Below are 144,179 nucleotides of genomic sequence, written 5' to 3'. Positions count from 1 at the left end.
AATAAGATGATGTAGGTAAAGCTACCAGCCTAGTTTGTCTCATATATTCCTTTCCTTTCAACCTGATTCTAATAGCACATTAAGCTATCAGTAGTATCAGTAAGGCTATCAATAACCAAGGTTGATTAAACAGAAAACTCTGCCCTTTTTGGCAAATTTCATTGGACTACCTATCAACCTGTGAATCTGAGAGAATCTCCATCAACTAACTACTTTTTACATTTCTTTGTTTTTCTTCCTAAAAAAAAAATATATATATATATATATATATAATCATATTTATCTATTGTTCATCCATCTTCTGTACCAGAATGTGAGTCCCATGTATGTAAGGTCCTTATCCATCTTGTTTATGGCTTTACTTGCATAACCCAGAACATCTAGCACATTAAACTCCTCAGTAAATATTTGTTGAAGAAATAAATGCATTTAAATAGATACTAATCACCTACTATAGGCACTATGCTTACTACTAGGCATTCTGATATAAATAAGACATATTTCCTTACTCCAAGAAGCTCACACAGTTTAATAATGAAATGATTTATAATCATTTGATTTGTTTATAAATGATTTATAAACAAATCATTAAATATATTGTGAGATGCACAGTAAAAATAATACACAAAAATATAAATTATTAAATCCATATGGAGTCCTAAATGTTTCAATCAAAAGACACAGGGTGGTGGAATGGATTAAAAAAAAAAAAAAAGACCCATCTATATGCTGCCTGTGAGACTTACCTCAGAACTAAAGATGCAATCAGATTGAAAAGGAAGGGACATTTATCATGAAAATGGAAGCAAAAAATAAAAAAAAAAAAGCCAGGGTAGCAGTACTTTTATCAGACAAAATAAACTTTAAAACAAAGACAAATAAGAGACCAAAAAAGGCATTGCAGAATGATAAAGGAGTCAATCCAACAAGCGGATACAACAGTTATAAATATCTACACACCCAACACTGGAGCACCTAAATACATAAAGCAAATTAATAATGGACATAAAGAAAGAAACTGATGGTAATAAAATAATAGCAGGGGACTTTAACCCATCACCTACATTAAAGGGTAGACCATCCAAGCAGAAAATCAACAAGGAAATAATGTCTTTGAATGACATATTGGACCAGATGGACATAACAGATATATACGGAACATTCCACCATAAACAACTAAGAACAACATTCTTTTCAAGTGCACATGGAACATTGTCCAGAATAGATCACAAATTAGGTCACAAATCTTTGGGACACAGCAAAAGCAGTTCTGAGAGGGAAATACAAAGCAATTCAGTTCTACCTTAAGAAACAAGAAAAAGCTCAAATAAACAATGTGATTCTATACCTAAAGGAACTAGAAACAGAATAACAAACAAAGGCCAAGATGCGTGTAAGAAAGGAAATAATAAAGATCGGTGCAGAAATAAATGATATAGAAACTTAAAAATATAGAAAATATCAATGAAATGATGAACTAGTTCTTTGAAAAAATAAACAAAATTGATTAACCCTTAGCCAGATTCATCAAGAAAAAAAGAGAAAGGACACAAATACAATCAAAAACAAGGGAAGAGAATTAACAAGTGACACCACAGAAATACAAGAATTATAAGACACTATGAGGAAAACTTATATGTCAACAAATTGGACAACATTGAAGAAATGGATAAATTCCTAGAAACATACAATCTTCCAAAAGTGAACCAGAAAGAAACAAAAAATCTACACAAACCAATTACAAGTAACAAAACCAAATTAATAATCAAAAAACTCCCAACAAACAGAAGTCCAGGACTAGATGGATTCACAGATGAATTCTACCAAACATTTAAAGAGGAGCTAATACTTACTCTTCTCAAACTATTCCAAAAAATAGAGGAAGGAAAGTTCCCAAATACATTCTAAGAAGTTAACATTATCCTGAGACTAAAACCAGATAAAGACACCACAAAGAAATAAAACTACAGACCAGTATACCTGATGAACACAGATGCAAAAATCCTTAAAAAAATGTTAGCAAACTGCATACAATACATTAAAAAGATCATTCACCATGACCAAGCGGGGTTTATTTTGATGATGCAAGGATGGTTCAGTATTTGCAAATCAATCAATGTGAAACACTAACTACATCAACAAAATCAAGAAGTCAATTATGTAATCATCTCAGTAGATGCAGAAAAAACATTTGACAAAGTTGACACATATGATAAAAATTCTCAACAAGTGAAGTTAGAGATAACATACTTCAACATAATAAAGACCATTTTTGACAAACCCACAGCTAACATCATATTCAATGGGGAAAAACTGGAAGTTTTTCCTCTAAGATCAGGAACAAGACAAAGATGTTCATTCTTGCTACTTTTATTCAACATTGTCTGGGAAGTCCTAGCCATAAGAATCAGACAAGAAAAAGAAACAAGAGGCATCCATATTGGTAAAGTTAAACTGTCACTATTTGCAAATAGCAAGATACTCTACATAGAAAAGCCTAAAATCTCAGCCAAGAAACTACTAGAGGTAATAAGTGAATTCAGTAAAGTTTCAGGATCCAAAATTAATACCCATAAACTGGAAGTATTTCCATATGTCAATATTAAAGTAGCAGAAAAATTTAAAAAAAAAACACCATTTACAAATGTACCAAAAGGAATAAAACATCTAGGAACAAAGTTAACCAAGGAGGTGAAAGACCTGTATTCCAAAAACTAGAAAATGTTGATAAAGGAAATTGAAAATGACATAAAAAATGGAAAGATATTCCATGTTCATGGATTAGAAAAATTACTATTGCTAAAATTCCCATACTACACAAAGAAGTCTACAGATTCGGTGAAATCCCTATCAAAATACCAACTGCATTTTTCACAGAACTAGAACAGATAATACTAAGCAAATAATAATAAACAAATAATACTAATACTAAACAAATAATACTAAAATCTGTATGGAAGCACAAAAGACCCCAAATAGCCAAAGCAAGCTTGAGAAAGAACAAAACTTGAGAAAGAACAAACCAAATCACAATCCTAGATTTCAAGATATACTACAAAGCTTTGGTAATCAAAACAGCATGGTACTGGCACAAAAACGGACACATAGATCAACAGAACAGAACAGTGAGCCCAAAAATAAACCCTCTATTATACATTCAATTAATCTTTGACAAAGGAGAGGAGAGTATAACAATGGGGAATAAGCGGTGCTGGGAAAACTGGACAGCTTCATGTAAAAGAATAAAAGTGGATCACCTTTAAATACCATACATGAAAATAAACTCAAAATGGATCAAAGACCTAAATGTGAGAACTGAAACCATAAAAATCCTAGAAAAGAACATAGGCAATAATTTCTCTAACATCAGTCATAACAACATTTTTCTAGATGTGTATCCTCAGGCAAGGGAAACAAAGCAAAAATAATATAAAACTAAATAAATAAATAAAATTAATTAATTAATTAGAATAAAAGCTTTCACACAGCAAAGAAAGCCATCAACAAAACAAAAAGACAACTTATTAAATGGGAGAATATATTTATAAGTTGTATGTACAATAAGGGGTTAATATTCAAGCTATATAAAGAACTTACACAACTCACACCAAAAAGCAAACCATCTGTTCAAAAAGTGGGCAGAAGACCTGAATAGACATTTTTCCAAAGGAAACACATGACCAAAAAACACATGAAAAGATGCTCAACGTCACTAATTATTAGGGAAATGTAAATCAAAACCACAATGAGATATCAACTTATACATGATAAAATAGCTAAAGTCAGAGGCACCTGGGTGGCTCAGTGAGTTAAAGCCTCTGCCTTTGGCTCAGGTCATGATTCCAGGGTCCTGGGATCCAGCCCCGCATCAGGCTCTCTGCTCAGCAGGGAGCCCGCTTCCCTTCCTCTCTCTGCCTGACTCTCTGCCTACTTGTGATCTCTTTCAAATAAATAAATAAAATCTTTAAAAAAAAAAAAAAAGAACATCTTTAAAAAATAAATACATAAAATAAAATAGCTAAAGTCAAAAAGATGAGAAATAATAAGTATTGGAGAAGATACGGTGAAAAAGGGAAACTCATGCACTGTTGATGGGAATGTAAATTAGTACTGTCACTGTGGAACACAGTATAAATGTTCCTCAAGAAATCAAAAGTAGGAATATCACATGATCCAATAATTCCACTATTAGGTATTTACCCAAAGAAAATGAAAATACCAATTCAAAAAGATATATACACCTCCATGTTTATTGCAGCATTATTTATAATAGCAAAGATATGGACACACCCTAAGTGTCCATCAATAAATAAATGAACAAGGAGATGTGATATAGAGATAAATAGATGATAGATTAGATAGATATAGATACATACATGCATATACATACACACACATACACACTAGAATATTACACAGCCATAAAAAAAGAATGACACTATGTCATTTGAGACAACATAGATGGACCTAGAAGGTATTATGCTAAATGAAATAAGTCAAACTGAGAAAGACAAATACCATACGATTTCACTCATAAGTAGAATCTTTAAATAAATAAATAAATAAACAAAAAAGCAGTATCAGACCTGTAAATACAGAGAACAAACTGATGGTTGCCAGAGGGGAGGAAATGGGGAAATGGACAAAATGGTTAAGGCAAGTGGGAGATACAGGCTTCCAGTTATGGAATGAATGAGTCACAAGAATAATAGGCACAGCACAAAGAATATAGTCAATGGTATTGTAAAAGGGATTTACCATGTATCAGGACAGATGGTAGCTATACTTGGGGTGAACATAGCATAATGTAGAAACTTGCTGAATCACTATGTTTTACACCTGAAACTAATGTAACATGTATGTCAACTACATAGATAGATAGATAGATAGATAGATAGATAGATAGATAGATAATCTTTGGAGCCCATGGTCAAGGAAGGCTATTAAATAGGAAAGCGTTTCCTAAAAAGTTTTGAAGATAACTAGTTTTCCAAGTAGAAAAAGAAGTAAAGGTATTTTATGTGTGGGGGGAGAGTAAATTAAAGTCACAAGAACAGTACATATAAGAACGTATTGTGTAAACAAGTAATTTTGTGTAGCTAGGAATAAAATTAAAAGGAGAGTGTGGCAGGAATGGATCATGGAAGCTTATTTTAACATCATGTTAAGATTTGATCTATAGGCAGTCAGAGCCACAAAAACATTGTACACAGCAAGTGACATGATGAGATATCCATTTCATAGAGCTGATATGGCCCCCACATGCTGAATAGCCAGTGGGGGGACATCAGAGCTTTGTGGAGCAGCCCACCATAGGCATGGAACCAAGTGTTCTGCTTTCACGCTATGAGGGCTGGAATGGGCTGCTAGACTGGCCCCAAATCCACCTTTGCAAAACCAGAGAGGTGAAATCTCTGTTCTAGCACTTTAAAAGAAAGTTTTCCCAGGGTTCTTGTTATCCCAGTTTTAAAACAGCCACTCAGGTTAGGATAGTTATATGGAATGCGGAATAAATAGTCACAGGACCCTTGGCTTTAACATTCCACATTTCGAATTCCTTTTTATCTATGTAATTAAGCTATGCTATACTTCTTTTGGCTCACTAGTAATAAAGAGGGTGTCTATTAAGCTAGAGCTAGTTCATATCATTTGAATCCATATTGGGGGAGGAGAAAGAGCTGGTCCTCTCAGCCATTTTACAGGTAGCCTTCTCTTGGGTGCAAGACTTCACAAGGGGAAAAAATTCAGTTCAAACATCTTTGAGGACTTTCATCAGGACACTTTGAAACTAGCTTAAAATTTACTTCCTCTAGGAACTTTGTCTCTACTGGCCTTCCCTCCATTCCACATTTCATCCTTACTACACACTGTGTATGCAACATATCTGACCCAGATTCCATGTATCCTAAAAACAAGAGACATTTTTGACTGTATTCGTTTCTAGGACTGTCAGAACAAAGTACTACAAACTTTGGTGGTATAAAGCAAAAGAAATTTATTGTCTCCCAGTTCAGGATGCTATAAGTCCAAAATCAAGGTATTAGCAGGACCACATTCTCATTAAAATCTGTAGGGGAGAATCCTTGTGTCTCTCCTAGCTTATAGTGGTTTTCTGGCTATCTTCAGCTTTTCTTGGCTTGCAACTTTCTGACTCCCATCTCTGCCTTCATTCTTACATAGCATTCTCTTTGTATCTTTATCTTCACGTGGCCCTCTTCGTATAAAGGCAACAGTCATGGGCACCTGGGTGGCTCAGTCAGTTAAGCGTCTGCCTTCAGCTCAGGTCATGATCCCAGAGTCCTGGGATTGAGCCACTCATTGAGCTCCCTGCTCAGTGGGGAGTCTGCTTCTCCCTCTGCCTCTGCTACTTCCCCCTGCTCATGCCCCATCCCTCTCAAATAAATAAAATCTTAAAAAAAAAAAAAGACATCATTCATATTGGATTAGGAGCCCACTCTAATGCAGTATGACTTCATCTTAATTAATTACAATGACTCTATTTCTAAATAAGATAATGCTGAGTGAAATAAGTCAAGTAGAGAGAGTCAATTATCATATGGTTTTACTTACTTGTGGAGCATAAGGAATAACACAGAGGACACTGGGAGATGGAGAGGAGAAGTGAGTTGGGGGAAATCAGAGAGGGAGACAAACCATGAGAGACTGTGGACGCTGAGAAACAAACTGAAGGTTTTGGAGGGGGAGGTGGGTGGGGAGTAGGGGGAGCATGGTGGTAAGTATTAAGGAGGACACATATTGCATGGAACACTGGGTGAGGTGCATAAACAATGAATTGGAATGCTGAAAAAATTAAAAAATTAAATTAAATTAAGTTTTTAAAAAAGATCACATTCTAAAGTACTGGGGGTTAAAATTTCAAAATATCTTATTTGAGGGGACACAATTCAACTCCTAACACTTTGTTCTCTTGGTGACTCACCTGCAGTATTTAGTCCAATGCTGAGAATGTGACCATGAATGCTATTTACTTGTGTGATTTAAGTTACTAACTCATTCATCTGCCTGTCTGCAAAAGAACACAATAACACCATTACTCCTTTGTGCCAACACACCAAACAGCTTCACTTTTAACAAGACTGGAGAAAACAGTGAGTGGGATTTGGTCAAAATCGTGGTCATCCTAGCTGAAAGCTGGAATGAGAATTTGTCAGTGTCACTTATGATATACGGAAATGTTGAACTTTAATAGAGTATAGACTTACAAGGCATACTCAGGTGTTTCTGTGCTCTCCTATGAGTTTAGGTCTTTTAAAAGACAGAGTATTACTTTCAATCACAATGTCACTATAATCAGTAATGGCAACATTTTCTTCAATTTACCCTCAAGGGCCATAGAATCTCAGGCTGCCATCCGTGCAATTAGACTAACAGCAGGCAAAGAGCTAAATTAGGGGATGGAAGAAGAGTTATGCTACCAAATCAAATATGGGTTTGTTTTTAATTAACTAGTCAAACTTGTGGTAGGGAAATCTGTTCTGATTGCACCCTGTCATTTATACATGTAAAATATGTTAAAAGAAAAATATATATTCTATCCCTTTTTAGCAATCGACAGTTTTCAGAGTCCTTTCTCATTAGGCTCTTTCTAGTGGGACCCACAGGACTTAAGTTAATGATTGAGGGAGCTACCCCTATGCCAAGAAGTGTCCCTGAGAGCAACCAGGAAGATGGTTTGTGTGCCCCTCATTTACTTTATTCTGTCCAAGCAAACAGTTGGCAAGAGGAGGCATTTCCTATTGCCTGGGCAATGTTTTAATTAGTGTTTAAATATTTGCGATCCTGTCTTTATCTTTTGGTTAAAATTGCAGAATTAATGTGATACAGATTTGTACCTTTTGCTGAGTGAAATGTAGGTTTCATCCTATGAACTAGAGCTATGTTCTCCACAAAGAGCTTCCCCTCTACCCACCTCCACTACTTGTCTTTCATTTTATGCACTGTATTAATCTTTTGTATCTTCTCAGTGCCTGCAGGTTACCAACAAATTGCCCCCAGGCAGTTCTAACACATTTAAGTTTCAGCAAACCGGGCACTATATGTGACTCACTGCAAAAATTTAAGGACTCTTAAATCAATCTCTTTGAATACGAGCCCAGAAAAATATCAGTCCTGGGCAAGAACCTCACCAACTGATGGATATTTTGGGGTCAAGGTAAAATGAGTTTCTGGCCTCAGGCTAGTTTCTAATGGACAATGGGTCTGTGCCAAGGACTCCTTCTATTCCTGCTAATGAAGCTCTGTAAAGTTTCAGCTGCACTCAGGCTAACTTGGCTTCTTGTAACCTGATTTCTCCAAGCCTCACCAGCTGGGCTGTGTTTAAAGAGTTACACTAACAGTAATAACTCAAATTTCACTGGTTCTTGCTCCTACCTATTCCTTCTGCTCCTAGCCTTTGCTTTTTTTTTTCCCCCAGTACTTTTAGTAAAAGTACCCTTCCTGTTTTAACATACAGTCAACTCTCTGTATACAACTCTTCATAAATTCAGTAGGAGCAGGACAGAAAAGAAACATAAATGACTGACATCATTCTCACTCTTCCTCACTGATAACAAATATTTAGTTGAGTCAAGCTCATCCTGCCTGGCTTTCTCTGCCCCACAAGATGAGCACCCTCTCAAGCATCTCCTCAGTCCTCATCAGAAAAGAAGTTTCTAGTAGTCTTTTCCACCAGAACTGCCAGACATGCCAAACGACCAGTTCTGAATACCACTTAGACTCTACCTGAGGACTCAAATAGTCCTGAAATAACTGCTCACTCCTCTGAAAAATACTTGTTTGAAATTAAAAGGTTTGGAGCTCTTATTCCAACAACTGCAGACAATAATTACTGCCAAGCTTTTTATAAAAGAATACTAAAAAACTGGATGAAATATTTTTTAAATGTTTGATGGAATAAGAAAGTTAACATGATAGTGAATAATTGTCAGAACAGAACCTACAAGAAGACATAGGACAGAAAAATTATGAGGAGAGCCCTATAATAGCCCCAGCTCACTTCCATGAAATAGTTTCCAGACCATGGGAAGGAATACTAATGCAAATGCAGTCCACAGACTCCCTATGATGAATCGATGCACTTAAGGGTTTGGAAAGACCGATGTGGCTAAAGTTATCAGGATACAAGGGAAAGAAAGAGCTTCAGGGAAAGAGAACTGGACATCTATAGAGGGTCTCCCTCAGATTCAAAGTACTGATTAGTGCATAAATGGGATGAAACTAGCAAAAGCCAGGGAAGAACTCTAACAAAGAATTATAAAGAACAGTACCTGGGTCCATTATCTTGCTCCTCCAGGATTGGTCCCTTTGAGTGAGGATGAAAGAGGTGCAGAGAAATTATATTCATTCATCTTTACCATTCCATAATATTCATCAGCCAACCCTGCCTTGAGGACACCATGGCAGATGAGACAGCCCCAGTCTCCATGCTATAGAGCTCACAGTTCTGTGGTGACTTAGATGCATCACCATCACCAGGAAAAGGAAGGGCCTATCTACAGGTTCATGCCAAGTTCTGGCATCCCATGAACTATCATTGAGGGAGAAAACACAGGTCTGAGAATATGGGAATATCTCAACAGACCAGAAGAAGGCAGAGGGAGATTATTCAAAAAAGGAATATGGGGCATTCAGTGTTGAGGATCTTTAGTACTAATAGGAAAGATCACCAAGACCTTGTGGTAAGCAGAAAAAAAAAGTATGATATCAACATGTGTGGATATATATGCATATGAAGTTAAAGAGAGGTAACTAGAAGGAGTTACAACAAAATATCAACAGCAATTACCTTTGAGAGAAGAAAATGATACCATTATAAGCCGTAAAGTGAGCTCCTCTTCTCCTCCATACTCTTTGTATTACTTGATTCTTTATGAGAACATATTTGTGTGACAATTTTATAAATGAAAAATCCCAAGTAAATAAACAGATTTAAAGATTTTTTTAAAAAGCCCCTGGTCTCACATGAAGACAGGAAAATTGATTGTCCCCACCAGTCAGATTGGAAAACTTCATCATTTATAGAAATTAAATAAGGTATTCAGAAAGTTCTTACCTTGGTAGTAGGAAATAATTAGTCCTCTATTAAACAGTGTTTTAGTCCCACCTTACCAATATTAAAAGTAAGATTTAAAAGGCTCAAACAGTTTCTAAGAAACTTAAACTGCATTCCATCACAGAACAAAACTCAAGAAACTTATAAGAATTAAAACATAGTCACAACCCAGCAATAAAAAATACATAATGTCTAATATTATACCAAAAAATATTGGGCATGCTCTTTCATATGGGCTGCCAATATACCATCCAGACTGAAGAAGACCTGAAAACTTCAAAGCCACAGGACCCATGGCCAAGGACACATCAGCAAGCACTGGAAACACCCAGAAAGCCTGGGGGATGCTAGCGGCATGCATCACCCCAGAATAAACTTCCACAAATTATCACCCAGGTTATTTTGGAAAAGTGGGTATGAGGCATGACCACTTCAAGAGGAACCAGTGCTTCTGCCCAATTGTCAACCTGGGTAAACTGTGGACCTTGGTCAGTGAGCAGACATAGATAAATGCTTCCCAAAACAAGACTGGACCTGTTCCTATCATTGATGTAGTACAACTGGACTACTACAAAGTTCTGGGGAAGGGACAGCTCCCATAACAACTTCTCATCATGAAAACCAAATTCTTCAATAGAAGAGCTAAAGATAAGATTAAGGGATGGGGGGAGGGGGAACTGTCTGTCCTGGTAGCCTGAAGCCACACAGAGGGATGTTCATTAAATGTTAACAAGTAACTTAAAAAGGAAAGAAAGAAAGAAAGAAGAAAAAGAGGCATGCAAAGACACAGGAAAGTATTGAGGAAAAAAAATCAACCAACCCCAAAGTGAGACAGGTAGTAAAATGAACAGACAACAACATTTAAAAAAATAAGAACATTCCATAAATTCAAAAAGTCAAATAGAAACAGAAAAGATATCTTAAAAAGTTAAACTTTTAGAGATGAAAGCTACACTGGAAGAAATTCAGCAGACAGAACACTGAGAAGAAAATATCACTGAAATAAAACACTTAGAAAAAACTTTAAACTATAGTACAACTTCAAACTGTCTAATATACAGGTAACTGGAGTCCCCAGTGAAAGATATAGAAAGGAAACAGGAAAAATAATGCCCAAATAATGCCAAAGAAATAACGGTTCAAAGGTTTTCCAGATTTGATTAAATCAAATCAACATAGCCAAGAAGCTCCATAAACCTTGAGGACAAGAAATATAAGGAAAACTACAGCAACACCCACTAAAATCAAATTGCTCAAAATCTCTGGTAGATAAAAAACAAACAAATGAACACATAAACAAACAAACAAAAAACTTGAAAGCAGCCATAGAAAAAGCTATAGGAACAAAAATAAGACTGACAGAAAATTTCTTGTTAGAAATAACACAAAGGGAAAGAGCAAGATGGCAGAGGAGTAAGAGACCGAGATATCATCATGTCCCAAGAATTCAGCTAGATCATTATCAAACCATTCTAAACACCTACAAACTCAACAGGAGATTGAAGAGAAGAAGAGCAGCAATTCTAGGAACAAAAAATCTAGCACTTTCGGGAGGTAGGATGTGTGGAGAAGTGAATCCAAAGTGATGCGTCTATAGACCACAGGAGGAAGGGCCAGCTTCCAGCAAGCAGTATAGTAGTGGAGCACAAAATTGGAACTTTTAGAAGTCTGCTTCACTGAGGGACATCACTCCAGAGGCTAAGCACAGGGTGGAGCCCTAGCAGGAACAGTTTGGTCTCAGGACCAACGTGGTCACCAAAAAAACAGGGATTTCTGAGTGTGACCGAGTTCCCAGGTATCAGAGTGGGGAAGCCGGCTACAGAGATGGAGCCAAGCAGTGGGCTCTCAGCTCATGGTTACCTTAAACCGTGATCCGAGGCATGCTCTTTGAGCCAGAATCCCACAAGTGGCAGATCTGGGGAGACCCCCTCCCTCCTCCAGGCAGTGTGGCATGGGAGTGCACTGCAGGAATCTGTTGGGTTTGGAGACTCCAAACAGGGCCATGTGCCAGAGATAGAAATGCTCAGTCACATGCCAGGTGAGCATGGAGCACAGCCAGAGACCAGGAAGATGGGAGGGATTGACTGTTTTTCTCTGAGGACACACTGAGGAGTAAGGCCCTGAGCTCTTGGCTCCTCTGGGCCAGAGATTGGGAGGCCGCCATTTTCATTCCCATCCTCCATAGATGTACAGAAAGCGTTCAGGGAACAAAAACTCCCAGGAGTGAACCCTGCACAGATTACTTAGTCAGGCCCACAGCAAGGGAGGTGCAATTCCACCTCGGGCAAAGACATTTGAGAATCACTGCAACAGGCCTTTCCCCCAGAAGATCAGCAAGAACATCCAGTCAAGACCAAGTTCACCGATGAATGAGAACTGCAGAACTCCAGAGCTAGGGGAGAGCAACACAGAATTCATGGCTTTTATCTCATGATCTATTAGTCTTTCAAAGTTAAATTTAAAAAAAAAAAAATTTTATTCTATTTTAAAAATTTTTCCTCTTTCCTATTTTAATGTTTTTTAACTACTTTATCTTATCAATATGTTTTTAAAAATCATTTTAAATTTTGTTATAGTCATTTTTTATCCCTTCATTGTATTTAACCATATTTCTTATATACATATAGGTTTTTTTTTTTTCTCTTTAAAATTTTGGGATACAATTTCTAATGATAGATCAAGATATACCCTAAATCTAGCACATAGTTTTGTTCTAGTCTCCAGCCTGATCATATTCTTTCTTCTTTTTTTTTTTTTCCTCCTTTTTAACCAATTTCTTATCTTATCAATTCCTTTTCTGGAATCCTTTTTTAATTTTCATTTTTACAGTCATATTCCACCCCTTCATCATGTTTACTCATATATATATATATATATATATATATATATATATATATATATATGGGGTTTTTTTCTCTTCTTTTCTTCTTTCTTCTCCTCCCAGTTTCAGCTCTCTTCTGATTTGGTTAGTATATATTTTTCTGGAGTCATTGCTACCTTTTTACTACTTTGTTCTCTCTTTCATCTATTCTTACCTGGATAAATGAGAAGGTGGAAAAACTAACCACAAAAAAAAAAAAAAAGAGGCAGTACTGAGGGCTAGGGACCTAATCAATATGGACATTAGTAAGATGTCAGAAGTAGAGTTCAGAATGATGATTATCAAGGTGCTACCTGGGCTCAAAAAAACCATGGACGATACTAAAGAATTCCTTTCTGGAGAAATAAAATCCCTATCTAGAGAAATAAAAGAACTAAAATCTAACCAAGTTGAAATTTAAAAAAAGCTATTAATGAGGTGCAATAAAAAATGGAGGCTCTGGGGCACCTGGGTGACTCAGTGGGTTAAAGTCTCTGCCTTTGGCTCAGGTCATGGTCTCAGGGCCCTGAGATCGAGCCCTGCATCAAACTCTCTGCTTGGCAGTGAGCCTGCTTCCCCCTCTCTCTCTGCCTGCCTCTCTACCACTTGTGATCTGTCTGTCAAATAAATAAATAAAATCTTTAAAAATAAAAAAAAAATGGAGGCTCTTACTGCTAGGATAAATGAGGCAGAAGAGAGAAATAGTGATATAGAAGACCAAATGATAGAGAAAAAAGAAGCTGAGCAAAAGAGAGATAAACGGGACCACAAGGGTAGAATTCAAGAGAGAAGTGATAACATAAGATGAAACAATATTAGAATAATTGGGATCCCAGAAAAGAAAAAAGATAAGGGCGGGGAAGAAGGTATATTGGAGCAAATTATAGCAGAAAATTTCCTTAATTTGGTGAAGGGAACAAGCATCAAAATCCAGGAGGCGCAGAGAACCCCCTCAAAATCAATAAAAATGGGTCCACACCCTGTCATCTACTAGTTAAACTTGCAAGTATCAGTGACAAAGAGAAAACCCTGAAAACAGCTTGGGGTAAGAGGTCTGTAACATACAATGGTAAAAATATTAGATTGGCAGCAGACTTATCCACAGAGACCTAGCAGGCCAGAAAGGACCAGCATGATATATTCAGAGTATTAAATAAGGAAAATATGCAGCCAAGAATACTATATCCAGCTAGGCTAAAACTGAAAATAGGAGAGATAAAAAGCTTCCAGGACAAACAAAAATTAAAAGAACTTGCAAACACCAAACCAGCCCTACAGAAAATATTGAAAGGGGTTCTCTAAGCAAAGAGAGAGCCTAAAAGTAGTAGACCAGAAAGGAACAGAGACAATATACAGTAACAGTCACCTTACAGGCAATAAAATGGCACTAAATTCATATCTTTCAATAGTTACCCAGAATGTAAATGGGCTAAATGCCCTCAATCAAAAGACACAGGGTATCAGAATGGATAAAAAAACAAGACCTATTGATATGCTATCTGCAAGAAACTCATTTTGCATGACACCTCCAGATTTAAAGTGAGGGGGTGAAAAACAATTTACAATGTACATCAAAAGAAAGCTGGGGTAGCAATCCTTATATCAGAAATATTAGATTTTAAGCCAAAGACTATAATAAGAGATGAGGAAGGACACTATATCATACTCAAAGAGTCTGTCCAGCAAGAAGATCTAAAAAGTTTAAATATCTATGCCCCTAATATGGGAGCAGCCAATTATATAAACCAATTAATACCAAAATCAAAGAAACACATCAACAGTAATACAATAATAGTAGGGGACCCCACCTCACTGAAATGGACAGATCATCTAAGCAACAGATCAACAAAAAAAAAAAAGGCTTTAAATAATGCAATGGATCAGATGGACATCACAAATATATTCAGAACATTCCACTCCAAAGCAACAGAATACACATTCTTCTTTAATGCACATGGAACATTCTTCAGAATAGGTCACATCCTACATCACAAATCAGGTCTCAACTGGTACCAAAAGGCTGGGATCATTCCCTACATATTTTCAGAGCCCAATGCTTTGAAACTAGAACTCAACCACATGATGAAAGTTGGAAAGAACTCAAGTACATGGAGGCTAAAGAGCATCCTACTAAAGAATGAATGGGACAACTAGGAAATTAAAGAATTAAGAAAATTCACAAATACAAATGAAAATGAAAGCACAACTTTTCAAAGTCCTTGGGAAACAGCAAAGGTAGTCCTGAGAGGAAAGTATATAGTCATACAAGCCTTGCTCAAGAAACAAGAAAGATCTCAAATACACAACCTAATCCTACACCTAAAGGAGATGGAAAAAGAACAGCAAAGAAAGCCTAAACCCGGCAGGAGAAGAGAAATAGTAAAGATCAAAGCAGAAACCAGTGAAATAGAAACCAAAAGAACAGTAAAAGAAATCAACAAAACTAGGAGCTGGTTCTTTGAAAGAATTAATAAGATTGATAAGCCCCTGGCCAGATTTATCAAAAAGAAAAGAGAAAGGATCCAAATTAATAAAGTCATAAATGATAGAAGAGAGATCACAAGCAAAACCAAAGAAAAACAAACAATTATAAGAACACATTATGAGCAAGTATACACCAGTAAATTTAACAATCTGAAAGAAAAGGACGCATTACTAGAGATGTATAAACTAACAAAACTGAACCAGGAAGACCCATAACCAGTAAGGATATTGAAGCAGTCATCAAAACTCTCCCAACAAACAAGAGCCCAAGGCCAGACGATTTCCCAGGGGAATTCTACCAAACATTTAAAGAATTAATACCTATTATCCTGAAACTGTTCCAAATAATAGAAGTGGAAGGAAATTTTCCAAACTCATTTTATGAAGCCAGCATTACCTTGATCCGAAAACCAGACAAAGACCACATTAAAAAGGAGAATTACAGACCAATATCCTTGATGAACACAAATGCAAAAATTCTCACCAAAATACTAGCCAATAGGATCCAATAGTACATTAGGAGTATTATTCACCACAACCAAGTGGGATTTATTCCTGAGCTGCAAGGTTGGTTCAACATCTGCAAATCAATCAATGTGACACATTAATAAAAGAAAGAACAAGAACCATATGATACTCTCAATAGATGCTGAAAAAGCATTTGACAAATTGCAGCGTCTTTTCTTTTTTTTTTTAATTTTATTTATTTACTTATTTGATAGAGATCACAAGTAGGCAGAGAGGCAGGCAGAGAGAGGAAGGAAAGCAGGCTCCCCACTGAGCAGAAAGCCCCATTCGGGACTCGATCCCAGGACCCAGGGATTATGACCTAAGCCAAAGGCAGAGACTTTAACCCACTGAACCACCCAGGTGCCCCTGCAGCATCTTTTCTTGATCAATGCTCTTCATGGTGTAGGGATAGAGGGCACATACCTCAATATCATTAAAGCCATCTATGAAAAACCCACAACAAATATCATTCTCAATGGGGAAAAACTTGAGAGCTTTTCCCCTAAGGTCAGGAATACAGCAGGGATATCCACTATCACCACTATCACCACTATCACCACTATTTTTCAATGTAGTACTAGAAGTCATAGCTTCAGCAATCAGACAACAGAAAGAAATAAAAGACACCCGAATCAGCAAAGAAGAAGTCAAACTCTCACTCTTTGCAGATGATATGATACTTTATTTGGAAAACCCAAAAGACTCCATTCCAAACTACTAGAACTCATAAAGGAATTCTGTAAAGTTTCAGGAAATAAAATCAATGCACAGAAATCAGTTGTAATTCTATACACCAAGAGCAAGACAGAAGAAAGAGGAATTAAGGAGTCAATTCCATTTACAATTGCACCCAAAACCATAAGATACCTAAGAATAAAGCTAACCAAAGAAGCAAAGAATGTGTACTCAGAAAACTATAAAGTACCCATGAAAGAAATGGAGGAAGACACAAAGAAATGGAAAAACGTTCCATGCTCGTGGATTGGAAGAACAAATATTGTGAAAATGTCTATGCTACCTAAAGCAATCTACACATTTAATGAAATCCCTATCAAAATACCATCAATTTTTTTCAAAGAAATGGAACAAATAATCCTAAAATCTATATGGAACAAGAAAAGACCTCGAATAGCCAGAGGAATGTTGAAAAAGAAAGCCAAAATTGGTGGCATCACAATTCCAGACTTCAGGCTCTATTACAAAGCTATAACCATCAAGACAGTATGGTACTGGCACAAAAAGAGACACATAAATCAATGGAACAGAATAGAGAGTCCAGAAATAGACCCTCAACTCTATGGTCAACTAATCTTCGACAAAGCAGGAAAGAATGTCCAAGGAAAAAAAAAGAGAGTCTCTTCAACAAATGGTGTTGGGAAAATTGGACAGCCATTTGCAGAAAAATTAAACTGGACCATTTCCTTACACCACACACAAAAATAGATTCAAAATGGATGAAAGACCTCAATGTGAGAAAGGAATCCATCAAAATCCTTCAGGAGAACACAGCAACCTTTTCGACCTCAGCCGCAGGAATTTCTTCCTAGAAACATTGCCAAAGGCAAGGGAAGCATGGGCAAAAATGAACTATTAGGACTTCATTAAGTTCAAAAGTTTTTGCACAGCAAAGGAAACAGTCAACAAAACCAAAGACAACTGACAGAATGGGAGAAAATATTCCCAAATGACATATCAGATAAAGGGCTAGTATCCAAAATCTAGAAAGAACTTATCAAACTCAACACCCAAAGAACAAAGAACCCAATCAAGAAATGGGCAGAAGGCATGAACAGACATTTCTGCAAAGAAGACATCCAGATGGCCAACAGACACATGAAAAAGTGCTCCACATCACTCAGCATCAGGGAAATACAAATCAAAACCACAATGAGATACCACCTCACACTAGTCAGAAAGGCTAAAATGAACAAGTCAGGAAATGACAGATGCTGGCGAAGATGCGGAGAAAGGGGAACGCTCCTACACTGTTGATGGGAATGCAAGCTGGTGCAGCCACTCTGGAAAATAGCATGAAGGTTCCTCAAAAAGTTGAAAATAGAGCTATCCTATGACCCAGTAATCATGCTACAGGGTATTTACCCTAAAGAAACAAATGTAGTGATCCAAAGAGGCACATGCACCCAAATGTTTATAGCAGCAATGTCCACAATAGCCAAACTATGGAAAAGACCTTGATGTCCATCAACAGATGAATGGATAAGGAGGTGGTATATATATACAATGGAATACTATGCAGCCATCGAAAGAAATGTAATCTTGCCATTTCCAATGATGTGGATGGAACTAGAGGGTATTATGGTGAGCAAAATAAGTCAATTAGAGAAAGACAATTATCGTATGATCTCCCTGATATGAGGAATTTGAGATGCAGACTTGGGAGTTAGAGGAGTAGGGAAGGAAAAAAATGAGACAAGATGGGATTGGGCAGGAGACAAACCATAAGAAACTCTTAATCTCATAAAACAAACTGAGGGTTGCTGCAGGGGAGGGGGTAAGGAGAGGGTGGTTGGGTTATGGACATTGGGGTGGGTATGGCATATGAGTGCTGTGAAATGTGTAAGCCTGACGATTCACAGACCTGTACCCCTGGGGCAAATAATACACTATATGTTAATAAAAATAATTAATTTTTAAAAAGGTAGAATGCAATGCCTAGGTGGCACAATCAGTTAAGCGTCTGACTCTTGGTTTCCACTCAGACTATAAGCTCACCATTGTGAAAGTGAACCCTGCATCAGGCTCTATGCTCAGCACAAAGTCTGTTTGAGATTCTCTCTCCTTCCTCTGCCCCGCCTGCTCATGCTCTCTCTCTCTCTCTCTCTCTAAAGGAAATAAATCTTTAAAAAGAAAAAAAGAACCCAAAGGTAGAATAAAGACATTTTCAGTCACATAAAGCTGAACAAATTTATCACCAATAGACTCACACTACAAAAATGTTATGGAAGTCCTTGAGTCAGAAGGAAATACTGATCTACACAAAGGAATAAAGAGCACCATTAACAGGAACTACATGGTTAAATGTGTAAGATGTTTCCAATAGTGCTTAAATTCTTTAAAACATAATTCATGCTCTAAACAAAAATAATAAGATATAGTAGGTTTATATATGATTAAGCAAAATCTGTGATAACAATACCATGAAGGTCAAGAGGGAGAAATGGAAGAATGCTACACATGAAGTGGTATAATACCACTCAAAAGTAGACAGTGTAGAATACATACCAAAATCTTAAAGAAACTATGAAAATAACAAAAAACAATTATTGTATCTAATACACCAATAAGGAAGATAAAAGGAGTCATAAAAAATACTCAAATCTGGAGTGCCTGGGTGGCTCAGTTGGTTAAGCATCCAACTCTTGATTTCAGCTCAGGTCATGATCTCAGGGCCCTGGGATTGAGCCGCACATCAGGCTCTCTCTGCTCGGTGAGGAGCCTGCTTCTCCTTCTCTCTCTGCCTATTTGTGATCTCTCTCTCTCTCTCTGTCAAATAAATAAATAAAATCTTTTTTTAAAAAATCACCCAGTACAAGATGATATTTGCATATATACCAAACAAAAGGCTCATACCTAGGATACTTAAATAACTCCTACAAATCAATAAGAAAAAGACAAATGGGGCACCTGGGTCATGCAGCCAGTTAGGCAACTGAATCATGATTTTGGCTCAGGTGTGACCTCAAGGTCGTGATATTGAGCATTGCATCAGGCTCCGTGCCCAGTGTAGAGTCTGTTTGAAATTCTCTCTCTCCCTCTGCCCCTTCCCCAACTCATGCTCGCTTGCTCACTCTCTCTCAAATAAATAAATAAAATCTTAAAAAAAAAAAAAAAGAAAAGAAAAGAAAAAGAAAAGGACAAACAACCCAGTAGAAAAAAAAAAAAAAAATGAGGCGGAAACTTGAAAAGGCACCTCTAAAAGTTAATATCCAAATGCTAACCTACATAAGAAAAGATATTCCATTGCATAGGTAATAGGTAATCAGAGAATGGAAAATAAAACCACAATGAAAGACCAGAATGGATAAACTTAAGATTGATAACACGAATACTGGCAAAGATGTAGGCCAATGGGAACTCTCTTTATGTCTGATGGGGAAAGAATTTAGTACAACCATTTTGGAAAACAGGTTGGCATATCTACTAATACTGAAGATATTCATGTCCTATGGCTCATCAATTCCACCAAAATATACATGCAAAAATGTTAAGAAGAATGGTATAGAAATATTATTTATCATAGGCAAAAATGGAAAATGTCCAACAGTAGAGTAGCTATATATTTATATTATGATGGAATACAATACAGTAATAAAAAATAAACTACAGCTACTCACAAATGGATGACTCCCAAAAAGTAATGGTGTACCAAAGAAGGCAGACAAAATAAAAACACACACTATATGACTTTACTTGAAAATAATTTAGAAAAATAAATAAATAAACTAAAATAAATCTTAGCATCTGGGAACACAAACATTTTCAGATGGTAAAACATAAAGAAAAACAAGGATGTTATTACAATAAAATTTGGGGTAGTAGTTACCTTTGTGGGGAGAAAGGAATTGGTGATTGGGGAGGGAAATGAAGGGGGCTTCCTGGAACCTGGTAGTATTTCCTGATTCCTGGGTAGTAGTTCTACAATTATTTGGTTTATGATGCCTTATTAAGCTGTACATACTTGTCATATGCAGTTTTTATGTATATAACATTACACAATTTTTACAATGCTAAATTAACAACAACACCACCAGACTTCTCTGGGCAGGCTTCTGTGGCTTATGCATGAGTAATGCTTACGAGAAGCTATTGTCCAAACACCAATCACGCACTGCCAAAACTAGATTCACCAGAGAACTAACTTTAAATTGTTTTTTCACATGTGCTGAGAGTTGTCAGGATCTAGTACAATAAATCAACCCAGGGCAGGAACATCTGTATTTTCACTAGTCATCATTCACTCCTACAATTCATTCAATAAGCACAATACTATTAAGCATCATCTACTGCCCAGGTGTTGGGCAAGGTGCTGAGGTTGAAGCTCAGCAGTGAACAAGAAGGCATGATCGCTGTCCTCATGGAGCAATCCCAATGTAGTGCAGGGTGACAGGGGTGGGGATGAGGAAGCCTGGGGGTGGGGGAGAGAATAAACAACATTAATAATTGTGTGGAGTGAATGAACATGTGTTGCTTTTTTGTCAAAAAGCTGGGTGAGGATATTACAGGAAAAAGATCACCTGAGAAGCCATCTCTACGGAAGTTATCTCCTCGAATTCTTTAACTAAAGGTTAAACAGACCAGCAAGAAACTATGTTAAAATTCCCTCACTCTGGAGAAATTTGTGGATCCCTACTTTCAGTTTTAGCCATTTTTGGAAGCCTTCTCCATTACCACACTATTGAAACATCAAATAGAAGAAAATAGGTGGACTTGGGTATGAATATCAAGAGGGGCCCCTCAAAGAACTAGATGCTTTGCTCTAGTTTATCTACAGCCTCTGTTTTCATGTTCAGGGTTTATTTTGGATAGCAAATTTGTAGTTGATTTCAATAATTCAACCCATCAAGTAGCTCCCGAATACCTGTGTGTGCCAGGCTCTTCTCTACGCACAAGATACAAAGGTGAAGGTGTCAAATTGAGACGTAAGTGCCTCAGGGAGTCTACAGGCTTTGGTGACTACTGGGGCTACCATGAGGTCCTCTTGAGGTGGCTGGTGCTAGGTGGGAATGTCCCATCAGATAGTATGTCCAGTCTCAGACCAGATTATGAATTCAAAGGAACTTGGTGGGATAGGGCAGATCAGGCAATGTCCATACACTCATTATCCAGAGCCCCTCATCTCCCTTCTAGATAGGGAAGTTTCCTCAATAAACCTTTTCACCAAATTAGTTCTTCTACTAATTAAAACAATATTTGGTGAGTGCAGCTATATCAATATTTATCATTCCATGGGCTGCAGGTGCTAATGGCTCCAGCAAGAACTTTTTCCCTCAGAGCCAGAATTCTAGGACAAATGATAGACCATCTTGGGTAGAGCTATGGTTCTTGCTCACGATAACACAGGCAGTAGAAGGCAGAACCTCAGTGAAGGTTTTGCTGACACACACGCTTCCAACACATCCTTTGGTGGATATACATGCACACCTCAGCTTTGTGAGGCAGGCTCCTTCTCCTCTACACCTCCAGCACCAGCATCTTCCCTAGTCCACATGTTAGTGTGATGGCGCCTGCTAGTCCTAAGCATAGCACGAACTTGGCATGAGCCTAATTTATGCAGAGGAGTCCAAGAGGGAGCTAGGGAGTGGGAAGCTTTCCCCACTGGGTGGTGCAGGGAGTTGTGAGACAGCCGACAGACTGGGTGGAAGTGTGCCTTGTTGGTGGTTTAGCAATCTCACCCTGAGGAAAAGTACTCAGCAAACTGATGGCATAGCCTAATTTGCAAAAAGCAGAAATAATCATGATACAATGCACACACTACCTACCTACCTACTACCTACCTTGCTACTGCCAGCCTTTCCTCTCCAGGTATAAAAGCAAATGTCTCCCTGTCTCCTCAGAAACAGAAAGAAAGCACTCCCTTTCCAGGGACCACCCCAGCAGTGTGTGGGAGAGATACAGAGTACAGGAACTGCTGGCTCCTTATTACAACCACCCTTTTCCCTACCCAAATAGGTAGACATCTACCACTCCTTTTTATCCCCAAGTGAGACTACAGCCCTACTGTCCACATGAGACATTTTACTGCTAGAAGAGGGGAGTTCCTACAGTCTTCTCAGTCAGATAAGAAGGTCCCACCTTCTTATCCTCAAGGAGTTTTCAGGGAAATGGGAAATTCCAATTCCTCAGGAGGCCTTCTTTATTTGGAGGGGAAGGGTATAAATATGGGCTTGTATAAAACATGCACATTATAAAGTGTGTGTGTGTGTGTGTGTGTGTGTGTGTGTGTACACAGTTCTACTGCCAGGAGACAGTAAGTAAAAAATTGGGCACAAGAGATTTTTTTTTTTTTTAATTTTCACTTAGTTAGGTTGTGAGGGGCTCTCTTCTTTATTCTCTCTTCTATTTTTTTCTCCACATGAACTAAGGAAGAGAATGTCATTGACAAAGTGTTTGTAAAAAGGCTTCTTTAATATTTCTGCCTCTTTGGAAGCACAGCAAGAGGAGAAAGAAAGTTGGTTTACTTTATATTAAGCCTTTTAAAAAATCTGATATCTTCATATATCCTGAGCAGATGTGAATGGTAATAGTGCCAGCATCCGGGACTAAGATTCCACCAGCTTCCTCTGTTGCAGCCAACCTCCCACCCCCACCCCCATCCCCAACTAAAACAGATCTGAAACTCAGAAAAGCCTAAGCATCCCTGCATTTAAAAATATATTTGCAAGTCATCCAGTGGCTTTATTTCCTTCCTCAAAAAATCCTCTAAATTTGTTTTGTAAAGAGGAAGGGGTAGAAAGAGTATCTTTTCAGTACCCCTGTAGTCTGTAGACTGATGCCAAAACTGAATATACATGGTCATGACTATTTGAAATTATACTGTTACTCTTATAAGAGGGAAGAGCTCTATTCATTGCCTTCTTTCCCTTCAATATGAAATGAAGATAAACAGTGTGAGTGGCATTGTATTAGTTTGTTTAAACACTAGTCTGTGTTAATACGAAACTTCCCTGACAGGATTTCAAATCCCAGTGTGTACCCTGCTGGTTCTGTCTACCAGAAGCCACAGCTAAAAGCCAAGAGCCATTAATCAGAAGAAGAAATGGATGTATGGGATCCTGGAAATGGTAGAAGGACTCTGCTTCTCTGCAGAGGAGCTCCTGTCCTCTGCCCCATCTTGGCTCAGGACCCAGCTGAAGACATAGGACACCAAGTACAACACATTCCCTCTCCTCAAGGGTGAGAGCCATGGGAGAACAACAAGTCTCAGGGAGGTACTGTGACATTCTGAATCCCTGGTGATGTAACTGGGTGTCACCACTACCTGTGCATTATAGGAAAAGGCCAGTAAAGTGTATAATATGTGCTTACACTGGTCTACAAGATTAGACAAGCTCCAAGGACTTCCAGTCCATGCCCCACAATACCAAGAGGCATCCACACCCCTGTCAGCTTTGGGCAAGGGCACAACACCACCATCCTGGTCAAAGCCAACTCCAGGCAATCACCCCATAAGCCTGAGCTGCTTTCCTGTCCACCCTTCATATTTTTATAATATTTGAAAGACAAAGTATATGAAATGGTTTTATAAGGTAAACATGTTAGCTTCATTCACAGAATTGATATTTCAGAACAAGGTTAAGTTATTTCAAAGTCTTAGATTCAATTCATGCCATTGGTAACCAAATATGTTTGAGAGTTAGTGGGTATAATGGACCGAAGACTATAAGAAAGATACTGTCAATCCTCCGGCCACCTAAAGAGAGCAGAGAGAGAGAATAATTAGAATATCAACCCAAAATATACTAGAGACATCCTTCTAAGGTTTTTATTTTATACTGGGGTAGGATGCAGGAGAGTTGGTGTTAGCTTTAAGATTTTTGCTTGCAACAAACATATTTCATTTTTGAGCTGAGCTGTGCCAGTTAGTGACATAATGTCCACACAGTAATATGATATGGTAAGCACAAAAGCAGTGCACAGACCAGACTGTGGCCTGGGAAAGACAAGCTCTGTCCATATATCAACGGGAATGGCCTGGAACTCAGGGAGTGAGTATTTTGAAGCAATCGCACATGAATTCACCTTCAGGAGATTAGAAGCTGATGTCACCAGGAGAATGAAGTCATCAGAAATGACCTAAACTGATGGGATGTTGCCAGAACAAAGCCGCACTGTGCAGACACTCAGTTTAACTCCTTCTTGGCTTGAGATTTCTCCAAGGCCTTTTTCGGTGAATACGAGGAGTCTTCAATAGAAACAACAAAGCCAACATGACTCCCATTCTCCTTGGCATCAGCTGGTGTTACTTGATGGAAGAGGCTTGAAAATAGAGTCCACTAATTAAATGCTCAAGAAGTAAACCCCCATCTTTTCATCCAAGCATTCTACCCTGTCTCTATGTTTCCCCAGGGGAAAAGTACTAATGGGCTTGTAATAAATGGCAATTGATTTGGAGTGAATGGAATTGTTAGCAATTCCAGAGTGAAACAGTTGGGCCCCTGGAATGGTCATGGAATAACACTACTAAAAACACTCCCTTTGAAATGCAACTGGCTGCCTGAGTCTGTCTGTGATCCTCAATGGAGTATTCTATGAACCAGTAAGCAATAAGATACTGGACCATCCTGCCTCCATGGAACTGCCTACCATCCAGGAGCATCTTCTTCTACTTGTTACCTTTATTCTTAAGCACCCATCCCACCTGCTTGTTTCACTCCCTTCTAATATCAACCTTTTGCTACTGGAGATATCATATGGCCAGTCATACCTTACTTAAGCCAAATAACAGCAGCATACCTTCAAAAGTTAAGTGCACCCACTTCAAAGCAGTAGTCATATGAACACTGAATCATCAAAATGGGTGAGATAATACCCTGTTGGAGGCTCCTTAGAGGCAGAGAGTTGAACCTGGCCTCATTACTGGGATGAACCAAGCATCTAGAATTTAGAATCCACAATCAAATGGTAAAACATAGACAAAAGCACCTTACAAGCTCAAAACTAATTTTCATTCAAGAATATTTTGACTTGGGGCACCTGGGTGGCTCTGTGGGTTAAGCCTCTGCCTTTGGATCGGGTCCTGATCTCGGGGTCCTGGGGTCAGGCCTGCATCGGGATCTCTGCTCAGGGAAGCAGCTTCCCCCTCTGTCTCTCTGCCAGCCTCTCTGCCTACTTGTGATCTCTGTCAAATAAATAAATAAAATCTTCAAAAAAAAAAAAAAAAGACTATTTTGCCTTCATAATGGTCCTATACAAAGCAACTATAAAAGAGAAACATCAAAAGGTATAACATTAATGAATAGGCAAAGTGGGAGGCTAGCTGCCTACATGGAGTGGTGGAAGTTATTCACAGACAGTTTCCTGCCCCTATACCTCTCACTCTTAATGCCTATCACATACCTAAAATCCATTCTCAAACCATTTGCCTTAAGTCAGTGCTTTTTCACATTTTTCTCATTACAACCCAGGCAAAGAATGTATTTTACAGCAATTTTCAGTACTGTCTCATACACACACAACTGAAACAAAAGTTGTGCTTATGGAACAATTCCTTTCTGTTACCCAAGATGTGCTTGGATTATTTCTACTCTGTTTCATTCTATTTCATTTTTCAGTGCTGCTCCCACCCACTAATTTAATTTAACAACCACTAATGGGTCAAGATTCACAACTTGAAAAACACTGATATTTAAGTCCATTTAGAAACAGAACACATAAAATACCAATTAGGGTATTCAAGGTAGGGAAATAAGATTAGAGGGGAAATCCCACAATGCTTTAAGGCAAAGTCACAGGAGACCTTTCAGTTTTCTGACTACATAACTCCTCCTCTACTGAGACATTCTGAAACTCATCCACAATCACAGAAAGCTAATATACCCTCCTGGAAAGAATCTAACAGAAATCATCATGCTTGTTGGGGTTTTATTTTTGTATTTGTTTTTTTGTCAAGCATTATTTAACTAAGGCCAGTTCAAACCACTGCAACAAAGATCAAAGGGACAATGCCCCCAAAATAGACTGACACCGTTATGAAGCTGGGACTCAAGTGGGCTAGTTTTCTGGATATAAGCTAAACTGCACTGATTTGAGTATATTTTTGCATCTACTTGCATTGCAAATGAAAAAGTTAGCTTCACTTTCTCACACTAAAGTATCTGACAAATCATCAGAGCCATCGACTTTGGAAGCTAGGATTGGTTTTCAGGTCCACTGAAACATCAGAAGATTTAAGCTGACTCTATCTTGGAGTATTAGATGAGCTACCATGACCAAACATTACGTCAATTTTTAAAATACAATAAATACTTCTGGAGCCCTTACTGGGCTAGGCATTAAAATAAATTTGTAGAGCCTTTTATTTGGTTGGCTAGTCCAGGTGTTTGATTGAACTAATATAGTTCAGAGATGTGGTTATGCTTATTATAATAATCCTGAGCCCCAACAGTCTTCAAGATCCTGACACAATTTGCAGGTTTTTAAAATACTGTTCAACATTATTGTACTGCAACAAAATGTTACTATCGATCATTCAAATGTACTTTACTAAAGTATCAATAACTTTCAAACATTCAAATTAACATCTGAATAAATGCATCTTCCACTGGGAAAGGCAATTCACATACCTTAAAAGGGGGGTCCAAAGTGGTCAGTTTCATTCTCTGTTTCCATTGAGACTAATTTCCTGTACACTTGACTTTAGATTTAAAATGAGTGAGAAATAATCTACTTTTCTAACTTAAAACTCATGTTCATTTCCTTTTTTGAAGTATTGCACTAGCCAGTAAGAGAGGCTCATCCTTAATATTTGTAATATCCAAGCAAAAACACATATGGAGACCAGGTTTGGGTGCCTCTTTCTTTGCCCACCTGAGGAACACTGATTAAATGCATGTGGGTACTCCAGACAGCATATGCAGGTTCTGCACCCCCTCCTTCCATCTCTAAAGATAGCCACTGATCAGACCTAAATGGGTCCACACCAGGGTAGACACAGGACCAGGGATGCCTAGATGCTGGTCTCAGAACATAGTCTAGAAGTGGGTTTTCAGGGGAGCTATGGGAGATTGGTCAGAATTGGTCTAGAGCAAGCATGAGGTCCAAGGAAGGAGCCCCAGCTCCCCAAAACCCGAGTGAGGGAGAGGGGGAGAGGCACAAGTCCTGGACTAGTATAAATATATTCAGATTAATGCATTCAGTGTGACACATGTTACATGCACAGCCCACTAATGGAACCTCATTATTACATCCTTAGAACAAATATGAATGCATGCCCAGCCCTAATTTAGAACCCAAGTTCTAGTATATTCATTCTTAGAAAACAAATAAAATAAATAAAACCAGACTTCATTATTTTTACTCAAGTAGCATTTTTATTTGTTTTTATAAAAAGCCAATTTCTGATACATTCATTTTTTGCTGCTTTTTTTAAATGGGTCTGCTTTGAGCAATTTCATCAAGATATTACATCTTGCTGTCAATGGTATCCTGCCCATTTGTGGAGATCATGGAAAGGAGAATAACTGGGAAATGCACAGAAAGCAAATTTTTTTTAGCAGTTCTATACATCAGAGGAAGGATAAAGTAGGGACTATTAAACCCAGGTCTCCTGACATCAGCCAGTATATCATAATAGCTTGTCCGTTAGAGTGTCAAGTAACCCATAGGAAAGAAAACATTTCTCAAACACCTGTAAGTCCATTCAAGAGGGCAGATATGGCATCCTCTCCCACCTGGGACCACTGCAAAGCTAAAATCAACAGTTAAGAACAGCTGCAGCCTTGCAACCCGCTGCCCTTGCTAACCTCCTTGGAAGGAGGGAGGCAGAGTTCTAGGAGGGGTAATCAGAAAGACTGAAATTCCTCTTTCTCTGCATTACTTTTTTCTCTTGTGAAATGTGTTGGAACTTCCCCTGCATGCTGAAGATGTTTTTTGTTTGTTTGTTTGTTTGTTTGCTTACTAAACTTCCTGCAATATTTTCAAGACTTGTAGACTACGGGGACATCTAATCTTCCATTTCACATAGTTAGGGCTCACAGCTTCAAATAGCTGCAAGAATTCATTCCAATATTGTTTTTCTTTTTCAATATTTCCTTAGCAATTTGGGGTCTCTTCTGGTTCCATACAAATTTTAGGATTGTTTGTTCCAGCTCTTTGAAAAATGCCAGTGGAATTTTGATCGGATGGCATTGAAAGTATAGATTGCCCTAGTCAGTATAGACATTTTAACAATGTTTATTCTTCCAATCAATGAGCATGGAATGCTCTTCCATCTTTTTGTGTCTTCTTCAATTTCTGTCATGGGCATTCTGTAGTTCCTCAAGTACAGATCCTTTACCTTTTTGGTTAGTTTTATTCCCAGGTATCTTATGGTTCTTGGTGCTATAGTAAATGGAATCAATTCTCTAATTTCCCTTTCTATATTTTCATTGTTAGTGTAGAAGAAAGCAACTGATTTCTGTACATTGCTTTTGTATCCTGCCACATTACTGAATTGCTGTATGAGTTCTAGTAGTTTGGGGGTGGAGTCTTTTGGGTTTTCCATATAAAGTATCATGCCATTTGCGAAGAGAGAGAGTTTGACTTCTTCATTGCCAATTCAAATACCTTTTATTTCTTTTTGTTGTCTGATTGTTGTTGCTAGGGCTTCTAGTACTATGTTGAACAACAGTGGTGAGAGTGGGCAACCCTGTCATGTTTCTGATCTCAAAGGAAAGGCTGTCAGCTTTTCCCCATTGATGATGATATGTTGCCTGATTTCAAGCTTTACTACAAAGCTGTGATCACCAAGACAGCATGGTATTGGCACAAAAACAGACACATAGACCAGGGGAACAGAGTAGAGAGCCCAGATATGGACCCTCAACTCTATGGTCAAATAATCTTCAACAAAGCAAGGAAAAAATATGCAGTGGAAAAAAGTCTCTTCAATAAATGGTGCTGGGAAAATTGGACAGCTATGTAAAGAAGCATGAAACTCGACCATTCTCCTACACCACACACAAAGCTAAACTGGAAATGGATAAAAGATCTCAACGTGAGGCAGGAGTCTATCAAAATCCGAGAGAACATTGGCAGTAACCTCTTTGACATCGGCCCCAATAATTTCTTTCAAGAAATGTCCCCAAAGGCAAAGGAAACAAAAGCGAAAATGAACTTTCGGGACTTCATCAAGATCAAAAGTTTCTGCACAGCAAAGGAAACAGTCAAAAAAACAAAGAGGCAACCCATGGAATGGGAGAAGATATTTGCAAATGACACTACAGACAAAGGCCTGATATCCAAGATCTATAAAGAACTTGTCAAATTCAACACAAACAAAAGAGATAATCATGTCAAAAAATGGCAGAAGACATGGACAGACACTTCTCCAATGAAGACATACAAATGGCTTACAGACACATGAAAAAATGTTCATCATCATTAGCCACCAAGAAGATTCAAATCAAAACCACATTGAGATACCACCTTACACCAGTTAGAATGGCCAAAATCAACAGAAGAGTAAACGACAAGTGTTGGAGAGGATGTGAAGAAAGGGGAACCCTCTTACACTGTTGGTGGGAATGCAAGTTGGAGCAGCCACTTTGGAAAACAGTGTGGAGATTCCTTAAAAAATTAAAAATAGAGCTACCCTATGACCCTGCAATTGCGCTAGTGGGTATTTACCCCAAAGATACAGATGTAGTGGAAAGATGGGCCATCTGTACCCCCATGTTCATAGCAGCAAGGGCCACAGTCACCACACTGTAGAAAGAACCAAGATGCCCTTCAACAGATGAATAATAAAGAAGATATGATCCATATATACAATGGAGTATTATGCCTCCATCAGAAAGGATGAATATCCAACTTTTGTATCAACATGGATGGGACTGGAAGAGATTACACTGAGTGAAATAAGTCAAGTAGAGAGTCAATTATCATATGGTTTGACTTACTTGTGAGCATAAGGAATAACATGGAGGACACTGGGATATGGGGAGGAGAAGTGAGTTGGGGGTAATTGGAGGGGAAGACAGACCATGAGAGATGGTGGACTCTGAGAAACAAACTGAGGGTTTTGGAGGGGAGGTGGATTTGGGTGAGCCTGGTGGTGGGTATTAAGGAGGGCACATATTGCATGGAGCACTGGCTGAGGTGCATAAATTATGAATTTTTGAACACTGAAAAAAATTTTAATTTAATTTAATTTTTAAAAAAGGATGATTCCAATAGGCAAGGAAATTTTGTTCCTTTTGAATAAATTTATTTGGGAAGAGATCACTAATATGTGCCACTTAGTCACAGGCTATGGGACCTCTCAAGAGCTAGGCGGAAAACAGAAGAGACCAGCAGCCATTGGTAAAATCACAAGTGCAAATTGTCTCAAAGGATTTGATGAGCTCACACATCAGAAAGGAAAGAAGAGCCACAGCCACGTAAAGGGAAGACTAAAATGATGAATAATGGTTGGTGGGTATCTCAGAGAGTGAATGCAAGGAGGAAAAGAATTTCAGAGTTGTTCTAAGATTAATGCAATAAAAGAATTGTCTCCAAAAAGGAAATTCATATGAGAAAACTTCAGATACTGTTGACTTTTATTTATTTATTTATTTTGAGGACTATCTCCCTAAGGGTAATAGCAGAAAAGCCATGAGCTAAATCATTTACAATAAAGAAGGAGAAAGAATCAGAAAATAGATTACTTAGAATATCCTCCTTCACTCCCAGCCTTTTAAGCATTAAAATGGTGAGCTAAGTGAAATTATCTCATGAGCTTTCTCATCTCTAAATCTTGTTTCTGACTGCATTTCTCCCATCCCCTTTTGCCTATGGCCCTGCTGCTAATGGAGGTGTTCAACACATAAACCTACGGTTTACTCAATTTTCGTTCAGCTACTCCATTTCACTTTTAAATAAATTAGGTCACCTTATCAGCACAAATTGTGATTTAGAGAGAAGACAGAAGAATAAATCAGGTTTGAAGGCCCTTTTGCTGTGGATGTTTCATGCCTGTTTGAGTGACATTTTAATGACATTAGCTTTCATGCTTTCTTGTGCTTGCCCACTCTAGGACTTAATAGTGTGAAAAATAAAAATAAAACCACTAGCAAAAAGTCAATTCTCAAATATCTGATATCTTGCTTATATGCTTAGATCACCTGTTTTTAGAACAAGAACATGATCATCTGTGAATCTGTCAATGAGTCACAGGTCAGAGATCCTGTCCTATATTTGTTTTGCTATGTCACTACACACCAAATGTCTAATGCAGATGTTTTTGGACCTGAGAAGTCAACTTACTTGAAAAATTTTTGTTTAAATTTTTAAGAAAGTTATTAATGGCACCTAATCAAGAGGATGCAACAGAACTTAAATGAAAATAATTCATAAACCACACAGTTCTAGTGTTATATACTTCTAGGAACATCCATGATATGTTATTCCTTCTCTTTTGGTTTACTATTATTTCACTCCCTTCTTAAAGTTATCCATGCCCACAGAGGTCAACAAACTTGGATTTCTATATTTTGCAAAAGGAGCATCTAGTACCCTCTTTAATTTCTAGCAAAAGCTAATAAAGGTTTTGAGGTTGCCAAGAGGCTATACCTTTCAGATCTTCAACTGCAGGAATATAATTGACCAAGGGCTCTAGTTACTGTACTCTGATATCCACCACCACATCTGTACCAAGATCACACTTGCCACAGGCTACTTCCAGCCACTGACTAGGTGTGGTAAGCAGTCTTGTTCCCAGGAAACAGAGGATTCCCCAGAGAGACAACACTGGGTCAAGAATGCCCCAGTGGACTTCCTGAACATTTCTTAAGCCACACAATAGTCAAGGACACTTCTAGTCAACAGAGTCTCCTCTTTCACTTGTTAGACTTGCATGATAGTCCAATGACTTTGCCCAACTCCCTCACCATTTTTCTCTCACATGGGCATTTCCCCCTAATAAAATCCTTACACATTTAATCTCATCTTAGTGTCTACTTCCCAGAGAAACCAGACTAACATAGCTTGCTTTTTCATTCTTGGTCCTTTTCAAAAAGGCGGGAAGTCTGTGTCTTAGTATACAAATATAGGCTCCTTACTTCCTATTAGACTGGGTCACAGTCTAGAGGGAATAGATAAAACCAGCATAGTAGATGATTCACATTTTCCTTCTTTCAGGGATAGATTACCCTGTATACTAGTCCTTGCTCCTAGGTTCACTAATTTCAAATAACCTTGAAAGGTGGGGTGGGAGCGGTGAATTATGGTTGATAAGGGATACTAAAAATCATCCTACTAAAAATATAAGCAAGATAGTCCAATATCTCAAAAGGTTGGTTTTATGAAGTTGATCTGACAATGTGAATAAAGGTTGATTTCTTCAAGTATTTTTATAATCTTTTGTTCCAACACTAATAATTTTCTGTTATCAGTAGATGAATTGGGCTGGAATGCCATGGAAACTTTTCTGGGTCCATCCCAGCTCCATCAAACCAAAAGTGGCAGTGTGGCAGGAAATCTTCTTGGCCTATTAACTATCAGTGGAAACCACCACGGACAACTCTATAGTCTCACCAGAGGAGTTTCTGGGACCTTTGTTCCTATTCAGCCCAAACCTAGCCAGCAAGAGAATAATAGCAATCATCAGTTCTGCTGAACTGCACCAATGCAATTCCAGCTGTGATAGCAAAAGCCCTGGAATTCTCACTTCATAAGCAGGGAGGGTATTGCTTCATCTCTTCTTCCCTTATCCCCATTAGTTTTTGAAGAATTAGCAACTTAGAACTTGCTAGTTACCTATGCAATGTTCATTCTTCTTTTTTCATCCTAAGAAAATCTCAATTTTGTCCAGAATGTGATATGTCCAGCTAAAAATACTACATTTTCCAGTTATTCTTGTAGCTAGGATTGGTCATGTAACATAGTCAAGCCAATGAAATATAATAAGTCATTGACTGGAATTTCCAGGAAACCTCTTTAAAAGAGATTTATCTAAAGGATTTTGCAGGTGGAAAAGGATAAACTGATTCTAAAACATATATGGATTATACAATTCCACACCTAACATTATACTCAATAGTGAAATGTTGAAAGCTTTTCCTCTAAGATCAGAAACAAGACAATGGTTCCCCCTCTCCCCATTTTTATTAAACATAGTACTGGAAATCCAAGCCAGAGCAATCAGGCAAGACAGAAAAAATGAAAGGCATCCAAATCAGAAAGGAAGAAATAAAATTATCATTATTCGCAAATGATATGATCTAATACAGAGAAAATCCTAAAGACCCAATCAAAACATTGTTGGAACTAATCAACATATTCAGTGAAGTTGCAGGACATAAAATCAATACACAGAAATCAGCTGCATTTCTATACATTAACAATGAAATATGTGAAAAAAAAAGAAAGAAAATTATCCCATGCACAATAGCATTAAAAACAATAAAACATTTAGAAATAAATTTAACCAAGGAATTGAAAGATTGTACAATGAATGTGACAACACTTGCACGAAAGAAATTGAGGAAGACACTAACAAATGAAAAGATATTCCAAGTTCATGGATATAAAAAATTAATTGTTAATAAGTCCATTATTCCCAAAGTCATCTATAGATTCAATGAATTCCCTATCAGAATTCTAATAGAGCTTTTCACAGAAAGAAATTTAGAAAATCCTAGCCAAAGCAATCCTGAGACAGAAATAACACATGTCCTAAATCGAAACTATATTACAAAGCTATAGTAATCAAAACAGTATAATCAAAACTCACATAAAAACCAGAAACACAGACCTATAGAATAGAATAAAAAGCTCAGAAATAAACCCCCGTGTATACAGTCAACTAACATTTGATAGGGAAGCCAAGAACAACTGATGGAAGAAAAGATAATCTCAACAAATGGTGCTGGGAAAGCTGACAAGCACATGCAGAAAAATGATATTGAACCCCTATCAGGAACCCTCACAAAAATTAACTCAAAATAAATTAAAGACTTAAACAAAAGACCTGATATCATAAAACTTCTAGAAGAAAACATGAGGAAGAAGCTCCTTGACATAGTTTTAGTAATGATTCTTTGGATATGACACAAGACAAAAGAAAATAAGCAAGTGGGACCACATCAAACTAAAAAGCTCTGCACAGCAAGAGAAACAAATCAATAAAATGAAAAGGCAACCTACAGAAGGGATAAAATATTTGCCAACCATATATTAAATAAAGGATTAATATCTAAATTATATCTAGAACTCACATAACTCAATGACAACAAAAACAACTGATTAAAAAATAGGCAGTCAAAGAGGGCCAGGGCAGGATGGAGGCCAGGAGGCCAGGGCAGCAGGCATACAGCTTGGTGGGAGGCAAGCACCCAGGGATACTGAGAGGCCCTGGTGGCCAGGGTGCAAACTCAAGGCAGGCATGCCCAGCCCCTGCCCACCCACCCCCACGCCCCTACCCCCACCCCCACGCCCCTACCCCCACCCCCCGCTACCCATGCTCCCGGTGAAAAACCAGCTCTGAGGCCCCCCTGCGCTGCTATACATGTCAGCTTCTGAGGCACCAGCTGCTAGGGACACAAGGGTAGCTCAGGGCCCAATGTGATTTTTTAAAAAGTCAGAGTAACTAGCATATTTTTCCAAAGAAAACATCTAAATGACAATAAGCACAAGATATTCAATGTTTTTAAGCATCAAAGAAATGCAAATCAAAACCACAATGAGATATCACCTCATTAGAATGGCTATCATCAAAAAGACAAGAGATAAGTATTGTTGAGGATGTGGAGAAATGGGACCCCAGGCACCCAGCCCGGGGGAATGTAAATTCACTCAGCCACTAAGAAAAACAGTGTGGAGGTTCCTCAAGAAATTAAAAGTAGAACTGCCATATGACCCAGCAATCCCACCTCTGGGTATATATCCGAAGGAAATGAAACAAAACAAACAAACAAAAAAAGATATCTACACTCCCATGTCTATTGCAGCATAGTTGACAATAGCCAAGATACAGATTCAACCTAAGTGTCCATGGATGGATGGATAAAAAAGATTCCAATTCTTCCATGATATATTATGCAACCATGAGGGAAAAAAAATATCCTGCCATTTATGCCAGCACGAATGAATTGTGAGGGCATTCTGCTAAGTGAGATATCAGACAAAGACAAATACTGTATGATACCACTTGTGTGCAGAATCTTAAAAAGCCGGATTCATAAAAAGAGATAGTAGAATGGTGGTTACTGGGGCAGGTGGCAGGGAGGTACGGTAGGAAGGGCGTGGAATGGGAAGATGCTGTTTAAGGGTACAAGCTTACAACTGCTGAATAAGGAAGTCCTGACAACCCAATGTACAGCATAATGATTATAGTCAATAATACTGTATTATAAATATCTAAGTTGCTAAGAGACTAGATCATAATTATTCTCACCATAAAGAAAACAGTTATAATTATGTGAAATGATAAAGATGTTAGCTAACACTATGGTGGTAATCACATTGCAATATATAAATGTATTAAATCACCATGTGTACCTTAAACTTATACATTCTTATATGTCAATTATACCTCTATAAGAATAAAATTAAAAATAAAATAAATAAAATAAAATAAAAAGTATATGACAATGCAAAGGATTAAGGAGAGCAAGGCAATCTTGGAAAGGAAGAAAAACTACAAGGCTTAAACCACTAGCTATCAAGACCCATTTTATTAAATAAGACAGTGTGGTATTGACTAAAGGATACACAAATAGACCAATGAAAATGAAGAGAACCCAAAGTTGGATCCACACAAATACAAACGCCTGATTTATAACAATGATAACAACATGAGGCTATAGAGAAAGGATGTTTTTTCAATAAACAATGTTGGGTCTACAAAGAAAATATAAATCATAGCCACTACCTCACACCATAAATAAAAATTAATTCCAGATATATTTGTACACCCAAATATAAAAGGTAAAACAAAAGCTTTTAGAAAAAAAATAGATTAAACTCTTTGAAATGGGCAGAGTCTTTTAAGTAGGCTCCCAAAGTGCTAACTATAAAGAAAAAAATGATAAATTAACATTAAAATTAAGAAATTCAGTTCATCAAAAGACACCATTACCGTATGACGAATTTCATGACTTCACTCATCTGTGGAATTTAAAAAACAAAACAAAGAAAAAAAAGAGACAGAAAAACAAACGAGGTTGCGGAAGGGAGGTGGGTGGGGAATAGGAGAAATAGGCAAAGGGGATTAAGCATACCCTTAGGGTGATGAGCGCTAAGTAAGGCACAGAGTTGTGGAATCATTATGTGTATACCTAGATTAGTTACACTGGAATTTTAAAAATATTTAAAAAAGAAAAAAACACCAGGAAGAGAATAAACTGGTAACTAACAAAGTGGGAAGCATATTTACAGCACATATATCCAACAAAAGACTTGTTATGGATAGAATTCAAATGTTGAAGCTCTAACTCCTAGTACCTCAGAATATATATCTAAAAATAGGCCCTCTTAAAAGAGGTAATTAAATTAAAATGAGGTCATTAGGATAGGGCCCTAATCCAATCTAACTGGTATCTGTGTCGGAAGAGATTGGGACACAGAGTCAGCCGGGGCACCTCCCAGAGAGGAACAACCATCTAAAGAGGCAGAAGAGGGCAGCCATGGTCAAGCCAAGAACAGGGCCTCAGGAGAAACTAATCCTGCTGACACCTTGATCTTGAACTCTAGACTCCAGAACTATGAGAAAATAAATTTCTGTTGTTTAAGCCACCTAACCTGTGGCATTTTGTAGCAATAGCCCCAGAAACCTAACATAAGATTCATGTTCAGAAGATACAGAAAGCTCTAACAAAACTATGAAAATGATAGACAACATAATAATAGAACAAAAAATATGAACAAGTACTTCACAAAAATAGGATATCCAAATAATCTATAAACAAATACATATGAAAAGTTGCTCAACTTTGGTTGATGGACTAGTTATCAGGAAAAATTTTAAAAAACAATATAACACCCACCAGAAGGGCTAAAATGAAAGAATCAGATAAAACCAATATTGACAAGGATGTAGAGCAAACAAAAAATACACTGCTAATGGAATACTGAATCAGTACCAATACTCTGGGAAACTGTTTGGCAATATCATAGCTAAATATATGCATAATCTGTAATTCAGAGATTCTTCATCTAGGGATATATCCTTAGAAATGTGAACATATGTTCACCAGAAGACTTGTACTAGAATAGTCATTGAAGTACTATTTATATAATAGCTAAAACCTGTAAGCTATCTGAATGGAATAGCTTGCATCTAATACTGGAATGGATTTTTTAAAATGTATATTCACACATTGGACTAATATAGCTATGAGAATAAATATTCTAAAATTACATGGAATAATATGGGCAAATCCCACAAACATTATATTAGGCAAAGGAAGCCAGACACAAAAGAGTACATGCTGTACATTTCCATAAAGTTCAAAATCAGGCACAATTAATCAGTGCTGTTCCTTTGGGTATGTAAAAGGGACCTCTGGGGCTATAAGGAAGATTCCAAGGCATGTTGGACTGGAATTGGGACTGCTCCGATTCTTGTTCTAAGTGCCAGTCCCATTAGTGTGCTCACTTTGTAAAAATTCATCAAGCTGTACACTTGTAATTTGTGAACTTTTCTGTATATATGTTATATATCACTATAAAATTTTTATGAAAATGAGGAAGCCAACTCATTTGGCTTGCACTTTTTCCTTCACCTTTCCCCCTCTTCCTGCCTGGAACACAGATGTGATGCCTGAAGTGGAACCATAAGGTGACAAGCATGAGAACAAAAACCACATGCTAAAAACTGCTGGGCAGAAAACAAAGGTAGCCCAGGGGGTCTGTGAGTGCACTGTGGAGCTCTGTACTGCCTACTTCCAGCCTTCTTGTGTCACAGGAAAAGTTAAAATCCTAACTTGTTTAAGTCACTGTCTAGTCAGGTTTTCTGTTATGCACAGCAAAATGCAATACTAATGGATAAACCAATTCCTCAGTAGCTTCTAAAATTTGAGGTAGATGAAGAAGAAATTACGCATTGCACATGGTGGCTAAGGATAAAGATGGTGGACAGGGATGATCTGTATCAAGGCTGAGCCTGTCCCAGTTCCTCCTCATTGGCATTTTTGTACATAAATATACCTCTGAGTTAGGCGTCAGGCAAAGGAATTACATTTCACAGGAATGATGATACTTTTGGAAGCTTTTAACATAGGCCTGAAATAAGCAAAGAATTCAGACATCATATGATACTGGAAAAGTATACAAGTTCTGCAGCGAAAATAAGAAATGTTAATCTTCTCACCAGCAATGGGGTATATAACTCAAATGCTATAATAAAAATCCAAATTAACAAAGGCTTATAAATGGTAGCCCCTCAGTATTAGGGACCCAAACTTTGACTATATTGCTTCTCCACCATCCCCAGGATGTTGCCCTCCTCTGCGTGGTCCAACATGGCTCCCACTGCTATTCTGCATTCCAGGCAGCAGGGTGGAGGAAAGAGGGAAAGAAAGAAACATCTCTCTCTTTAAAGGCACAACCAGGAGTTGTCCATGTCACTTCTGATCACATCTACTTAGCCAGAACTTGGTCAAGAACATTAGCAAGGCACATTAGGAAATGTAGTCATTAGGAAAGGCAGCCATGATCTCACTTAAAAATTCGATTACTATGGAAGATGAGGAAAAGTGGATACAGGAGAGGCAAGGCCTAGCAATCCTGCTGCTATAAAAGATAAGTAACTTTCTATATCCATCACATCTACTGAGAATCTACATTCTAGTAAGAATAATAAGCAAATTTCTTATTTCATCAAAATGAGTTTCTTAAAAAGAACTATGAGTGGAAGAACAACTTAAGGGTTTTTTTTGTTTGTTTTTTTTTTTACTTAAACTAATTCTTTCCTCATTGTATTATTCTATTCTCGAAGAATTCTGCTCAAAGTTCAACTTTCCTGTTGAGCTGTCAGATGAACTACACCTGGCTCCAAATGCTTCCCCAGTTTCACCCACGGCACGTATCTGTCTGTGTGTAGCACTAAGTGATTATGCATATGTGTATTCATTCTTTACTAAGCTTAGATGTATTTTTCTATGATGAAGTGGAAATAATATGGCTTTTAAAGTCTGGCAGACATTGATCCAAATCCCAACTCTGTGAATAAGGGGCCACATGACCTTGCTCACACCTGCTACACAATTCCCCCATACTCTGATCCTTTTGGTTTCAAAAGAGGGGTCTGCTCTGGTTCAAACCATTCTTGACCCCATTCCTCCCCACTTACTCTAACAGTTTACCTCCCTTGTGCCTTTAGATTCTCTTTTCTCCATCAACTTCTTTCTCTCATCATACAAATAAGCTCAGAGCTAATTTTTTCAAAACTCTCTCTCATCCTTATGTCCTATGCTAGATAGCTTTCCTCTCTTCACCACCTTACTATACAGCCTCTTAAAAGAGTGTGCCCCCTTCCTGGACTGCCAGTCACCCTCTGCTCTCTGGTTTCATTCCTATTACAAAATGAATCTGTTCTTACAAAAAGTCCTGACCACTTCTAAAAGAAAATCCAATAGCAAATTTCCTGCAGTCTCCACCAGTTGACTTTCTCAGAACCACATAAAACATACATGTTATAAATCACCATATATATAGTATATATAATCATCTTTGACTGCCTTCTTTGCTCATTCTCCACATTCCCCATGGATGCTCATCCATGCGTCTGGCTTCCATAAATTCCAGATCAGTCTCTCTAGCCCGGAATCTACTGAGTTTTAGACTATCCCAGTTTTCTTGGGGCTGAAAGATGTCTTGAGACTCAGATTTTCAATTTTAAGACTGGGAAAGTCTCAGGACAACCAGATTAAGTTGGTCACCCTAAAAACCTTAAACTTTAAGCAAACAAACTGTAAGTACCCACTAGACTTTTTTATTTGAATATCCTATAGGCACCACAAATTTAACATGTCCATCCCTAAAATCATTGTCACAGCCCACCCTAAACCTGCTCACCTTCTTTTATACACTATTCGGTGAATGATGCCTGAGCACTGTCAGCCCTCTCAGCCATTATGTCCACTAGTCACTAGTTCACTGGGCTGCCTCTGCCTTCCTTGCCTGTTAACCTATCATTATCATATCCTGTCCTCCCTATCCTCAGCCTTGTCTCTCCAATCTACATAGCCATCTGAGTGATTTTTCTAGAACCCACATCCGAAGTTCAAACTCCTGTCACTGGACTCATAAGTTCCAAAAGATCTCACCCCCGCCTGTTCTCCAAAAATCATCTTTCTGATCCCTGTTACCATTCCTTAACACCAGATACTGAACTCTTGAGAAAGAGAATGCTATTTCAAAATCCATTTCCTTGCTCATGCTCTCCTTTCTAATTGAAACATTCCCTCTTGCTACCTGACGAGCTCTTACTAACCCTTCAAGACTTGGTTTGATTTTCGTCTTCCCTGAGAAGGCTTCACAATATCTAGAATATGCACCTCTATCATACCTCTTACACATGGAAATGCAATTGTGGATGTATTCACATCTGTTTTCCTTGCCAGACTGCATATAAAATTCTTGAGAACAGGAACCTTGTATATCAATTTTGTATTCAAAGACAATATTTGGAACACTCAGGACTCAAATATATTTTTAGTTGACTGACAACCTCTCTGGGTCCTGTTCCCCAACTGTACGAACTCAGGTGTCACACCTATCTTAAAGAGTATATTGTGGGGATTAACAAACAGGAAGGTATCTGTCACTCTGCCTGGAATTCAGTAGACCCTCATGTTTCTCTTCCCCTTTACTATTAAATTAAGTTCTGTAATTTCTGCATGATTTATATGTTCTCAATAGATGCCTAATAAATACTTCTGACTAACTGACCCCATGATTTGGAGCAGGGAGCCAGGAAAAATTCTCCATTCCTCCTTGAGTGAAATCAAGATGTTGACTTAGGGATTAATCAATATTTATATCAGTATTGATTCCCAGAGACAAACAGTCATCTCTACAGAGAGTTATCAAGTATCTGTGCTGTTCACAGTCATAGAAAAATTTTGCTTTAAAATAATTCTCATATGTGCACTATATACATTGCACTATATACATGTACATCAACACTTGAAATGCTCAATAAAGATAGCTGAGAATAAGTATTTGAAAGGAAAGAATAATACAACTTCCCATCCACCAGACTGACAAAAAAAATAATAAATTTTTATTTATTTATTTTAGAGAGAGAGTGAGCATGGGTGGGAGGGGAAGAGGAAGAAGAGACTCTTAAGCAGACTTCCCACTTGAGTGTGGAGCCTGAAGCAGGGTTCCATCCTAAGACTCTGAGATTATGACCTACGCTGAAACCAAGAGTCAGACCCTCAACCGACTGAGCCACCCGGAAGCCCCAACTGACAAAAATTTTAAAGGGCATTGCAAAGGTGTGGCACAATGGGGTTTCCATACACAGCTGGTGGGAACACAACCTGAACATAGCAAACTTTAGAAAACCATTGGCCATTACCTCGTAAAATGAAACCTGCACATAGCCTGTGCCCAAGTAATTCCACTCGTGTGTAAATACTCTAGAGAAACTTTTGTATTGGTGTACCAGGAAATATGTACAGAAAGTTCATAAAATCACAGTTTATAGGGGAAGGGAAAGGAAGGGAAGGAGAGGGTAGGGAAGGGAAGGGAGAGGAGAGTAAAGGGAGGAGACCCAATGCCTGTAAATGGAAATGGAATACTTTATGATAATGAATATAAGTCAACTACAGCTACACAATTCAATATAAATGAATCTCAAAACTTAAAGTTTCTAAGAAGAAAAATCAGTGAACTTCACTTATCTAAATTTCAAAAATCACACCAAAACTAAATAACATACTGTTTAGAGATCTATATGTATGGTAAAACTACAAAGAAAAGCAAAGGAATAATTTTCACACCTTTTCAGTTCAAGATAGAGGAAGAAAGGTATGACAAGGAGGGGGACTGAAGAGTTTCAAAGTTTTAAGTAATGTTCAGTTTCTTAGTTTCCATGATCAATAAATATTCTAAATGTCCTATTTTTGTGTCATTAACATATTATTTTTCCTTAAACTGGACATGTAAGTTTATACTCTTTTGTATGTAAGATGTCCTTTAAATTTTAAGAAGTGTTCTTTTAAACAGAGGTTAAGTAACTTTTTCAAGGTCATACTAAAAAGTAACAGAGCCACAGACTCCAAGTCTGTCTGACCATAAAGTTCATGGTGTTTTACCACCTCACACACACATCAGCCTCCCAAATACTGCATTCACATAAAAGTTTCACATTCTTAGCCCAAGTGTTCACTGATGGATGACTAGATAAACAAAATGTGGCATAAACACATGATAAAATATTATTCAGCCTTAAAAAGAAGGAAATTCTGTCACATAGATGAACCTTGAGGACACTGATATCATTATATCAGTGAATTCTCAGTGACTAACTTCAGTCACAAAAGAACAAATACAATATGATCCCATTTAAATGAGGTACTCAGAGTACTCAAGCCCATAAAGACAGAAAGTAGAATGGTGGTTTCCAGGGGTCTAAGGAAGGGGAAATAAATACTTTTAAATATCAATATTCTTTAACAGTACAGAGTTTCAGTTTTGCACAATAAAAAAGCTTTTGAGATGGGTGGTGGTAATGAGAATACAACAATGGGGAATGAACTTAATGTCACCAAACCATATACTTAAAAATGACTAAAATGATAAATTTCCTGTTATACTTATTTTGTCACCATTTTCCAAAAGTTACACATCCTTACCTGAAAAACAATCAAGGTGAGTGGAATTTCCGGGCACAGGAAAAAAGTGACTTTCTAGATTTCCAGGCATGGCCCACTAATTCACAGCTAATCTGCTCTCCTAGCTGCACATATCTCCCCAGTTTCCAGGAGGCCATGGCCTCCTGGAAGTTGGTCTGTCAACCAAGGCAAATGCCATTTCTGGTTTGCCCCTGGCCTTATCCCTATGGTGATGGAATGGAATGTAGGGGAGCTTGCCAGATGGCAGATGAGTAAAAGGGCAAGATCTGAGGTTGAGAGAAACAAGACATAAAGGGGTAGCAGGTGCTGCTGAAGCAGGGTTGATGCTCAGCGGTCTGTGGGCCTCGACACTCCAGCCCATCCGTCTCCAACCACATGGTGAGAGGCACAGAGCAGAAAAGGATGAGGCATCAGAAGAGGAAATGAGAAACAGAAATCAGCTCCTGGAGCGCCAAAGCAAAGAAGCCAGAATTCGCCACAAAACTGCGTTTTAAGCCTGAACACATCTCCAAAAACATGATTTAACTCGTGATTTAACTCATAATTTAGCAACATATCCTTACCAGCAACACAGAACAACACACACACATACCTACACAGACACATCCCCAAACATAACGTTGAAAAAGATAATTTAATCATCTGGAAAATTTGCCTGCACAAGAGCAACAAGGCAGATTTTAGAAGATTAACTTAATTCTCTGTGTCTGACTTTCTGGCATCGCGCTGACCCCCCAGCTTCAGCATTCCGCTGGTCCAAAAGAGGACCCACAGCAGGCTGACACTCTACCCATTGCATTAAACCTACTCCCACAGTTATCTGAAGAATGATCAAGGCCAGTAGAGAATACATACGCAAGATTAATATTTAGAGATAAATGCCACTGAGACAGCAGTGTTCTTAAGCATTCATGAAGAATTTTGTGTGTGAAAATGCTTAGGGTTCAATTTTCAGTTAGTCCTGCCTGCTGTCCTTGGAGGAAAGAAGCTGCCTGTGAGAAGAAACTGAGAACAGGAAGGTGATGGGACTGGTCAGGATCATATACAAAAGGTTATTTGCAAAACTAGGATTAAACCACCCCATGCCTCCACTCAGGGCTGGTTTTTGTTGGTTGAGCCAAGGTGCCTCTCTGAGTATGTCACAGAAGCCTAGTGTGGTTCCAACTCCTCACTTGCCCCACACAAGGTGGAATCAGACCCAGCTCATGTTTCAGAGGGGTTTTTGGAGGTCTCTCTTATTCCTGGCTAACCTCCAGTCTGAAGTTCCCCCAAGTGACCAGCCCCTGTAAGCCTCATTCAAAGGGGGACATTAATCTACTTTGATGTGTCTAGACTGTGCCTGATGCCTATTTCTACTTCAGCACAGACCAAAACACCAGATTTTGCCTCAGGGGGAAAAAAAAATCAGCCTTACCAGAGTCCCCTGACATACTTTCAAGCCTTTTATCTACCCCCAGTCTCACCTCATTCCCGCCCTTGACACACATCATATACTTCAGACTCCAGGGCTAGTGCAAGATAGTGTACACTTAGGCTTCTCAGGTGACACACCAAGGGCTGTGTTGAACCAAAACTGGCCTCCGTGTGTGTGTGTGTGTGTGTGTGTGTGTGTGTGTGTGTGTGTGAAATGAAAGAGTTGGTGTAGTCATTAGTTCTGCTATTTCTTTCTTTTCATCACATTGGCCTCTGTGGGGTAGTTCTCATTTGAAGGAGTGCTTGGAAAAGGCCCCAAGTCAAATCTTCTTCCCCACAAGTCATACCATACATCTTCCTGCCTAGACCATATCTTCACTGACTCTCTGATTTGCAGAAAACTGAATCTCAAAGAACAATAGAAAGTCATGGTGGTGAAAAACTGCAGAGGATGCTAACCTTCTCTAAAATGTTTGCCAGACCCGTGTAGATCACCAGTGAATCATTTCTTCAAACTCATAACACGGAATAATAGGCATTCTCAATATCCAGTTTGCATCTGCTCTCCTGGAAAGGTCTTTAAATTTTTGTAACTGCTTTAAAGTATGAAATAGCAAGAAAAGATGGAATGGAATCCCATGTGCCTCTCTGGGTGCTCTCTGCCAATGGCTCCATTGTGTATCTGGGATGCTGGTTTCTCGAGACTATGTTTTTCATCACGCTTCTCAGACAGCCTTGTGTATTCCTAGTTAATTGCTTACCAATCTGGCTACTCTCTGCTGTATAAAGCTGTGTGCACCAGAGCTGAACACCATCTCTGGAAAGCTGAGGACCACCTTCTTCCCATTACCACACACCAGCTACAGAGATGTAGCTCACAGATGAAACTGCGTATCTGGGTGATTCTCCTGGCCAGGATGGCGCTGGACACCTTTTTAATAATAACATCTGCCCAAAGCCTGCTTCATTAAAAGCACTTTCTTCTTAATCAAGGCACAAATCTCGGGTTTGCAAAAATATTACTTTGTTTTTCTATCTCAAACTCTAGAATCTAGTTAATTCTAGAGAAACTCAATACTTTGGGGGTTTCTCAATCATTGCTACTTTTGTTAAGTCAGCTCCAGATTTTCTTCTGCCCTTTTCTCCTTCTCCCCTGGGCTGACCTGAGTCCCAGAGGGTTTATAGAATGTCTTAGTGTCAGCATTGGCAATAGGAATATTTCTGGTCTGAGAATGTCCTCTCTCTTTCCCCAGAATATCTGAGTTGTTTTGTCCCACCTGAGTCCCACATGTGGCCATTTTTCAGGCTAGCACTATTGAGGAATCTTTATACTCACTTTGTCTTTGACTTTGGAGCCACTACCACCTTCTGTGGCAAAGACCCCTTGGTAGAACCCTAATGCCTATACAGTTTCACTGGCTTTCCTATTTACTGCTGCTAATTAGTCTTATCCTTTTTTCCCCTCAGGCAACTTTCACACCTTCCATGGGACATAGGAAAACAGCTGTTATGGGGGCAAGAGAGGACCAGATGGGTCTCTTCTCTGCCTGGCACCCAATGAAGCCATCTTAAATCATGGCTTCCAGTCCTAGCAACATAGGGAAGCTGTAGGAAGCAGACTCCTTCCAGCGACTGAGAACAATGAGGTACACATCCTCTCTATTCTTGAACACAAACTTTCCTGTAGATTCTGTTACCATGTGCCTTGTAGTCAGCTTTGCCGAGTGAGAGGGAGGAGCAAGATACACAGTCCCTCCACCGAGATCCCAGTTCTCCAACTCTCCATCACAGAGGGCTTTGTTACCTCTCTCCTGAGGAAAATTTGTTCTGCAGGTTTGGTTTCAAATATTTCTTATACCTGGGTATTAGCTGTCAGGGTGCTTGGTGTGAACAACTGTAGCTAACTTAAGCAAAAAAGGAATTTATTGAACCAATACTGGGCAGCTCACAGAATCTCTGGGAAAGCTAGGAAATCAGCTGAAAAATCAAGAGGATGGACAGCAAAAACTAAACACTGAATAGTTCGGATCTTGCCACCAATGCGCCTGCCTTTGTTACCACTGTCTGCGCCACCACCTTCATACACTATCTTTGGCAGAACCCATGCCCAGGTCACAGGTCCCCCAGCTGGCTGCCAGGTCAGAGAAAGATGGAACATCCAGCCCCCACATTTTTCCAGGGAGGCAGGCAGGAATCCACCTTCCACCGAAGCTCATGTGACAGAGGGATCCCCCAAACAGGAAAGGCCTCAGAACCCTTCACACATGAAAAGAGGTAAATATCCACTGCAAGGCCTTAAACTAAGGATTAAGAACTTTATTTCCTTTACTTCTGGCTCCATTTTCAGCTCCCTCTTACATAGCTGCCTGAACAAAAGAGGGTCCCAAGGTGAAAGGGAGTATGAAGGAAAATAGCATATAAATTAACACCTCATGATACATGATCTCCCAAATTGTATCTCCCTAATTTCCTATAATTCCATAGACTGAGACATTTTTATGCCCATTTTGTATGTGAGAATGTCTAGATTAAGAAGGGTTCCATGATCTTGGGCAATGTATTCATCTTCTATATGCCTCCATTTTCTCATCTATGAATTAGGATAAGCCTACCTCATAGCCTGTTATAAGAAGGTTCTAGTCTATAGCTTTGAAAGAGATAAAAACATTAAAGTCATGACTTCACTCTAATATCTGGAAAGAGGAAACAGAAGAAATGGAACTCTCAATGGAGCTTCCCAATGGGGAAATAGACAAGAGATGGATTTTGAAGAACACAGACAGGACTCGGGGCTAGCAGGAATAGACGAGAAGAAAACCCTGTTGAGTCTGGCTGGGAGCTTGGCAATGCTTCCTAGGTAAGCCCCAGGACTACAGGCTGTTCCCAGCTTCCTAACTGACCTGGGGGGGGGGGGGGGGTTCCAAAAATGGAGTGTCCGGGAGGCTCTCCCACTTGCTCCTGTAGTACTTATTGCATATCTGTAACCTCACTGCCCAGCAGGTCCTCAGTAATGTTTATTTTACCAACAAAGGCAGCAATTAATTCCAGCAGAGGGGAAGGGAAGCTGGGTAAAGTTCCACAGAGGTTTCAGCCTACGAGCAGGAATTTTTTTTCCAGATGGGAAAGCAAGAGGCAATGTACTACAAACAGAAAAACCAAAGAGAGAGAGGACAGGGCTGGTATGAGAAAAGACAGATAATCTCAGAAGGGCAGGGGGGTGGGGGAGACACCTAGTAACCTAGACAGAGAACACAGTTTAGACGAGGAAAGTTTGAGGGGCTCATAGAGACCCAAGAAACATCCCCCAAAGAGAGGGGCTGAAGGCAGAAATCTGGATGACCCACAGAAAGCATGCAGAGGAGGAAGGGATGAGAACGAATATTGTGGCCCAAGGACAGCAACATTTCAGAAGCAGGGAAGATAAAGCATCAGAGACTCAGGACACAGAGAGAGGTAACACAGATGGGGCTGTTGTGGGAACGTCAGGGGAAGAGTTTTCGAAAGTCAGCAGGCACAGGCAGCCAAGCCATCCTTTCAGATTTAGCACGAAGGGCATGGCGAGTGGCTGTAATTTAAAATCACAGAGCCAGCTCTGGGACAGTGGCTCTGCCCTGGGTCTTCAGGGTCCCACTTAGCCCCTGGCAGCTTTCATAGAAACTGTGCAAATCCACTTTGGTACCAATGAAGGGGTTTGTGTTCTGAGAGTATGACAAAAGATGTGAAGTTCTCAGAGCTGTAGTCTTTTGGAGAAAAGAGAAAAGAAAAAAAAAGTGTGACATTTTCTAATGTGTGATAAAGGAAATGCACGAGAATGTTCCCAGTGTTGGCCTGAGGTGATGGGTAGTTATTTTCCCATCAGTAACCCCGGTGAAACAATCCGGGACTGTCCCTCCTTGAGGAGCAGAGGCTGCTGGCAGTGGTCGCCATCTGGGAGAGCAGGTGTGGTTGAAAAGCGATACTGACAGGCCTTGCCATGCACACACGTGCTGAGGCTGGGTGTTTATTTAAACACTGCAGCTGCTGCTCCCAGATCCTGGAGCTGTTTGTGCCTCGCTATTAGAATCCTAGGACTTTTTTTCAACGCCTTAGTTCCACAAGACCTATCCCAATTCTGTTTGCTACATAATGTGTATTTGTGTTTCACCAAAGTGCTTAGATTTTGCAAATATTTTGCACGGCTGCAGAGATTATGTGGGTCTGTCTCAATCACGTCTCAGAAACTTACGCAGAGGTCTCACCTAAAGTTACAATTTCGAATAGCTTTATAGATCCATCCCAAATTCAGACTCAAGAGTTGACAGATTTCTCCTGTCTGCCACCTGAAATTACTAAACACAAATCCTTTGAATTGGAGCCCTGTCCTCTGAGACAAAGAAATGACTTGGGCTTCTGCCTAAGAAACAAGAGAACTATCTAAAAACCTTACCACCAGAATCACCTACATGAACAATGAAAATATGAAAAAAGCAAAACTGCCCATGCAATAACATAAAACTTTAGAAATTACAGCATTCTAGATTCCAATACGAAACTAAATAATCCTCCTTAATCCACAGTCAACAGCCAACATCTGTGCCCATTCCCCTCCAGTGCTTCAGGCTATGGAGGGGGGCATACATCCTGCACTACCCTGAGACCATTTTGTTTTCAGTATTGCTTGCAGGAAACTGCTTTTATTGACTTCTTTCCACCTACACATTTGCCTCTGCCTGCTCCTGCTGGTCCAGTTTGCCTGTGGGTCCAGGTGACTGTTATCTGTTGCCTGAGGGAACAAGAGTGAACCTTTCCTAACAGAAGCCACTGGAATCTGTGCCAGGGGGACCCGGGATCAGTTTCCATGAAGTGAAAGTCCCACTTCTTCCAACACCACCACCACTCATTGCCAGCTCAGCACCTACCATGTGTCCTTTTTAGTCTTCTAATCAAGCCCCAAAGAGGGTCCTTTGTATCTTACTTTATCTCACCCCTGGGCCAGGTCTTGTCTGTTCTTAAAAACTGGGCTTTCATACAAATCTTCCTTCACATGGACAAGTGAAGAGAAATAAAACTGGGTATATGAGAATATTCTAAAGCACAAACAGAGTTGAGAAGAAAGGCTAGACAATCTGTGAGACTCCCTACCCTCTAAAGCAGATATCATTTAAAAAAAGAAATATCACAACATGCTCATGTTACTAATAAAAATTCAAGAGTGTATGATATCTGTGAATAAAACGATAAACCTAGTTGGGGCACCTGGGGCACCTGGTTGGCTCAGTGGGTTAAAGCCTCTGCCTTCGGCTCAGGTCATGATCTCAGGATCCTGGGATCAGGCCCCGCATTGGGCTCTCTGCTCGGCGGGGAGCCTGCTTCCCTTCTGTCTCTGCCTGCTGCTCTGCCTACTTGTGATCTCTCTCTCTGTCAAATAAATAAATAAAATCTTAAAAAAAAAAAAAGATAAACCACAGTAAAAAGAGAACTTTTTGAAAAAAATTCATCTTTCATGCAAAGTAAAGTGTAAATAAGAGCTAGTTTTAAGGCAGAAAGTGAGTAAACAAAATAGTAGTAAATAAAAACTAATGAAGTAAAGGGCAAACCTGAACAACACCCCCTGCATAAAAAGGAAGAGAGGATAAGATAGTGTGAGAGTGTAACCAAAAAATAATAAGCATTTCTGAAACAGACCATAAAACATACATACTAGAAGAAACTATACTGTGTTGTTGTTGCTATTTTTTAAACCCAAGCTTGAATGTACAGAATCCTTACAATAACCCAGTCAATCGTTTTGAATAGAAGCTTATACCTAGCATGTCTTAGTGAATTTTTTAAATTCCAAAAACAAAGAAATAATTCTAGACACATTCAAGCAAAAACTACAAGTCACCTACAATTTCAGCTTGGGTTTGCCTAAAGACAAAGCCTGAGCCAAAGGTTTACATACTATTACTTTGGTGAGTAGGGAGCATAATCCCAGGGAAGAAGAAGTTGGGGAAAAAGAGGAGACCAAAAAGAATAAATATACAAGGTCCCCTTGGTATCAAGTCAGCACAACTAATTTCTCGAAACCTCACTGGACTAGCGTGTCTGAGTGGCTCAGTCAGTTGAACATCCAAGTGGTGATTTCGGCTTAGGTCTTGATCTCATGGCTAGTGAGACTGAGCCCCCTGTTGGGCTCTATACCCAATGGGAGTCTCTCTCCCCCTCTCCTCCTGCCCCCATTCTCTCTGCCTTTCTCTAAAATAAATAAATAAAATCTTAAAAAAAAAAAAAACTCACAAGGCCATCTTCTAAGAAGTCCTTTGAACTTTTTCAACTCAGACCAATCTGTCCACAAGACAAGAGGAAAAGATTTTATCCATTGCTTTTCAACTCCCATTGGCCAAAGATTTGCACACACACACACATACACACACACACACCCCAGCGCAGGAGTGTTAACTTCCTCACACTTCTGGACTGCACATACATAATGCCCAGCAAGTCCCCAGAGGTCTGAGCCTCCGCATTATCAGAGAAGCTCCAGCGCAGAAGGTGAGGATGTGAACGTGCGGCTTGACGTGAGGCAACGGGCTGGCAGCTGTGTCCACGTGAATCAGTTGGGCAGACAAAACTGCTCATCACAGCAGCAGGGCAGAACAAGTGCCTGGATTCCAGAAACTCTGTTGAGTTCAAAAAACTCTGCAGCACCAGTTCCACTGACAAAAGTCCTGAAGTCAACTTCGGACTTCTCCACAACACTAATTTTAATTAAGCATAGCAAACCATGCCAACTTCCTATCAGGCACCACACGCTAACTGCCAAAAGGCAATGAAGCAGTATCTCCAAAGCTGAGAGAGAAAAAAGTCTAACGCAAGAATTCATACACAGCTATCACCTTCTTGTAGAAAGACAACAGAAAGATATCCTCAGATGGAGGGGAGGGGCTCAAAAAATGTCCTACTCTCTTTCTGAATAAAGTACCTGCAGCAAATCCCCTGAAAACAGAAATGAAGGGCAATGAAGAACCTAAGAAAGAAGAAGCTGTAGCCAGAAAAGATTATTGGAAACATGAAAACCACTTAAATTATGGATCTAGGTCTAACCGATGACTCAATCTGATTGGAAACTTTAACGGAAAATAAGAAAAATACTTTATAAGGAGATACACATTGTCTACTTTTTTAAATTAAATGGTGAGGTTTATAACCACACATTAAACATTTAAAGTCCCAAATAATTCACTGTTCAAAACTGGTGATTCATAAATGATGATTTCGTTCTTGATTTTGATATTTCAAAAAAAAAGATGGGCTTCATAAGGTTGAGTTTTATGTCTTTAAGGTATGTGTTAGTGGAATAAAAAACATACATTCAAAAAAGCTGACATTCAAAGAGGAAAAATGTGAAGCAAATAGTATATGTAGCATAAATTAAAATAAAAGAAATATAGGAATACTATACATCAAGATGCACAAAAGAAAAATTAGGTAAAAGTTTATGGGAATAGAGGCGCCCCGCATGGCTCACTCAGTTAAGCGTCTGCCTTTGGCTCAGGTCATGATCCCACAGTCCTAGTGTCCAGCCCCACACTGGGTTCTCTTCTTAGTGGGGAGCCTACATCTCCCTCTCCCTCTGCCTGCCTCTCTCTTTCTCTCAGTGTCAAATAAATAAATAAAATCTTTAAAAAAGAAAAAAGGCTATAGGAATAAATGGATCAAATGCCTCTACTGGAAAAAAAAAAAAGACTTTCAGAATGGATAAATAATAATAAGCTACCTAGGAGAGATTCTGTATATATTATTTTTAAGACTGGCAAAAATATATCCCACAAATGTAACATGCAATTCAAAATAAATTACATTAAATTTTTTTAAAGGTTTTATTTATTTATTTGACAGACAGAGATCACAAGCAGACAGAGAGGCAGGCAGAGGTGGGTGGGGGAAGCAGGCTCCCCGCTAAGCAGAGAGCCCGATGCGGGGCTCAATCCCAGGACCCAGGACCCGAGCCGAAGGCAGAGGCTTTAACCCACTGAGCCACACAGGTGCCCCATAAATTACATTAAATTTTAAACGAAGCCAAATTTTAAAAATTGATAAGTGGTACTATCCATAATAAATATTTTACAACAGAATGCTTTTAGACATCTCAGAACAAAGCACCAATATATACAGCTGATTCCAAGCTCAGAGATACCAGTACCAGTCACTATCTGACCCCAGCACACCTCACAATAACCCTGAGATTTGACATCACTGATGGTCTTACTTTGTAGATAAGGAAACTGAGGCTAGGAAAATTAAGTGCTTGCCCAGGAGGTTCATATAAATAATAAGTTTAAGAGTCCAGAACCTGCTGCCAGGAATCCCACTTACCATACTTCCAAATTCACGTCATCCACTGAAAGCTTTTATTTCTGTTTGTCCAATCAGGTGCAGTGGTCTTTAAGATACAATGGGTCACAAACATAGCAGCTCTCTCCTTGCGGTCCCATGGTTGGTTTACATGCCCACCCACTTGAGATTAGGTGTGGATCTGCACCCATAGAGCTTTCAGATAGTCTCTACCCACAGCGATGTTCCACATTATGAGTATGATAATGGCACAGATCAAGACCCCACCCATCCCCCCATCACTTCAGTGGACTTGTAGGAGATGGAATTAACCTTTATTGTTTAAACCATTAAATTTGAGGAGTGGTTCCTTACTACAGCATGGCCTACATCTATCCTGACTGATTCATCTTTAATACATTTTTTTTTCTCCAGGATAGAGTCAAAAACAAATCCTAACAGTATTCCATAGGAAGCAGTTTCATTGGCCTAAAGCCATTAATCAGTAATTTTGAGCTTCAATCATCTAGCCAATTACTAATCTACCTAATTGTGCTATCACATGGAACACATGGCTATCAAGAGAGACCTTATCAAAGACTTACTGATATCCAAAGATACTGTGTCTATTACATTTCTTTTATTTACTACATGAGTTAATAATTCCCAAAACAGGTGAGGTTAGTGTGGAATGACTTCTTTAACAACAATCCGTGGTGATCACTGCTTCCTTTCCTAAATAGTCACAGGTGGGTTTTTTGGTTTGTTTTTAAAGAAAATCTGAGAAAGAAGAGGGTATGGAGAAAAAGAAGAAAGGAGAGGTAGGTAACATTTGACCCAAATCTTAAAAGAGAAATACAATTTTTATATGCAGAAACTGAGAGGAAAGGACATTTCAGGTCGAATGACGGAATGAACAAAACAGAAAAAATGAAAGTGCGTAGCTTTGAGTTAACCTTCACTTTCCTTCTATTTTAGACTATGAAACAAAGGAGACAGTGATTCCATAATGTGTAAATGTTGTTAATGTGTACAAGGAGTTCTAGAACAAAAAGCCAGAGGACAGAGAAAAATTTCATCTTTAAGTCGTCAGCAACTTGTAATAAGTGATATAAACTTTGTCTTTAAATTCACCTATAGATGAATTTTAAGTACATAAAGAATCAGATAATAACCTAAGCCTTCCCTAAGATTGCTTTTAAAAGACACTAATAAATTTTCAAGAACATTTAATTTAAAACTTCTTCCTAAGATTATAGGCAGATAAATAAAAACCCTTTAAAAGTTTTCCACTTGAGGAATGAGTTCTCTCTACTAAGCTCTTTCCCTAAAGTGAGTTCATTTCCCATGCACTTGGTGACTACATTCAGAGATTTCATGACACAAATAATAGAAAACATCTGTGGATTAACTACGGGCTCTCCTTGGCTGAGCAGGAGAAGTCATACCTCGTCTTCATGGTGTCATCCCAGAGGTCAAAGTTCTTCTGTCAAGCAAACAAAGCAGGAAATTTCCAAATAATCTAAGAAAACATTCACCATTTCAGACAGTTTTTTCCATTATTTACGATGCAGCCCATGATAAGATGGAAATTTTCTGAGGTTAGCATGATAAGTCTCATGTAAGCAAGGCACAGCTAATGGCTTGAGGAGTGGAATTCTGGTGCTTCCTGAAGAGGTCATTTTAGCACAATCTTCCCCTGACAAAGCTAAGCTACTTATAGATTCCTTAGATAAGATTACAAAGCAGACAGCAGGATGTAGCCCCAATTCTAATGCCTCAAGACAAAATGACAGAAAATAGCAAACTAAATACAAAAAAGCAAGGAACTCCTGAAAAGCAAGACAACTCTTTTTTTTTAACCTTCGGTTTTTCTGCTCCCCACTATAGACTAAAATGACAGTAAATTCAACTGTTTGAGTCAGTAATTAGCCACAGGGCTGGGCAAGCATTTCAAAGTGAATGAACCAAAACCCCAATTTTACCTAAGTTGCCAATGAATTTGAGCCACAGTTTTTGAGTCGCACTTAGTTTACTACATGAGTGTCATTTCTGAGCATGTCTTCTATTCCGGTTTTTCATCGCAAGACAACAGGATGTAATGACGGTGCCAGGACAGATAGGAAAATTAAAGGCAAGTTTTGTGCTTCTGCTGTCAATCCCCCTTGAATGAACTGTGTCACCTCTAGACATCAGGAACCTCCTCTGATAAGCTCGCCCTGCAGCAGGTTGGGGCACAACCTTACATTTCTTAGAGTCCTCTCTAGCACAAATTTTATAAAAAGAGGAAGTAAAAATCCTAGAAAAGTACAAGTTCCTATTTTCACAAGATTTCTCAAGCTACTTCGCAGTTTCAAAATACCAAGCTGTTACCTAAAACTATGAGAACAGAGAATTTTTAAAGCTGTAAGAGAATAAAAATTACCTAGTCTAGAAAGTTCTTACAATGATAAAGAAGTAGAAGTCATCAGAGGAGAAGTGACTGGTAAAGATCAATTAGCTGTTGGGGACCCCTAGTTCCTGATCTGGGACTTTTTTCTTCTAGGCTGTGCTGCCTTCTTTATCTATATTTAAAGTTGATGAAAGTCTAAAGGTGAAGGGACAAATTCCTTCATCTAAATAGTTCTTCAATCTGTTTCTTTCTAGCCTATATCATACTACTTTCCGCATTGCTGAAACATTGTCGAGAAAAGTAACATTTTCTTTCCTAACGGATTGCCCCAATTCAAATCTCATCATCTCCAGGCCTGTTCTGTGCAATTTAAATTAGAATAATTTACCTAAATTTCCCAAGGGTTGATTTCAAATATTCTTTTTTTTTTTAAGATTTTATTTATTTATTTGACAGACAGAGATCACAAGCAGGCAGAGAGGCAGGCAGAGAGAGAGAGAGAGAGGAAGCAGCTCCCTGCAGAACAGAGAGCCTGATGTGGGACTTGATCCCAAAACCCTGGGATCATGACCTGAGCCGAAGGCAGAGACTTTAACCCACTGAGCCACCCAGGTCCCCATCAAATATTCTATAATGTAAGTTTAAAGTTCTCTGCATGGCCTGAAAGACTGTTTATGATCTGACTGTGTGTAATTCTCCCCAATGAGGACGTGTTGCTCCAGGGGAAGGCATTCCTTGTAAATCATGGTTTTTGTTTCTTACCTCTCACATGCTGGTTCCCTTTCCTGGAATATCTTTCTCCCTTTTATTGACCGAGTAAGACTTCCTTCTCTTTCAAAACCTGGTTTAAAGAATACTTGCCCTGGGACGCCTGGGTGGCTCAGTTGGTTAAGCAGCTGCCTTTGGCTCAGGTCATGATCCCGGCGTCCTGGGATTGAGTCCCGCATCAGGCTCCTTGCTTGGCGGGGAGCCTGCTCCTCCCTCTGCCTCTGCCTGCCATTCTGTCTGCCTGTGCTCGCTCTCTCCCCCTCTCTCCCACTGATAAATAAATAAAATCTTTTAAAAAAATAAAAATAAAAAAATAAAAAATACTTGCCCCAATGGCCAATGTCTGTTGAAATCAAACTATTAGGCAAACATAAAATACCCACACAGCACATCCAGAAATGCCAAATTAGGCCCTGTACTAGTTTGCTAACATATCCTGTGAGCACCACAATAAAAACTCATCCAGATCTAAGCCACATAGACAAAATGTTATCTGACTAATAAAATAGGGAAAGACTTTCTGAGCAAAAAAGTAATAGAAATCAAGGAGGAAAAAATATATACATAAAAATAAGAAACTTCTGTTGTTTGTGAAAAGATTTGGAAATTGTGCATAGGACAAAAGATTGGTATCCTTAAAAAATAAAAAATTCTTTCCAAACAATAAGAAAAGCACTAAAAACTACAATAAATAAATGAGAAAAAAAAATACACTGAGATACATTAATCCCATTAATAGACCAAAATAGCAAATTAAAAGATAATATTATTAAACTATTTAATTAACAAGGACTGCATTCAGTGATGATAAGAGTAACCAGTAAAATAATCACTCTCATACTTTGCTTACGGGAACTAGATTTATATTTTCTACATGGAAAGGAATTTTGCAGTACATATCACAAGCCTTAAAATTTCATTTATCCCTTTGACTATATTTTTCCTTCTCAAAATCTAGCCTAAGAAAATTGTCATAAATTGTAGAAACTTTTACTTTACAGTGTTATTTATGCAGCAAAACAGGATATATCATTACTGTTCAATAAAGGAATAATTAAATAAATTATAATACAAATACAGAATATAATATAGTAAATAAAGTTTCCATTTAATATTACCTTAACAACATGATAAATGCTTATAATACAATGAAAAATTTAAAAACAAAATGAAAATTGCTTTTGCAGTATGATCCAAATTATATTTTTAAATATAGTATGCTTAGAAAAAGACTGGAAAGATCTATATGAAAACATTTACATTGATTATATCTGGGGAATTTTAAAATTTTTCCCTTAAACTTTTCATGATTTTACAAATTCTCTGTGATAACTTCACATTGCTTTTATATGTTGGCTAAGGAAACAAAACAAATTTTATACATATATATAAAATTTGTGTGTATTACCATCTATGTACAAAGATGTATATATTTTATTTCATATATGTATATGTTTAAAAATTGGCTCAATCCATTAACAAACTATATTATTAATCTTTTTCTTAGTAGGATATTCCTTTTAGTACCTAATGAAAATACCTAAGGCTCACAAGACATGGAGTATAGCAGCACCACCACTGGTGAATTCAAACAAAAAAAAGTCTTCTCTAAGGGCATCAGAAACCTGTTCTTCAGTTACAATTTTGTAACGTTGCATGCAGTTTTGTGATTAACATCCTCCACCAGACTAAGAATTTCAGGAGAGCAAGGGTTACCTACATGTTGGATAACTAGAGTGTGATCCAGGGTACAGCATGCCTGGACACCTAGGAAGTGCTCAGTCAACTTTAGCTCATTATGAAGAAGAAGGAGGGGGGAAAACAAGAAAATCTGAGGTCATGGGAGACTCTCAGACAATGAGACATTTGCCAGTAATACTCTTAGGCGTCTCATATCCTATCTCCCTGTCCCCCTACAGCCATCCCTAGAAGGAGACCCTATGAAAGATGGAATCCAACTTTTCTCTTTTCAAATTCATTCCCACTTAAAGTCCTTTTCACCAAAAGACTCCTTCTAGATATTTTACCTAATTAGAACCACCAAAACTTAGGTCTTAATTAATACTTGGCTGGACACAACCCACAGGTGTCTGAATCCATAAAAAGTCTTACTGTCCAGAACAAAACTCCAGTTGGCAAAACAAGGAGTCAGGTAAGATCCTTGCGGCCTTCCCAGCATCTCTTGTGCTGTTTCTCACAGCCAGCAAGACCTGCTCTGATCGTCTTACATGAGAGAGAGACTGTCAGAGACTAAAATAAAGAGACTTCACAGTGCTGACTAGTCAGCCTCCCACCCTCAATCCAGCCTCCTGCCCAGGCTTTCACACTGCTGAGAGAGTACAGGCGGGGACCAGTGAATACAGTCACTCATGACTATAAGAGCATAGAGGATTGGACCATGTATTAGCAATAAGAAAGAAGAATGCTTTAGAAGGCTTGCCAGGGCTTCTCAATTCAACAATTCATCCAGGACAAGCAATTAAGCCAAAAGGATATTAAGGAAAAATGATGTTGTTTACTGTCTGTGAGACTTATCAGAGAAGAATAGATTGGTAAACATTTTTTAAAGTAAAACACTTTTTCTTGTTTCTAAGAATTTCATGATAAGAATAAATTCTACCACCAAGAGGAATTAATAAAGATTTTCCAAAGTATCAGATCATGGCTAATTTTCCTAAGCTTCCAAAGTGTGTGATTTATTGATACTGTCTGGAATTTACATTCATGAGAAGTAAATTCTCTAAATTTTTATGAATCCCATCTTGTTCTTAATGAGCAAAACAAAAAACAACAAACACAAAACATTCACCGTTGCAAAATAGTCTTTGCAACTAAAAGGAGTGCTGACTTAACCATTAAATAAATCTGGTTTTCAATCTGGTTCAGGCATTAGATAGCAATGTGACCTTGACCAAGTCTCTGTCATCTCTCCAACAGAGAATGATGGCAGCCACCTCAAAGGACAGTTGTTAGGATTAATCAAGGATGCCTCCTACAGTTCCTGATACAGCGGATGATAAATGGTCCATATCCAGATCTGAGTAAAAATAACATCATTTAACCCAACATTTATCAATAGATACTCCCCTCAGTGCCTTGAATTTAGATAATACCTTTTTCTTGAATGTGAATTTCCAGGGGATCTTCTTGCTTGCACCAGCATTTTCTTATTTCATCTTTGCCTGAGAAATAGCAAAGACACTTACAATTGTCCCCATTTTGAAGTTAGGGAATCAAAGCTCACAGAAATTAAATGAATTGTGCACACCCATTACCCTGGCTAGAAATAAAGTGAAAATACCAGAGTTCTGAGTATTCTAACTTCTTTACCCTTTTTAAAGTTTTTGTTTTCATTTCAGTTGGTTAACATACAGTGTTATAATTTTTTCAGGTGTTAGGATATAGTAATTTAACAATTCTATTCATCACCCACTATTCATCGTGACAAATGCACTCCTTAATCCCCATCACCTATTTCTCACATCCCTCCGCCCCCTCCCCTCTGGTAACCATCAGTTTGTTCTCTATAGCTAAGAGTCTCTCTCTTGGGAGTGCCTGTGTAGTTCAGTCCTCAAGCTGCTGCCTTAGGCTCAGGTCATGATCCCAGGGTTCTGGGATTGAGCCCTGCATCGGGCTGCCCACTTGGCGGGAAGCCTGCTTCTCCCTCTCCCACTTCTCCTACTTGCGCTCCCTCTCTCACTGTGTCTCTCTCTGTCAAATAAATAAATAAAATCTAAAAGAAAAAAAAAAAGAAGCTGTCTCTTAGTTTGTCTCTCTCTTTTTTTTTCCTTTGCTCATTTGCTTTGTTTCTCAAATTCCACACATGAGTAAAATCATACGGGATTTTTCTGCTGCTGACTGATTCGTTTTGCTTAGCATTATACTCTCTAGCTCTGACCATGTTGTTGCAAATGGCAAGATTTCATTTTTTATGGCTGAATAATATTCCCGTGTGTGTGTGTGCGTGTGTGTGTGTGTGTGTGTGTGTGACATCTTTATCCATTCAGCAGTCAAAGGACACTTGGGCTGCTGCTTCCATATCTTGGCTACTGTACATAATGTTGCTATAAACATAGGGGTGCATGTAGCCCTTTGAATTAGAGATCTTGTATTCTTTGGATAAATACCCAGTAGAGCAATTGCTGGATCATAAGGTAGTTTTATGCTTAACTTTTTGAGGAACCTCCATACTATTCTCCACAGTGGCTGCGCTAGTTTGCAATCCCAGCAGCAATGCGTGAATATTCCCTTTTCTCCACATCCTCACAACATCTGTTGTTTCTTGTGTTGTTGACTTTAGCCATTATGACTGGTGTGAAGTGATATCTCATTGTATTTTTGATTTGCATTTTCCTGATGGTAAGTGATGTTGAGTCTCTTTCCATGTGTCTGTTGACCATTTGGGTATCTTCAGAGAAATGTCTGTTCATGTCTTCTGGTCATTTTTAACTAGATTATTTATTTTGGGGTGTTGAGTTTTATAAATTCCTTATATATTTATCAGATATGTCATTCGCAAATACCTTCACTCATCCAGTAGGTTGCCTTTTAGTTTTTTTATTGTTTCCTTCATTGTGCAGAAGCTTTTCATTTGATGCAGTTCCCACAGTTTATTTTTGCTTTTGTTTCCCTTGCCTCAGAAGACAGATCTAGAAAAAATTCACTATGGCTGATATCAAAGAAGTTGCTGCCTGTGTTCTCATCTAGGATTTTTATGGCTTCAGGTCTCACATTTAGTTTCTTACTCCATTTTGAATTTATTTTTATGGTGTAAGAAGGCATCCAGTTTCATTCTTTTGCATGTAGCTGGCCAGATTTTCCAACACCATTGCTGAAAAAACCATTCTTTTTCCAATGGGTATTCTTTCCTGCTTTGTCAAAGATTAGCTGACCATAGTTGCAGGTTTATTTCTGGGATTCCTATTTGTGCCTATTTCTGGGATTCCTATATGTGCCTATTTTTGTGCCAGTATTATACTATTTTGATTACTATGGCTTTGTAATATAATTCGAGGTCCAGATTTGTGATGCCTCCAGCTTTGCTTTTCCTTTCCAAGATTGCTTTGGCTATTCGAGGTCTTTTATGGTTTCAAACAAATTTTAGGGTTGTTTGTTCTAGTTCTGTGAGAAATGCTATTGGTATTTTGATAGGGATTGCATTAAATGTGTACATTGCTTAGGTCAGAACAGACATTTTAACAGTATATATTCTTCCAACCCATAAGCATGGAACATCTTTCCATTTCTTTGTGTCATTTTCAACTTCTTTCATTGGTGTTTTATAGTTTTCAGACTACAGGTCTTTCACCACTTTGGTCAGGTTTATTCCTAACTATCTTATTACTTGGGGTACTATTATAAATGGGACTGTTTTCTTAATATTTTTTTCTGCTGGTTCATTACTGATGTATAGAAATGTAATAGATTTCTGTACACTGATTTTTGTATCTTGTGACTTATACTGAAGTTGTTTATCAATTCTAGCAGGTTTTTTGGTGGTCTTTAGGGTTTCCCACACAGAGTATTATGTCATCTACAAAAAGTGATAGTTTTACTTCCTCCTTACAAATTTGAATGCCTTTTAAACCTTTTTCTTGTCTGACTGATGTGGCTAGGACTTCCAGTACTGTGCTGAATAAAAGTGGTGAGAGTAGACATCCTTGTCTTCTTCCTGACCTTAGAAGAAAAGCTCCCAGTTTTTTCCTCATTAAGAATGATGTTAGCTATGGGTTTTTCGTAGGTGACCTTTATTATATTGAGCTATGTTCAATATATTGAGCTATGTTCCCTCTAAACCTACTTTGTTGAAGGTTTTTTATCATAAATGGTTGTTGTACTTTTTCACATGTTTTTTTCTGCATCTATTGAAATATGGTTCTTATTCTTCCTCTTATTGATGTGATGTATCATGTTGATTGATTTGTGAATATTGAACCAGCCTTGCAATCCAGGAATAAATTACACCTGATTGTGGTGAATAATTTTTTTTTAATTTTTTTATTTTTTATAAACATATATTTTTATCCCCAGATAATTTTTTAATGTATTTTTGGATTTGGTTTGCTAATATTTTGTTGAGGATTTTTGCATCTATGTTCATCAGGGATATTGACCTATAGTTATCTTTTTTAGTGGTGTCTTTATCTTGTTTTGTCATCAGGGTAATGCTGGCCTCATAGAATAAATTTGGAAGTTTTACTTCTTTTATATTTTTGAATAGTTAAGAAGAATAGGTATTAACTCTTTTTTATGTTTGGTAGAATTTGCCTGTGAAGCTGTCTGGTCCTGGACTTTTGTTTATTGGAAGTTTTTTGATTATTGGTTCAATTTCTCTGCCTGTTTTCAGTCTTTTTTAAATTTTCTATTTCTTCCTGTTTAAGTTTTGGTAGTTTATAAGTTTCTAGGAATTTATCCTTTTCTTCTATGTTGTCCAATTTGTTGGCATATAGTTTTTCATAATATTCTTTTATTATTGTTTGTATTTCTGTGACATTGGTTGTTATTTCTCCTCTCTTGTTTCTGATTTTGTTTATTTGAACCTTCTCTCTCTAGCTCTTTATTTTTATGATCTGGCTAGAGGTTTGTTAATTTTGTTGATTTTTTCAATAAAGCAACTTCCAGTTTCATCAGTCTGTTCTATTGTTTTTTTAATTTCTATATCAGTTATTTCTACTCTAATCTTTACTGTTTCCTTCCTTTTGCTGGTTTTAGGTTTTGTTTGTTGTTCTTTTTCTATCTCCTTTAGGTGTAAGGTTAGGTTGTTTATTTGGGACTTTTCTTGCTTTATGAGGCTATAAACTTTCCTCTTAGAACTGCTTTTGTTGCATCCCAGAAGTTTTGGACCGTTGTATTTTCGTTTTCATCTGTTTCCGTGTATTTTATTTCTTCTTTTATTTCCTGGTTGATCCATTCATTATTTAGTAGCATGTTATTTTTGCTCTTTCCAGATCTTTTCCTGTGGTTGATTTCTAGTTTCTTAGCATTGTGGTTAGAAAAGATCCATGGTATGATTTCAATCTTTTTAAATTTGTTGAGACTTATGACCTAGTATGTGATCTATTGTGGAGAATGATCTCTGTGCACTTGAAACAATGTGTATTTTGCTGTTTTAAGATGGACTGTTCTGAATATATCTGTCAAATTCATCTGTTCCAATGTGTCATTCAAAATTACTGTTTCCTTGTTGATTTCTCTTTAGAAGATCTGTCCATTAATGTAGGTAGTGTTAAAGTCCCCTACCATTATTGTATTATTATCAACTAACTAATACCTTTATTTTTATAACTGTTGTACTTGGGTGCTCCCATCTTGAGTGCATAAATATTTACAATTGTTTTCTTCTTGTTGGATTGTCCCCTTTATTATTATATAGTGTCCTTTTGTGCCTCTTGCTACAGTCATCGTTATAAAGTCTGTTTTGTTCAATGTAAGTATTGCTACTCCAGCAATACATACATTTTCTTTATCATTCATTTATCATAGATATTTCTCTACCCCTTGCTTTCCATCTGCAAGTGTCTAGGTCTAAAATGAGTTTTGGGAGCAGATAAATGGGTCTTGCTTTCTTTTATCCATTCTATCACCCTATGTCTTTTAATTGGAACACTTAGTCCAGTTACATTCAATAATTATTGATAAAAAGCATTTATTGCCATTTTATCATTTGTTTTGTGGTTGTTTCTGGAGATTTTCTCTGATCCTCTCTTGTCCTTTTTTCATGGTTTGCTGAATTTCTTTAGCAATATATTTGGATTTCTTTCTCTTCATTCTTTGCATACTTATTGGCGGTTTTTGATTTGTGATTACCATTAGGTTTATATGTAACATCTTCTGCATATAGCAGTCTATAATTACATTGATGGTCATTTAAGTTTGAACCCATTCTTCATTCTTCTCCTTCCCACGTTTTAGGTGTAAGTTATCATATTCTATGTCCTTTTATTTTGTGAGCCCTTTGACTAAGTTCTAAAGAAATATTCATTTTACTGCTTTTGTTTTTATACTGTCACTTTTGGCTGCTCCTTTCTACTCGGAGTCCCCTTTGAAATTTCTTGCAGAGCAGGCTACTTTAGGGGTCATGAACTCCCGTTAGTTTTTTTTTTTTTTTGTCTAGGAAACTCTTTCTCTTCTTCTATTCTGAATGATAAGCCTTGCTGTATAAAGTATTGATTGCAGATCTTTTATTCCTTTCAGCACTTTGAGTATATTATGCCACTCCCTCTAACTTGGGATGTTTCTGCTGAAAAGCCCCTTGCTAACCCTTTGGGGTTTCCCTTGTAAGTTACTGTCTTCTTTTGTCTTGCTGCTTTTAAGATTTTTCTCTACCATTGTAATTTGCAAATTTGCTTACAATATATCTTGGTGTGGATCTGCTTTTATGGATTTTGTTGGGGGTTCTCTGTGCCTCCTGGATTGGGATATCTGTTTCCTTCCCCAGATTAGGGAAGTTTTCAGATATTATTTCTTCAAGTAAATTTTCTTCCCCCTTTTCTATAATACAAACGTTATTATGTTTGATGGAGTCACTGAGTTCCCTAAGTCTATTCTTATTTTGCATAATTATTTTCCTCTCTTTTTTTTTCAGGGTTATTACTTTGTATACTCTGTCTTCCAGGTCATTCCTCCTCTGCTTTTTCCAGCCTGTTATTCATTCCATGAAGCATGTTTCTCCTTTTGTTTCTTGAGCCCTTTACTTCTGCTGCTATTTCTTATTTCTGTATTAAGGGTCTCACTCATGTCTTCCACTCTTTTCTCAAGTCCAGTGAGTATTCCTACAATCATTGCCCTAAATACTCTATCAGGTATATTATTTATATCTGTTCCACTTAGATCTCTGGCCATGGCCTTGTCTTGTTTCATTTGGGATAAACTGCTCTGTCTTACTATTTTGTCTAAGTCTCTGTGCCTGTTTCTGTGTGTTAGGAGAGTCAGTTATGTCTCCTGTTCTTGAGGGTAATGGCTTTATGAAGAAGACGCCCTGTAGTGCCCTGCCATGTATTGTCCCCTCATCACCAGGGCCTGATATTTCTGGGAGTGTCTCCAATGTGCTGCATGTGCTCGGCTATTTTGGCTTCCCCACTTTATCCTTTAGGCCAATCATCTGTAGAGGTTCTACTTGCCTGTTATGGGAATGCTTTGTCCCTGGCCTGAATGTGGTGCATTTTAACCAAGTGTTCTCTAGTCTGCTTGTGAAATGAGACCTGTCACCACCATTGCCAGAACTGATGCTCTGCAAAACTCCCCAGTCAGGAGATGTGATTCAGTTTGGGCCCATCTACCGGGGTAGGCAGCCTGCTGCACTGGGACTGAAGCAAGAGAGACTGGGAAGGGCAGTTCCACTGAAGCATGGGGGTTTGGGGGGCTTGGTATAAACAAGTTAGGCAGCCAGTGTTGGTGCTACGTTGGTTCCTGCAGGTGGCTCTATACTTATACTGAGGGGTGGGGAAGGGAAATGGTGCCAGCCGGCTCCTTTGTACCCAGAGGGGTCTCTCTGTGGACACTGTCTCTCTAGGACATGCTATAAGATGAGTGAATAACCTCCCCATTATGTGCCCCTAGTGCTCTTCAGATTGCTGTTTCCATGCCTTGTGTCCATGGGTTGTTTGCCTGCCTTCTCTTCAAGAACAAGGTGACGCCCTCAAGGCTCTATCCCAGCCAAGTCTCCTGATCGTTAAAACTCCAGGTTTTAAGTCCTACTTAAAGTTACAGTTCCGCCCCTCTCACTTTCCAAGCCAAATGCTATGGAATTTGTTTTCTCCATATGCACCCGTGTGCTAGTCTGTCTCTGTGATGATGGCCCCCTTCCCACCACAGTGGCCATGAGCCATTTCCCCTCTAAACTACAACTCCACACCTCCTACCTTCTTAGATGTGGCATCTTCTCTATCTTTAGTTGTGGAGTTTGTTCTGCCAGTGTTCTGGTCAGTTTCTAGGGTATTTAGTTATCTAGTTGTACTCATGGGGTAAGGCCAGCCTAGGGTTCTCCCATTTCACTGCCATCAGGCTGACAAAGTCAGCTGAACAACTAACTTTTAAAAGTTTCTCAAAACAGGTGATAAAGATGTAAGGGTCTCTGTTCAGTAGATCATCTAGAAAAAGAAACCCTAGAAATTTGTAGCAAAGAAAATAAATATATTGGAAAGCCAACCAGCTCAACAAAGCTGACAGTAAGATAACCAGTAAGATCAGAGAGTAGTATATAGAACTTCCAGATAGAGGAATTACTTTATTTATAACCATAAAGGATTTTGTAAGCATATATGTGCCCAAAAACAGGACAAAGATATTCTAATGCTGTTGAGCTAGGCTATAAAATAATATTTTATGTTGAAGTAACATTTTTATGATTAACAACACATTTGATATAACTCTTTCAGTGAAGAGAGGGGAGGCCAGGTCCATAATTCCTTATTAGCAATTCCAAAATCCCACATGTTCTGAAAACCAAGTCTTTTCCTAGTTTGTCATCAAAAACTCATTTGCTTAACTAACATCAGGTTATCCCATGTAGTTGAATATTCAGATGTTCCACATCAGAAATACTATACTTGGTTAGAGGATGCTGCCCCAAATCCTTCCTGGGATACTATGTAATACAGCCACCATAATATTGCCCTAATATCTGCAGAACATTTAATTCTTACATATATATGGTATTTAAAGTTACAGATAAGAACCTGCAGACCTGTATTATTACTCAATTTTAAGATGGAAAATGCCTCAGTCTCAAACTAATTTTTATTTTTCTTTATTTACTAACTTTATGGTAAGGACACTCAAACATTAGCAGAGAATTCTGCTAAACAGAGAATCCATATGACAGTCATTTTTAAAACTCCTTTTGTACCTGGAAACGAACCCAGTAAATGTCTATAAAACTAGGTGAAATTAGTTCAAAGAGGAATTAAATCATGTATAGAGCTCCTACGGTTACATCTTAATGACTGTAACATGACTGCTAAAGAAAATGTTTTTATCAAACTGTGTCGTTAAAACCATTGAGTTGTGATGTAAGAAGAAGATTTCAGCCAAGTCATCTGAGTAGTGTTCATAAAGACATCCCAGACTATTTGCCTATATTTTCATCTCTGTCTTGATGTGTGCCCTGGGACTGGCCAAGGACCCCAGACCTCTCCTCTCTTGGATAACTGCCTAGAGGCCAGGCTTGAGAGAAAAAGAGAAAAGTTACATCCTGAAAACAGCAACATAAAAAGATCAAACAGACCTACAAAATTCCTCTGTTTGAGGAAGATTTTTTAAAAAGAGTTATGAGACCTCTGGGCGGGGCTTAGGTGGTTTCAAGGTTTGTGTAGCTCTGAATCATTCTGGATTGTCACATGGAAGTGGGGAAGGGGTAGGCTCCCAGTAGTTTGCTGAAAGTCATCTGCTTCAGATCAAATTATTGGCTTGAAGCTTAGAAGTGAGGAACTAATCCCAAAAAGTACCAACACTGAAAGAAGAGGTACATGTGCACTGACCTGGGGAGGCGGGTAGTGGAAAGAAGGGAGGGAGGGAAGGAGGGAAGGGCCAAGGAAAAGATGGAGAAAGCATTACATCCTGAACCAGACTTTCCAGAGTTTCTCTGGTTCTTTTTAAGCTAAAGATGAACCCTGCCAGGAATGCTTCTTGCTTCTCTACTTCCCAGTAACTGACCTGCCCTAAGACAGCCAACAGCAATGTTTTCTCTGTCTGGAATATCGTCCCTCCTCCTCATTGCTTAACTCCATTCACCCTTCATGTCTCAGCCTAACAGTCTCCTCCAGTGGGGAGACATCTTTGGTGTACCCCACCATGCCCCTGCACTATACTAGGTCGTCTTCTATATATGCCCACAACCCCTTGCATCCATCAGAGCACTTACTTTATTTTGTTATAATTGTCTTTTTCTCTGCCATCCCTGTTAGATATAATCTCCTTGAGGGTAGGGGCTGTATTCCTAGCACCCACTACAGTGTCCAATCCAGGTATATGTTTCATAAATACTTGTTAAATAAATAAATGTACCAGTTAATAAACTGGTTCCTACCTGCAGGGGGGTACATGGTATATCTAAGAAAGCCCCAGAGAGGCAACAGGCAAAAGGGAACCCAGATGAATCTTCTAGGAACTGGTGAGACAGATTGGACTGTAGGTATGATAGGCCTTAAATTATATTCAAGACTTAAAGAAGCAGAGTGCTTCTCCCGTTATGAATGAGAAAACACACACACACACACAGAGGCAGCAGGAATATTTCAGAGCAATGAAGAACCTAGATTACGTTACCTTCAACAAAGGGTTTGTATAAAAGAGTAAAAGGAGAAAATGCTAATGTAAAAGTAAAGACCAGTCACAGAACATGGTAGTGTCCATGCTAAGGTGTCTGAAATTTATCCTGTGGTTAGTACAGAGCCAAGAAGTATTTTTGGCCTGGAAATAAAATGTGCAAATGAGCAGTAGGGGAACAGATGAGAGAAATGAGGGCCAGTTAGGAAATGGCTTGATCATAAGGCAATGAAGCCATGAAAATCCAGACAAAAAAGTGAGAATGAAAAAGAAAAGAGAGAAACTATTAAGAAGTGCCCAGATTACATGATTAATTGGATAGGTCTAAGAAAAATTGTAAGGTCTTATTAAGAAGTTAGTTTGAAGAAAGATTATAATGAAAAACAATGATCATAACTATCATTTGCAGAGTGTGTACCACATGCCAAGGGCCTCATATTTAATTTTCATAACTTTCTTTTCTTATTCTCTTAAGTATTATTTCTGTTTTACATATGAAAACAATTTTTAAGCATTTTTTTAAAAACTGTTGCAATCACATAGGCTAGTGGCTCTCAAACTACAGAATCTTCACCTCATAGAGGCAACGGGTTTGCTCCAAGATCTCTTCCCTCACATTCAAATAGAGCACCTCCCTTTCTTCTGTCTTCTAAAGTAATTCTCTATGTAAGGCTCATCTTTTAAAAGCACTCTTTTTTTAAAAATTTGCAAACTACAGAACTAGGCACTAGTAGTTAAATACATATAAACGGGTATAGTTGGGTAGGACATCTCACATCAAAAGAATTTGGTATTAGTGGAAAAAGAAGAAAGGAGTTGAGGATGGTCTTAGGTCTTGGACTTAGAGTCTCCAAATTGGGTAGGGGGAAATTTTACTGAGAGCACGATACAGGAGGAGGAAAACACTTAGGGAAGAAAATAGCTTTGGTTTGAATTGGGTTGAGTTTAAGACACCTATGGGACAACTCCATGAGGATAAGTAGTTAAAAATACAGGTGTGGACCAGCTTATGGATGTTGGTGAAGTCACAGTACTGGATAAGATCACCAAGGAAATGAAAGCAGGAGAAAAAGAGAAAAAATGACAGAACACTAAGAAAAACTTACATTTCATTTATTCATCCAACAAATATTTATTATCTACAATGACACCGTAAATAGAAAGAAAAGGCAATGAAGAAAGAGAAAAAAGTAATAAAATTTTAAAGCGAGTTCAGTCACAAAGAAAAAAAGAAGGGATTTCAAGGATGGGGTAGTTTGCAGAGTCAAAGATGGCAGAGTTCAAAGAGGATAAGATCAGAGAAAGGGAGGTATGAAATGTGACAATTTGAAGGTCACTGGTGACCTCTGCAGTAGAAACTGAAGCTTCTCCATCCAACAAATACTTTCTGAGCATTTCTAAAGTATCAGACACTGGGCCAGCCTCTGTCATTGAATGGTAAGTGCAAGACTGGTGTCTGCCTTTATAGAGTTTGTAGATTGGTGAGGGAGACAGACACTAAACAAATAATCATACAAACTAAATATAAAATGGCAATTATGATAAGGGGCTAAGAAAAAGACACATGCCAGCCCATGGGAGTCTGAAGTAGAAGAATTAGACCTTGTGAGGGAAGGTTTCCTCCACAGAAATGATGATTGAACTAAAATGGCCAAGATGAGTGGAACTTAAGCCAAGAAAAAAGAGCCCATGCAAGGCTTTGTGGTAGACGAAAGCCCAGGATGTGTTTGAGGGACTGAAAAATCCAGCATGTGTAGAACAAAGAGAGGAAGAGCAAGTAAAAGTCAAGAATAAAGAGGCAAGCAGAAGCCAGACTGTGCAGGGCCATGGAGGTCACACTGAAGAGTTCTTCCTTAGGATATCTTAAGGATAATAAGTGGACCTTCAAATGTTAGATGTTTGGAAATGGGGAGGCAGACAGGGAGATACCATCAGATTTGCATTCGAGAAAGATGGATCCAGCTGGATTGATTGAAGGTCTAAGAGAAGCAAGCTACCCAAACAAAGTTCCTAGTGACATGCAAAGATCAGCAGGAAAAGGACAGGGGGTGAGGATAAATCAAAAAGTATGCCTCTTCCTAAAAGACTGGACTGATAGAGGTAAAAATGTGAGGATATGGACATATTTAGAAGTAGAGAGGATGTTTTGTGGAAAAGTTGAAATTTTTATTCATCTGCTAAGAATGAAGAAAGTATGGATAGAGGTGGGGAGTATAGTACTGCTCCAGAGGAGGCTGTAGTCAATATTTATTGGATGTTAATGAATGTGAAAGTTTAGAACAGCTGCCATGACAAACTCGAACAGGATCCAGCTCGTGATAACTCTTAAGAATTGCTTAGCAACCCAAGTCTCCACTTTGCTAATTTTATTTAGTGTGTACCATCAATGCCTATAAGGAAAAATGTACAGGCTCCGAAATATCATAAACTTGGAAACACTGTGGACACCTGCACTAGGAAAATCTGAATCATGGCATCATGTTGCCTTAAAAATGCTCAAAATTAGAGGGGCATGTCTTCAACACACTTGATTACCATTCCACAAGGGTAACACAGGTCATCCTGGAATTAGTCATAGGTGGTTTGAGTACTTTGGAAGTGATTTTTTTGCTGCTGGCATTTTCTAAAAAAGTATAAATTATGACTAAATTTCTCCTGTTTATATGCATTGCCATTTCTTCCCACAGCTTTCATCAACAAATAGCAATCAGAGCAATATGGCTAAGAAGTAATAGCTGTGTCTTATTTCTAACACTATGCCAAGCTAAGCTGCCAAATGCTGTCTATTATCTTTTCTCTCCCCCAAGTCCCAGAGGGTGAAAGGTAAGATACCATGGCTGCTACCTTGGACACAAAATGCGGTCATCACAGAACACACTGCAATTCTGATCGCTGTAATGAGCAGAGTGCAAGACATCGCATTCTTCTGAAGTAATACAGAAATAGAAACACATTTTACCAGTATTTTCCTAAGCGGGGAACATCATTCCCCAACATGAGGTGTTGGGCAGAAAATATTGATCCATAGAGGTATGGGAAGAACATCTCAGAACTGGATTTTCAATTTACTTTCATTTTTTAAAAGACAAAGAATTAAGCTTTATTGGTATTACATTTATTTTATGAATCGGCACTATCTTACTCAGTTTGAACATCAAATTCCATTTGTTGGGGGAAGAGTGGAAATTCCACAGCATGGAGGGTTTGACTGTCACAAAGTGGATCTGTGAACATCTCAGAAGATGGAATTTTGATAAGATGTCAATTCTCTCCTAATTGATCTGCAGATTCATTGCAATCCCCATCAAAATCCATTTTTTTGTAATAGCTAAAAGCAAGCTTCGCTGCAGAAGTTGAAAATCAAATTCTAAAATTCATACGGAACATGAACAGGGTTTGGAATAACTAAAGCAATTTTGAAAAAGAAGAACAACATTGAAGGACTTACATTCTTGGATTTCAAGACTTATTATAAAGACTTATACTTATTGGCATAAAGATGCAAAGAAAAATCACTGGAACAGAAGAGAGAGCCCAGAAACAGATCCACATGTATATGAACAATTGATTTTTTACAAAACTGCAAAAGCAAGTCAGTCAAGTAACAATAGACAAATGGTGCTGGAAAAACGACTATTCACATGCAAAAATATAAACTTCTATCCATATTTTGTATCATATGCAAAAATTAACTAAAAATGAAACATAAACTTACCTAAATGTAAAACCTAAAGCTATAAAAAGTCTATTATTGGAGGAGTACCTGGGTGGCTCAATTAAGCATCTACCTTTAGTTCAGGTCATGATCCCAGGGCCCCATGTCAGTGTCCCTGCTCAGTGAGAGAATCTGCTTCTCCCTCTCCCCCTGCCACCCCCCAACTCATGTGTGTGCTCTCTCTATCTCTCTCTCTCTCTTCCTTTCTCACTCTCTCTTAAAATAAATAAAATCTTAAAAAAAAAATGGAGAAAATCTTCGTGACACAGAGTTGGGCAAAAATGTCTTAGATATAACATCAAATGTGCAATCATAAAAAATTTATAAATTGGGGTGCTTGGGTGGCTCAGTGGGTTAAAGCCTCTGCCTTCGGCTCAGGTCATAATCTCAGGTCCTGGGATCGAGCCCCACATCAGGTTCTCTGCTCAGCAGGGAGCCTCCTTCCTCCTCTCTCTCTGCCTGCCTCTCTGCGCTTGTGATCTCTCTCTCTCTGTCAAATAAATAAAATCTTTAAAAACAATTATAAATTACTCATCCAAACTAAAAATGTCTTCTCTTCAAAAGCCTTGCTAAGAGAATGAAAAGACCCCAAACTGGAAACAAATATTTGTAAATTACATCTGATACAGGATACAGTATCAGATGTAATTCAGTAATAAGAAAACAAAAACCACAATTTAAAAATGGGCATAAGATTTGAACAGAAACTTCACCAGAGAAGATATATAGCTGGCAAATAAGCTGGCAAATATTCTCAACAGCAATAGTCTTTGGCAAAATGCAAGTTAAAATCACAATGAGGTGCCAAGCCACAACTATCAGAATGGCAAACGTTTAAAAGACTAGTACAACTCAGGGTCGGGCAACCCCCTGGGATTCCATCCCTCCTTGGAAGCTTTGTACCATCACTTTGATATCACTCAATAAACCTTGCTTTGCTGCCAATCCCCCATGCCTGCAAAAAAAAAAAAAAAAATCCTAGGGTTGGCAAGAGATTGGAGCTACTGGAACTCTCACATACCATTGGTTTAAATGTAAAATGGTACACTCACTTCAGAAAACAGTTTGGCAATTTCTGAAAAGTTAAGCATACACCTACCATATTAGCCAACAATTCTACTCATAGGTATTTTTCCCAAAAGGAAAAAAAAAAAATGCCCACACGAAGACTTGTACACAAATACACAAATGTTCATAGTTTTTAAGTATTTTATTTATTTATTTGAGAGAGAATGAGCATAAGCAAGGGGAGCAGCAGAGGGAGAGGAAAAAGCAGGCTCCCCAGTGAGCAGGGAGCCCAGCATGGGACTGGATCCCAGGACTCTAGGATCATGACCTGAGCTGAAGGTAGACACCCAAACAACTAAGCTACCCAGGTAGTCCCCATAGCTGGTTTTTGGGGTTGTTGTTTTTTTTTGTTGTTGTTTTTTTTTGGTTTTTGGTGGGTTTTTTTGTTTGTTTTGTTTTGTTTGGTAATAGCCCAAAACTGGAAAACAGCCTAAATATCCATCAACAAGTAAATGGATAAACAAATTATAGTATAACCATACAATGGAATACTACTCACCAATAAACAGGAACAATTTATACATCAGTGACACCAATGAATCTCAAAACAATTATTCTCAGTAAAAAAAAAGATTTAAAAGGCAGTACATACTGGAGCACCTGGGTGGCTCAGGCAATTAAGCTTCGGGCTCTTGATTTCGGCTCATGTCATGATCTCGGCTCATGTCATGATCTCAAGTTTGTGAGATAGAGCCCTGCTTTGGGCTCCATACTACATGTGGAGCCTGCTTAAGATTCTCTCCATCTCCATCTGTCCCTCTCCCCACTCATACATGCTTTCCCTCTCTCTCTCTGTCTCTCAAATTAAAAAAGAATAATACATACTGCATGTTTCAGTTTATATAAAATACTAGAAAGCACAAATTAATATGTAGTGATATAAAGAAGATCAGAGATTACTTGGAGAATGAAAGGAATGAACAAGAGACTACAAAAGGGCCCAAGAAACTTTTGAAGGTAGTGGATTTCTTATCTTGAATGTAGTGATAGTTTGGACAGGTATATATACATATGTTAAAACTTACCAAATGGTATACTACAAATACTATGCAGTTTATTGAATGTTAATTACACCTCAATAAAGCTGCTAAAAGAAATTATGTCCTGTTCAGTTTAGCAAAATATCATGAATACTCACCCTCTATAGTACTGAGAAAGGTAAAAGATGTCCTCTATTAATCTTTCAGGTTTACAGGTATATATGCAAAATAAAGATGATAATGCTTACCTCACTAAAGAACAATGAAAATTATTAACTAGTGTTGATTGGATGCACTGAAAGTGTTAATTGTAATGCAAACTTTTATTTTTAGTTATGAAATATGGCAGTTCTTTCAGGTCACTGTATCTAAACATATCACCGTTGGCTGAATTTATCCCTAAATCTTTTCACTTGCGCAATCTACTTGATTTGTAACATCAGTTAAGTGTATGTGTGGTTCAAGGTTTTCAGGATATACTGGTGCACTGGCAGATAATATTCTGAATGTGAATAATAAGCTTATTTAATCTGTAAACTGTAAATTTGTAAGTATGGTAAATATCATAAATACAATGTTATTATTGGATCCCTTCAATAATCAATTTATCAAATCCACCTGAAAAATTTCCTCAAGAGAGAATTTAATTGCTTATATATTGGGATGAAAAGCCTTTTCTCCTTGGACCTTGACATGCACTGGCTAAGTGTGCTAAACAAGAAGTACATTAAGGGCACCTGGGTGGCTCAGCTGGTTAAGCATCTGACATCAGGTCATGATCTCTGGGTCATGAGATCAAGCCCCATGTTGGGCTCCACGCTGAGCATGGAGCCTGATTAAGATTCTCGCTCCCCCTATTCCTCTGCTCCTTCCTCCCCCATGAGGCTGTATGCACTCACTCTCTCGCTCTCTCTCTCTCTCTCTGTCTCTCTTTAAAAAAAAAAAAAGCATCAAAAAAACTTGTACTCTGGTGTCATATGAGACTGAGTTCTAATCCCAGCTCTGACGCTAACATGCAGTGAGATCTTAAGCATGTACCCCCTTCAATCTGTTTCTCACTTTATAAAAACGAAGTAAGATGCTTGCCCTCGGTCTCTTAACACATATCATCCCAAAAAATGACACAACTATGTGTTTTTCAGTATTTAGCTTTAAACTTTCACTGCAGTGTTGTTCAAGCACAACACTTTGGTAAAGAAAGGAAACTAACCCTACTATGATCTTGCACTTGACCTTTTCTAGGGTCCTTGTCAAAGATAGGTTTATTATTTTAACACATTTATTAAGTTATTCAGACATCCTTCCAACCTTTGCAATATGGAAATTTGTTTGATTGTAGCTTATGAGAATTAATAAAATATGGCAACACATTAAGACATGAGTTACCTAGTCACAATCTCATTCATTCTACAACTATTAGTTAAGTACAGTAAACAAATCTCAAGCCTACAGTAAACAAATCTCAGCTTACCACTCGTTATAGATGGAACCATACACCCCCAAAATTCACACGCTGAAGCCCAAACTTCCAGTGTGGCTAGAATTGTGGGATAGCATTTAAAGAGATAAATAAGGCTCAGTGAGGTCCTAAGGATGGGCCCCTAATGACTTGTGTCCTTATAAGAAGAGGGAGAGACACCAGGAGTACACATTCTTAGAGAAAAACGATGTGAGGAACAGCAGAAGAGAGGCCACCTATAAACCAAGGAGAGTGGTCTCAGGAGAAACCAAACCTGCTGACACCTTGATCTTGGACTTCAGTCTCCAGAACTGGGAGAAAATACGGTTTGGAAACAAGAGCTGAAGGTCTGAGCATAATGGAGGCTTCCTCATCAGGGGTGTGAGCAGGTAAGAGTGCTCTTGACTCTGAACTGGTGTTTCCCACATTGGCATCTTTAATCCCGATTTCTGAAAAAGTGCTGGTGATACATCAGTAATTGCCTACAGAATGTTTCCACTCAGATGGCCCAAACTCAACTCTCAATAATCTAACTCACCATAGCCTCTGGCAATAATATTTTGAGAGTTCCTGTGTCAGGAATCATCCCATTCAATTTAGTTATCCATTTAATTCTAAGTGCAGGATGCTTTATTTTAAATTTCCGATCCTTTGGCCTTGCACAATAGAAACCATATCCAGAAAGCATTTTCCCATTTTATCTATATTATTTTTATTGCCGAAATGTCCTGGCTTTATTAAATAAGCTAAATGCTGCTTTTTTTTTTTAAGATTTTACTTATTCATTTGACAGACAGGGATCACAAGTTGGTAGAGAGGCAGGCAGAGAGAGAGGAGGAAGCAGGCTCCCTGCTGAGCAGAAAGCCCGATGCGGGGCTCGATCCCAGGACCCTGAGATCATGGCCTGAGCCGAAGGCAGAGGCTTTAACTCACTGAGCCACCCAGATGACCCAAATGCTGTTTTTTCTGAATAGTCATTTTATACATAAAAAACATGTTTTAGACACTTTACACATCCCATACCCATCCTATGAATATGTGCTCACAGAAATTTTGGAATAAAGATGATTCTGAGGTTTACATTTATTTTAAAAATTAACATTAAATGTATTAAATTTATTGAAGTTACCAACCAATAAACACATGGACCAATGATGGGAATGTGTCATGAACTAAGGATATGAATTGATCCAGTTCTGAGCATCAGATATCCATTTGACAAAGAATACATAAGCCTCATTATTCCTTAAACTTTGAAGTTAAACTTAATTATTTGTTAGTTATTTGTAACTTTAGCAAATATATATATTTGTAACTTTAGCTAAATTTTAACTTTAGCAAATTTTAACAACTTTTTTTTTTTTTTTTAGAGAGAGAGAGAGAGAAAGCATGGGAACAGGAGAGGAGGGGCAGAGGGAGAGGGAGAGAGAGAATTTTAAGCAGGATCTATGCTCAGTGCAGCGCTTCACTTGGGGCTCAATCTTGAGGCTCTGAGATCATGTACCTGAGCCAAAATCAAGAGTCAGACACTTAGCCCACTGAGCCACTCCTGCAGCCCTTAACAATAACTTTCAAGAACTTTGAATAATATTGATTCTAACATTCAAATATTTAAGACCAAATTTAAAGATTTAATATATTCAATTTACTTTTTAAAAGTACTTCAATTGTATTTAATCAACACATTTTCCTATGAACTTTAATTCTATATATCTGACAAATTAATAAATGTGGTGAAACTTACGTTCTCTTAAATGTTCCAAGACTATATATAAAGTATTAAAATTTTGAGTTAAAAAAAAAATCACAGCTCAAAATCAACTATTCAAAAATGTAAAATCAGTGTCTTGATTCACTTTTTTACCTAAAAACTTTCAATCATTCCAGCACCATTTGTTGAAAAGATAAAAGACTATCCTTTATCTTCTAAATTGCCCTATTCCTTTTCCTATTACAGTCAGTTGACTGTATTTGGATGGGTCTATGTCTGAATTCTCTGTTCTGCTCCATACCTAGCCTTCTATACAGAAGCGTTTTCACAGGCACTTGGTGGCTGTTTGATTCTTGACAAAGTACCACCCCTTAAGATAACCTATAACCAGGCGTTATGATACTCTGGCACTCGAAAAGGCAAATCAACTCCATACTGGACATTTATGTTCCTCAAAGGCTGAAAATGAAGGAGGAGGAAGAGGTAGAGTTGTAAAGAGATTGGCCCTGTTTCTTAATTGTGTGCAGGCATACTGCAGAAATATGCAGGAATACTTTCCTTGTGGGCACTTGAAGCTGAAGGTGCGTCCTTTCAACAAGATCAGAGACTTATTTGGGGAGCTTTAAAATAGAATCTCAGACATTTCAGCAGCTTAACAGAACATCACCCAGTGCCTGCAAGTGTATCGAAAAATGGGAGCAGCCAGCTTGAATGATAGCAAATTGCCAACAAGCGCAAAGCTCAGCCCAGACTCATTCTCCATCGAGACAAAAATGGGCTCTTCCGTTTTCAGATCTTGTATGACGGCATATTTGCCAACCACTTTAACCTTTCGAATGAAAAGTAAAGGCTACTTTAGCCTGATCCTAAACAATTCTTTACAAACCAAGTGGCTCCATTTACCAGCAGATACTAAAATGCACAAGGAAGAGAACTAACATCTGCCAAGTACCTATTATGTGCCAGGTAGTGTAGGAATTATTTCAGATAATATGCCTAACAGCCCAGTGAAACAGATATAATTATCTCCATTTAACCTGGAGTTGAAAATTAAAGCTTAAAAGCTTTAATAATTTATAATTTATCCAAGACCTTGAAGCAGGAAATGGCAGGGCCAAGTCTTGACCTTCCTAAGCTCTTGCTCTAAATTCAACATTGTCCAATAGAAATAGGACATAAGCCACATATGTGAGCCACATATGTAACTTTAAGTTTCCTTGTAGCCACATTTAAAAAGTAAGAAGATGAAACAGATGAAATTAACTTTAAATAATGTATTTTATTTATCCCAATATATCCAAGGTATAATTTTAGCATGTAAGTCAATGCAAACATTTATTAACAAGATAGTTTGCATTCCTTTTCTCATGCTAAGTCTCCAAAATCCAGTGTGCACATCTCAATTTGCTCTAGCCCCATGTCAAGTCCTCAATAGCCCTACCCTCTGGGTCTCCCTTGCAGACTAGTGTTCATCCCTGGATTAGAACCAGCTGTACTACACCTGTGACAAACCTGAAAAGAAAAATGTTACAGATTAAAAGTCAAGTTGCTGGAAAACCATATATTTTCTGGTCAAAAGACAAGCAAAAGGAAGTAATTCATCAGCTGCATTCCTCCACACAACAGTCATAAATGTACCAACTACACTGGGCTATTTACCTCAGTGGGACTGGAAACAAATGATCTAAAACTCATAAATCCACACATTTGGAAAGCAGAGACTGCCAGAGAGAGTAGTAAACCCAAATGAGTCCTATCTGAGTTCTTCTAGGCAGTCCTTTTTTAACTGATTTTAGAGGAACCCCCCACAAATTATACAGTCTTCTATGAATTGTATCCACCACCACCACCCCCACCATCTACTCTAACAAAACTCCCTCAAGGGGCTTAGTTTGGGTTAAGTAATTTCCTTTATTTATTTTCCATTCCCTTCTTGTCGTACGTGTATTTTTGTTCATCCTGCTTTCTCCTCTTCCTTTCCTCTTTTCTAGTTGGTTTCCCAGATTCTCAAACCTGCACTAGGTTTCTAGTTCTGTTTTGTGCTTTAACATTCACCGTATTACTTTGCTGCTGTTTTCCACTGATTGCCCGCCAAGCAGATCATGTTCCCTCCTGCCTGAGGGAAGAAGGAAAACCTTCCAGCACCATCTTCAGGGTTGCAAGGGCAGAGGGATGATGGAGACCTGCGCCCCACGCAACTCCTGGTGGGGGGAGCAGGGCGGGATGTATCTGGCTGCCAGAGCGGCTTCCCAACAAAACGAAAGAAATCTCAATGTTGTAACACCCATTTACTTTTAGTGTTCTGGACTGTGTTTCCAAAATTGAAATAGCTTAATTTTTTTTAGACTTCAGAATAATTTTTTTAAGGAATGAAAAGAAAAGGGAAGAAAAGAAAAAAGGAAAAAGCACCTGAAATCCCACTAGCAGAAAGAATCACTGTTAGCATTTTCACTTTTAAAGATCTTCTGTTTGTTTTTCACTCACAGAAGGTTAGTGAGTCACCACTAACCTTCTAACCCTAATTTGTGCTTTAACATTAACCGTATTACTTTGCTGCTGTTTAACCCTAACTAACCACCCCTGCCCCAAGGTGAGAAGGGGAAGAAAGTAGTTATGAATGAGTTCTGAGATAATGTCACTAATATTTAGGCCTGAAATGAGCACCTTCTCTCAAGCTTCTAGCAGTCTTTGTTTGAACATATACCCTTTTTAATGTAACTGTGGGATAATAGTAATGATAGTAATAATGTCCATCATTTACTTGATATTAACTATGTGCCAAGTTTTAAACCCGGTACTTGTCATATGTTTTCCCATTTGAATTCTTATCACAATTCCATGAGTTATGGAGTGTTTTTTCCATTATATGCTGGGGAAACTAAGGCTCAGCAAAATTAAGTCCAGCTACTAAGTGACAGAATTATGATCTGGACATAGACCTGCCTGATTCCAAAGGCTGTGTTGTTTTTTGTTATACCATACTGCCATAGCTAACGTCATCATACAACTATGCCTTCCAGAGCTAGTGAGTGTTTATTGTCTTTAAGAAAATAGTAAAGTACTGGGGCACCTGGGTGGCTCAATGGGTTAAAGCCTTTGCCTTCGGCTCAGGTCATGATCCCAGGATCCTGGGATCGAGCCCCGTATCAGGCTCTCTGCTCAGCAAGGAGCCTGCTTCCTCCTCTCTCTCTCTCTCTCTCTCTCTCTCTCTCTCTCTGCCTGCTTCTCTGTGATCTCCATCTGTCAAATAAATAAATAAAATCTTAGAAAAGAAAATAGTGAAGTACTAAATGGACCATTACCAATCTTAGAACCCAAACCTAAGAACTTTAGGTTTGGAGAACCCAAACCTTTAGAACTAAGACCTAAGAACTTAAAGTCAAATATAAAGTAATATACTTCTGGCAAGAATTTCCACCCTACAACTTCTCCAGCCTTGAGACAACAGATGGGTTTTCTCACCACAGGAACACCACACTCCAGTAACTCTGGGAAGGAAAGGTATGCCTACCAGTCAGTCAACTGCCATCTCTTGCAGGGTCCTGAGTTCTGGTCACAAGGCAACCACCCCTATTTTTTACGGAATCCAGAAATGTCCCTAAAACACCAGCTAGCAGGAGAAACATTTTGGTTTTGATCAACAACAATCTTTCACCATTAAGGGCCATGTGGCTTGGGCTGTTTTCCCAGGCATAAAATTGAGGTTGGAGTGAGTTAAGAAATGCACATTTGCTCTCCACAATCTCTGCATCCATATGCTCTACACCTGCTTTGATTTATAAGTACTTAAGAGCTTTAGAGCAAAATTGGTTTATAATAGAAAGAAGAGACCCAAAGAAGCCTCGGCAATGGGTTTAACTGATGAAGGCAAGGAACTAGCCACCTCACTGGAACTCAGTAACAAGATAGGTACCCAATGACTGTGCGATGTGCTCTTCTTCAGATCACTGCTCCCCAGCACTGTCATGTCCTGGCACTCAGAGAAAATGGTAACGGTATATAGCACAATGGAGTAAATTTGGCGGAGGGCTGGGGAGATCACTACAGTCTCCTTATATTATATATTTGTGATTGAAAAATAAAGTAGAAGTAATAAGGAAGATACTAATGTTGAAACATTTAAAACTTCCAAATAAGATTTTTTCAGATTTTTTAAAAAGATTTTATTTATTTATTTGACAGAGACAGACACAGTGAGAGAGGGAACACAAGCAGGGCTAGTGGGAGAGGGAGAAGCAGGCTTCCCACTGAGCAGGGAGCCCAATGAGGGGCTCCACCCCAGGACCCTGAGATCATGACCCGAGCCAAAGGCAGATGCTTAACAACTGAGCCACCTAGGGCCCCAATCTTTTCAGATTTTTAATGAGAAATCTAAACTTACTCCTTTGAACATAACTTTTTCTTATAAGGTCTTATGTAAAAATTAGCTACATGTACTTTCTGACACAGTCTTTTTAAATCATGATCTCCTTATAATTCTTGATCACCATCAATGAGAAACTTGCAGGCAATTTAAAAATTTTAAGCATTTTATATAATCATTCAAAAATTCATAATCACTAAAGCTATATTTAACAAATCTAAACTCTTCCTCCTATTTTAAATTGGAATGTCTGTTGATAATATAAAAATGTTTCAAAACCAACAAAATTTTTCATAATGAGAATTTCAAAATAATGACAAAATTCTGTTTTGCAGAATGCACACAAGTTGTTGGTGTAGTTCTAAAGATCACACAAATGCCACCAACAGGGTCTATCATTAGCAGGTGAACAGAGCTATTAACAACTGAAGGCAGTGATTTGGGGTAGCCATCTGGAGCTGTGCCTTCCACCAAGGAGACTATTCCAGATGAATATTTCATGCCTTGAATCCATTCACAGCACACACATCAGGAAGTTCTGTTCTAGATAGAAATCACAAACCTCTTTCCAAAGGTCAGTCTCTGGTTTTCATTCACTACATTCTATTTCCTGCAATGAAAACAACCTTTCTCTAATTACTTATCTGGTATCATCCCTTAACCTTCCACTGTCTAGATGTCTCTGTTTCACTGAGTTCTCTTTACAGAGGGCATACTTAAACTCTTCACACTACACAAGAATCACCAAGGATTTCAAAATGAAACTCCCCAAATGGATTTCGAATCTCTAATTTAAAATATTCTGAATTAAATGCAATTTTAAGAGCCATTATACTTTACTTTTTAATAAGCCCTTATAGTCCTATGGGGAAGTTAATATACCTCACCTTCAGATCCTTAGCATTATCCTTTAAAGAAACTGTAAATGTTATCTTTCCCATTTTACATGATAAGCCTATACAGAGAGACGTAAGTAACTGATTCCAAATTTTTCCACTAGTAGACAGTGGGCACACATCTCCTAACTGATAAGCCAGTGTGCTCTTCTTTGTCACTTCTCTTACCTACTTAAAGTTGGGCCCTATAGGTTTCCAAAGAAAAAGGAGAAAGTGGTGGTATAAAGAGTGGCTGGTTGTTACCTTTGTGTCTCCAGGATCTGTCTGAAGTCCTTGCCTCACTAATTGGAACCCAAAGTAGATAGACTTCAAGGGCCATCCCGGAGAGATAAGGACCATCCCCGAGAGATCTGGATCCAGAGCAGGATAGAAAAAAATCACCCCCTTCCTTCTCAACTCCTTTTCTGCCCCTACTTCCCCACCCTTCAGCCTCATCACCACCCTGCATTTCCCTTGTTCATTTCCCTTGTTCAGTGAGAGTGTGAAACCAGTTAAAACAGACTGAAGGCAATTGCAGAGAGAAGGAACACTACAAAGGATGAGGAGGGTCTATACTTGGATAAGCCAGGGCAGTCCTTGGCCTTGAGAAGGTAAGAAGAGAGTAGTTTCTATGTGGATCTGCCAGAGCCTTTAAGCACTTGCTGGCAGGGTCATCTCCTTCACCCTAACTTCCTCCAGCATGTGTTACTGATGGATCCTCATCATGGACAGCGCTGGACCCTAGGGATGATTATGCTGCCAATTTTCCCTGTTATGGCCAGAATGGGCCTGCATGCTCCGGAGGTGTTAAATTCTTAGGAGAAGCGGGGAGAGGGGAAACCAGGCACTCTGATACTTTGGATGGATACTATAGCTATACAACCATATGATTCCAGTGTAGCATTTCTTATGCATCACTGAAAATATGGCAAGATGTCAGCAAAAAGATTAGAGGCCAAAGCTTAGTTCATTCCCAGCTGCTTCTCAGCAAATATTTCCTACTTCTTAGAATGGATAGCACTGTATATTTAGCCAGTTAAGAGTCCATCTCTCTAAATGATTAACTGTCATTGCCTCAAACTCCTCTATAATTTTAGCTTTAGCAACTTTCTTTGGCAACTTTTGCCTCCATGATTTTTTTCCTCACATGGATGTCCTCCTCCTGTGAGAGAAGAGGAGAAAATACACTCTGCTGGCTAGTATTTTGCCTTTCTCAGCTCAAGTGCTTGCCAAGTTCTCTTTATGCCCTTCATGCCCTAAAGTCCTAGCTGAAGCCCTCAAGAACTTATAAATAAAGATTATCACTTTATGTAAAAATATATATTTAAAATTTTTTTAATATTTTAAATTTTTAAATTTTATATATACATTTTATATATAAAATAAAATTTTATTATTTTATATTTATTTATTTTATTATATTTATATTTTATTATTTTTTTATATTTAATCTTGTTTACACTGCATTACTATTTAAATCCTTCTCAATACAGGGGCACCTGGGTGGCTCAGTCATTAAACGTCTGCCTTCAGCTCAGGTCGTGATCCTGGGATCAAGCCCCACATCAGGCTCCCTGCTAAGCAGGAAGCCTGCTTCTCTCTCTCCCACTCTCCCACCTGTGTTCCCTCTCTCACTGTGTCTCTCTCTGTCAAATAAATAAGCAAAATCTTTAAAAAAAAAAAAAAACCTTCTCAATACAAATAAAAATGAGATTACACAATTATTTTAATTTAACATTTCCCAGGAAGGGCTGGTGGCTGGTACTTCAGGTGAAAACCCAACACTGTAAACCATGTATAACCAATTCATGTAACTCAATTGTTGCAACAGTGTTTTGCCATGGTTCTTCTATTTTAGTGGTGTAAGGTTATATGGGTCAACTACAAATCTCAGAAATCACTTAGCTGTGAGCATCAAAAATTTTCATAACAAAATGAATAATGATTTGCAATTAAAATTTCAGGACTAGTAAAATGCTAACTACCAGACTTCCATCCAGTGATACATCAAAACAGCCTAAATAAACTAGCCTTTTTATATATTTTCAACTTAAGTGAGAAGCCCATTAACTCAAAAATAAATCAGGCAAAATTTGTTACATGTTGGCAAGTTTTTGCATAGCTCTACCTGTGTTATATTTTCTGATTCCAAATTCAAAATCCCATATAGTTTTTGAACACTATTATATCCTCAGTTTACTGGGCATTCAGTAGAATTGGGCATAGGTGATCCTACCTTCCCTCCTGAAGCACGTTTTTCTCTTGGCTTCCCTGAGCTCTGCTCTCTGGATTTCCTTCAGCCCACTTAGCTGCTCCTTCTTGACCTCCTTCACCAGCTCTACCACCTCTTCTACCTTCAAATTGTTGGTGTTTGTCAGAGCGGTCCCAGACTTTCTCTAGTTCTTGCACTCTATGTTAGTAAATACACCTGCTTCTGAGATTTTAAGGACTATTTCCTACCCAAAAACCAATATGGCATCTTTGACTTAGACTTCTTTTTCTCAAGTTCTGCACTTGGATGTGTTATAAAAAGCCTAAACTTAACGTGAAAGATACACAAGGCATTAAATTCAAATGTTCAAAGATAAAAGAGTCTACGGAAGCAACATATTTCTGTTTATCTTCTGCTACAATGTCTCTCCAATAGTTTTTAAAATTTTTATTGAGGTGTAATTGAAATACAATAAAATGCAAATATCTTAAGTATGTAACTCAATCACTTTTGACAAGTGTACATACTTGTGAAACAATCACCACAAAGATAACAAATATTTCATCACCCCGAAAGTTTTTCCATGTCCTTTGTAATCCCTCCTTCCCTCTACCCCTATTTCCAGGCAACCATTGATCAACTTACTGTCACTACAGATTAGTTTGCATTTTCTGGAATTCTATATAAATAGATTCATATAATATATATTCTTTTATGCCTGGATTCTTTCACTCACCATAATTTTTTTTTAAGATTTTATTTATTTGAAAAGAGAGCCTGAGTAGGGGAGAGGGAGAGTGGTAGAGTGCAGAAGGAGAGGGAAAACCAGGCTCCCCACTGAGTACCTGAACCCCGAGATCATGACCTGAGCTGAAGGCAGATGCTTAACCAACTGAGCCACCCAGGTGCCCCCTCACTCACCAGGATTTGAGATTCATCCATGTTGTTCCATGTATCCACAATTTATTCCTTGCTATTGATAGTTAGTATGCCATTGTATGGTTATACAACAATTTGTTTATCCATTCTCCTGTTATGTTCATTTGGGTTATTTCTAGTTTGAGACTATTTCATATAAAGCTGCTATGATCATTTGTATATACACGTCTTTGTATGGAGTTAGGCTCTTTCATTTCTCTTGGGTAAATACCTAGGAGTGGAATGGCTGGATCACAGAGTAGGTATACTTTAAATCTTTAAGAAACTGCTAATTCTGGGGACACCTTAGCGGCTCAGTTGGTTAAGCAGTTGCCTTCGGCTCCGGTCATGATCCCAGCGTCCTGGGATAGAGTCCCACATCGGGAATCCTTGCTCAGCGGGGAGCCTGCCTCTCCCTCTGCCTCTGCCTGCCACTCTGTCTGCTTGTGCTCACCCTCTCTGACAAATAAATAAATAAAATCTTAAAAAAAAAAAAAAAACTGCTAATTCTGGTCAAGATGGTAACATAGGGAGACTCCTGAACTCACCTTCTCCCATGAACACAATGAATATATAGTTCTAACAATTAGCTCTGAAAGAAATCCAGAAACTAGCTGAGCGACTCCTACACACTGGGTGAACAAGTAAAAACCCACATCAAAGTGAGGAGGAGACGCTAAAAGTCAATCTAACCATAAATCCAAACCCTGGCTTGGTGACATACAACTGAGAGGAAACACAAAACTCCCAACTTCTCCCTGAGAAGTATGAACCTGAAAGGTTTATACCCCACATCTGGAGCCCCAGCTTTTAAGACCCCACCTGAAAGATCTAGCTTTGAAAGCCAGAAAGACTTGAATCCACAAGACCCAAAAAGGCTATAGCAAACTCAGAGACAGTTCTCTAAGTGCTCAAGGGGACTCACTATGGCGGTCTTCACAGTGTCCAGTCTGGAGGCAGCAGACTAAAATGTGATGTCTTTTTGTGAAAGAGGCCTATCTGCTTATCTTAAAAGCTGCAGCCTGAAAGGAAGGCTTCTAATTTAAAACACATCTACAGTCTGTCTGCAATTATCTCCAGGGACCACAGAGGTCAGCAGGCACTACCTTCCCATTCTTCCTCTGCCTTGCTACAGGTGGCCAGAATAGTCCAAAAAGGAGCCTGTGCACACATCTGGCACCCCAGTTTTTATGGCTATTACCCAGATGTCTCATCGTGATCTCCTGGCTCTGGTGGCCAAGGAGGCCTACATTTGCAGATCCCAAAGGACCATAATAAACAGAAAGTTCTAACTGGTTTTCCCTCCAGGGCATAGTGCAGAGGTGGCAAAAAGAAACACCCAGACTTTCTCAGAAATAGGACTACTTACTTATCTTAAAAACTGTAGCCCGAGGGCAGGCTTCTAATTTAACACACATCTAGGGGCAAACAGCAATCTTCTTCAGAGACTGGTGAGGCCACTGGGTGCTATCTTTATATTTTCCATCTGCCCCACACCAGGCCACCAGTATCTCTGAAAAAGAAACCAAGAGAACGCTTAGACAAAATATACTTAAGACAAAGACTGTAATAAGAGACAAAGAAGATCATTATATAATGACAAGGGGATCAGTACAATAAGAGGATATAGCATTAGCAAATATTTATGCACTTAACATAGTAATGTCTAAATACATAAAGAAAATGTTAACAGATTTACGTGGAGAAATAGACAACACTAGAATAATGGTAGGGGAATCCAGTATCTCATTTTCGTCAATGGGTAGATATCCAGACAGGAAATCAATAAGGAAACATTGGACTTAAATGATGTGTTAGACTAGACAGACTTAACAGACATTTACAGAACATTTCATCCTACAGCAGCAGAATACGCATTCTTCTGAGGTACACTTGGAATATTCTCCAGGATAGATATGTTAGGACACAAAAGAAGTCTCAATGAATTAAAAAAAAAAAAATGGAAATTATATCAAGTGTCTTTTCAGACCACGATAAAATGAAACTAGAAATCAATTATAGGAAAAAAACTGGAAAATTCACAAATACATGGAAATTAAACAGCACACCTTTGAGCGATCAATGGATCAAAGGACAATACAAAATGGAAGTAAAAAAACTGTCTTAAGACAAATGAAAATGAAAACACAACATACCAAAACCAGGAATATAGCAAAAGCAGTTCTAAAAGGGAAGCTGAGGGACCTCAAATGGCACAGTCAGTTAAACGTCTGACTCTTGATTTCAGCTCAAGTCATGACGTCAGGGTCCTGGAATCGAATCCCCTGTCAGGCTTCCTGCCTGGCATTGAGTCTGCTTAAGATTCTCTCTTCCTTTCTCTTACCCTTTCCCCTAATCTCAACACACCTGTGCATTCACTCTCATGAGCACTTTCCCTCTCTCTAAAAAATAAATAAACAAACAAAAGAGAAGTTTATAGTGATAAACACATCAAGAAAAATAAACAGCCTAACTCTACAGCCCAAGTAGCTAAAAAACGAACAAATTAAGCCCAAAGCTAGCAAAAGAAAGAATATGATAATGATGAGAGCAAAAATAAATTAAATAGATCATAGAAAAACAATAAAAAAGACAAACAGATCCAAGAGTTGGCTTTTTGAAAAGAAAAACAAAATTAACAAACCTTTAGCCAGACTCACCAAGAAAAAGAAGGCTCAAACAAAATCAGAAGTGAAAGAGAATACGTTATAACTGAAACTGCAGAAATACAAGGGATCATAAGAGACTATTATAAACAGCTATACACCAACAAACTGGAGAATACAGAAGAAGTAAATTCCTAGAAATGTACAACCAACCAAGACTAAACTATGAAGAAACAGAAAATCTAAACAGACCAGTTATAAGTAAAGAGATCAGTCTCACTTACAATCCAGTAAGAAAAAACTTCCCAAAAAACAAAAGCCCAGGACCAAGTGGCTTCACTGGTAAATTCTCCAAACATTTAAAGAATTAATGCCAATCTGTCTCAAAATCCTTCCAAAAAATAAAAAAAGAGAGAACTCTTCAAAACTCCTTTTATGAGGCCAGCATTACCTTGATACAAAAACCAACCAAGAAAAGAAAACTATAGGCCAAAATGCTTGATGAACATAGATACAAAGATCTTTAACAAAATATTAGCAAATCAAATTCAATAATACATTAAAAGGATCATAAACCATGAACAAGTGGAATTTATCCCAGGGATGCAAGGATGAGTCACCATCTGCAAATCAATCAATGTAATATATTAACAAAATGAAGGATAAAAATCATATGATCAGTGCTATGGTGAGTGCTGTGAAATCTCTAAGCCTGATGATTCACAGACTTGTACCTGTGGGCAAATAGTACATTATATGTTAATAAAAATTATTTTAAAAATCATATGATCATTTTAATAAATTGAGAAAAATCATTTGACAAAATTAATATTCATTCATGATAAAAATTCCCAACAAAATGTGTATAGAGGGAAGTTACCTCAACATAATAAAGGCTGTATATGACAAGTTCACAGCTAACATCATACCCAATTAAAAGACTGAAAGCTTTCCCTCTAAATCAGAAACAAGGCAGGATACTCATTCTTGCCATTTTCATGCAACATAGTATTAGAAGTCCTCACCAAACCAATTAGGTAAGAATAATTAATAAATAAATAAATAAATAAGAGGCATCCAAATCAGAGAAGAGAAAATAAAAACTGTCTCTATTTGCAAATAACATGATATTATATACAAAAACTTTAAAGACCCTATCAAAAAATTGTTAGAACTTGGGACACCTCAGTAGCTCAGTCAGTTGGGCATCCAGCTGTTGATTTGGGCTCAGGTCATGATCCCAGGGTGGTCAGATCAAGCTCCATGTTTGGCTCCATGCTCAGTGTACAGTATGCTTAAGATTCTCTCCCTCTCCTTCTCCCTCTGCCCCTTCTGCTCATACTCTCTCTCTCTAAAATAAATAAGCAAATCTGAAAACTAAATAAAGAAAAAGGTGGAAAGCAAATAGAAAAAGATACATCATATAAGCATTTAGCCTTAGAAGACTGGAGAGGCTATGTTAATATCAGATGAAACAGACTTCAAGGCAAAGAGTATTCCTAGAGATAAGGGGGAATAGCATATCACAATGATGAAAGGATCATTTCATCAGGAAGACTTTTAAATTTTATGTGTATGTCCAATTAATAACAGAGTCTCAAAAATATATGTGGTAAAGATTGACCAAATTATAGGGAGAAATAGAAATTCCACAATTGTGATAAGTATTTTAATGTTGCCTCTCAACATTTGAGAGAACAACTTCACAAAAAAATCAGTAAAGATATAATTTTAACAACAATATCAAACTTCTTGATTTTAATTGACATTTATGAAACACTACATCAAATAGCTACAGAATATACATTCTTTTCAAGTGCACATAGCATTCACTGTGAAGAAGCAACAATGGCCAAAAACCAGGTGATGGGCCATGAAACAGGTCTCAGCAGCTTAAAGGGAGCCAAATCATACAGTGTATATTCCCTGACCACAAGAGCAGTATATTAGAATTCAATAACAAATTATCTCAAGCATCTTGAAAAAAATGCTTCTAAATATTTCACAGGTCAAAGACAACATGATGAGAGAAATTAGAAAATATTTTAACTGAATATTGATGCACATACACAAATTTTGTGACATGGAACTAACACCCTACTTAGAGTGAAAAGTATGGCTTTAAATGCTTTTGTTAAGAAAGAAGATTTAAAAATCAATGACTAAGCTTTCACTTTAGGAACTAGAAAAGAGAGAGGAGGAGAGAGAGAGAGAGAGAACAAAGCAAATCAAAGCAGAAAGAAGTGAATAACAAAGAGAAAGAAAGAGAGAGAGAGAGAAAGAGAGAGGGAGGAGAGGAAGGGGAAGGAAAAGAAAGAGAGAGAGAGGAAGGGAGGGAGGGAGGAAGGAAGTTAGGAAGGAAGGAAGAAAGGACGGAAAGAAGGAAGGAAGGGGGACAGGAAGAAAAGAACAGAATGAACAGATAGGGGACACCTAGGTGGCTCAGCGGGTTAAGCCTCTGCCTTCAGCTCAGGTCATGATCCCAGGGTCCTGGGGTTGAGCCCCGCATCGGGCTCTCTGTTCAGCCTGCTTCCTCCTCTCTCTGCCTACTTGTGATCTCTGTCAGTCAAATAAATAAATAAAATCTAAAAACATAAAAAATAAAAAAATAAAGAATGAACAGATAGGCAATAGAGAAAATCAAAAACTCCTAAAGCTGTTTTCTTGAAAAGATGAACAAAATGACAAATCTCTCTAGCTGGAGTGGTCAAGGGAGTAAGAGAGACAAAACAAGTCACAAAAATCAGAAATAAAAAAGAGTTCTAACCACAGATTTTATAGAAAATAATAGGATAATTAGAGAATATTATAAACAACTTTCTGCCAAAAAATTTGACAACTTAAAGGAAATGAACAAATTTCTTAAAAAATGCAACTGTTAAATAAATGAATTTTGGTATAAAAAATCTTCTCCAAAAAAAAATGTAGAGGTCTTGGACATCTTTTGTAAGATTTATTCCTAGACAATTTTTGATTGGGTATTGCTGTGATAGGGTATTTATGATTTATTTATTTATTTATCTATCTATCTAAATTTTTTAAAATCTTAAAATTTTTATTTTTTCCAGTTTTATTAAAACAAAATTAATAGTTAAGATTGTTTAAGTTTAAGGTATACCACATAATTATTCAAAATATATAGTGAAAGATTACCACAACAAGGTTAGTTAACACACCCATCACCTTACACAGCTACAAATTTTGTGTATGGTAACAACTTTATTTTTTTATCTTTATTTATTTTTATTTTTAATTTTAATTTATTTTAAATTACAATATAGATGACATACAGTGTTATATTAGTTTCAGGTGTATAATATAGCGATTCTAAATTTCCATATATCACCCAGTGCTCATCATGACAAGTGCCCTTCTTAATCTCCATCACCTATTTTACCACTCCTTCCTACCCACCTCCCCTCTGGTAATCATCAGTTTGTTCTCTATAGTTAAGAGCCTGTTTCTTCCTCTCTCTCTCTCTCTCTCTCTCTCTTTTCCCCTAGCTTGTTTGTTTCATTTCTTAAATTCCACATATTAGTGAAATCATACAGGATTTGACTCTGACTGATTTATTTCACTTAGCATATACTCTTTAACTCCACCTATGTTTTGCAAATGGCAATATTTCTTTTTTATGACTGAATAATATTCCATTGTGTTTATGTACCACATCATCTTTATCCATTCATCAATCGATGGACACTTGGCAGTTTAGCATTTCTTATCTTGGGGATAAATTCTTTTTTTTTTTTAAGGTTTTATTTATTTATTTGACAGACAGAGATCACAAGTAGGCAGAGAGGCAGGCAGAGAGAGAGGAAGGAAAGTAGGCTCCCCGCTGAGCAGAGAGCCTGATGTGGGGCTTGATCCCAGGACCCTGGGATCATGACCTGAGCCGAAGGCAGAGGCATTAACCCACTGAACCACCCAGGTGCCCCTTGGGGAATAAATTCTTTAAAAAAATTTTTATTCAGAGAATGTCTTTATTTTACTTTCATTCCTGAAAGATATTTTCCCTGGAGCTTGAATTTCTGGGTTAACAGATATTTTCTTTCAGCATTTTATGCTGTCTCACTATCTTCTAGACTTCCAAGATTTCAGATGAGAAACCTAAAGTTATTTGAATGGGTGTTCCCCTGTATATAATGTACTATTTTTCTCCAGTTTCTTTCAAGATTTTTAAATTTATCACTGATTTTTAGAAGTTTGATTTTTATGATTTCTAGGCATATTGGGGTTCACAGGGCTTCTTGAGTCCTCTTCCAAATTTGGGGACTATTTTGGCCATTATTTCTTCAAATATTTTTTTCTGCCTCAGTCTCCTTCTCCTTGCCTTCTGGGATTAAAAACACACATATTAATATTATCTCACAGGTCCCTGAGGTTTTGTTTATTTTTTTCAAACTTTTCTCTTGGTTCTTTAGACTAGATAACTTCTATTCATCTATCCTCAATTTCACAGACTCTTTTCTCCATCATTTCCATGTTGCTACTGAGTCCATCCAGTTTTCAGATATTCGAGGCTTTTTTAGTTCTAAACTTTACATACTTTTTTCAGTTCTAAAATAGCCATTTTATTCTCTTTCTAATCCTCTACGAAAAGCTTCTATCTTTCCATACATTTCAAGTGTGTTTCCTTACCTCCTGGTGCATAGTTATAATAGCTGCTTAAAAATCTGTGTCTCATAATCCCAATATCCAGGTCACAGTGAGTTTAAAACATATGTTGATTATCTTTTCTGTTGGGGTAAAGATGTGAACACATTTTCCTGGTTTTTTAATATGTCATGTAGTGGTTGAAATGTGTTTGGGCATTGTGAATATTCTATTTTTTAGATGCTGAGTCCTATTATAATCCTCTAAAGAATGTTGATGTTCTTATTTTAGTGGCAATCAACTGTTTAAGCTCAGATTGCAAGTTCTATCTTACCATCTGTGGGTACTGGTTCCAACTTCAGTTTCATTGTCAAAGCCCGTGCTATGCTAGTTAAGTCTGTCACTCCCATTTGTACTTCAAGAATGAGCCTGAGATTTGTGCAGATGCATACATGGAATGAGGGATCCATTTTCCAGTTCTCTCCATGCTAGTATTCTCCCCTCACTCTCAACCCCTAAAGGCTCCTTTTCCTGGTTCTTGTAGCCAGAAGGAAAGGGTTTCTATTAAGATTCTATCTGCCATCACTCCCTCACTATCCCATAATCAGTACCACCCTCGGGGTATGGCTCTAAGAAAGCAGGGGGAAACATAAGACTCTCACCCCTATGTGGTCACTTGTCCATGTTTTCAGAATCCTCAAATACTGTTTGTTTTGTTTTGTTTGTATTTTATCCAGTGTTTACAGCAGCAGTTGGTGGAAGAGATGGGTTATATTGGATTTACTTTGCCATGCCAGAACCAAAATCCTCAGTATATTTATAGGCTGAGGATTGGGGCTATTTCACTCTTATCCCACTTTATTTAGGTTGAAAAATTCTAACAGTGCTGTGGACACTGTGGGTGCCTGTTAGTATGAGTGTGTTGTAAGTGTGCATATGCATGCTAAGCACTTTGACCTACATCCCACAGACCAGCACAAATGCTTATCTCAAAGTGTTACTGCAAGCCTTCAATAAGATATGGAAATAAAGTGCCCAGTACAGTATCTGGCATTTATTTCCCTTTTCCACTACTCGGTAAAAAGTGCACTGAACTGCAGATAACTTGGTTTTGTTTTGTTTTTAAAGAAAAATAATAACTATGAGGGAAAATTGAGATTCTTAGACATGTTCTTGGCATCTAATTATTAAAGACAGAGTGTTTCTCTTCTTGTTCTTAATCATATACTACTCCTTCCTTCTCTCTTGCTTATTCTCTTTGTTGACAATAATCAACCATGTCAGTGAGATATTGATGTCAAGCGTGTCTGTAGTATTAACTGAAGACAAATCTGTTTCCATAGTTATGTCCCATCCTAAAGCCTGAACTCTACTCTCTGCTTGCTTTGCATCATTATCACACACAAAGAAATTGCCTGAAAGGAAACCACAAGAAAACAATAACCTTTTAAATCCAAACTCACTTCAAAGTGAAGTTCTCTATATGTGAGAATACCAAGGTGCAATAGATGAGTGGTATACAATATTCCATGACAACTAATAGAAGATTAGTGTGACACAGTAACCAAAAAAGGGATTTGGGAGAAGTGGGAGAGAGATGGAATGAGGGAAAGTAAAGAGAGATTAGGAGAGAAAAAGAGACTAAAGTTTCCCTATTCCTTAAAAATGTAGGAAGAACTCTAGTCAAAATATAATCATTCAAATCCTTTTTAGTCTTGCAGCTGTAACAATATGACCCAATCCCACAGAAGTCAAAGTCATTTGCCATAAATAGAGGTGTCCCATCACCCAAGGTCATACATAGAACTGCATTCCTGAGGTCCCTGTTTCTAGCACTCTGCTAGCAAAAAAATAAAAAGCATTCTAACATGGAGGGTTAAAATGTAGTCTGCACAGAATTTAAATCCCTCTGATTAGTTTTCCAAACATAACCATATCTATCAGCTTTTCTGGTAGCCTTAGCTAGGTAAGTATGGACTCCAGAACCTACCCTCCCTAGGCTATTCCATCCATTTATTCAATAAAAGCAAACCTATAGCCTTACCCACAGAAAATCTTTTCCGTAGCTCTACTCCATCCTTTAAACCAACTCTCTGCCTGCTTCACATCATGGCTACACACAGTGGAAGTGCCTGAGAGGAATTTGTGAGAAAGACCTTTTTTTTTTCAATCCAAACCCACTTCAAAGTAAGGAAGTTCTCCCATATATATCCAAGAACCCTGATACATGAGGGACAACAATATTCAAAGAAAATAAATGATTAGTGCAAACACAGCCTCCAAAACATGGGATTGGTGAGAGGAGTGGGAGGGGGAAGAGAAGGTGGGTTTACTCTGCTCCAGGCCTTGGCCTCCAGAAAGCAAAAGCAGCCTTGCTCTTTGAGGTATTTTCCCATCTAACAGGGCTTCAAAGGGAAGAACAGAATTGAGAAGTACAAATAACCGCTTCTTTCCATCCCGGCAGCAGTCTGTAACAGCACTTGGGCTGGAGCACTTATTACCATGAGGCTGACGTCTTACATAGCTCAGCTTTTCAACTGAGCCAAAGGGTTGATGCTCTCCAAGCATGGTTCATAGGAGCAGGCATCTGAAAGAATCAGTTTTGGATAACAGAATCTATTTGTGGTCTGTAACAAATCAGGAAGCAGAGGAAAATAGGCATAAATGACTGCTGATTGCCAAGTGTCATAGAGCAGGTCCAAGCATACCTAACTTCAGAGAGAGAATAATTCTCACTCCAATGTCTTTTTTTTTTTAATTTATTTATTTGACAGAGAGAGTTCACAAGTAGGCAGAGAGGCAGGCAGATAGAGGGGGGAAGCAGGCTCCTGGCTGGGCAGAGAGCCCGATGTGAGACCCTAGGATCATGACCTGAGCCGAAGGCAGAGGCTTAACCCACTGAGCCACCCAGGTACCCCTTACTCCAATGTCTTAAGATGCAAAATAGAAACTAAAGATGGCATTAAAATAGTGCACTCTTCAGGGCACTCTTCACATAGTATGGAGAAGGATGTTTGGAGCACAATTATGGGTACTTTTTTAAAAAGCATTAAGTCATATTATTGAAGTATTTTGTCAATTCCTTTATTTTCTCTTGTTGCAAGTCAGTAAAAGCAAAAGAGAAATTTTAAGAAAGTTTAAAAACAAAAAAACAAAATAACCTTGAAAATTTTTAGTGTTCCTGGAGAGTGTTCTAGAAAAATCATGCATGGGGGGAAGGAAAGGTAACACATTTAGTGACTGCTCTGGCCCTGCTCTTGGCCAAGTTCTTTTGCAGTGACTGTTTTCGGTTTCACAAACCCTGTGAAGTTTAGAAATGAGAAAACTGAGATTCAGAAATAATAAGGACTTGCCCAAAGTCACACAGCAAATGGACCATGGAGCTGGGTTTCTAACTGGATCTCTCTGATTGCAAATGACTTTCTAATTATGCTGTATAAAATGTGCCCGCAAGCAATTGAATTCTGGTCCTGGTTATTTATCTACGAACTCTCTGAGTAACCATAGACCAGTCATCCTATTTCTCTGGGACTTGTTTTCTTCATACAAAAATGGCTCCCTTCAGCACTACCTTGTATGCCCCACTGCTCAATGGGTCCTAAACCTTCCAGTACAAAAGACCTTTTTTTTTTTCATATTTTTGTTTTTTTAGGTTGATGATACCTAACCAAATTTATATCTTGGGCAACAAAGGATTTATTTTTTCCATTGTAATTAATTTTTTAAAATTCTATGCATCGGTGAAGGTCCAGTAAGGAAAGCAGAAATCACCCTAGGTATTCAAACAGAGAGGATTTGACATGAGGAATTTATTGCACAGATGATAGAAAAGCTGAAAGAGCACCCAGGAAACCACAGCAAGGGCAGGAAGCCATTGCCATTCCTATGACTAAAGAAAAAATGAGAGATATTGCTCTTTGGAGTCCAAAGCTGGGATCATCCAGCAGGAGCTAGAACCACAGTAGAGGTTGCCTGGTCGGATGGGACCATGGAGGGGAGGGCTTCCAGTGAAATTTAGAGCCACTGAGGAAACACTGTCAAGGAAGGAGGCATAGCCCAAGGCAGAGCAGAAGGGAGAAATTCCTGGTTCCCCCCCCCCCCCCCCCGCCCCCAACACACACCCTCTGGTCTTCCTCTGATTTCTCCCATTAGCTGAACTTACTCATAAGTTAGTTAGCAAGTAAATCAGGGAAATACAGTTCCCTTGGATACAGAGCAGAGCAAGGGACTATGGACAACAGATTTGAGAGTAAACAGGTAAATGATCCACAAAACCCATCTAACTGGTACTCATATCTTCTGATCAGCATATGACAAAAAGTGACCCAAGGGACTACCTAGAACTCTGATCAAAAACAAAGCAACTTAACATCTTATTTAGCCCATGAAGCTTTGCCTCAGATTAAATGTACACTTTCTGTTAGGCTCCTTGAAATAGTTTTTATACACTTTGGATCCATCAGGTAATTAGGGACATGAGTTTGGGAATCACAATTCATGAATTTTACCAAACTGCTTTACATATAATTCTAATAAAATGGAGAGATCTTGACTCAAAGAACAAAGAGGGAGAAAACTGGATCCTAATTCTAGCCCTGTCTGAAGTGACCCTCAGGAAATGGCTTCCCTTTCTCTGTATCTCAGATTTCCTGTTTGCAAATGAGCAGTCAAAATCACTACTAACTTCTAAAATTACAAATGATTATAGGGTTACAAAATCACTACTAATCTCCAGAATTACTAAATAAATTTATTAGCAAAGGTCTAAATTTACTCACACTACACCCAGAAAACATACCATATTTCATAGTTATACTCTTTTTAAACATCCTAACATATCTAAAATTGTGATATGTCTTAACGTCATAGTTTAATTGGTAGTTGTGATGGTTTGTTGTATGTGTCAAGTAGGCTATGATCCCCAGCTATTCAAACACTAGTCTATGTGTCACTATGAAGGTATCTTATAGATGTGATTAAAGCACATAATCAGTTGACTTAAGTAAATGAGATTTGTCCTAGATAACCTAAGTAGGCCTGATTCAAACTGCAGAAAGGCCTTCAGAGCAAAGCTGAGGCTTCCCTGATGAAAGCAGAATTTTGCCTGTATACAAGAGCTTCACCTCATGCCCAAGAGTTGCAGCATGCTCTTCCTCACAGCCTGCCCTAAGTATTTTGGACTCACCACCTAGCCCCCACAATGATACAGCCAATTCCTTGTAAAAAAAAATCTCTTAATATATATCCCCTAATAGTTCTGTTTCTCTAGTTGAATCCTGATTGATATGGTTGTGATTTTTTTGTTTGTTTGTTTTTGTGTTTTGTTGGTTTGTTTTTTTGTTTGTTTGTTTGTTCGTTTTTTTTTTTGGTTTCTCGGCAATTCATAAAATAATGGTTCTTTTAACAATCAATGGTATCTTAGCTTTGATAAAATATAGGAATTTCTACTTCCTCTCCATAGCCCATGTGATTATCCTCATAAGCCCCTATCCACTAAAGAAAACCTGGGAAAAAATTAAATGCCGGGCGCCTGGGTGGCTCAGTGGGTTAAGCCGCTGCCTTCGGCTCAGGTCATGATCTCGGGGTCCTGGGATCGAGTCCCGCATCAGGCTCTCTGCTCAGCAGGAGCCTGCTTCCTCCTCTCTCTCTCTCTGCCGGCCTCTCTGCCTACTCGTGATCTCTCTCTGTCAAATAAATAAATAAAATCTTTAAAAAAAAAAAAAATTAAATGCCTTTCCAATCCAGCAAACTACAATTACAGCAGTCACTCTAACTGTTTGATTTGTTTTCTCCCTCTGCATCCTCCAATCCAAGATGGTGGCTGGTTGAAGAGGATAGCAATGGTCATATATAACAGTGTGACAGAGAAGAGGGAGTCCTCAGAGCCACATGGGGTCATCTGGATTCTCACTGAGTCTCTACTGCAGAGAAGACAGACTGAGATTCTCCCTGAACTAGTGACCACAGAGATACAAATGGGTATGCCTTGCCATTTGAGGTTATATGCTAGCACCCACTGTAGAAACTCATGCTCCTAGTTATTCATCTCCATCTTTGAGTGCTCACCCAGAATGCTCACCTAAAATACAGCCTCAGCTGCTTCACCAGGACCCCCAGCATCTCCATCTCCCCTCCCTAGGACATGAAGTAACTTTAAAGTCCTGGTACCAAGCACAAGCTCAGGGTGTCCAGAATTGTTGACCTGGACTCCTGACACCACCTGAGTTTGCACACATGCCATGCTGGCTATGGTACCAGGCCCACAGCTATGATTTTCCAACAGGGCTTCAGTCTTCACCACACTAGTCCAAAGGAACAAATGTTTCTTTGGCTTTTTCATTCCAATACGGACAACACATTCTAAAGCTATACTGCCTTCCCTATCTCACACTGGACCCTAACAGAAGAAGAGAAACAAGAACCCTGACATCTCACTTTCTCCTTTGCCCCTTAATCTTCCCAGACTGGAAAGGCAGACTTTGCTTACCTCTCTTTATATCACCTTTTCCTTCTACCCAAGGGCAGCAACACCCTTCACTCAAACTACAGAGGCAGAACAGCAATCTTCTGAACTCTTCTTTAAAAAACTGAATGATCTGAGCCCTCCAGACCAGATTCTTGATAGTCTACAGATATTTAGAAAAGCCACTTCCATTGATCTATTGAGCCCATCATTTCAGTAAGTGAGAAGCCCCAAAATATCAAGATTTACAACAGATGAAAATACATCTGAAAAGTAATTTTAATACATCATCTCCATTACAGATATTTTTGTCACCATTAGGGTCAAGAGTCTACCCAGCATAAACAAACTCAACACACAGGGTTTTATAACTCTGTCAAATCAGAAAGACTTGGATTGGTTGAGTGCATTTTACTCGATCAGTAATGGGTAGCACATAGAATAGCAAATCCAAGTCCTGCCACTTAAACTACCCAAGGCCTACCTCCTCCTCTGCAAAATCCTTTACTGAAATGTGGAAATGCCTTACAAATTTCACAATCCTATATGCATACAAAATATTATTACTCTTTTAAAAATCATTGAAATTCTTGCTTCATTAATTTTTTTACAATTACATTACTCAGACTACTTTCTTAAGTACTGCTGGTCTATGGTCAATTTTCTCAGCTAAAGAAATCCATGGTCTCAAAAAAAAAAAAAAAGAAAGAAAGAAAGAAAGAAAGAAAGAAAGAAAGAAATCCATGGTCTCATTATTGTCACCAGCAACACAATTATTATTATTATCATTATTGACTAAAAGAAATACGTTCCTTATTCCAGCAAGGCAGCTTGCCATTTCTTTTTCCTTTTTTTTTTTTTTTTTGTTTGTTTGTTTGCTTTCAAATAATCTAGGAAGGACTAAACAGATTATTTTAAACCAAATTTTATGCAGTGTCATAAGACAAAAAATTTTATCTAATTTGTTCTGTCTGCCATTTGAAACAAAATGTGTGTTGTTACATTTTTCAAACACTGAAGAGATTCTATAGTTTTCCAAAATTTTAGCAAAATCTGGTAAGTTCAAAGAAACTCTAGAAATGCAGATTACCTTGAATGATGACTGTAGGTTATAGGACATCTAGTGATTTTTAGTATTAAGAGAGGTTACTTGACTCCTGAGCTTGATGATGCTAATTGATGATGGAAGGGTTGGCCAATAAGAGCAAATGCTACCCTTCAACAAATAAAATTTGTGCTCAGGTCACTGTAACTCTTGAGAGCAAACAAATCCTAGGTCCAGTTAGATAGGCGTATACTTGGTTATCTGAGCTCTGTGAACAACCATTGCCAGCCCTAGTGACAAGCACACTTAGTGGGTGCTTTTTAAAATTTTTGCTTTTTAATGTCACCTCAAACTCTAGTCACAAGGGTCATGAGCTGTCTTTCTGAACCGAAAATGGGACCTTTAGTTGCCCCTGCTAAGGACAATGATTATGAAATGCACAGGCCTGTGTCACACCCGTTTTCATGTAAGTCTGCAGCCACTGCAGGTGCTGTGACCATTACATGGCTGCAGGCCTGCTCTGCACAGCAGGTCAGTTTAATTACTTCTTTTACCAACTGGGTAGGGAAATACAGTATTTCATCTGGGTTCTCCACAGAGCACTTCATTTGGTAATTGGTCATAGAAGAGAAAACACATTTTTGTTGGCAGGAGCTGGGGCCTCCAGACAGAATTTCTAGGAGTCCTGTTTTTGAAGAGAGAGAGTTCAGGTAAGGGCCCTGGTGAAGCTTTGTGGCCATCCCAGCAGACAACCTGTTCTTGGGGCCTGCATGAGGACATTTCTTAATTGCCATGGTTGAGGATATATTTGATTTTTGCAAATAGCTAAAAGTCATATGGCACCAAATCCACTGTACTAGAAGCTTGGGATCAAAAAGAAAAAACATTTGACATTATATAGAATGATTTTCCTGTGTGTTTCATTCACTGACTTTATTTTTTTTAATTTTTTCAATTTATTTATTTTCAGAAAAACAATATTCATTATTTTTTCACCACACCCAGTGCTCCATGCAATCTGTGCCCTCTATAATACCCACCACCTGGTACCCCAACCTCCCACCCCCTCACCACTTCTAATCCCTCAGATTGTTTTTCAGAGTCCATAGTCTCTCATGATTCACCTCCCCTTTCAATTTACCCCAAGTCCCTTCTCCTCTCTAACACCCCTTGTCCTCCATGATATTTGTTATGCTCCACAAATAAGTGAAACCATATGATAATTGATTCTCTCTGCTTGACTGATTTCACTCAGCATAATCTCTTCCAGTCCCATCCATGTTGCTACAAAAGTTGGGTATTCATCCTTTCTGATGGAGGCATAATACTCCATAGTGTATATGGACCACATCTTCCTTATCCATTCGTCCGTTGAAGGGCATCTTGGTTCTTTCCACAGTTTGGCGACCATGCCCATTGCTGCTATAAACATTGGGGTACAGATGGCCCTTCTTTTCACGACATCTGTATCCTTGGGGTAAATACCCAGGAGTGCAATTGCAGGGTCATAGGGAAGCTCTATTTTTAATTTCTTGAGGAATCTCCACACTGTTCTCCAAAGAGGCTGCACCAACTTGCATTCCCACCAACAGTGTAAGAGGGTTCCCCTTTTTCCACATCCTCTCCAACACATGTTGTTTCCTGTTTTGTTAATTTTGGCCATTCTAACTGGTGCAAAGTCAATGTGCATTACTCAGTGGCTTTCTTATACACTAACAATGAAAATACAAAAAGGGAAATTAGAGAATCGATTCCATTTACTATAGCACCAAGAACCATAAGATACCTGGGAATAAACCTAACCAAAGAGGTAAAGGATCTGTACTCGAGGAACTACAGAACACTCATGAAAGAAATTGAAGAAGACACAAATAGATGGAAGACCATTCCGTGCTCTTGGATCGGAAGAATAAACATTGTTAAAATGTCTATACTGCCTAGAGCAATATATACCTTTAATGCCATTCTGATCAAAATTCAACCGGTATTCTTCAAAGAGCTGGAGCAAATAATCCTAAAATTTGTATGGAATCAGAAGAGACCCCGAATTGCTAAGGAAATGTTGAAAAACAAAAGTAAAGCTGGGGGCATCACGTTACCTGATTTCAAGCTTTATTACAAAGCTGTGATCACCAAGACAGCATGGTACTAGCATAAAAAGAGACACATAGACCAGTGGAACAGAGTAGAGAGCCCAGATATGGACCCTCAACTCTATGGTCAAATAATCTTCGACAAAACAGGAAAAAATATACAGTGGAAAAAAGACAGTCTCTTCAATAAATGGTGCTGGGAAAATGGACAGCTATATGTAGAAGAATGAAACTCGACCATTCTCTTACACCATACACAAAGATAAACTCAAAATGGATAAAAGACCTCAATGTGAGACAGGAATCCATCAGAATCCTAGAGAAGAACATAGGCAGTAATCTCTTCGATATCAGCCACAGCAACTTCTTTCAAGATATGTCTCCAAAGGCAAAGGAAACAAAAGCGAAAATAAACTTTTGGGACTTCATCAAAATCAAAAGCTTCTGCACAGCAAAGGAAACAGTCAAAAAAACAAAGAGGCAACCCACGGAATGGGAGAAGATATTTGCAAATGACAGTACAGACAAAAGGTTGATAACCAGGATCTATAATGAACTCCTCAAACTCAACACACACGAAACAGGCAAACATATCAAAAAATGGGCAGAAGATATGAACAGACACTTCTCCAATCAAGACATACAAATGGCTATCAGACACATGAAAAAATGTTCATCATCATTAGCCCTCAGGGAGATTCAAATTAAAACCACATTGAGATATCACATTCACTGACTTTAAAAGCAATTCAAAGGTAGAAGTTTAAAAACGTATTTGAGCACTAAGCTCATTGTAGGCATTCAAATAACATTGTATTGTCATAATAACTTTAAAAAAGGGTGTCGTTAGACTAAGCATATAATCTCATAAGGTCACTGATTTAAAGAGCAATACTGTTTGAAAAGATGAAGTCTAGAAATTTTAGTTTTTAAATGGCTGGATGACTTGTCTAAAGAAAAACAAGTAAGTAAAGTGAAAACTATTAGAAAGTACTTTCTAATCTTCAGGCACAGGGACTGCCTCATCCCGGTTTAGTCTACACATATCATCAACAGTTGATCAATGTTTGTTGATTTCAAAGTTTCTTGTGCATCATTGTGCAGTAGACCCAAGCAACATAACCAGATCACAGAAAGGCTTAGCATTATTATGAAGGGGGCCATGATAGAGGATTTATTTGACTGCAAGTTCCAAGTTCTATATGTTTCAGCAAAGCATAGTTACCAAGAAATTAACACAACCTCAGTGTTCAGGAATCAAAGTACAGGGTTCAGTTTAGCATTTGCCAGGGTTCTGCTCAAATATGTACTGCTGGGGAACCCACAATTACATGTTCACATCCAGACAAACTAAAGCACAGGAGAGTAGAGGGCCTGGCAGAGTGAGGGGAACAAAACCCAAGAAAGGTGAGAACTGCCAGACTTCACCCAGAGAGGAGAAGTCACGTGGGACATTGGATGCCTCACCAATATCTTCAAGACTTAAGAAGGAAGAAAGACTGCCTTTAGTGTATCCTCCTCTTCTTCAAGAGAGAGAATTAGGACCAGTGGATAGAAGGTATAGGAAAGGTAGATTTGAGTTAGTATATAAATCTTTCTGAAAATTAAGATTGTCCAAAAATGGAATGAGCTGCCTAGTGAGAGAAAGGGAGGCCATTACAGGAGGTGTTTAGATAGAAATTACGTGGCTATTTATAAAAAAATATTGTAAAAAAGATTCTTGCACCACAGATGATTGGCCTGGAAGACATCAAGGGCCTTTGCCAATTCTTACAGCCGTTAATTCCAAGCAATATCTGTGATCCCTACTTCCCATGCTGTATGTGTATATGCACTTCAAATGGGTGGCAAATTTATCTAAACCCATTAAAATGGGGTGCCTGGGTGGATCAGTTAGTTAAGTGTCTAACTCTTGCTTTCAGCTTAACTCATGATCTCAGGGTTGTGAGATTGAGCCCTGCGTACAGATCTCCTCTGTACCAGGAGTGGAGCTTGTTTAAGATTCTCTCTCTCCCTCTCCTTCTGCCCCTCCTCCCTAAAAAATAAAATAAAATAAACTCATTAAAAATACTGTGACCCTACCACTGACAGAAAAATAATAATCTATCACTCACTTCCTGACATAACTGCTATTTACCACTTATCATTGTGAAACTTTCTTGTGGTTTTTCAGTACAATCTTAACACTAAGTAGGAAGTAACTGAAATATTAGTTGAGATGAATGCCTAATATTCAGAAGTTGCTGGCAAACACTTACTAAGCACGTATTGTGATTTTGGCACTGCACTCGATAAACACAAAAACAAATAAGACATAGTCTCCTCCCATAAGATGTGTATAAACTAAAAGGCCAAATTACACCTGAACAGAACTGTTAATATATTCAGTAGTAAGACAAAGGCTACAGAGGCTAGAAAAGCCCTTAGTTTTACCTAGTGTAAGGGAAGACTTTTTGGAGGGAATGATGGTTCATTCAGTAAGAGTCAGCCAAGAAAAGGAAAACAGGAAGGGTATTCCAAAGAGGAGGACCGTTGTGAAATGTAGAACAGCAGAGAGTGTGAAGGGATCACTAGAGTATAAAATGTCAAGTGCAAAGCAGGGAGGGGAAGGAAATGAGGCTGGGGAGACAGAGAGAAAGCAATGCACAAAAGCTCATATACTATTACTTAAAAGCTTGGGGACCCGCCACAACACGACCATAGTCAGGAAGGTAACAAGGTTAGATTTACATTTTAAGAACAATTCAGCTATAATGCCAAAGAGAGTAAACTTAAAATTAGTAAATAAGAAAACTCATTGAAAGCATGACCTTTATCCACATGTACTGTTGAAGGTTTAATTTTAAATTCCACACATAATAAAAGCTGGTTAAGCATAACAATTAAACACATAAGCACAAACACATGCAGTACAGTTAAGAATTTAACTAAATTAATGGGAGGATGCCCCTGTTTCATAATATGTGTTGGAAAAAACGGACTTTCTATCACCAACTCTGTCACCAAGGATGGAAACAGGCAGATAGAAGAGTTAGAGCGTGTTTAGTGAATAGGAGATTTTCATTCTGAATAAATAAGATGGAGTAGACCAGGAGTTTTATTTATATTGTCTTAGATGGGTGACCTCATCGGATAAAGCCAGATATATCTCAGAGACTTACAGAAATGATATTAAGTTGTACATCACCATCATTTTGGTCTCAAAAGAATGCTCAGTGAGAGAACAATCATCTCTGATAGTAACTTGGACTTTTTAGGTTTCTCCTTCCCCACCAGACCATAGTGATAGGAATATTTTGGGGGAAAAAAATGAAAAGGAAGAATGAAAAAAAAAAAGAAGGAAAGATTTCCCATATTTATTTCTTCAAGGACAGGTTTCTACCCATGTCTTTCTGCTTATTAGGACAAGGATGAAGAATGGCAGTTTCCAGATGTATTTCTGAAAAAGACGATTGAGAAGGAGTTGTATTTGATGGACCCTTCCATTCCTGGGAGTTGTTGAGTTAGTGCAACTAGGGAGAGATGTGTGCCATAGGAAGACCAACATGAGTGTTTGCTCTTCTCATCCTGTACTGCATGTGCTTTCTCTCTGTTTCCATGTGTGTCTGTCTCACCCTCTCTATCTCCCCTAGGCAAAACAATAACAACTAGAGGAATTTCTCTAAAGAAATTAAGTCAACTTTTTGGGAAGAATTAGGGCTGCTTGGGAGATAAAAGCCCAGATTAAAGCTCTTCTCGTTCTGAAATGTAAAGGCCCCTTTTTGGTTAAAGGCTGACTCCATATCAGCTCACTCTAAAGTAAAGCCTACCAGTCCACAGACTCCACTTTCAGATGCAATGCACAGGAAGCTTTCCCTTTGTAAGAGGGAAGAGGAAAAAACATCTAACATATTTAACAGAATTAACAGAAAAATGGCAATGCCTAGATGTATCGCTATAACAATTTCAGATAGGAAATATACGGAATATTTGCCTCTTCTGCGATTTTTATGAGAAAGTTACTTGAGCATTTATTCCAGGAAAGCGAAATCAAAACACAAAAACTGGAAATCAAAAAGATGGCTGTAACTCAACCAAGTAACCAATAAAAAGAAATTATATAGATGACAGTTGTGTGTCTGGCTAAGCAGCTAGCCCAATTAAACAAGATATCAGTACATTCCATTAAAATATCTTCAAAAAAAATTTATAGATTTCCAAGCAGTGGACAGAATCACAAAGATGCATAATATTAGGAACATGATAATAAAAGGAGAAACGTTTCCTATCCCAATAATCAATTAACATTTAGAAACATCAAGGGGGAAAAAGAAACTATGTTGAAAAAAATCATAGTACAGACATAAAGCAAACTAAAATACCAAACTACCAAATAATTTTGAATACTTAACAAATTATAAGAAAAGACAACCCATTTATCTTTTGACATGTGCAGAGGGAATAATATCTGTTGAAGGGTCAAGAGTTTATGTTATTAGACATAAGGAGAAAGAAACATAACCTTAAACTGTGGAAATACAATCTTAGGGAATACAATTTTTGGCTGTGAAATGGAAACATATTGTTTTCATGCATAATAATAAAATAGCTTTAAATTTTTATAATCAATCCACTATGTAAAATTTAAATACTGTTACAGAACAAAATGTAAATGTTAATAAATAAAGATTCAGTGGTCAGAAGATGGAAGGTGAGATAATATAAAACAGCTAGAAGGAAGGCTAAGAATATGAATATCCCCATCTACCATAGTGAGGAGGCAAGAGATCACCTCTAAAGTTGATTGCACAAGGTTTGAGGTTTAGAGGTATATAGAAAACACTACAATTTGTAAATAGTCATTATCAAAAATTGAAAGAGGGGACAATTGGATGCTGTGAAGTAGCTTGAGATTCCACTTATAGAGAGAAGACAAGAGAAAACATCTTAAATTGATGAACCCAAAAATATATATATACAATTATCACACAATCAAGAAAACAGAAAGCACTCCAGCTTTGTCAGACAAAGGGTGTATAATACAAAGAATTAATTACAAGACTACTGGAAAAGTTCAAAAAAGGGAAAAGTAAAAATTATTTTAAAAATATAAAAAAATATATATATAAGAGTTAGGGGTGCCTGGGTGGCTCAGTCATTAAGCACCTGCCTTCAGCTCGGGTCATGATCCCAGGATACCGGGATATCCAGCTTGTGTCCAGCTCCCTGCTTAGCAGGAAGCCTGCTTCTCTCTCTCTCCCACTCCCTGCGCTTGTATTCCCTCTCTCACTCTCCCTATCTCTGTCAAATAAATAAAATCTTAAAATATATATATATGTGTGTGTGTGTGTGTGTGTACACACACACACATATATATAGGAGTTGGCAAAAGAGTGACCAATAGTATTTGACAGAAGGAGGAATAGAAAGGCTAAGGTCAGGGGAGGAGCACTGAGGCAAAATCATGAGATCAGTTTGGGGAATAATTAAATAATCACAGGGGGCCATGTATAATTATCAATTAAGTGGTTAAAAAAAAAGCGACCTCAATGTCCTCAATCCTTCAATATGTACACATACCTGTCTTCTGACGTTGCTTTTTTTTTTCAGTTTTGTTAAGATATAATTGACATACAGCTCTGTAATGTTTAAGGTATACTATATGATGACTTAACATAAATATATATATATATAAATGATTACAATATTTTAGTTAGTATCTTTTTCCTCGTATAGTTACAAAAAGTAAAAGAAATGTTTTCCTTCTGATGAGAATTTTTAGGATCTACTGTTACCAACTTTTAGGGACACCTGGGTGGCTCAGTGGGTTAAGGCGTCTGCTTTCGGCTCAGGTCATGATCCCAGGGTCCTGGGATCGAGCCCAACATCGGGCTCTCTGCTCAGCAAGGAGTCTGCTTCCACCTCTCTCTCTATCTGCCTGCCTCTCTGCCTACTTGTGATCTCTGCCTGTCAAATAAATAAATAAAATCTTTTAAAAAGAAAAAAGAAAAAAAAAGAAATGTTTCCTTCTGATGAGAATTTTTAGGATCTACTGTTACCAACTTTTAAATATGCCATACATCAGTGTTAACCACAGCCATTATGTTGTACCTCACATCTCCAGTGCTTATTTATCCTGTAAGTGGAAGTTTATACCTTTTGGTTATCTTCCTCCAATTCCCCTTCTCCTGTCTTCTTTCTCTAATAACCACAAATGTGATCTCTTTTTCTATAAGTTTGTTTGTTTTATATTCCACATATAAATGATACCATATAGTATCTGTCTTTCTCTAATTTCACTTAGCATAATGCCCTGATGGTTTATCCATGTTGTCACAAATAGCAGGAGTTCCCTTTTTCTTTTTAAATGACTGAATAATATCCTATTATATATAGTATATATCACATTTTCTTCATCCAATCATGTTGATGTATACTTAGGTATCCATGTCTTGGCTATTATAAATAGTACTGCAATGAATCAGATATCTTTTTGAGATAGTGATTTTGTTTACCTCAGATAAATACCCAGAAGTAGAATTACTGGATCATATGGTAGTTCTTTTTTTAATTTTTAGAGGAACTTCCATACTGTTTTCATAGTGGCTTCACCAATTTACATTCACACCAACAGTGCACAGGGTTCCCTTTCCTCTACATCTTTGTCAGCATTTGTTGCCTCTTATCTTTTCGGTGATGGCCATTCTAACAGATGTGAGGTGGTATCTCATCATGCTTTTGATTTGTATTTCCATAACACTCAGTGATGTTGAGCACGTTTTCATCTACCTGTTGGCCCTTTGAACATCCTTGTAAAAAATGTCTATTATGTGGGGCGCCTGGATGGCTCAGTGGGTTAAGCCTCTGCCTTTGGCTAAGGTCATGATCTCAGGTCCTGGGATTGAGCCTCACATCAGGCTCTCTGCTCAGCAGGGAGTCTGCTCCACCCGCCCCCTCACCTGCCTCTCTGCCTACTTGTGATCTCTGTCAAATAAATAAATAAAATCTTTAAAAAAAAAAAAAAAAGTCTATTCTGGCATTCTCTCAAAAAGAACGTCAAGAAGGGAAAAGAATGGAGTTCCAAAATAGAGAAGTTAGGGAAGTTAGCTTGTAACTGTAGGAAAAAAAACCAATGGAGATGGATCCCACTGGGTTCCAGCCTTGTAGCATCCCTTTGACCCTTGGGCATGTGCACCTGTGATTGGTAATGCCTTTGTTTCTGTGATTTGTGGTTTTATTTACCTTTGCCTGATTTGCCCTGCCTTCTCAGTAAACGGGATGGGTAGGAGCTGTAGATTCTACTTCCTCTGAAACTACACATGACTCCTAAAGTGTTCCACACGTATGTGGCACATAAACAAGACTAACGAATTCGACAAGAAAGTGAAGTGAAGTGGAACCTGGTAATGCCCTGAGTAGAAACCAGTCTGAGACCTCAACCACTGAGTTCAGTATTGATGCCTTCTGGAAGCATGTTTGTTTTCATTAAGAACTACCACCGTTGCACTGTGACCATCCAGTAAATAGATTTCATGATTGATTAAAACAATGAACAATGCTTGAATTACAGCTAATATTTTAGAGCCCTACCAAAACTTTAAATTTACATAGTAAATAACTTTGGTCTCAAATCAGAAGTCACCTCCTCAGAGAGGCCTGCTCAGACCGTCAAGCCAAAATGACCTCCAATCACTCTCTATCACATGACCTGATTTCACCTTCTGCTTAGCACTTACTTTATGGAAATTATCTCACTTATGTGTTTATTACTTATCCATTTATTAGCTTATTGTCTGTCTCCACTCACTAGAATACAGCCTGCAGGAGATCAGGGATGCTGTCATAATCTCTGCTCTATCCCCAGTCTCTAGAACAGAGGTGAGTACATTTTAGGTACTGATCGAATCTGTGTTGAATCTTAAATATATGCTTATCTGATGTACAGATTTGTCCTAGCTGGAATTTTTTAGAATTAGAGAACATATAGACATTAAAATTAACTAAAATCAGGACTGGAGACCACCAGGACCTCCGCATAGTAAAACAAATAGTTCTACCAAAGTAAATGCTTGGATGAAATAATTTTTTTAGAGAACACTCATTAATAGCTTTAAAGGATAGTTTATTGTAAATATGCAGCTAAAAAATAAGTGTAAAGTGGACTCTCCTACCAATTGCTGGCATATAGAAGAGATTCCCCAGCTATAGGGAATAGGCACATCATGTAGCAAAACACTTAACCCTTTCCCAGGATGGATTACATCATTTGTGGTGCCCAGTGCAAATTAAAAATGCAGGGTCACTTGTCCAAAAAGAACCAATAATTTAACAATGACAACAACATAACATTAAAACCAATGCATTGCTCTTCTGAATGCAATGCAGCATCCTTGAGCAGCTGCACAGGTCACATGCCTGCTTTTTCTTCATCCACAACAGGAAAATCAGTCGAGGGGGGTGATGGTGACACTAGTCAGAAAGATGGCTCTCGGGGGCTGTGTGTCACCAGAAGACCAAAGGTACCCTAGCTTATCACTCTCACGGGTATGTGTGCGTGTGTGTGTGTGTGTGTGTGTGTGCGCGCGCGCGCACGTGTGTGCTTTACATTCATGTAAGCCAATACCTCCATTCTATTACCCAGCAGCATACAATGGTTACCAAAGAGTCACAATTTTGATAGGAAGTGGGGGAAGCTCAGAGATGAGGGTGTGTCCTGGCTAGTGAGTGAGAAAGGAGAAGAAACTGAGAGAAATCAGGTAGACCAAACCAACCTCCAGTAGCAAGATGTGTCACAGGCCAAGGGAAAGTTGCTCCAAATTCAATAAAGTAACTTATGACCTGAAAATGAATATGATAACTAATATGTTGAAATACAGAATTAAAATTCAAATGTATTAGGGCACCTAGGTGACTCAGTCTGTTAAGCCTCTAATTCTTGATTTCACCTCAGGTCATAATCTCAGGGTTGTGAGATCAAGCCCCACATTGGGCTCCATGCTTGGTGTGGAGCCTACTTAAGATTTTAAGATCTCTCCCTCTCCATTTGCCCCTCTCCTTCCTCTCTTTCTATCTTAAAAAAAAAAAAAAAAGAATTTAGAAAAATGCAAATATGTCACAACTAGTAAAATGTTAAGCTAAAACAAAATAGATTAATTGACTTATTGTGAAGACTTTTTCAGGTCCTAAAAAGTAGACTGCAAAATTATAGAATATGGATAGCATTTTTTTTAATAATATAGAAATTCTAATTTACCAGAAGCTTACTAAAATGCAGTTACAGGACAGGCTTACTCTAAAAAAAGATGGGGGTGGGGGGAAATGGGTAATCTTAGACTCCATTAATAAATTAACAAAAGCCCCAAACATAAGATATAATAATCCCACTTTGTCTTATAACCCCAAGCAGGTTATAATACTGATTTGGTCCAATAATATGATTTTGAAGGTAACAACACAACTCTTCAAGAGGTTTAAAAACAAACAAACAAGAAACTAAACAAAACCTGCCCACTGCTACCAGATTTGCAGTGCAAAGCCAGGGCTTGGACCCAGTTATACCTAGACCATTAATAACACCCACTGTATTATGTCTCCTTCAAGCCTTAATTGACATTGCCTTATCTAGGTATAAAATGTGTTCAGGAACATAATTTGTATTTACAAATTTTCTCCAGCAATTTGGCCAATATATACAAGAATGGCTTTGGAGAATTCAAATAGGATTTTTAGGATATAACAATTTCTATTATATATACATACATATATAGATATAGATATATAGATATATCCTGGCACCAAGTTGGGTGCTGGAATTACTTAGCAACACAGTCCCTGCCTTTCTACATCACCCACAGTCTGAAGAAAGAGAAAACAGTGTCAACAAAATTGAATTCTTACTACCCATTGTAATATGTAACAGTTATAATAACAAAGCACATGGTATAATATGATTATTTGTGTCTCCCCACAACTCACATGTTGACAACCTAATACCAAAAGTAATAGTATTAGGCAGTGGGCCTTGGGGAGATGATTAGAACATGGGGAATCCTCATGACTGGAATTAGTGTCCTTATATAAGAGACCTCAGAGAGCACATTCACCCTCTTCCATATATGAAGATATAACATGATGTCTATGACCTGGGCCCTCACTTGACGACCCTGGCACCCTGATCTTGGGCTTCTGACTCCAGAACTTTAAGAAATATACTTCCATTGTCGGGGCGCCTGGGTGGCTCAGTGGGTTAAATCCTCCGCCTTCAGCTCAGGTCATGATCCCAAGGTCCTGGGATCGAGCTCTACATCGGGCTCTCTGCTCAGCAGGGAGCCTGCTTGCTCCTCTCTCTGACTGCCTCTCTGCCTACTTGTAATCTCTGTCTGTCAAATAAATAAATAAAATCTTTTAAAAAAATAAAAAAGAAAAAAAAAGAAATATACTTCCATTGTTTATAAGCCACCCAATCTGAGCATTTTGTTATAGCAGCTCAAAGGAACTACCACAGTACAAAAATCATAAAACGGAGGAAGCTATTAGTCAGAGACAGCCAAGGAAGACTTCTGAGAAGAAAGGATAGTCTACTTATATTTATATGATACCCTGAATGCTTCTTTTATTTCTTCTGAAAATGGATTAGTACTTAACTGTTGTGAAGAGAGCAGGAAAAGGTAGAAAGACCTTGCTAAGGTATGATTCTAGAGTGGCCCATGTACTAACTAAATATGATACAAACTAAATGTGACACTAAATGTGATATATAAGACTGAGAGGGTATTTTAAATAAGTAATTTATATATATATATATATATTAATTTATATAAATAAACATATTAAATAACCAAAACTCACATAATAAACAGATGAAGTAAAGGCTAAGCTTCACATTGACTCCGCAAAATTCTTCAAATACAAAGATTTTGAAAATACACTGACAACATGATACATACCAGGGAAAGACTTAAGTGTGAGAAAGGTAGTGCCCTCCTCTTTCATTTTTGCTTTTTCTACTTTGAAAACCAAATGGATATGGGGTGCCTAGGTGGTGCGGTCAGTTAAGAGTCTGACTCTTGGTTTCAGTTCCAATCTGATCTCAGGGTCATGGGATTGAGCCTCTCATCAGGCTCAGGGCTTAGCATGAAGTCTGCTTGAGTTTCTCTCTCCTTCATCCTCTGCCTCTTTCCCCCACTAGTGCGCTCTCTCTCTCTCTCTCTCTCTCTCAATAAATAAATAAATCTAAAATAAAGAAAGAGGGGCGCCTGAATGGCTCAGTGGGTTAAGCCTCTGCCTTCGGCTCAGGTCATGATCTCAAGGTCCTGGGATCGAGCCCCGCATCGGGCTCTCTGCTCAGCAGGGAGCCTGCTTTCCCCACCCCCAACTCTCTGTCTGCCTTTCTGCCTACTTGTGATCTCTGTCTGTCAAATAAATAAATAAATATATATATCTTTAAAAAAATAAAAGAAAAGAAAGAAAAAGGAAGGAAGGAAGGGAAGAAGGAAGGAAGGAGAAAAGAACCGAATGGACTCTAGTACTGTTTCTACCAGAATAAATTCCCACCAAACCGGTAGGCTTTGGTCTGTTATTGTTTTATTCTTTTTCAGCTACTGTTTTATCTTTTGAATAGACTGTATATTACTAAAATTCTTTCAGTGCTATAAGAGTGATTCCAACTGTATTTCAATAGGACTGTTATGTGAGGTACCCTGTTTGTTCTGGGGTTCTCTATCCCATGCATAAAGAACTGTGAAGTACTCATTTTCATTGCTTGGAAGTGTCACTGGGAGGTTCTTGTGGAAGACCCTGTTTGCTGCTGGTTAGGAAGAAGGCTTTGTATTTTGGAGGCTCTTGTTCTCTTGTGTAGGGTCTGGGATATGGAGGCTAGTAAGGTGACTGGAGAGCTCCTAATATTCAGTGTCTGTCTAACAAGTTCAACCCAGTTCAGCCTTGTGGTGCCTCTTTCATGACCATGAGAGAGATCATCATGCTTAGATTCTTTCCCTCACTTCTTTGCCTATTGGAATCTTAGTCATCCTTCCTCTTATGTGAGACTTGCCTCAAACTCCACTTTGAAATTAAGTTCCCACCACAGTGTTCAACTATTATAGCCTCTATTTCATTCATCCTCACATTAAAGTCAGGAGTTTACACATCTGTGTCCCTCACTTCTTGGAACTAAGAACTGATCTAATTCTTCTGTGGTTTTTCTCTGTTGGCAAGGAACAGAGTTCTTTATAGTTAGTAAATCTTTGGTAGGCTGAATTCTATTAACTGCCATCTTTGTATGAAAGAGTCTGATAAATTCGTTTTCAGCAACAATTAGACTGCCTAACTTTCCACTAAATTTAGTCCTTAAACTTGCAGTATTATGCAATCAGTTCTTGCATATGTGTTATCAGCCTAACAAGATCACAAGGTGGCTATGGGTATAGCCCACACATCAGTGCAGGCTACCACACTCCTTTCCTAGCTCGTCCTAAGCAATGTCTCTTCTCACTTTTCCCTTGGTTATACTACATATGTTCACAACTTCCACTACCACTCACAGACTTATGACTTACAAATTTCACATCTCTGGCCCTCATCTAGCTCCTAAGTTCCAAAACTGTACTTCTAATTATCCACTCCCATACTCATCTGAATATCTCACAGACAATTCAAATACAACCTGACAACCATTCTCTCAAAAAAATCATAGCAGTTTCTTGGAGCCAGCAGGTGATCACTGTATGTGGTTTGAAGGATTCTGAAAGCCTCTTCACTTAGCCTAACTTTTCCACAATAAGAGTTATTCCTTTGGATTAAGGTACAAGATCTCCAACAATCTCTACTGAATGCAGTATAGTATATAAATTAATGCTAGCAGATTTGTTATGTCTCCCTTTATTAACAATGTAAGGAAAGAAAAAGGTCTCACGACTTTATACCACCTCCTAATGAGAGAAGATTGTTGGCAAGTTATAAAAGAGAAAACAACATCTATTTGGTCCTATACCTTGCGAAACCCACAGAGGGCCCATTTTATATCCCTGCTAAATTTAAGCTAGGAAAGAGTCAACAACTTCTTTAAGAAGTGTAGGACACAGAGCAAATCACTAGACACAAATGCAATCATGAATGTGTGTGCCCTCCAAACACACACATAGACAAATACAGGTAAAATCTTACATGAATGAACATTAAGACTAATCTCTTTCAATGGACCAAAATTTTGACCAGGGAAAACAGCAATAAACCAAAGGTAGAGATGTTCTGCAGGGAGGAAGAACAAAGGTGAGCCACTGTCAAAACTGGCAGTCTAAAGTTCCAGGAGAATGTGTGGAAGAAGATGGTTACCACCAGTCACCCTATCAGATGCCACACACACACACACACACACACACACACACACACACCAACTCTCTGTGACAAGTGAGTACCTTCAGCACCAGCAGATAGTACCATCTCCTGCTCCTCCCCACGCCCACCTCTGTTCTCCACCTCAGACCCGAAATCATCATTTAGCCCAATTATCTGGTCTCAGGGCAGAAGAGAACAGCATCAGATTGTGACCCTTCTTGGGTCATCCATGTCTCACCCTATTCCAAACTGGCCTAGATAAAAACAATCCATCTCTAATCATTTTTGGAAATAGGTGGTATAAAGGAGAAAATCATCCAAAGATTAAAATAAAGATATATGTACCCTCCAGGGTGCCAAGCCTTCATTTTTCCATCTCTAAGTTTCCCTTTCCCCAAGGCAATTGCACTGCTATGTCCTTAACTGTCCCCTCTCCTTTTCTTCCATCCTTAGGCATCTTAGTCAATTTTTCTTCTTTACTCTTCCACTAAAACAAAGTAAAACAACATTTTGGCCCTCCTTCTTCCAACTCCCTGAGAAAATCACGTTTTTTAAGAGCCAAATATAATTCAAAAAAGCACTTTGTTTTAGACACCTGCACTGACTGCTTGCAATGTTTTACAATTTATTGAGAGACTCACTAGACTGCCTTCAGTATTGTTTTGAATTTTTGCTCTTCGAAAAAATTCCAATGAAAACACAAATTGTTTTAGTGGTCCTAATCACTTTGATAGCTCAGGCCAATTTAGAATACATCTGGAATCTTTAGCTTGATGAAAACTGCCTGAATGCTTGCATTTTATTTTGTTCTTTCCCTAAATTCTCGGATTTATAGACACATGATCTGAGAAGACCATTTTGCATTTTGGGTGCAGTCTTGTGTCTCAGCCTGTGATTTCATCATCAGTACCCTAGGAGTTGGCTCTGAAGGCTTAGGAAAGCCAGGTGTCTGACCAGGACCCAGTGAGTGGACAGATTAGAGCGCCCTCGGGCCTATTTCCAGATACAACCTCATGATAGAGCCTTAGAAGTGTATTCTAGGGCTGATGAAGGTGTCCTGGGCCTTTGTTAACGGAGTCCCTCCTAGCTTGAGTGGGAAGAAGACCCTCCCACATGGCAGCATTTTTTATCTTCAAGAACTCAGAAGCCAGTTTTTCTTCCCTCATTGTTCCACCCCACTTGAGGGTGAATCAAACATGTAGAAGTATAATCCAAAAAGTTACTGAAGAAAAAGCAATTTCTATAAATAGAATCATATTTACCCTTGATATTCTTTAAGTAATACTCTCATAAAATAAACATCTTGTGCATAAGACATATAGTTAAAGAATATGACCAGCCATTTGAAATTATATATTTAAAGAAATAATACATTTGTGCCAAAGCATTAATGATTTTCAAAAAAAAAAAAAAAAAGCTAATATTATTCAAATTACCTCCTCAAATTTTAAGCATTGAAGTATTCTTAGGTAAATTCCATGGAGAGGGAAGAGTCCAAGATGGCAGAGGAGTAGGAGACCCTAGTTTTGTCTGGTCCCAGGAATTCAGCTAGATATCTACTAAATCATTCTGAACACCTGCAAACTCAGTTGGAGATCTAAGAGAACAACGAGTCTACAAATAGAAAAGTGACCACTTTCTACAGGGTAGGAGATTGGAGAAGTGAGTCCAAGGCAATATATGGGAATATAAACTGCAGGGGGAGGGAACCTCCCTAAGCCAGCTACCAGAAAGCAATTCAGCGAAGGAGTGCAGAATCAGAATTTCTAGAAGTCTGTTCTGGTGAGGGATGTCCCTGCCTGAAAGGCACTCAGGTGGTGATGTGGGACAGAACCCTAGGTGGGATTGTGTGGTCTCGAGATCCCCAGGGTCACAGGAAGACCAGGGGTTCCTGAGTGCAGCAGAGCTCCCTGGTATTAGAGCAGAGAGCCGCTGCAATCAGCAAGCCCAATAGCTCGCTCTCAGCTCAGTGTTGCCATACTGGCAACAGTTTATGCCTGGTCAGTTGACCACTCTCCAGGCAGGAGCCCAGCAAGTGGCAGAACCTCAGGGAGACCCCACTTCCTCCCCAGGGAAGTAGCTGCATGGGTGTGGACCACAGGAGTGTGCAGATCTGGAGATTCCAAACGGGGTCCTATGCCTCAGATAGAAATACTCCATTATATGCTGGGTGAACACAGAATGCAGTCAGAAACCAGGGAAATAGGAGTGATTGACTGTGAGTGGGGCCCTGAGCTTTCTGCTCTAGGGCTGGAGATTGGAGAGCTGCCATTTTCATTCTCATCCTCTAAAGAAGTGTGGAAAACCCACAGGGAACAAAAGGCACATAGAGTAATCCATAACCACTTGCACTGAGCCTGGCCCCCTAGCAAGGGTGGTGCAGTTCTGCCCAGGACAAAGACACATGAGAATCAGCACAACAGGACCCTTCCCCAGAAGATCAGCAAGAGCGTCCAGCTAAGATCAAGTTTACTAATCAAACAAAACTGTCAGCACTAGGGGGAAATAGTATATAGAATTCATGCTTTTGTCCCCATGATACCTTAGTCTTTCAATTTTAATTTTTTTCTCTTTCCTCTTTCAACCAATTTTTTTTATCAACTCCTTTTTTTAGTCTTTTTTAATTTTCATTTTTATAGTGACATTCTCTCCTTTCATTGTATTTAATTTTATTTTTTGTATATACATAAGTTTTTCTTCTTTACAATTTTGGGATGCAGTTTCTTCTAACAAACAAACCAAAATACACCCAGAATCTAGTGTATTGCTCTGTTCTCTTCACCTGTCTAATCATATTCTCTCTTTCCTTCTTCCTCCCCCTCTTCGTCCTCTTCTCCTCCTCCTCCTTCTTCCTCTTCTTCTTGTTTTGTTAAAGTCTTTTAATTTTCATCTTGACAGTTACATTCTATCCTTTCAATGTACTTAATTTTACTTTTATGTGTATGTGTGTGTGTGTGTGTGTGTGTGTGTTTTCTTTACAATTTTGGGATGTAGTTTCTTCTAACAAACAATCCAAAATACACCCAGGATATAGGATATAGTGTATTGTTTTGTTCTATTCACCTGTTTTTATTTTCTTTCTTTCTTTCTTTCTTTCTTTCTTTCTTTCTTTCTTTTTATCTTTTAATTTTCAGTTTTAGTTACATTCCATCCATTCATTATATTTAATTTTATTTTTGTACATATGTAAGTTTTTCTTTCTTTACAATTTTGGGATCTAGTTTTCAAATAAACAGACCAAAATACACAGGGGATCCAGTGTATTGCTCTGTTCTTCACCTGTCTTATTATATTCTTTCTCTCTCTCTCTTTCTTTTTCCAGTTTCAGGTCTCTTCTGCTCTGTTTAGCATATATTTCTATAGAGTTGTTGTTGCCATTTTCATATTTTGTTCTTACGTTCATCTATTCTTCTCTGGACAGAATGACAAGACAGAAAAACTCACCTCAAAAAAGAGAACAAGGCACTCTGACTGCCAGGGACCAATCACTATGAATATAAGTAAGATGTCAGAACTAGAGTTGGAATAATGATTATGGGGTGTCTGGGTGGCCCAGTTGTTGAGCAACTGCCTTTGGCTCAGGTCATGACCCTGTGGTCCTGGGATCAAGCCCCGCATTGGGCTCCCTGCCCAATGGAAGCCTGCTTCTCCCTCTCCCACTGACCCTGCTCATGTTCTCTCTCTCACTGTGTCTCTCTCTCCCTATCAAATAAATAAAATCTTACAGAAGAAGAAGAAGAATTATGAAACTACCTGGATGTGAAAAAAGCATAGAAGACACTAAAGAATCCCTTTCTGGAGAAATAAAAGAACAAAAATCTAATCAAGTCGAAATTAAAAAGGCTATTAATGAGATGCAATAAAAAATAAAGGTTCTAACTGCTAAGATAAATGAGGCAGAAGAGAGAATTAGTGATATGGAAGACAAAATGATGGAGAATGAAGATGCTGAGAAATAGAAATAAACGATTACTGGATCACCAGGGGAGAATTCATGAGATAAGTGATACCATAAAGCAAAAAAATATTAAAATAATTAGGATCCAAGAAGAAAAGGAAAGAGAGAGAGAAGGGCAGAAGTTATACTAGAGTAAATAATAGTGGAGAACTTCCCTAATCTGAGAAAGGAAATAGGCATTCAAGTCCAGGAGGCACAGAGAAACCCCCTCAAAAATCAATAAAAATAGGTAAACACCTAGACATAAAATGGTGAAACCTGCAAATCTCAAGAGACAAAGAGAAAATCCCCAAAGCAGCTCAGGACAAGAGGTCCATAACCTACAGGATAGAAACACTAGACTGAGAGCAGACCCATCTAAGGAGACCTGGAAGGCCAGGAAGGACTGGCATGATATATTCGGGGTGCAAAATAAGAAAAATATGTAGCCAAGAATACTTTATCATGCTAGGATATCATTCAAAAAATAGAAAAAGAGATTTAAAAAAAAGCTTCCAGGACAAATAGAAACTAAAGAAATTTGTGATCAATAAACAAGCTCTAAGAGAAATATTAATTGGGATCCTTTAATGGAAGAGAGAGCCCAAAAGTAACACAGACCAGAAAGGAACAGAGACAACATACAGAAACAGTGACTTTACAGGTAATACAATGGCACCAAATTCGTATCTTTCAGTAGTTACTCTGAATGTAAGTAGGCTAAATGCCCCAGTCAAAAGACACAGGGTATCAAATTGGATAAAAAAGCAAGACCCATCAATATGTTGTCTGAAAGAGACTTATTTTAGACCCAAGACATCTCCAGATTGAAATAAGATGAGGTATATATAAATACACAATGGAATACTATGCAGCCATCAAAAAATAAAATCTTGCCATTTGCAATGACATGGACTGAACTAGAGGGTATTATGCTGAGTGAAGTAAGTCAATCAGAGAAGTACAATCATCATACGATCTCACTCATATGTAGAATTTAAGAAACAAGCCAGGGGATCATAGGGGAAGAGTGAGAAAAATAAAACAAGATGAAATCAGAGAGGGAGATAAACCATAAGAGACTCCTAATCATAAGAAAGAAATTGAGGGATGCTGGAGAGGACTAGGGTAGGGGGATGGGGTAACTGCGTGATGGACATTAAGGAGAGCACATAATGCTGGGTATTATAGAAGACTGACAAATAACTGAACTCTACCTCTGAAAATAGTAACACATTATATGTTAATTAATTTAATTTAAATAAATAAATGAAATAAATTTATAAAAATTAAATTTTATATCTAACAAAATTTTTAATTAGCTTGTAACCATAACTAGTTTTTGGTCAAAGTTTCCTAACTGTATTATACAATGATATGCATGGTATTAGTCATTATGTCACCTTTGATTATAAAGAAGGTATTTTAAAAAGTATTTAATCATAAAAAGAAAAGAAACTCATGAGAATATATGTTACTACAAGTTAGAATCAATTCATGTGGAGATCTGATAACCCAACTTTGATAAATAAATAAACTCTTTTTTTTAAAAAGTCCATAGAAAAGGAGAAAAATATTGTTTATTATACTTTTAATGTCAGCCTATCTCATCCTAACACAAACAGTTCATTCCTAAGCTGTAAATACAGCTATCATTGTTCCTTCTGGGAAATGTTTGATTTATATAATAGGTGGATCTACACTGCATGTTTAATACTCAGGTTAAGGTTTATATAGCTCTCCATATTTTTATTCAGTTGCTTTTCTAAATTTTTCATGGAGAAATTTGTATCATTGTGCACCTTAATTTAAAAAACTACTGCCTCCTCTTAACTGGCTAAGAATGAGAAGGATGAAGCTTTTCCCAGAATGAGATATTTTTTTTTAATGCAAGGTCTGTCAACCAGTCCTCATTTTGTAATATTTTTCAACAGTTGGAAAATTTTTTTTCAGTTTTAAGCTAATAGATGGAAGACACTAACTGTGAAAGTATTTTTCATCAGCAACTACCTGCACTTAGAATCCTCTTTAGCTACTATAGTTCATGACCAAGCCTCACATCTCAGTGCTCCTCACACCAATCAATAAATAAATGAAAATTTTTAAAATCTAATAAGGAGGGGTGCCTGGGTGACTCAGTAGGTTAAGCATCTGTCTTCAGCTCAGGTCATGCTCTCAGGATCCTGGAATCAAATGAGCCCCATGTTGGGGGCTCTGTGGGGAGTCTTCTTCTCCCTTTCTTTCTGTACCCCCACCACCCCACCATTCATGCTCGCTTTCTCGTTCTCTCTCTCTCTCAAATAAATAAAATCTTTTTAAAAAATTAATAAGGAAAAATTGCAAAAGTAACTGGTAGGAAGCTTTCATTGTTCCTTTCATACCCTGGTTATAGCTGAAAGATCAACTTAAACGCCCAAGCCATGAGCTGATAGGAAAATAAAAGTGAAGAAAGCCATGTGTTTTATGTCCTGTCATTTTAAATGTTTAAAACCTGAGAGGACTCTATGGGGAATTCAGTTCTCATCCACCAACCAGGACTGGCCAACCAGCCTTGAGGCATCAATCAGGGAAAGCTGTGGAAGTGAACGTTATTTACCTCACTCAGAAAGAAATCCCTTTGAAGGCAATGAAGACATGACAGGCAGAGAGAGGGTCTTCACAATAGTGTGGGCTGCAAAAGCATCTGTGAACCAAACAAACGACTGTACGGTTCTCCAGATGTGCAGAATAACCGTTTTCTTTAGAGAAATCCCTAATCTCATTACTGTTCCACAACTATGCCCCTCCCCCACCCAGGAATAAAATGCCTACAAAGCTTCCTCAGCTGACCCTGGAGGGCAAAAGTGGGAGTCATTCGGTGTGATACATGATCAGGCTTAGATACAGCCTTTGGAGAAAATCTTCCTACTCTTTTCCTCTAGGGGAAATCCTTATCTAGACTTTTCAGGAATTCATTTTGATTAAAATATGATTGAAGCAAGATAAATCTATGGCAGACTGCATAGTTTTCTATCACCACAAAGTTAATGGTGAAAAAATGTCTGGCCATGTTGTAAATCCATTAGAATGAATTAATGGTTCCACTGACATACTCAAAATAAATATATGCCTGTCATAAATGTAATCAAATAATTCAGTGGAAAAATTAAATGTTGAAACAATTACCCACAAGGTTTGAAGCATTATGAAAATATTATGGAAAAGAAAAATGGGAGTTGTTATTAATAGAACATGGAGATTTTCATGTCTTGGGGGTTTTCTTTTTCCTCATTCCCTCATAGTGAAAGGAAAGAGAAAATAATATTTACGGAGGGCCTTTTATGTGCCACTAAGTACTTTGATATCCATCATCCCATTTGATTATCAGAATAAGCCTTCTAGTTCATTTTACAGAGAAGGTAAAAATAACTGAAGCTTTAGAGATGTCAAATAGCATGCCCAAGACTACACAGCCAATCAGTGGCTAAGTTAGCATTGCAGGTAAGGTCTGTGTGACTCCAAGATACCATGCTCCTTCATCTCTGTCACACAGCCTGTCACTTCAGCCCTCCATTCCATACTGCCTCTCTAGACAAGCCACAGGCTGCGATCTTCATTATTCCCGTGCTGCCTTGTCTCCTCCCCATCCCCTAGCAGTCAAGGAACATGGATTTCTTTTCCTGGCCCAATGACTGTATCCTTTACTTCTATTGAATGTTTAAAGTACAAGTGTAAAGGACCAGTAACGTAAATAAATAAATAAATAAATAAATAAATAACCAAAAGAAGATAAGAGGCAAATAATGCAATTGGGGGTTCTCTGAGCCTACAGAAATCTGCCTATTAATGTAAGTCCCTGGTGGTAAGAAGGTACTGGGAGGGCAGCCAACAGTAAGTGGGAGTGGGTGTGGGAAAATGCAAAAGAAAGAAGGAAAGCTGCTAAAAAAGACTGGCCATATGTAGCAAATTATAAATTCTCTGGCTGCAAGTATAATTTCTGCAAGTCCAGGGCCTCTTAAGGGAGCACACCTCAGACACACTGCAAGAACCACCGAGGAGGACTTAGTGGATGCCCAGAAAGGGCCACCAAATCATAGGAAGGTGTGAAGCTTCTCCAGGATCTGGGTGGCTGGAACAGTGGTTTCAAAGAATGCCCCCCTGGTGTTAACAGAGATAATGGTATTGTATCAGGGCTGTCTCCTAATCCCGGTCCAGCTTCAACCTGTAAAATAGCTGACACCCAGGCATAATCCAAATCTTGGGAGTTTCTGAACACGTACAAAAATATTTTTTAGTCCGAGTTATGGTCATCAAACAAAGCAGATGGAGAGTAAAGGAAATGTCTGTGTTCTGATTAATACAGACCACCGATACAGGAGCACGCACAGAGAACACTGCAAAGTGGAGGCCAAGGAGATACTTGGTGTGGCTTGAAAGTCCCTTACCCACAATGTTCCTCTCTCTTATCCAGAAACAGTCAGAAATTCCCACATCACTTTCTCTTTTCTAATGAAACCTTCAAAGATCCCTGTTAGGATGTAAACATTATCCTGGAGAATTAAACCAAGGAGCTAATGCCATCTATAAACACTGCAGGTCAAAAATGTTTATTAGAATGGTTTAAAGTTACAAAACAGGGAAGAGATACGGTAATTCCCAGGATTCAGAGCAGAAGAAGCCACAAAGCAGATTTAGTGCAGCCCTATTGTCTTTATACTAGCTTGGCTCCTGAGAGAACACAGAAAGAAGGCAACCTCTAGTACAACAGCAGATAGCACTTCAGTACAACTCTTCACAACCTAGCATCCTACTCCCCACCTCTTACCAGCACGTCATCGTTTTATCCAGTAAATTCCAGTGATGTGTCTCCACTCTTTCTGTCCTCTTCCAGGTCTGCCAGGAGTTTAAATAACAGGGGAGGGAGGTATGGAGACGCTTCCACTAGCACCAGCCTATAAAAGGGAGGAGGCTTTGCTAATTTCCACCTTACAACCTGCCCCAGGCATAGCAAGGACTTCCCTGTATGACACCACAGCTCTCTGCCCCCAGAAATTAAACAGGACTTCTCTCAAGTCTGCAGACCCTGACTACATTTCCAATACAGAACAGGATTTGTTTTGACTTTCAGACAACTTCTCAGTAATATTTCTGTTAGGTAAAGTGGGCCTTTTTTTTAATGCCTGTGTTTCTGCATGCTTTTTCCATTTTTTGACACATATATGAAGATACCCCTCCAACTTTTATTTTCGTTGGATGTTAGGATACCCATAAGTTCCATGTACCTGGGCTCCATCACAGCGATCAATTCATCCCAGGTCTTCCCATCAAGTGGTTTCCAACTTCTTTATCTTTCCCTTCTATATTTTAGGGTATTATAACTCTGTAAACTATTTGAGATTCTTTTTGCAATTAGGCAGTGTAAAACTCATGAAATCATAAAGGGATATTTACGAGCCCTATTTCTCCACATGCAAACACTACACGCAGTGTGGCATGGTGGAAAGCACGCTGGGGTAGGAGGCAGGGACCAGATCCTGGCGGCAGGGATCTGCCACCACCCGCAGAGCTCTGAGGCCTGCAGGGCCTGTGTCTTGTCTGTGTAGTGAGGCGCGAAGAGTGGGGAGCTCTCTGAGGACCATGCCAGAGGCCTGCGTCTGTATTTGGAACAGTTTATTAAAGGGTGTTTTGTCATCTGTCTACTTCCTCTCTTCAGACATCTTTTTCATCTACAGTACATGTCTAAAATGAGTAGCAGAGACAAGATGTGATGACACGTCTGGCATCAGGAAATACTATGAAAACAGAGCTGAGCAGACATGGGGAGCACCATGAAATGTGGAGCCTCCTTCTGGCTTCAAATTCTTCACTCCACACACCTTTCTAATTGACCACAAGAAAAGGTGCTATCTCTTTGAACCTTCCAATTAGCTCCTTTTCTCCCCCTCTTTGTAATCATCAGCCCAAGTACAAGTTGATTGTGGTCATGGTGTTGCTTGTCAATGTGGTGGATTGGCCTGGCGGTGAGTGGGCTGGGGTAGCTTTGCCCCCACCGGCGGAGATGTTGAAAACACTGAACAATTAGGACAGGGTCCCATCCAATCAGAATGAGCACCCAATCAACAGCACAGACATGGGCTGGCCTGCCACACAGCTGCGTCCCAGCTGAGTGCCAGCCCCGCCTGCTTCCACTAGACTCCCGTTCTGGCTCCTCGCATAGGAAGGAGGACACAGAGATTTGGTTGCTAGTGCTGGGCCTATAATTCTGGCCCTGGTGACCCCAGCACTTCCTGGAGACGGGATTTACTTGCAAAGTGCTGTAATCTGCAAGACAGGTGCTTGACTAAGGAGATATGGTCTCCAACTGTCTATCATCTGACTATCTATCCAGCCACCCATCCCTTCTCTCTCCTTCTCCCCCCCCCCCACCCTGTACTCCCTACACTCTATCTTTATTTAAAAAATATTTTAAGTGCCAACAAAAATTAGATTCTTAACAATAGCTTCTCTCTAACCCCCTTGTCCCATCCCCCTGGCCTCACCCATCTGAAATAACTGTCATTCTAAACCCCATGTTCAACATTCCCTCAGTGTTTTTTGTTTTGTTTTGTTTTTGTTTTTGGTGGGAGGTAGTTTTATTACATTTATACTTGCTCACAAAAATCATAATTTTATTTTGGTTGTTTCTGATTCCATAATAATTATATCATGATGTTTGTTCTCTTCTGAAACTCTATTTTAGCTAAACATTACATTGCTAAGATTCACCCATAAGTTTGCACTGAAGGCTATTTTTAAAGTGACCTCCATTTTCTGATTTAAAAAAAAAAAAAAAAGGAAGGAAGAAACCCAAGCTTACTGTAGAAACTCTAGAAAACACCCAAAAAATTCAAAAAAGAAAGTAAAACTTACCATGATCCTGTATTTCTTTTGGTCTTTGTCTTTCCAATACACACATTATTTTTTCTCCCCAAATTGCATTCATGTTGCATTAACAATAAGCAAGCAAGTAAGCAGGTAATTACAAATTTTGATAAGTGCAATGATGGAAAGAAAGAGTACAGTTTGTTTTCTGTGTAATAATGGGTAGAAGTCACTGAATTATAAATATATCGGGCAAATTTCATGGTATGTGAGTAATATCTTAATGAAGCTATTTTTTAAATACAACTATAGGGAGACACCTGGGTGGCTCAGCTGGTTAAGCATCTGCCTTCATGGTCCCAGGGTCCTGGGATTGAGCCCCACATCAGGCTCCCTGCTTCTCCCTGTCCTCCCCACTTTTGCTCTCTCTCACTATCTCTATCTCTCTCTCTCAAATAAATAAATCTTTTTAAATAAATAATAAATAGGGGTGCCTGGGTGGATTAGTCCTTAAGCGTTTGCCTTTGGTGCGAGTCATGATCCTGGGGTCCTGGGGTCGAGCCCTGTGCTGACCAGGGAGCCTGCATCTCCCTCTCACCTTCCCCCTGCTTGTGTTTCCTCTCTCCCTGTCTCTCTCTCTCTTTCTCTCTCTCTCTCTGTCAAATAAATAAATAAAATATTTTAAAAATAGAAATAAAAATAAAATAAAATAAATTAAATTAAATAAAAAGAATAATGGGGAAAGAATAGAGGACTGACTTAAGGTAAACAAGGAAAAGTTCTAGTATACATTATATAGAAAGAGAAACTAGAAGATAATTTGGCAAGGCAATTAATATTTGAAATATATTTGATTTGTTGCTATGCATGCTCTTGAGAGACCTAACAATTTTCATCGACAATGTGTTTTTTGTCTTGCTTTTCCATTTTGTTATTCTTTTTTTTAGGTTATTTTTCTTTATTTATTTTAATAACAATGTGTTTTATTACATCATTTCTTACTGGCATTATTTTAAAAACTGTTTTCTTTACATAAGAATTGTCATGCCAAAATTCTAGAATACCAGCTATCAACATTTCATAAACAGGTCATATTTGTAACCTGAGCACACAAAATAATAAAACAGATTTTCTCAGATTTTATGCTGAAAAATCTATTTAGAGAAATCATTTTAGAATTAAAGTTTGAGAAAATTCTTACTACATCCTGACCAGCTGAAAGGTCAACAGGAATCTTGTAATGAAAGTAAAATCACTTTTGTTAGTACAGTTAAGTATATTCAGGACTTGTATAAATGACTTGTGTCAAGTACTTACCACAGTATCTCTATGAATTTCATTACTGTCTTACAGCTAAGGACTCAAGCCCTGAGAGGTAGACAGTTTGCCAAAGTGAATCATGTACAGCTAGCATGTCCATTCATTATTGCTGGTTCATGGTTATCCAAACAGTACAAAATGGAGATTTAGCAAATATCAAGTTAAATGCCTCAATAAAGACACCCCAATTGAATAATTTGACTTGATTAACATCTGAAATCTGACCAATGTATACAGATTAGAAGAAAAATTATAGTTGGTGGAGACCAATATAACCCTATTAGTCAAGACTCTTTCGATTACAGTTATAAAAATCCAATTAAACGAGCACTTTTAAAAGAAGCACATATGGAATCCCATAATCAGAAAAGTCAGGGACATTCCTGATTTTAAGCATTACTGGGGTACAAATAATATCATCAGTAATCTGCCTCTTGGCCTCCATCCCCTAGCCTTGCTTCCTCTGTGTTGACTCCTTTCTCAGACTGTCTCTCTCCAAAAGCATCAAAGAGGGCCACTGGCAGCTTTAGACTTTTACTGTCCTTATAGCTAATGAGCCAGCAAAAAGACACCTCATCCCAGACACCTCCAGCAAGAGCCCCAGCGCAGGCTTATTCAGGCAGCCTGAGTCGGTGTCCACTCCTGAGCCATCACAGAAGGCAGATGGATGGATGGAGTAGTTTAATGGCCCAAGCCTGGATAGTGTGCCCTAGGCACAGACATTGCAGTCAGTCCCATCAGAATTCAAGGCCTAGAACCTGGGAACGAATGGCACTCACAGAGACATCAGGCAGACAAACAACTTGCCTGCCACAGTGACTACGTCCCATGGTTTACTCCTCTGGTAATAAAGACGGCAGCCTTTGGCTCTGGAAATGTATCAAGTGTCATGTCTCAGCTTCACAGACAATGCTATTTTAACGTGAGACTGTAAAATGATTAGTCTTGAATCATAGCCAGAGGGAAAATTTAGGGAAGGTCTACAGGGGCCACCTCACCTCTGAATTGAGATGAGAAATGTCTGGGGTGGGATACTTCCGAAGGCCAGAGTACTGGCTCCTGGTTCAGCCCATGTGTCTGCATATGGGTGCCCTCGTATTCGGCACTGATGGATCACCCATTACAGCTTCCTGACTTGGGATGCAAATTTGTGAAATTCAATGAGACAGACTAACATCTTGGAAGCATTCATATTCTTTTGATGTGCATGTGAAAACATTAAGATGAAACATCTCTGAATATCTTTTTGGCAACTTTATGTCATACAAGATTTCTGTAGGCTAAAGTAGTGGAGTCTTGGTTTTTATATAGAGCTCTCTAGATTTTATATTATTTGTTTTTTAATACTGTGTTATATACCAGCGAGCTAAGGAAAAAAAAAAGATCATGTCAACATGTACGTTTCTTTGAAAATAAGATTCAGAAGATAATTGTATTTACAGTTGCAATATATAACTTAGTATTTAGCATGATACTCCAGTCATAACAAGGTATCTTTTGAAACAAACCTTCTAGAAAATCAAAATATCTCCAACCCGATTCCTACTAGTGAGCCCCAGAATACACAGTATCTGTATAGCAGCCCAAAACTAGGATTTTAAGGCCCACACAAAGGAAAACATGCTTCTATTAATGAGCCAACAGTGTAACACCATGACCAATTTGAATAACCCAACTCTGAGTTCTCCAGCAAGAAAATCTTTGCTAAGGAAAAGGGGTCCCAGTTTGAGCCTAAGCCATGTCTATAGCTAGAATTCAAATTTCTGGGGTCATGTCTTAAAAACAAGTGCAACAACTCTACGAGAAGGTATTGGCTTGAGAGACTGGGGTGAGAAACCAGTTGAAAATCATTCACCCTGAGGTGAAAACATTTGCATGAGCTTGGCCCAACATCAATGCCCCAGTCTTAGAAGGCACAGCATGGTGTCAGCATATGAAGAGAGAGAGAAAGAGAGAGAGAGAGAAAGAAAGAAAGAAACAGAGAAAGAAAGAAAAATAAAATCTCTATAAAAGGATTTTTGTTAAAAAAACGATAGCCTAGATTCACACTTAAGATTCTGCTCCATCCCAAAACCCTAGTAAGAAAGAGATTTTCTTAAAGGCGTAAGCCCATAAGGGTAAATGTGAAGATGGAGAATTGATTACAGCAAAAATATTTTGGAAGCTAGAAAACTGATGAAAAAATGGTAACTGGTATCATAAAACAAAAAAAGCTGTATCCTAATCTGGCATCTGGGGAAAGCCCAGGAGCAACTCCAATTTATTCCTCAGAACTTTCAAAAGGCTTGGGCACCTCTGGAAATAGGTTAAAAGAACAGACTAAAATAGATTTCTTTAAAAGTCTTCAGCTTTCCAACCACCTCTAAGATAACAAAGGCTTATCCTCTAGAAACAGATCTCTGGGTTGAGAGACAACAGTGCCATTGAGGGTGGGTGTACCACACTAAAAACAGGAAGATGAAGTAAAAACAGGAAGATGTTGAGACTCCCGGGTTGTTCTCTTACTCAGTTCCCATAATGCTAACAATCAAGCTTATACCTCCTGACAGGAGTTTGGAAGAGCCTTCTCCAACCAGCCCATGAGAAAAAAACCCTAATTATTAACATCAGAAATCCACCTACAAACAGCCCAGTCAGATCACCCTCAAGTATACCACACACACACAAGGGTTTCCAATCTGCTCCTGATACCCCATTTTTACATATGAGCAGGCAATTAAGGATACCAGATATTGGAGGAGAATTTCTACTGAAATACAAATACAAAATAAGCATAAAGAAAAAAACACCCTAGAAGAAGCAGACAATGCAAGAAAAGCGAACTACAAGAAACTCTATCAGTAATGACCTCAGAGAGATAAGGGAGAATACTGCACTTATGAACACACACACACACACACACACACACACACACACACACACACAAAACACCCTGATTTTTAATGTCTTCAAAAAACAACAGAAAAAAGCCTTAGAACATAAAAATGTCACAGTAGAAATGAAAAACTCATTAAAATGGCTGGAAATTAAAATTCAAGATGTTTCTCAGGAAGTACAACAACAAAAAAAAAAAAGATAGAAACTAGAAGAGAAAACAAGAAAGCTAATTTATAACAACATACATATATATATACTGAAATACATCGTTACACAAAATACAAATATATCAATATATATACGAATATACATAAATATATATGAAATACCTCCTCATTCCATACACCAAAAAATATGTAGGGTATGTGTATATAATATGCTATATAGTTATGTGCTATATATGTTACTCACCTACATATTGCAAGCAACCATAGAAATCTTGCAATTTTCTCTTCTAAATAGCCAACCAAGGATACTACATCAAATCGACGTGGTGGAGAGGGAGAGAAGAGGAACGGCCTAGAATGTGAAGGCGGAAGAGATTGCCAACCCAAACATAGTCACTAGATCCCTGGAATCTTGATGGAGAAGGCAAAGAGTGAACAGGAATGACCAGGGTGCTCTCAATTTGGGACCCATCCTGGGTCCCAGTTTAGGGGTTAACTATGAACTCCAAAAAAAAAGAAAAAATGGTGCCTACTTAGATTCTTTAATCAGAGCATTTCAAGAGCTTGCTTCTAGCCCCTGTGTCAGAGAAGCTGCTTTTGTGCTGGGCCAGTCAGAACACATGACCACACAGTGCGGAGATGGCTCCTCTCCATTCACATGGTGGTCAAATTATCTGTAGCACATAGCTTGGAAGGTTGGAAAGTGTGCTTCAGTATTATTCTCATGGCACTCTGCATAATTCTGTGGAATTCTGCAGTGGGGACAGTCCAGAGCATGGGAGCAAACATGGAAGTATGGCTCCAGGGATCTGTGGTAGTAAACACAGCCCTAGAGGATCAAAGTTGAAGGCATGGCCTGTGCGAGCCCTCCACCCTACTCACTCCCACAGCACCATAACATGCATTTACCCTGTGCAGTGTGGTTAAAATAAACAAGTGCAGATATGACATATATATCTCAAAGATTTATAAGACCACCGTCCTTCTGGTTGAATCCCAATTCTTGTAACCATACATAATTTCAAAATAATGCAAACATCATGAAAGACATAGATCCCATTTATACTTCTTAACACCTTCTTTCTTCTCCCTCTATTTCCTTTACAAACTATAATTGCTCTCAAACCGCTCTCCCCAAATGCTCTTCCAGCCTTTGCTCCCAAAAGCCCCATGGATAGTTCACCTTCCTCCCACCAAGCACAGAAAAGCAGAATCCTGCTCAGGAATGGGGACAGGTTTAAAAACTGGAAGTGTTCTTATATTAGTAACCTTTATTTTTTTCATACTGCAAGAAAGAAGTAGGAAAGACATTAGCCAAAGAGTTCTTCTAAGGTGGTACGTGTGTGTGTGAGTGTGTGTGTGTGTGTGTGTGTGTGAGAGAGAGAGAGAGAGAAAGAGAGAGAGAGAGAGACAGGAGAAATTTCTCTTCAGACAGAGAAATGTCTGAAGACAGGTGAAATTGTTGGGTACAGGGGCGCCTGGGTGGCTCAGTGGGTTAAGCTGCTGCCTTCGGCTCAGGTCATGATCTCAGGGTCCTGGGATCGAGTCCCACATCGGGCTCTCTGCTCAGCAGGGAGCCTGCTTCTCTCTCTCTCTCTCTCTGCCTGCCTCTCCATCTACTTGTGATTTCTCTCTGTCAAATAAATAAATAAAATCTTTAAAAAAAAAAAAAAAGAAATTGTTGGGTACACCTACATTCTATAAACTGGATTTAGGAAAAGAAAATTGCTACTGAGAAACTGTGGAGAAGGAATAATGTGAACTCATAACCTGGTCAAGTCTATTCACACAGACAGCTTTAATACCAGTGCAAACACAATGAATAAATATATTCAACATCGATAAAGTCAAGCTGAAGTTGAAAAGGAACTTGGAAAATCAAAAATCCTGTTGTTTGGGATAAATTTTCTCCAGAGGACTGAAAGCCAGCTTTGGGGGCAGCCCACAAAGAGAACAGATGGCTAGAGATATGACCACTGGCTCACACTGGCTACTTCAGGCCTGCTAGGAAAAAGAAAAACCATAATAAGACTGGGTTTATTATATTTCACTTGTAATTCTTTTATTTTGGTGAGATATTCTTTCCTTTGACTTGACCACACAAGTAACATGTGGTTTTGTTTATCACATTGTGAAAGGAAAGAAAACTGGAACAGAGGTGCAAAGCACAGAGGGCAGGGGTGTGAGTTGCTTTGTTCTACACTGACATGAAATCAAGTCCCCTGAAATACATGAAAACCATAAAAACCTAGTCTCCATAAAAGAAACATTTTTCTCTTAATATTCTATGGGTCTTTTCCAAGCTGTCTGCAATAAGCCAGTATAACTTTTATAATCACTTTTACACAAAGAACTTGTAAAAAATCTTGAATGGGCCTTCCTTCTTTGCCAACACTGCTGAGAAAGCTCTTGGTAGCTCATGCAAGTCAGTGAATTCCTCGATGCCAGGATCAGCGCTTGAGAGATTTCCAGTGGCTGTGGCACTGGGGAGAAGCATTGCTGCAATGTTGTCCCATAAGTGGCACAACAGCAGCAATGTGTAATAGCTCTTCTGGGTTCAGCTGACTGACAGCTTGACTGCCACTGACATAGCGGACTAACACTTCCTGCCTGGGAACACCTACAATGCTTGACATCTGACCGTGACATCTGACCATTCAAAGAGAGGAGACAAGAGAAACAAGTGGTCAAATTAACAGTGAGAACAAGCGAAAGACTCCATTGCTCTGGTTGTTGTAGTGCTTTCCTTGAAAGAATAATACTTACTCTCGAGAGAATTCCAGCCTAAAATAAAGAACACAAATGGGAACCTATGGTCCAGAATAGATGGAAATATTCAGAGACTGGAAAATAAATATATGTTAACCTTTATTCTATTGGGCATATTGCCAAGACAAGCCCTCTCTCATTCTCATTACCTTCCCAGTTGCTCCCAGAGTCAGAAGGAGTCCCAGCCCCGTGCCTTTTCTCAATGCAGATTCATTCCAAACTGAGGGAGTGCTAGCTGGCCAGAACTGCCTCCAGTGAACCTGTGTGTAAAATGTTAGATCCTGGTGAATTTTACTCTCTTTTTATTTTTTTTAAGATTTTATTTGTGTATTTGACAGATAGAGATCACAAGCAAGCAGAGAGGCAGGCAGAGAGAGAGGAGGAAGCAGGCTCCCCGCTGAGCAAAGAGCCCGATGTGGGGCTCGATCCCAGGACCCTGGGATCATGACCTGAGCCGAAGGCAGAGGTTTTAACCCACTGAGCCAACCAGGCGCCCCTACTCTCTTTTTAAATAGCAGAACAACACCCCCCTTAGCTTGAATTTTTTTTGTTTCATATTGCCATTATATGGATTCTTCACTTTTTCAGATTATGAACTTTTTGTGCATGCAGAGTTATATCAGAAGAGTGAATATATGCCCACTCTTTTAACATGGCTTGAATGTACCTAGTGGTGAATTCCTGAGCGCACAAGTTTTGTGTAAATGAGAATAACATTTAGTGTCCCAGCTATGCTGTGTAGGGTTAAAACATGTTAGATCTGGCAGACTCAAGCATTAAGTAGAAGGCAATAATTAGTGTCAGGCTCCCTGCTTGGAAATGCTATTACTAGCTTATTTTCCTTCCAGTGAGTTATATTGCAACATGAACTGAATTTTGACAATAGGCTATCTCAAGCCCATATGAAATGTAAAACCATCTTTCTTTCTATGAGATTTTTAAATTTCTTAGGAAATATCTCTGGAAAATGGATTGGAAAGACCCTTTTCTAAATTTACATAAACGTCTATTCTCGAGGAGCTTTCTAAAGAGCATTCTGAAGGACCGATATGTGTTACGGATTCTGAGAGCAGGTCCTTGGCTAGCCCTCCTGAAGAGCAGAGACAATACACAGAGACCTTGAGAACAAGAGCGAAAGAGGGAGCTGCTACTCCCAATAAGTGTGTCCTAAAGCCACTGAGTTTCCCAGACTCTCCCCCCAAAACTAATGCTCACCTAGGAAACACTAGTTTGACAGATGTTTCTACTGAAGAGCCTGAGAAACATCATAAGCTGCAAATGATCAAAAGATGATTCCCCTTAAAGGGCAATGGATAGACTGGACAAGAACAGTAGGGTATATTTGAACAAAAGGGTTTGAGGGATATTCTCCTTACAACAGTGGAGGACTTTCCAAAAACTGTGTGTGGTCTGTACCATGTTTTCTCAATTTATTAGTGCTGTTCAAATATAACGGTAGAATCAACTCAGTGTGTGTGCTGGAAACTCCAGCCCCTTTTCCAAAAACACCCTCTTGTCATCACCTCAGACACTGTCATTCTAATCAGTATCATATTCCAGACAATAAAATGGCAGAAGGAAGAGAAAGGAAAAAAACCTATTGCTCAGAAACCTAACCACTACTAAGCTCAACACCTCCAAATAGGGTTCTTAGAGTTACCACCTCCTTCTGAGCTGAACCACTCCGACCTGGGGCTCATCCTGCAAGGCTGGGTGAGGGCCTTTTCAAATGTCACATCTCAAGACACGTCAAATGTCTTCATTTCTTTACCTCCTCTCACTCCTCAACTCATTCCCATCTGGCCTTATTACTCCACACTTACTATTCCATCAAAGCAGCTTTTACTAAGGCCACTAAGACCTGAGGTGACCATGTGTCCAGACCTTGTCTTACTAGATTTCTCAGCAGCAGTTGACCTTGGTAACCACTTCTCCCTCAAAGCCCTCTCTCTCTTCAGTTGCACTGGCTTCATTCCCCTTGTTTTCCTTCCAGCTCTTCACTGTTCCTCATCATTGTCCCTTCATAGCTCTTTCCTCTTGGCCCGGCTTTTGCAGGCTGGCATTATTCAGTAGAAGCTCACTTTTCTTTTCATTGTATATTCTTTCCCTATGCCATCTTTTCCACACCCATAGCCAGCACTCTACACAATTCCAAGAGACACTATGCCTACCAGTCTATGTAACTGGCTCTCCCTCAAGTTGTAAAATGCATGGCTTTGTTTGGTCATAAGGACAGTTCTATCCACCCCTGTGGCTTTGCTATCCATCCATACTTTACAGGTCACAAAGTGTCCACATCAGGCCCAGACAACAATGAAAGTCAAACTCACATATACAACTGAATACTTGACCACTTGCTCATCTCAAAGATACTTCAAACACAATGTCCCAAACTGAACCCATTTTCTTCCTAGAGAAATATTTTAACATTCCCTACCTTGGTAATGGTGCCAGCATCCATCATGTTGCCCAAATTAGAGCCCAGGAGGTGTTCTTGTCCCTCCCCCTTTGCTGCCATCAACAAATGATCTGTTTCATATTGGTTATCTGTCTCCTTTCATTACATTGTAAGTCTTCTGAATGTTGGGTTCTCTCTCACCATCACATCTCTAGAGCTAGAGGGATGTCTATCATATAACATTTGTTGAATGAAATAATAAAGTCCTATTGATTTTATCTATCTCTTAAGTCATCGCCATCAGCACCCAGCACCCTTGCCTAGGTTGCTTCCTCAGGTTTCCCCTCTTTTTTTAGTTAATGTCTATTCATCTTTAAAATTCCAGTTCAATGTCATTTCCTCAGGGAACTTCCTCTGGTGTCCCAAACTGGGCCAGGGCTTCTTCAAATGCCACTACAGCTCTTTTTACTTGATACTTCTTTCCCTATCTGTTTGTCACAACATTTTTATCTTTCCTCCAACCTTGATCTAAATCATTCTTCTACTTTCTATCCCTTAAAATTAGTTCCTTTTTTTAAAAGATATTTATTTACTTATTTGACAGAGAGAAAGACAGAGCACAAGCAGGGGGAGAGGCAGGCAGAGGGAGAAGCAGGCTCCCCTCTGAGCAGGAAGACCCTGGGACCATGACCTGAGCTGAAAGCAGACACTTAACTGACTGAGTCACCCAGGTTCACCACCTCAAAATTATTTATTAGTTCATCGAAAAGAGTACTAAATCCCAGGTATCGAACTAGGTGCTAAGAATCCCAAGAGATTAAATATTAATAAGTACTTCAGAGAAGGAGACAAAGATATGTAAATATATAATACAGTATGCAATATCTGCAAAAATAAATCTAGAAGCTAGAGAGCACAGCAGAAAGAGTGATTAATCCCATCCATGTGGGATTAATCACTGAATGGGTTTTACAAGGAGATCTTTTACTCTTACTTCCTCATAGATTATTCCTACATTCAGAACACTTATGAAAATTGTTATCAATTTTTTCTTTTCACCCAGTAGCTCTAAAAGTCAACTCTAGATGGTCTGAGTCTAGAAGACTTTGCTGTCCACCTCCAAGGCGTCCCCTTTCTGTGGACTCACAATATCCTGAAACATCTCCACTTTCCTTCATTTCCATTGACTCTTCCCACCCTGCTCTCTCTTTCCTCTTTCTTTAAAAAGTACTCTATTGTACTCACTTTCACTATATGTTATAAGTTATATCTTCTTAGAGTAGGTAAATTTTACAAGAGGCCCTTGAAAGAAATTTCTATCCTAAGAAATGAGTCTCCACAATCAGGTGGAGAGTCTGCTCCAAACCCTTTAGTTTACAACAACAGGCAAGACCTTGTATTCTGCCTGTATGTAAGGCCAACACTGCCAAAACAAACATGACTTTCCAAGTTTGCTAATTGTATGTGCTTCTTGGGTTACTTCTTTTTCCAACAAACATGAGAGCAACTTGAAATGACCATCACACTTGACTTTTGCAAAAGAACATTACCTGTTGTGAAAGATATTATATTTCAAGGAAAATTCAACAACACTCAGCTCATCTGTGACATTTTCCTGGACTGCTCTTCCCTTTTCTTCATGCTTGGCCAACTCCTATTCTTCATTTAGCCTCAAACATCCCTCAAACCTCACTTCCAGGGAACCCTTTCTCTTCTGCTGACTCTAACTCTCATGGTAGTCTGTGCTCTCTTCCAGAATACTTACACACATGTAATTACTTATTTAAACTTCACAGAGGATGGGTCTGTCTTGTTTTAAGCTGTAACTCCTGGGCTTAACACAGTCCCTGGTACATAGAAGGTTTTCAAAGCCACTATTCATTGAATTGAGTTGTTATATCTGTGCCTTCTACATGCTTCTATTCCTACAACCAACACGTTATACTGTAATTTATTTGTTTTCATGTCTATCTACTTCCTTTCACATTAAATCCCTTCAAAAAAATCATAAATTATTCATTTTTAATTCCCAGAGTCTAGGACATTTTGGGCCCCTCAGTAAATGTGGAAAAGAAGAAAAGAAGAGAAAGAGGATAAGAGAAAGGTAGTGAGGGAAGGAAAAAAATCTCACTGGTTAACATTTCGACAATTCCAGTTGGGTCTTAGTAATATCAAACTTATATATTTATAGAGAATTACAAAAAAGAATTGTAAAAGCAGAAAATCAGGCTCTCAGTTTTTGAAAACTCAAAGATTCAGAAAAATTCCAAATTTCTTCTTTTTTAATATTTATTTATTCCTTAGAGAGAGAGAATTGGGGGTAGGGGCAGAGGGAGAGGGAGAAAGAGAATCTCAAGCAGAATCATCACTGAGTGTGGAGCCTGACACAGGACTTGATCTCATGACCCTGATCATGACCTGAGCCAAAACCAAGATTCAGATGTTTAACAGACTGAGCCACCCAGGTGCCCCACAAAAATCCCCAAATTCTTGAAAGTTTATTGAGTGAGCATGTTTGTCAAGACCTATAGCACTCTGATTGCCCTTTTTGTGAATAAAGTAGGAAAACCTAACATTTCAAAACACCTGCTATATGCCAGGTGCTAACAGCAAAAGCCTAACTGAATATTCATTAAGTTGTTACTAGGTACCAAGCACTTGACCCTGGGTATCAAAGATTTGTTATTACCCATTTTTAAAATATGACTCCTAGAACTGAACACAATATTTCTATTGTGTTTTGACCAATACAGGCATTTGGGATGCTCTTTATTACTCCAGCCTAGGATTCAACTAGACCATTTTGCAGCTATAACTTTTGGGTTGTCTAACACTGTGCTTATGGTTAACCAACTCTTCTCTAACACTTTTTATTTTTATTTTTATTTTTTTTAAGATTATTTATTTATTTATTTGACAGAGAGAGATCACAAGCAGGCAGAGAGAGAGGAGGAAGCAGGCTCCCTGCTGAGCAGAGAGCCCGATGCGGGGCTCGATCCCAGGACACTGAGATCATAACCTGAGCCGAAGGCAGCAGCCCAACCCACTGAGCCACCCAGGTGCCCCTCTCTAACACTTTTTAATTTAAATACCCTCAAATCAGGTTTTCCCCCAGTTTGGATGGAGTCAATTAATTTCAAAATCTAAACTGAATATTTTACACTTTTTACTTTACACTGGTTTTACCATTTCTCAAACCTGGTAAAAAAAAAAAATGTTTAATTCTTGATTATATCATCAAACATATAAGAGTGACAGCCTAAGACCACAAAATGATCTTTAGCACGTCTCTTGACTTCTCTGCCAAGGCTACCCTTGAACAAGTTCAGGGACCCCATTTACCCCATAGCCAAACAGCACCTATACAAACAGCCCCCTCCTGATGTTGTGCAGTGGCCCAGGCTTGGGATCTGCCATTGTTCATGTATAAAATCAATGGGTTGGAACAAAATCTCATTCTGTAATTTGGAGTCACTTACACTTTTGATAAATATTCCTTCTATGCTCTATCTTATTTACTGATTAAAATTACTGAATATAAGCAACATACAGAGGAATATGTGTATATCCCAGGTCTTACTTTCTGTTCTCGAGAGGCTTCTTTAACTGGGTCAACAGTCATCCTTCACTTCCTTTAGAACACCATAGGTCTTCAAAAGTGTGGAAGACAGCAACTTGCCACTTCCTTGTCACACTGAGCAAAATCTTCATGAGCTACAACATATAACAGTGTGAAACATTCTGAAAGTCCCTGAAATAAAAAAAGCTGATTGACAATTCATCTTGTCAACCAAGGAAATAACATAACTAAAAGTTACTGATACCTGGCATTGTGATCTATTATGTGCCTTCCTCTTTCAGTTTCACTGAACTAGGCAAACATCCATAATAGTGAAACATGACTGGCTGATCCCAACAAGACAGGGAAATGCTACGCAAAATAACTCTGGTAGAAGATGAAGCCAATAGCACTACATTTCTATATTAGGTTACTAACATATCTCCTGAAAATGGGTAGTAAATTAGGAAATAACTCAATGAAAGGAAATATTTGAAGTGTTCTGTTATCTATAAAAGTCAAAAATTAACACATGTAAAATCCTTCCTGCAGTGGCCAAGAGCTTAGTGAGTTCAAGAAACTGAAAGAAACTAGGGTGCCTGGGTGGCTCAGTGGGTTAAGCCACAGCCTTTGGCTCAAGTCATGATCTCAGGGTCCTGGGATCGAGTCCCGCATCGGGCTCTCTGCTCAGCAGGGAGCCTGCTTCCCTCTCTCTTTCTGCCTGCCTCTCTTGTGATCTCTGTCTGTCAAAAAAACAAATAAAATCTTTAAAAAAAAAAAAGAAAGAAACTGCAAGAAACCAGAGTGGTAAAAGCACAGTAGACAAGGAGAAGAGTAGTGGAAAATAAGCCAAGAGGAACCAGATCATACAGATTTGTAGGACTTGTCAAGGATCTTGGGCTTCATCCCAAGTGTGACTAATACTGTTGATCAAAAGTAGAAAAATGGGCTAGTAAATAAGGTTATAGCATCACCACAGACAACCCATCACTGATTTCCAAAGTGTGTTCTAAACACTTATCTGTGGAATAGATGTTTTGTTGTGTATTTTCTCATCTTTTATTCAAAACAAGATTTCTCAAGATTTCTTCTTTGAGAAATCCTACAGTAAAGGAATGTGTTCACTTTCACAACTTTCCAAACTGATTTGACTTCAGAGATGTTTTATTTTCCCCAAGTAACATCAGTTAAAATCCCAAGGAACTACCATTTGTGAAACATCTTTTCATAAATATTGCTATCTATCCACTTTAAAGGATCATATACGGGAAGTCTGTAGAAAAATGAAAATAATCCCATGATGGCAACTATATAAAAATATGAATGCATATGAAGGTAACTGGCAACCATTAAAATATCCATTATGTAGGGGGCACCTGGTTGGCTCAGTCATTAGAGCTTGCCAACTCTTGACCATGGGATTGTGAGTTCAAGACCCATGATGGGTGTAGAGATTACTTCAAAATAAAATCATGCAGAGAAAGACAACTATCATATGATCTCCCTGATATGAGGAAGTGGTGATGCAACATGGGGGCTTAAGTGGGTAGGAGAAGAATCAATGAAACAAGATGGGATTGGGAGGGAGACAAACCATAAGTGACTCTTAATCTCACAAAACAAACTGAGGGTTGCTGGGGGAGGGTGGTTGGGGTAAGGGGGGGTGGGGTTATGGACATTGGGGAGGTTATGTGCTTTGGTGAGTGCTGATTCACAGACCTGTACCCCTGGGGATAAAAACACATGTTTATAAAAAATAAAAAATTAAAAAAATAAAATAAAATAAAATAAAATCATGAAAATAGCACCTGGGTGGCCTGGTCAGTTAAGCCTCTGACTCTTGATTTCGGTTCAAGTCATGATTTTAGGGTCTTGAGATCAAGCCCCATATCAGGCTCTACACTCGGCAGGGGGTCTGCTTGGGAAACTCTCTCTCCTCCTCCCCCCCATGTTTGCTCACTCTCTCTTTCTCTAAAATAAATAAATAAATCTTAAAAAAACAATAAAATAAAATCTTTTAAAATCTGTTACTTAGGATGACAGATTTATCAGTGGTTTTATTTCTTATTAAGTCTTCCTTAATTATGATATATACCATTTTTTCAATTAAAAATTATAAAGTAGTAAAAAATTATGCAAGTTGTATTTTTTTAAGGTATTTGAAGTTTTGCCAATTCAACCAATCCTTGGGTTGCTTCACAAATTTCACTTCATTAGTGTGTCTAGAGACTATGAAAGCTACATTTTATGATGGAGAAAAAAACAGTCATCTTAATACTAGTTCTAATCCCCTTGCTGAAAGGCTGACCTAATTAACAACTCTTAATTGGATGAATTAATTTAAACTAAAACACAGTTTGATTCATACTATGATTAACTATAAACACCCTTCATGGGATTCATGGAATCCTCTGAATTTACCTTCCAATCCCATTACTACCTATAAAGCCATTTCAAAGAGTATTTTATACACATAGATCAAAACCTTTTTAAAACTTTGGGGTCAGATATTAAATCCTGTATTTTCATTCAATCATTCATTCAACAAACATTTACTAAGAGCACTAGACTAAGGCTAAGAATATAAAAGCTTAAAAAGACAAAATCCTTATCCATAGTGAATTCTCAGCAGGTAATACAGACACATAAAAAAATGCAATAAAGAATAAATACTCTGATTTTGTTATCCATAGGCATACTGTTAGTACAAAAAAAGAGAGAAGTCAGTCCTTCCCAGAATCAGGAGAGTGGGTCAGAAAAGCTTCAAATAGGGTGAGATGTTTGAGCCACGTCTTCAAAAATGAGGATGAGTTTGCCAGGCAAATGAGGTTGGTAACATCTAGGCAGAGAAGAGCCTGTACAAAACATAGATGTGTGATTCAGCATAAGTATCAGTTGGGACATAATAATAGGACAGAGTGAAAACTTCCATAGATCCATCAAATAAGATAAAAATTAAACTAACTATAGATTTGAATTTTAGATGACAGTACCCACTATAAAGCAAGAGCAGACTCATAAAACTAAAGGGAAGGGTTCAAACTGCAAGCAACTGAAGAGTGAATGAAGGTCTCAGGAATCATACTCAGGAGACCAAGTCATTTATGGGGTAACATTCTGACAATAGAGAATCTTAATTCATGTAATAATTCATGTAATAATAAGGGGATTCTGTAGTGCATGTAATGATAACAGAATATACTTTGTAACTCCAGACTTCTTACATGTAGCACTGACAAAATATAAAGTTTAGATAATTCTTATGATTTCAACCAGTTCATCTTTTCACTTCTTTTAAAACAACAGCACTTGGGGTGCCTGGGCAGCTCAGTGGGTTAAAGCCTCTGCCTTCAACTCAGGTCGTGGTCCCAGGGTCCTGGGATCGAGCCCCACATCGGGCTCTCTGCTCAGCGGGGAGCCTGCTTCCCTTCCTCTCTCTCTGCCAGCCTCTCTGCCTACTTGTGATCTCTGGTTGTCAGTTAAATAAATAAAATCTTTTTTAAAAAAATAAATAAAATAATAAAACAACAGCACTTGATGAACCAGTCCAAAATGGTATCATAGGAAGATCCTAACCCACCTCTTCCCACAGACACACCACATCTACATCTACATACAGATAATGTCCCTCTGAAAAAGATCTGAAAACTAGATGAACTGCTGTCCACAATAAAAGATAAAAGGACTACCTCCAGATAGATAGGAGAGGCAGAGATATGGTCTTCCAAAAAAAAAAAAAAAAACACCATCCCCAAGTGACACACACTAGGAAGGGATCTCACCAGACAGGTGCTTCTCCAGGAGACACAAGGGTGGGTGCCCTACACTGGCGCCCCCAACTAGAATCTGCACCAAACACATGAGCCCCCAGAACATCTGGCTTGACAAACAAACAGGGCTGATGTCTAGGAGTCTCAAACTGCTATAGGAAACTGAGATTCCCCTCTGGAAGGGCTCACCTCCAAGTCCCAGCAGAGACACAGCAGTTTGAAAAACACCTATATTATATATGTAAGCAAGTTTTGTTTGATCTGGGAGCATTGGCTTAAAGGATGGGGGACAGTTTAGATGACCCCCAGATATGGAGGCACTGAAGGTTACAACTATTGCATTCTCAGCAAGCAGTCGCAGTCTTCTCTGAGAATGAAGAGCATGGACCACTGCAGCTCTCCCTTACTGCTTGGCTAAGGCAGGAGAGGACAGTCAGTCACAGTGTTCTCCTGCTCCCTAGGTAAAGTCTCCAAGCACAGGCAGTTGTGACATGCCCCCAACCCCTAGATGAGCTGGTGAGTATGAACATTCACGGCATTCTCCCACTTGCAGCCTAAAGCTGCAC

At 38.5% G+C, this 144,179-nt stretch overlaps 1 pseudogene; it reads left to right on the top strand.

Annotated features, from left to right (window-relative positions):
- The first annotated feature begins 10,304 nt into the window (after positions 1-10,304).
- Positions 10,305-10,770, top strand: LOC116574086 (annotated as a pseudogene).
- Positions 10,771-144,179: the final 133,409 nt, after the last annotated feature.

This window comes from Mustela erminea, chromosome 15 (assembly GCF_009829155.1).
Source record: "Mustela erminea isolate mMusErm1 chromosome 15, mMusErm1.Pri, whole genome shotgun sequence".
Classification (NCBI taxonomy): domain Eukaryota; kingdom Metazoa; phylum Chordata; class Mammalia; order Carnivora; family Mustelidae; genus Mustela; species Mustela erminea.
The sequence above is the reverse complement of the archived record's forward strand: the minus strand, read 5'-3'. Positions and strand labels throughout refer to the sequence as shown.